Source organism: Aotus nancymaae, unplaced genomic scaffold (genome assembly GCF_030222135.1).
Source record: "Aotus nancymaae isolate 86718 unplaced genomic scaffold, 86718_ANA_hifiasm-v0.15.2.pri h1tg000067l, whole genome shotgun sequence".
In the NCBI taxonomy this organism is placed as follows: Eukaryota; Metazoa; Chordata; class Mammalia; order Primates; family Aotidae; genus Aotus; species Aotus nancymaae.
This window is the reverse complement of record NW_026988482.1, coordinates 1,769,013-1,913,191: the sequence shown is the minus strand read 5'-3', so window position 1 is coordinate 1,913,191 and position 144,179 is coordinate 1,769,013.

Genomic DNA, 144,179 nt, shown 5'->3' with positions numbered 1-144,179 from the left:
TTTTCATTATGATATAACATGGGCATGCCTGCCATTAGGAGTTATGAGAGCTATAGCATAACTGTTAGAATAATTTGATTATGCACAGGTAATAGAATATTGATACACTGAAGCCTGTGAGGTATCATCACCTACTCTACTTTCATGGAGACTCGACACTAAAATAAATCATATGTGCTATAGATTGTAATAGCAAAAAAAATAAAAGGAAACAAGCTAAATTTTCATTCACAAAATGCTGTGAAATTATGGGGTGCCCATTCAGAAAAAAAATTCTCAAAACACAATGATAAATGATAAAGAATAAATTGTAGGGCTCATATATATAAATGTGTTTAAAATTTAATATGTGCATGTATAAGCTTGTATCTGAATAGGAAATTTCTGGAAAGAGATCTCCAGAGTGAAGAATTGGTTAGCGGAAGGAAAGGAGACTTTATTTTTTTATATCTTTCTGTATGGCTTGAATTTTCTTTCTAAAGCCATGAGCAGCATTTCTATTACTGCTCTAAAACTAATTGATTGAAAACAGAGGCTCTTGCAAAGATATGAATAGACATTTAAAAAAATAAATACAAATTACCAATACACCTACAGAAAAATGTGTGCCAGTAGTATCTTAACACTGTAGCAAGATTTTCTTAGTCTTACCAAAGATGAATTTTGTTTCAAGAACAATGTTTTTATTGATAATGATGTCATACTGATTTCAAATTATAGCATCATCATAATCATAACCATAGTCAATAATATTAAACTTTCAACTCTCATGAGGTCCAGTACACAATAAATTAGCTAGGTACCTAAATTTCACTACTGATTCTGGGACTAAAAACAATGGGGTAAATATCTTAGGGTTATAAAATCAAGGGAAATCACATTATTATCTGTGGAAACACATCTTACCTCTACTTTGTTCAAAGTCCTGCAGTACTAGATCTAATTCACATTTATTGTGCAGAGCCTCCTACAAAACTGTAGTAGTCCACATTTTTACAGAAGTAAGTTTTTTTATGATTGGACTGAAACATTAAGCATTTATGTTTAGCTTCCTCCAAGTACTGAATATAATGTAGCCTTGGTTTGTCTTGGCTTCTCAGCAGTCCTTGTTAAATCCAGCCATCATGTTCAACAGCTGTGGTTTTACCGGACAGTCAGAGCACATTTTAGTCTGAACGGTTTACAGGTAACTCCTCCAGAAGGCAGTGAGGGAATGAGGTTCTGCCCTTTCTTTCAGCATCTCCACTGCTTGATCCAACAGTTTGAACAATTATGTGTAGGATTACATGACACGCAGAAGGGGAAATGATAATTTCCAACTATAAGATCTATATATAAACTGTTACTCATAATGAAGAAAAGTTAAATTAATTAATGATTAACAGAGCTGGATTTTATTTTTCCTTTGAGATGGAATCTTGCTCTGTTACCCAGACTGGAGTGCAGTGGTGCGATCTCGGCTTACTGCAACATCCATCTCCTGGGTTCAAGCGATTCTTGTGCCTCAGCCTCCCAAGTAGCTGGACTACAAGCCTGTGCCACTATGCCAGCTAATTTTTGTATTTTTAGTAGGGATGGGGTTTCACCATGTTGGCCATGCTGGTTCTGAACTCCTGACCTCAAGTGACCCACCTGCCTTGGCCTCCCAAAGTGCTGGGATTACAGGTGTAATCACTTGGCCACCACGCCTGGCCAAGAGCTAGATTCTAGAAATATGATCAGCTATTACAGACTAGTGGTCTTGTATGTATTTGGCTGGTGCAGTGTTTATAAAACTTTAAACTTGAATGGCTTTTTAGGTCAATAATGTACTCTCTAGCTTACCACAAGCAGCACCAGTTCCTACCTTTTCCCACATTTACATCCATACACTTGTCTTCTGAAGGGGTTTGAGAATCTATATGCTTTAAAATTCCTTAACTTCTAGCCATTTAATTGTATTAAGTTATAATTTTAAAGTAATAGGGTGAGAGGTACAGAGATCATAGGGAAGTATCTTCCTAGTTCTAATAGAGGAGGAATGGAGGTTCTGTAGAATCTTTCTGTTTCTGGCCTTTACTTACTGTGATTTCTGAGCGTCCGAAGGGTTCATTGATCATGTAGATATAAAATGACTACGGACTTAAAACCTTGAAAGGGAGAATGCACATGATAAGAAATTCTAGGTATGTCTTATCACAAAGCTGGATCAAGGTCAGAAATGATGAATTCTTGTTTTAGATACCAGATATTCAGAGTTCTGGCACTAGCCAACATGCCTGTGACTGCCCACCTGTACTTCCACCAAAGTTAACTTGTCAAGATTTCTGAAAACAGAGGCTTTTAGGCTTTGAGAATGAGGTAACTTACCCTCTAAAATCCATGCTGTTACAAGCAATCTTGATAAATCTGGAGGGAGAGTTATCAAATCAGAGGCTCTGCATTTCATTTTCCCACTTGCTACATTTCAATTGATAATTTTCAGCAATTGTGCAGTGTAGTCTACAATTTTTTAAGGATAAAAGAAAATTTAGACATTTGTCTGTTTGAATCTAAGTTTTTATAGCTATTGACTTACTAATGTTGACAGGGATCCACTGATCTAATTCTTCCAGGATGAGGAACAGCTTGGCTGACCCAGTTCTTGGGATGGGAGGATTAATGAGCTCTCTAAACCACACCTTCTGAGGGAAAGAACTTTGGAGGGTCAGTCAGCATCCTACTTATGCGATTATTATTAATGACTGAATTCCTTGTTTCTGATTTTGTTAACAAGTGAGAGAGGTGGTCACGTTATTTTATTGATTGCTTAAACATTCAATTTTCTGGAGACAAGATGCAAGGAGCTGGAATTGGCAGTGGCTAAGTAGGTGGGCTCTGGAGTTAGAGGGCCAGGGATTGAAGTCTGGCTCCTTCACATTTTGACTTGGGCATTCTCAGAGATCATCATTGGCTTCTAGGGAGGCAGTAAGAGTTGGGTATAAGTATGTGGAATTTGGCATTAGCCTTCCTGTTTAGATCCTGCCCTGGTACTTCCAAATTGTGTGATCAGGAACATGATAAATGGTCAAAAATTTGTATCCTCTTCCCCCTTCTCTTCCTGCTCTTTTTTCCCTCCTACTCTTCTTCCACTGTCGTAGTAGCAGTGACAGTAGTAGTAGGCATAGTTGTAAAGGTCAGTGACATAATTTCTATGGTGAGAGTAGAATTAGATGTTGGGGAAGATTACCATGATCCTGTATCACCAGAAACAAAATTTGTGTTCAGGGAACATGCTTGAGGATGGCAAGGGATGGAAGCAAAAAAGACTGTGGCTAGTGAATGTTGAGAGTATTATTTGGCAAGATCAGTGGCATCTCTGGCGTTAGGCACTAATACAAAGTTTGAACATTAGCTGATGATAATAGTAAAATTGGAAACCAGAGTCTCATTTTCTGGTTACTTTTCTCTGCAGTCTCTACCCTACTGGAAGTAGAATCTTAAATTTTGTAAAAAAATAAAAATAAAAAAAAATCCTTTGTTGTTATAAAGAGTTCTTATGTGAAAACCTGGAACCAAATACTAAGTATTCTTGATCCACGTTCTTTATGTACCAACGTAGAATGCTTCTCTTTACCAACATTGACCTGCTGCTGCTGCTTCTTTCTTCTTCTTCCTCTTCCTCTTCCTCTTCTTTTTGCAACAACTTTACTTCCACTTTCTTCTAAAGCTTCCAACTAGTCTAAAACAAGGTCAGATACAAATGTATTTCTTGAATTCACACAATCACACAAGATCTCAATTTCTCAATCTCTTTGGTTCTGTTTTTTTACTTTAAAACAATTTAGGGGTAGGGTTTAGCCCCTCAACAACATTGTGACTCATTCTTGTCAACCTCTGGTAAACTGTACAGTGATAAATTTTTTACCTTTGAGTACAGTAACACATGAAGATGTGTGTATAACATATATATTTATTTGGCATTGTCTAAGTGTAATTTAATAAAGGAAACACAGAAAACCAGTCACTGGAAGGGATCAGTATTTCCTAAAATAACTGGAAGTTTCTGAACTTGTCTAGTTTTTTCACCGAAGTCAATGATTTTGACAAGAAATAGAAAACTTCCCTTAAACTGATATTCTGGCATATTGGGGTTTGGTTTTTTTTTTTTTTTTGTAATTTATCTCCCTTTCAGCAATATCTTTGTCCTGTAAATGGCATTTCTCATCTATATTTTAGATCACAAACTTGACAACTTATTTGTCTATTTGTTTAAATCTACCTCTTTTAGATGAACCTGTTTCTTCTGTATGAACTGCTGAAAGTTAGCACTTTTTCCCCAACACCTTCGTTTTAAGTGGAATGATAATTATTTGACATTTCATTAATTCATTAATTATTGACATGATCTAAAACTGTACCATAACTCTTACTCCCCTTAATATTTTATTATCTTCCACTATAACCATTTTCAATTTTATAACTGTGTACATACCCCTTGTTTTGGTCTTTCTACTGTGTTCATTCTTGGAAGCAAGAGGCAGTGGCTGCACAATGTAGACGCACCAGGACGTAGCACAGTTTCAAAGAAGTCAGTGAGTTACTGCTTGAGAAGGGCAGCAGTGGAGAAGAAGAGTACTCGCCTGTTACAGGCTGTGGGCAATAATTCCACATAATATTAACTATGTGCTGCACACTATCCTAAGCAGTTTACAATCATTATCTCATGTAATCCTAACAAGACTTTGAGGCAATAATTATTTTTTCACTTTATACATGAGAAGACGAAGTCTCCACAGGTAAGTTGCCTAAAGATACACAAATACAGGAATTACAATTTAAATCCTATTTAATGGCTGTGACACTATTTTAATGGCAATGTTACTTTCTCCAAGGACACCAAATCTCCATGATCCCCACTCTTGCATCATTTACCACCTCACTGCTGAAAGTATCAGCTTGCTCATGGTTATTGGCATCACCTGAGAGCTAGCTAGACCTGTAGACTCTTAGGTCTTACCCCAGACCTACTCAATCCGAATCTTCTTTTTAACAAGATCTCCAGGTGCTTTCACATTAAAGCTTGAGCACCCAAGGCTGTGTGCAAGTTATTTTCCTCTTACTACTGCAGGCCCAGCTTCTAGCAGGTAAAGCTGAACTTGTGTCACCCATTCCACGTTCCTGCCTGTGTGTCTTTGAGCCTTCCTGCAGCCTAGAATGTACTCTCCCTGACACGGTTTGGCTCACGTGTCCTCACCCAGATCTCCTCGCACACTGTATTCTTCACCTGTGGAAGGAGGAACCTAATGGGAGGTGATTGGATTATGGAGGCCTTTTTCCCCCAGGCTGTTCTCGTGATAGTGAGAGAGTTTTCACGAGATCTCACGGTTTTAAAAGTGGCAGTTTCCCCTGCACACTCGCTCGCTCTCCTACTGCCTTGTGGGGAAAGTGCCTGTTTTCCCTTCACCTTGCCTCCTGCGGTTTCCCCAGCCATGCAGAACTGTAAGTCTTAAACCCTTTATGTTTATAAATTACCTGGTGTCAGGTAGTATCTTTATAGCCGTGTGAAAATGGGCTAATACACTCCCTCACTTTCTCTCCCTAACCAAAGCCGGTTCATTCCCAAAGAACTTACTTACTCAGTTGCCACTTTATTGTTCTTTTGTATTCTGATCAATTGGAATTAATAATTTTTCTTTTGGACTCTCGCAGTCCTTAGCAAATATTTCTACAAAGCCTGTGATTGCCTCGCGTTGGGAGAAGGGCCCTGTCCTCCTCAGAGCTCTTGTTTTCACAGCTCAAGTTTCTGGAAAAGTTCCTTCTTTGACATTGCAGTAAGTGTTCATTGTCTAAATAATAAATAAATGGTTTGAAGGATTCACCTTTTTAAGCTTTCTGGAAACTGTCTTAATTTATTATTTGTTCTGAAGGTTACTTAGAATCACGATTTTTAATTTCCAAGTAGTTAAAGTTTTATCCTGGCCGACTTTTAATTATGTATTTCCATTTTTGTTCAGTGGTGAATATATGCTCTATTTTTAGAAACTAGTAGCTAAGCACATAATAGAGTTTTATAAATGGACATAAGAAAAGTAGTTGAGAGGTGAAAAATTCTACATACACTAATAAACTAAATTTTATATTCAGTTCATCAATGTTTTTGTTACAAAATCTAGTTCTGAAAGAGGTTTGATAATATTGTATATGTACTATAATTATATATGAATAATCAAACAGGTTGCTCAGGTTTCAAATACATTTCTTAAATATAAGTTATACTTTAAAATACACTTTTTTAAAAAAAATTCTCACTCTAGCCTAAAATTTAAAATTTTAGACTAACATGCACTATGATACCTGTGTTTGGGTTGTACCATAGTTCTGCATACATTTCCCTTAGCAGTATTTACATAATTAAGGCATATTTCATTTGCACAGACAATCTGATTTCCCTACCCCTCACTCACAACCCTCAAAACCCGCAGTTTTCCTTAAGACAGATAAAATGTTATTGGCAGCGATACAATCTACCTTTGTTAGAAAATAGTAGCAATTCTGCGTTTCCAGAGTTGAAAACAACTCTGGCTTTAGAATTAGCATTAAACAATGCTTAAGTCTCTCCCTGTGTACCCTTCTCTTCAGCTGCTACCTCCACTGTCCCTGAGCTCCATGTGTCGAGTTGGTCTTGTGGCCTAGCATCTGTTTGTGCACAATACAAGTAGGGCAGGCGAGTTTGGGCCATTCCAGAACATGCAATGGTCTGGGGTCTCTCTGTTCTTGGGCTCTCCGGGAAATGGCAGCAGATGGGAAGACAAACTGAATAAAGGGAAAGGGTGTCCAGAACACAACTGTGAGATGTGACCTTACATAATAATTGAAATGTTAGTTTCTGCTGCCTAATTGGATTTGGTTCATTCTGAAATTCTGTTTACATTAATTAGGTTCACTGCAGAATGGGAAGCTTGCTGAGCTTGAAAATCTCTTGTCTTTCAAAATAACGAAAGAAGGTTGGCTCCCTTGGTGGGTTCTTTGCCACTCTTTCACTCTATGCCCCACCCCCCAATTATTTTGGACATTAGTAGAATGCTCTCCTGAAATGATTGAGGTTAAACGAACCTTGTACTTAGGCACTTACTTTAGATTCAGCTTCAATAGGTGTAAACATTGTTTAACTGGTCCCTGGAAAAAACCGGGATGGGAATAGGAGCATCCGCTGGAGACCTCTTCTTTTCTTGCTCAACAAAGGAGCAGCTGGCTTTTGAAGCATGTAACTCACTAATCTTCCTTTTTTCATAATTACTCTCAGGTTTTCTAATTCTAATCCTTTACCTCTCCTTAGTAAGGATCCTGGCAAGAAATAGATGGCACATATAAATTGAGTAATTTCAGAGTTTAATAAGGCAACGATTTATAAAGATGTAGGGGCTGAATGTAGGGAAAATGCAAGGGTTGATGCCGTAATTGGGGTGTAATAACCATGGCCTGTGGAGCTGTGGCCTTTAGTTGAGGTTCACAGTCTAGGCCATAAAAGCCTGCAGTGGGGAGCCAAAGGAATAAATACTCCAACTTCTCTCTCTTCTTTCTCTTAACTTGTGGGGGCATATTCCTTATTGACTGTACCTTATTGACTGTACTGGAAGCAGGAGGACAGGAAAGCTTATAAATGTCTATACAGGTGCATACAGGCAGACAGCAGGTGGAGAGTGGATTTAGAGGGGCAAAGGGAAGATCATTAGCATCTCTGCCCTCTGCTTCTCTGAATCCTTTATGAGTTCTATATCCTCCTCCTCCCCACCATGCGTAGGTACTGTCTTTCGCCATTTGCTCCTCTCATTCAAACTGCTTTTTCCTGTGGGTCATACTTTCTCGTTCTCTCATAACTACAAAGTCTCAATTGGCACTTTCTAAAATGTCAGCTCTACCCCTGGCTGGGTTGATTTTTAGATTTTCTTGAAAAACTAGGTCTCTCTTCCTCCAGAGCCACTATAGCTCACTGTTTGTCATGATGTACTTTGCAGTATAAGGACTGCAGTAGTCTGCATACTATTCATTGAGAAAAGTTGTAGTTAAGTAAACAAGTAATATTTTTCTTCTTAACACAACTGAGGAGGATCAGACCATATCCATTCTTAAACTTAATGCTGCTATATTGATTTCATATGGACAGAAACTGTTGGTACCATTAGGATTACTGCACTTTCCAGGGCATGCAGTGGTTGAAATTAAAAATAATTCCTAAGATATAATATGCAATTGAGAGCATAGCAATGGCAACCACATACCAGATAAATGTCCCATAATGCCATTCCAATTCATTGGCCTGAGTATGCTGACTCCAGAGCAAATGCTTTTAGTACTTCACCATCCTGGATGTGGGAGTTGGACAGAAAGGAAGGCACCAAATATGATGCCAAAGTGTTGATTTTAAGTGATGGGGAGAATGGTGAGAAGTCACAAAGGCACCAAGTTTTGAGGGAAGACAAAGAGAGTTCCATCTGAGTTTGTGCTGTCTAAAGGGAAGTCCATTAAGCACCTGGATATGAGGAAGAAGGCGTTTAGAGAGTGTGGGTTTTAGGAAAGTAACTCACCTGCAGACACTCAGGAGTCATGAGCATAGAAATGGAGTTAAACTGACAGTGGATGTGCTTGTCCCTCTCGAGTATGTGGAATCAGAAGGAAAAAGGGCTGAATTTTCCTCCCCTTTGCTGCACCATCAGATTCAAGACATCATTTTTCATCTTCTGCATGGTCTTTATTTTGACTGCTAGTCAATTCATTCCCGTACACAGCCTGCAGTCAGGGTGATCTTTTAAAATGAGGACCAGCAAAGTTCAAAACCTTCAGTTTTCTCATTATACCGGGAGTAAAATCTTGATTGTGAGAAATCTACTCAACATTCAGTGCCTACCACATAGTAAATACTCAACAAGAACTTGTTGAAAGAATGAGTCTAGGCCGGACGCGGTGATCATGCCTATCATCCCTGCACTTTGGGAGGCCGAGGCAGATGGATCACAAGGTCAGGAGATCAAGACCATCCTGGCCAACGTGGTGAAACCCTGTCTCTACTAAAAGTACAAAAATTAGCTGGGCGTGGTGGTGCATGCCTGTAATCCCAGCTACTTGGGAGGCTGAGGCAGGAGAGTCGTTTAAACCAGGGAGTAGGAGGCTGCAGTGAGCCAAGATCGTGCCACTGCACTCTAGCCTCGTGATAGAGGGAGACTCCGTCTCAAAAAAGAATAAGTCTATAATCATTCAAATTATCTATATTCGTCTACACTATAATAATATTCTTTATCATGTATTTATTCTCCACTTATTTCTCTATCATTTATTTGTGTGATTCTAAAGCCTCATTTTTAGTCTCCTCACAGGGTTTAAAGAGATTCCTGTTCTATCTTATGCAAGCAGCTGTGGATGAATTTCTGTCAAGATCAAATAAAGACAGCAGCATTCAGCTGGAAGACAGGAATGACCTTCCTTCTCTATGTTCTGTTTAGAAAAAAACCCTTATTTCCATAATTGACTATGTTGTTGTCTATAAATATTATGCAAACTACCCTGAGTCCTTATAATAACCTTATGGGTTATAATGAGAAGTGAGTAGCAGTGGCCCCGATGACAAGCCGTCCTCTGGGGATGGACGTTTTCCGTCATGCTTATGGAGCAGCATGGCGAGGTTAGGGTTCATGAAGTAAAGGCAGGTGAAGCAGAACCCATATTCTTCCTAGATCATCTCTCTTTTTTTAACTTCTTTCCTACTTTATCTCTGTCCTTCAGGGTAGATGGTAAAAGAAGGGAGAATATAGAAAAAGGTAAGAAATCTTACATGTAATCTGGTTGCAAAGGCTCTCTAATAAAGAAGGGGCTGTACACCCCATGTCTCTAGAGATGACCTCTTGTGACCCAACTCAGCCCTGCTCCTAAAGGGCCACCCTCTCTCTCTTTCTCTTTGATTTCTCTATTCTAGGCAGTAAAGTAGGTTCTGTAGGGTAGCTCGAGCCAGGTTACTTTCTGAGGTCTTGCATTGGCCTGTACAAATTCAGCTATGGGGAAACTAGGGTGTTCTGACATGCTGCTGCCTCTGTTTGCTGCCACCGAGGGCAGCTCCAGCCACCTTTCTATCTTCAGGTGAAAGGAAGCATCTATTTTCTTGTCAGATACCTGCAGATGCCAGGGTAACATGTCAGGTGCTTCCATGAACTCACTCTCTGAGCTCCAACCTTGGTGCTCATGCTGAGATGGACCTCTGGTTCTGTGGTTCCACCTTGAGAAGTGAGATGTTTTTCTCCCCTTCTCCAAGGTTACTCCCAGTCTTCAAGAGTGGTTCTCCAGGAGTTCTATTTGATGGGAGGAAAGAAGAAAGCCAATAGGCTCTTCTTTGAATCCTCTTACCAAATGTTCTCCATGCCTTTGTCCTTTCCCCCACTAAAGTCGTTTCTCAAAATGGCGACCAGAGCAACGTTTTTAAAAAGTCAAGTTACATGTTATGACTTCTTTGTTCAGAATTTTCCAGGGGTTTCTCATTTCACTCAGAATAAAAAAAATTCAAAGTTCTTATAAATAATAATAAAGAAAATTCAGTAAAATAATAAATAAAATTCAAAGTTCTTATCATGGTCAATAGCCCCCCTTGATCTGTCCCTCACTATTTCTCTGGCCCATTATCTTCTATTTCTTTACTTCAGCTCACTCTGTTCCTTTCTTTTCTCTTTCTTTTCTTTCCTTTCTTTTCTTTCTTTCTTTCTTTTTCTTTCTTTCTTTCTTTTCTTTCTTTCTTTCTTTTTTTTTTGAGATGGAGTTTCACTCTTATTGCCCAGGCTGGAGTGCAATGGTGTGATCTCCGCTCATGCAACCTCTGCCTCCCAGGTTCAAGTAATTCTCATGTCTCAGCCTCCTGAGTAGCTGGGATTATAGATGCATGCCACCACACCTGGCTAATCTTGGTATTTTTAGTAGAGATGGGGTTTCATCAAATTTAACCAGGCATTCTCCTTTCCATATGCTAGAATGCTCTTGCTCCAAATATCATTTGGCTACCTTTTAATCTACTTTAACTTGGATGTCACCTTTTCAGAGATACCTTTGCTGACTACCTTATCTGAAATGGCCCTCTCATTCTTCTGGTATCTGAGCAGCACTGACAATGTACACCCTGAGCTTTAAAAATCCACAGTCACTATGTTTTTGAGTCTGATACAAATATGCATTTTTTGCTTGATTTTTATAAATATATCCATTCATTTAGCTCCTGTGTTCCTGGGAAGGCAGGATTATTACCCTCTTTATTAGTTCTGCAGCAAATAGGTACTTAATAAGTGCTTTTTGAAACCTGGAGAAAAATCCAGAAAGACAAAATAGTTTCTGAAGCTCTATAAAGCTCACTACAGGACAGGAAATTTACTGATTTATATAGTTTGGATATTGAAAGTTATAATGAATTTTGTGTGGGCTTCCTACACTCTAGTTTCTATTCTAACCCTTTCTGTATAACACTATCACAACACATTTTTAAAAGAACTGCTGTTATCACCTTCCTCCTGCAGCCTTCAAAATAATATATATGTAATTGTGTGTGTGCATAATGCATGCTTGTGTGTATCATGTTCAGCCAAAGCTTGCTTGCTCCTTCCTTCCTTCCTTGTGATAAAGGAAGCCTCCTTTATCACTATTATTTGGTAAGCATCATTATATACTGGGTCTGTTTCAGCTATTTCACTTACAAGATTTCCCTATAACTCTTACAACATTTATATGGTTTGGCTATGTCCCCACCCAAATCTCATCTTGAATCGTAGCTCCAGTAATTCCCACATTTCATGGGAGGGACCTGGTGGGAAGTAATGAATCGTGGGGATGGTTCTTTCCTAGCCTGTTCTCATGATAGTGAGTAAGTCTCACGAGATCTGATGGTTTTATATATGGGAGTTCTGCTACACAAGCGCCCTCTTGCCTGCTGCCATGTAAGATGTCCCTTTGCTCTTCCTTCATTTTCTGCTATGATTGTGAGGCCTCCCCAGCCATGTGAAACTGTCAGTTCATTACACTTCTTCTTCTTTTTTTTTTTTTTTTTTTTAAATAAATTACCCCCTCTCAGGTATGTTTGTATTAGCAGCATGAGAACAGATTAATACACGAAATTGGTACTGGTACAGTGGGGTGCTACTGTAAAGATACCCAGAAATGTGGAAGTGACTTTGGAACTGGGTAACAGGCAGAGGTTGGAAGAGCTCAGGAGAAGACAGGAAAATGTGGGAAAGTTTGGAACTTCCTAGAGACTTGTTGAATGGCTTTGACCAAAATGTTGATAGTAATATGGGCAATAAGGTCCAGGCTAAGGTGATCTCAGATGGAGATGAGGACTTGTTGGGAACTGGAGTAGAGGTCACTCTTGCTATGAGAAGAGACTAGTGGCATTTTGCCTCTGCTCTACAGATCTGTGGAACTTTGAACTTGAGAAAGACAATTTAGGGTATCTGGGGAAAGAAATTTTTAAGCAGTGAAACATTGAAGGGAAATAGAGGATAAAAATTTGGAAAATGTACAGCCTAAGGGTGCAGTAGAAAAGAAAATCCCATTTTCTGGGGAGAAATTCAAGCTGGCTGCAGAAATTTGCCTAAGTAACAAGGAGCCAAATGTTAATCACCAAGACAATGGGGAAAATGCCTCCAGGGCATGTCAGAGACCTTCACAGCAACCCCTCCCATCACAGGCCCAGAGGCTTAGGAGGAAAAAATGATATCCTGGGCTGGGCCCAGGACCCCCTTGCTGTGTGCAGCCTAGGTACTTGGTGCCCTCCATCCCAGCCACTCCAGCCATGGCTAAAAGGGGCTAAGGTACAGCTTGGGCCATGGCTTCAGAGGGTGCAAGCCCAAAGCCTTGGCAGCTTCTACATGTTGCTGAGCTTGCAGGTGCACAAAAGTCAAGAATTGAAGTTTGGGAACCTCTACCTAGATTTCAGAGGATGTGTGGAAACGTCTGGATATCCAGGCAGAAGTTTGCTGCAGAGAACGTCTGTTAGGGCAGTGCAGAAGGGAAATGTGAGATGGGTACCCCCACAGAGTCTCCCACTGGGGCACTGACTAGTGGAGGTGTAAGAAGAGGGCCACCATCCTCCAGACCCCAGTATGGTAGATCCACCAATAGCTGCACTGTGTGCCTGGAAAAGCTGCAGACACTCAAAGCCAGCCTTTGAAAGCAGCCAAGAGTGGGTCTATACCCTGCTAGGCCACAGTGGCAGAGTTGCCTAAGGCCATGGGAGCCCCTTCTTTCCATCAGTGTGCCCTGGATTTGAGACGTGGTATCAAAGGAGATCATTTTGGAACTTTACAATTTGACTGTCCCACTGGATTTTGGACTTGCATGGGGCCTGTAGCCCCTTTGTTTTGGCCAATTTCTCCCTTTTGGAATGGGTATATTTACCCAATGCCTGTGCCCCATTGTATCTGGGAAGTAACTAACTTGCTTTTGATTTTACAGGCTCATAAGCAGAAGGGACTTGCCTTGTCTCAGATGAGACTTTGGACTGTGGACTTTTGAGTTAATGCTAAAATGAGTTAAGACTTTAGGGGACTGTTGGGAAGACATGATTGGTTTTGAAATGTGAGAACATAAGATTTGGGAGGAGCCAGGGCAGACTGATAAGGTTTGGCTCTGTCCCCTACACAAATCTCATCTTGAATTGTAGCTCCCATAATTCCCAGATGTCATGAGAGGGACCCAGTGGGGTGGGTCTTTCCCATGCTGTTCTCATGATAAGTGCATAAGTCTTGTCAGACCTCATGGTTTTATATAGGGGAGTTCTCCTGCATAAGTTCCCTCTTGCCTGCTGCCATTTAAGATACCCTTTGCTCTTCCTTCATCTTCCACCATGATTGTGAGGCCTTTCCAACCACGTTGAACAGTGAGTCCATTAAGCCTCTCTTTCCTTTATAAATTACCCAGTCCTAGTATATCTTTAATAGCAGTGTGAGAACAGACCAAACTAATACAAACATTTTGCAAGGATCCATTATTATCCTCATTTTACAGGTGGAGAAAATAGGGCTTGTACTGGTTAAGTAGACTGCCCCAGGTTACCCAGCTAAGTGGTAGAATTGCAACTGAGAGCTAAGTCTGTCTCTTCCAAAGCTACTATACCAATGTTTCCTCAAACTCAAAAAGGACTGCTTTTGTTTACTTTCTTGTTTGGATATTATTTTTTTTTACCTTTCCATGAAGATATAATGTAAATACAATAAAGTACACAAACATTAAGTGTTCTGTTACAATAGATTTGTAAACATATTCTGTTCCATTGCTTGATGTGTCTGTTTTTATGTCAGTACCATGATGTTTTGATAATAATTCCTTTATAGTATGTTTTGAAATCAAGGAGTTTGATGCCTCCAACTTTGTTCCTTTTGGCTCAAAATTGTTTTATCTATTAGGCATCTTTTGTAGTTCTAGACAAATTTAAGGATTGTATTTTCCACTTCTGTGAAAAATAACATTGGAATTTTGATACAGATTGCACTAAATCTATAGATCACCTTGGTAGTATGGACATTTTCACAATGCTGATTCTTGTAATCCGTGAATACAGGATATCTTTTCATTTATTTGTGTTTTCTTCGGTTTCTTTCATCAGTGTTTTATAGTTAACTACACAGATCTTTTACACCTAAGTATAAAGATACTTTACACCTAACTATTGTTATTGTTAAACTTACACCTAAGTATTTTTTTTCATTGCTATTGTAATGGGATTGCTTTCTTAATTTCATTTTCAGATAGTTTATTAGTGTATAGAAACATTACTGATTTTTGTATATTGATTTTTGTATCCTGCAAATTTACTAAATTTATCAGTTTTAACCGTTTTGTGGTGAAGTATTTCTTTTCTTTTTTGAGATGGGGGGGTCTCACTGTATTGCCCAGACTGGTCTCTAACCCCTGAGCTTAAGTGATCCTTGTACCTCAACCTCCCAAATTGCTAGGATTACAGGTGTGAGCCACTGCAACTGACCTTGTGGTGAAGTCTTTAGAGTTTTCTATATAAGATTATGTTGTCAGGAAATACAGACAATTTTTCTTCCTTTACGATCAGAATACCTTTTTATTTCTTTCTTGACTAATTGCACTGGCTAGAACTTTCAGTATTATGGTGAGAAGAAGTGATAAGAGTGAGCATCCTTTTTTGTCCCTTATCTTAGTGGGAAAGCTTTCAACTTTTCACTATTGAAAATGATAATAGCTATGGGTTTTCATATATTCATTGTGTTGAAATACATTCCTTTTTACCTAATATGTTGAGAGTTTATATCATGAAAAGGTATTGAATTTTGTGAAATACTTTTTCCACATCTATTGAGATGATCACATAATTGTTATTTATTTTGTTAATGTGGTGTATTACATTTATTGATTTGAATATTTTGAAACATTCTCGCATCCCAGTGATAAATCCCTGGGATTTAATGTGTCGTTGAATTTGTTTTGCTGATACTTTGTTGAGGATTTTTTGCATCTATGTTCAACAGAGATATTGACCTATACTTTTCTTCTCTTGCATTGTCATTGCCTGGCTTTGGTATCAGAGTGATGCTGGCCTTGTCAAAAGAGTTTAGAAATTGTTGTTTCCACTTCAATTTTTGGAAGAGTTTGAAAATAATTGGCATTAATTCTTCTTCAAATGTTTGGTAAAATTCTGCAGTGAAGCCATCTCGTCCTGGGCTTTTTTTGATGGCAGATGTTTTATTACTTATTCAATCTCCGTATTCATAATTGGTCTGTTCAGATTTTCTGTTTCTTCATGATTCAGTCTTGGTAGGTTTTATGTGTGTGTAGGAATTTATTCATTTCTTCTAGATTATTCAATTTGTTGGTATATTTATAGTAGTTTCTTATAATGTATTTCTGTGGATTACATTTTTGGTGGTCCTTTCATTTCTGATCTTCTTTATTTGTCTTCTTGAAAAAGAAGACAAATTTGTCTCACTAGAGGCTTGTCAATATTGCTTAGCTTTTCAAAAAACCACTTCTTAGTTGTTTTATTTTTTCTGTTTTTTTCCCCTAATATCTATTTCTGTTCTGTTTTTGGTTATTTGCTTCCTTCCGCTAATGGGCTTTGTTTATTCTTATTTTTCTAGTCCCCTGAGATATAATCTTAGATTATTTATTTTAGATCTTTCTTCCTTTTTGATATAGGTATTTGTTACTGCATAGGACTGCTCTCGCTGCATTTCATAAGTTTTGATATGTTGTGTTCCCATTTTCATTTGTGTCAAGGTATTTTTGATTTCCTTTTTGATTTCTCCTGTGACCCATTGATTAGGAGCATGTTGTTTAGTTTCCACATATTTTTGTATTTTCCAGGAATTCCCTTGTTATTGATTTCTAATTTCATGCCACTGTGATCTGAAAAGATACTTGTTATGATTTCAATATTTTTAAATTTGTAAGTTTATTTTCTTGGAGTTCCCTGAACTTCTTTAAGATGATTATTCTGAACTTTTTGTCAGTCATTCCATAGATCACCATTTCCTCTGGGTCCATTATTGGTGCTTTATTAGTTTCTTTTAGTTGCATTTTTCCCCAATTTTTCAAAATCCTTGTGTCTTTTCACTTACACCTGTGCACTTGAAGAGACCACCACCTCTGCTGGCCTTTACAGTTGCTCTTTGGTGGTGATAGACCTTTACTATTTAGTCTATCCTGAGGTTCTGGATGCACCAGCTGGCAGCAACCCTCAACAGGCATGTCTTGGTGTTAGTCTTTCTTCTTGGGCTGAGTCGCTTCCTGTGCTCTGAGGCTGAATGGTACTGCTGGCTGTGCTCCATGGTCTGGTGAAACTACTGACCATACTCTACCATTAGGCAGAGCTGTCGTTGGGCTCTGATAGTTTCTGATCAGGCAAGGTCATTAGGAGATATGCCTGTCCAGAATCTGTCTTTAGGCAGGGTTGTGTGCTTGGCCTCTGAGGTTAGGTGAGGTGTCTGGGGTTGCTGCTCAGCCACATGGAGTGGGTAGGGCCAGAGACTGTCTCGAAAGATCTGTATGGATTTGGGTTTGCCTCCTGGCCTAGGGAAGGTTTAAGCAGAGCACTGAGGCTTAATGGAGTTTCTACTCAGCAGCTGGGTTTGGGTGGGGACAGATGCTCCCTTGGAGGATACTCACAGGCCTGTAGTTACCTCCTGGCCTCGGGAAGACTTAAGGAAAGCACAGGTTGGATTACCTCTTGGCCACTGGGGTGGGGTGAAGCTAGATGCTCCCTCTGGGGATAATCACCACTCTGCAGTTACCTCCTGGCCTGGGAAAACCTTAAGGAGAGCACTGGTGCTGTGTGTGAATACTCTCTAGGGACTTGAGCCTGATAGACTTGTAGACATGCTTCCTGCAACATGATGGTATTCACTAGTATCTCTGGTGTGGTGCCTTTGTTGCCCAGAATTCGGAGCAGTGACCAAAATCTGCATGCTGGTCACTGTGAACCCCACCCCTATTCTTTGTTTCTAACTGACCCAAGTAGTATGGCCTGCTGGTACTACCAGTGTTTCCTGTGGGACGAGACAGAGTAAGCCTCTTGCAAAGGTCCTAAAATGGTGGAGAAGCTGAATGTCTGCCTCCAACTCATTTTTTCCCAACATAGAAACCAACAGTCTAAGGGGGAAGTTTTCTGTGTGTGGTGCTGTCCTGGCTTGAGAAGTGCAACATAATCAGGGAGAACCATTCTTCTTGCCCTTCAAGTGTAGCTTTTCTAAGTTCTATGACACAGGTGGGTGTGTCTCAGACTTACTTCCAAGTTATGGGATATTCACGAAGGTATTCTTGTCTGTGAATAGTTGCTAGTTGAACTTCTGTTGGGGAAAGTGAAGTTGGAGAACTCTTATTTCACCATCTTGCTGAAGTCACTGTTCACCACCATTTATGTTTTGATTCAGTCTCTATTTTGTCCTCAGGAGGCCTCAATAATTAAAGTGGTTTGTTCCAATATAATAATGTACATATTGAAATGTGGGTACTGAAATCTCTTGTCAGTACATGGTCTTATTGTGGCCATTAGGATAAATCTATCAAACTATATGTATTTGCTTAATTAAATAAATAAAAACACAAAATTTAAAAATTCTTATAGAAAACTTGTGGATAACTGGGGCTATCTCCATGAAGTTTTAGTTTGGGAAACACTATGATCTTCCATGCTTACTCTAATGTCTGCGCCCCATGGTCCGCCATGTCATGAGTCCTCTCTACTTAGAAACTACTACTGGTGACAATACATACTTCTGCGCTCGTTAGCCTGGTGTCCTCAATGGCCTGGGAAGGTGTTATGGATACACCTCATACGTTCCTTAACTTTCCTGAAAAACTATCCTACAAGCTATTGCCTGTCTCATGCTGACTGGTCCTAAAATCCCAGTTAAAGTTCTACCTTCTTCATAAAATCATTCCCAATGTATTAAATCTGTATGAATCTCCTTTTCCTGCAGTATTGTATTCATATTTTAGTACTTACCATGTTTTTCTGCAACTTAGCATAATATCTATTATAGTCTTTCATTATTTATTATTTATTCTATGCATGTCACTCTTGATCCCCAACTAGGTTTTAAGAATTTGGGTCAGGAAATTTAAGTTCTGTGATAGTGTAGTGTCAAAAAAAGAATAATGACTCTTAATTATGGCTCCATTACGTATTAACTCGGTGAAATGGCAGCCTTATTGAAATTGTTTTCACATTCAAAAATTGACATTGGAAATTCAGAAATTTAAAACATTTAAGAAAGCCTACAATGTCTTAGGGAAAAGCAGCTTCATGGTGGATGTTTTGTCTGTACTGAAGAAAACTATGGATGTAACTGCATGAAGAGTTACTAAGGAGATAGGGAGCCTCAAAGACATTGAAATTACTGATTATTACTCACAATTGGTGGTAAAAGGAACCATCAAAAGAAGCATAAAATAGTTTGCAAGTGACTTTGGAGTCCTGAAGAACTTAAATGATGAAAAAAAGGAGCTATTAGAAGTGAGTAGTTTACTGAGTATATAGTGTCATGACATAGGCATGGGTTTCCCGTAATATTTGGGTGCATGGGGAATGTTGGAACATATCTGGAAAAACCCAGAAGGCAACGTCAAATTTGAAAGGAGTTTAGTGATAATATTTTTTAAACACTTTAAAACCAAATAAGATACAGGAAAGGAAGCCTGGCACTGATAGATCAATAGTGGAAATGATGCATTCTCACTGGAGAAAATAAGGAAGAGGAACATTAATAATATTTTTGGCCTGAAATAGCTTCACACCAATGCAGAATATAAATAAGGAAGAAAGCAAATTTGGCATGCTAAGACAGTATGTAATTATTATCTTTGGATCATGGTGGGATGGCATTTAGAACTAAAAGTAAGTAACGGAAAAGTCCAAAGACATACCTTGTTCAAGGAAGACACCGAAAAAGTGGTAGTATACTTGTGAGTGTCGTTTTTTTCCTTCAAAAGGAGTGGAGTAAACTTCTAGTCCAAGCCAAATCTGATAAATAAGAGATGACTGCTTTGAGAGGTAACAGTGTAAAAGAGCATGGATAACAGTGACCTCAACTTGGAGTCTGTAAAACCAATGAAAGGAAATGAGGGATTGTAAGGCCCACTAAGTCATGCTAAGTAATGACAGCTCTTATTTATTGAGCAGTTACAATAAAAAGGGCATGGTACTAAGAGTTTTACAGAGTGCCTCATTTAATTCTCACAACTATAATCCCAGTTTTTTATATGTATGTTTATGTAATAAAAATACATTTATGTATTAATAAACATAATTATATATTAATAAATATACCTTCATTATTTATGTAATATATGTACAAAATATATATGAATAATATATAATATATAATTATAAAATAATATATATTGTAGTATTATAATATGTAATACATGTTTGATTTTCTCTTTTTCACCTTTATTGCAAGAATTGGGTGATGTGGAGGAAGGATGCCAGTGATGTTTTTATTTACTGTTCTGTTTGAATTTTATGATTTTTTTTTTTTTAATGGAGCCTCACTCTTGTCACCCAGGTTGGAGTACAGTGGCACAATCCAGGCTCACCACAACCTCTGCCTTCTGGGTTCAAGTTATTTTCCTATCTCAGCCTCCTGAGTTGTTGGGATTACAGATGCCCGCCACCACACCTGGTGAATTTTTGTATTTTTAGTGGAGATGGAGTTTCACCATGTTGGCCAGACTGGTCTTGAATTCCTGACCTCAAATGATCCGCCCACCTTGGCCTCCCAAAGAGTTGGGACTACAGGTGTGAGCCACCACACCTGGCCTGAATTTTATGATCTTTAAAGAGGAGGAGAAAGAGATTAAAATTTAAAAGAGAAGATATCATATTAGGATTAGGCTTTGTTGCTAAGAACTTAAAGTTGCATACGTTTTAACAGGACATAAGTAATTTCTATTTCTTGTTCAAGTCTGAAGTTGAATAGTTGATGACTGGTACAGTTTGTGCTCCACAAGGTTCTTGTGGACCCAGCCTTCCTTGTGACTTTGCTGCGTATCGGCATCATTCTTGAGGTCACCCAGTGATCTACTGTGGTATGTCTGATCTAGTTTTAGCCGTCACTTCTGTAATTCATCCACCAGTAAGAAGGAAGCGAAGAAAAGCGTAGCTCTATGCCATAAAGATACATGCTATTTCCTCTTCCCTTGGACATGTTTAGTCAGATGGCCACACTTAGCTACAATGAAGGGTGGGAAATGCAAACTTGCTTGCAGATATTTGTGTCTGCCTCTTTGGAAGTTCTATTAGTAAATGAAAATGAAACAGATACATATTGGGAGATACCTAGCAAATTTTGACGGATATTGTAACCAAATTCAAGTAGAAAAGGTAAGCAAAAGCTGTAATAATTGTGTCAAGAAGGCTAAAAGGCTAGCATAATCTGAAACTTATCAGATACTAACAAAACACTGGCTTTTGCTTGTTTAAATTTAAAAAAATATATCATAAGCAGTAAACCAAGACAATGACAGTTCTCACTTCAGGAAAATTCTAATGTTAACAGGTGATAGAGAAATAGATTTAATACTCTCTTTTGTTTTTACCTCCTCTATCAAAATAATAATTAATATAATTTATTATTTTGAGACAGAGTCTGGAGTGCACTCCAGTGTCTGGGCTGGAGTGCAGTGGTGTGAGCTTGGCCTCCTGGGTTCAAGCGATTGTCATGCTTCAGCCTCCTGGGTAGCTGGGATTACAGGTATGTACCATCATGCCTGGCTAATTTTTGTATTTTTTAGTAGAGACATGGTTATACCATGTTGGTCAGGCTGGTCTCAAACTCCTGGCCTTAAGTGATCTACTCACCTTGGCCTCCCAAAGTGTTGGGGTTACGGTCATGAACCATTGTGCCAGGCTAAAGATAATTATTAAACTGGAAGGAGAAGAACATATTGATAAGAAATTGAAGCCAAAAATATGATAGCACCTTAATTCTGGCCCTCATTATTGTTTGCCTGCATTATCTCAGTAGCCTTTTTAAGAGTTCTTCCTGCTGCTTGGTATGCATTTCCTCTCCTCAACCTCTAATCCAGTCAAGAAGATAACTTCTTTACTCTCACACATTATTTCTCTGAAAATAAATCTTGTCATTCCCCTGCTTAAGGATTATTTTTGTTCTCTATAATTTCTAAGTACAGTCTTCTTACCATGGCACACAGGGCCCTTCATAGTATGTTTTTATGCTTTTTGAGTTCTAGCTTTGCCAAACTTCTCAATGATCGTTTACCTTGCTAATCCATTGCTATAAATACCCTTCTTTGCCTGCAGAATTCATGGACAGTCTTTAAGACCCCCCTCACATATCTCCACCTCTTTAAAGTCGCAGAAAGGTTGATAGTTCCTCTTCTGTATTCACACGATGTTCTGTACATATTCCTTTTACAGCTCTTGTTGTGTTTAAATATGCATTTATTTATAACATCTGTCTCCCCTGCTAAACTCAAAGTTCCCCAGGGGAAACAATTTTAAACATATTGCTCAGCATCTAGCAAATGTTCAGAATGTTTATTGACTGACTGATGAGACCCTGCAGATGGTCCAAATTAGTTAAGTCCTTAGGGTCAGATCAAATACATGTTAAAGTAGCAAAAAAAAGAAAAAAAATCCATCTGTGACTTAGGAGTCTTGAAGGAATTTTGGGTAGTTGAAGTGTCAAAAGACTGGAGATAGGAAATACCCCAATTTCCACAATAGATTTAAGAGTTTATCTAGAAATCATAGACTCACAAGCTGGAGGCCACACACAATGGCGAAGCAGATTAAGCAGATGGCTTGTTAGCACCTTAGGAAAAAAATACTGAAGTGTACATGTCTATTGCTATATTTGAACCCTGCCTACTTCTATAAAGGAAGTATTGATTATTAGAAACTGGTAAAAGTTGTGCTTAAGACAAGTAAAATTATGTCAAACTCTTTTCTTATTTTTCTTGAAACATTCTGATTAAGAATAGGACTTGTATATTCTGTAAGGCATTTGATAATGTCTCTCATGTACTCCCTACTTTAGTTTTATGTGGGTCAGATAATGTCTTTGTGCATTGAAAACTGAAACCGTAAAACTTTATGCCAGGCACTCCCTAATTTCAATGATTTTTATCACCTTTATATTTTTGCCATATTAATACACTATCCTTTTATTTACTTAGATTTAAAAAATTGATTCATTGATTTTACTTAGCCTCATCCTAAGTAAAAATATCTATTAAGTCATAGGTTTGCATTGTACCAATGATATATTTAATGTACGCTATAATAAATGCACAACTATGAACCAAAAAATGATAATCCATCTATCATTTTTATATAACCAATATAAACTTAATCACTTTTAATGACATAACCCTAGTGTAAAAGATAGAAAAGTTAAGGCTAATTCAAAATACCAATGAGCAGGTTTTTTTTTTTTAATTTATTTTACTTTAGGTGCATACTGTATCTGGCATTTCTCCCCATGTTATCCCTCCCCACCCCCCATTGTCTCTCCCCTCCCCGTCCCCCAACTGTCCCCAGTGTGTGATGCTCCTCTCCCTGAGTCCACGTGTTCTCGTTGTTCAACACCCACCTAGGAGTGAGAACATACGGTGCTTGGCTTTCTGTTCTTGGGTCAGTTTGCTGAGAATAATGGTTTCCAGATTCATCCAAGTCCCTACAAAGGACACAAACTCATTGTTTTTTATGGCTGCATAGTATTCCATGGTGTATATGCACCACATTTTCTTTGTCCAGTCTATCATTGATGGAAGTTTGGGTTGGTTCCTGGTCTTTGCTATTGTACACAGGGCTGCAATGAACATATGTGTACATGTGTCTTTATAGGAGAACAATTTATAGTTCTTTGGGTATATACCCAGTAATGGGATTGCTGGGTCAAATGGAATTTCTATTTCTAGATCCTTGAGAGATTGCCACACTGTCTTCCACAATGGTTGAACTAATTTACACTCCCGACAACTGTGTAAGAGTGTTCCTATTTCTCCACATCCTCTCCAGCATCTGTTGTCTCCAGATTTTTTAATGATTGCCATTCTAACTGGCGTGAGATGATATCTCAGTGTGGTTTTGATTTACATTTCTCTAATGACCAGTGATGATGAGCATTTTTTCATATGCTTGTTGGCCTCATATATGTCCTCTTTTGAAAAGTGTCTGTTCATATCCTTCACCCACTTTTGAATGGGGTTGTTTGTTTTTTTCTTGTATATCTGTTTTAGTTCTTTGTAGATTCTGGATATTAGCCCTTTGTCAGATGCTATCCCCATCAAGCTACCAATGACCTTCTTCACAGAACTGGAAAAAACCACTTTAAACTTCATACGGAATCACAAAAGACCCCGCATAGCCAAGACAATCCTAAGCAAAAAGAACAAAGCCGGAGGCATCACACTGCCAGACTTCAAACTATACTACAAGGCTACAGTAATCAAAACAGCATGGTACTGGTACCAAAACAGACACATAGACCAATGGAACAGAACAGGGACATCCATCAAAATTTAATTTTTAATTTTTTGTGGGTACACAGTACGTATGCATATTTATAGGGTACATGAGATGACATTCTGCCTTTGGCACTACCAGTTCTCATGACTTCAGCCTCAGACTGAATGAATTAACATATATATATAACATATATATATACATATATATGCATGTGTGTATATATATATATACATACATGTGTATTCAGTTTAGTTGCAAAAATAAATGATGAAATCATTTATTTCACAGCCCTGTTAATTGAGTTCTCATAATAATTAGGTAGTTGTTTAATGATCCAATTAACTGCTCTACAAATTGACCTTCAGATAACTTTGTAGTCCTGGCCTAAGTCAAGTAAACATACTTGAAACTTTGGGCTGGGTTAATACAATGATGCTGCCAGATTTAACTAATTTTGCGGGGAGTCAAAGGGAGACTTCAGACAACCACATCATTATTCAACCCAGGCAAAAAATAGATATTTGTCTTGGCAATACATTAGACATCATTTTATGCCTTACTTTTAGATGTTATATGCAAGAAGTTAATACCATTTTCCTAAAAGGTGATTCTGCTAGCTACATATACTGCCACTGGGTGATAATAGCTGCTACTGCCATTATTTCCAAAAAGAGAGGCTTAAGTTCTAGAAGGATTTTCTAGGATTTCTAAGTCATAGTACTCTTTCTGTGCCTTCATGACTTAATCATCATTTCTCTATGTATTTTTATTTTATAGAAAAATAAAAGTCTTACAACAGGTGATTTTAATTTTAATGATGATAATTTAGGAAAAAGAATATAGAGATGGATGAATGTTTATGGTGTAATTCATTACCTTTATCACTAACCTTTCACTTTGCTTCCATGAACCAACAAAAACGTTAGCTTGAAATCCAGGCACTTCCCAGCTACTGTGTTCCCTCTGGAACGTACCTTTGCCTCAGTGCTTGGCTTGTTTCCCTCTGCAGCCAGAGAAGCACTGCCTCAGGAAGGAGCAGCTTATTGGTCTTTTTTCTTCTCCCTTCCCCAGACTATTCACACTAATCATAGAAAGGCTTTAGTTTGCCTTTATAGTCTTACTACTTTGAAATTTTCTTTTTATTTTTCTTTGATGTATGCTAATAGCAAACTGTAAACCATATTCCTTTCTAAAAAATAAGCAATTGAGTTAAAAATAACACTTTGAAATTATACTAGACTTTTCTGTAGATTTTTGATATAAATCTTAATCTTCATTGTCTTTGCAATTTTCAGAAAATGTATTTGCATTACCAAAGATGGATTATAGTAATTATCACTAATTTCTGTAATAGATATAATTTTGGGGAGAATTCTGATTTTAATTCCTTTAATTCACTTGCTGGCATCAATAATCTTCACACAGATGAGGCTAGCGGCAGGGGAGAGAAAGAGGATGAAGCAATAGAGATTGTGGTGAGGCCAGCACTGCATCTTCTTCTACAGTTCCTAACGCTAATTGACACTTTAGGAAAAGTTTTAGGATATGAACTCTGCAGATGTATTTTTAAGGTATTCACTAAAACTGGTTATGCAAGTTGCCTGTACTTTCTCTATTGCTCAGGCACCTAAATGACCTCAATCCACTCAGGGCTCTCCACTATGTCATGCTATTTTTGAGCAAGAAGACATTGCTTAAGGCTAGCCTTTGCAAAAGTGGAGAAGAGATTTTGTGTAGGAGGAAGAAGTCCCTCTGTGTTTTAACTGACCACTTTACCAGTTACAAGAAAGATTTCTTCTGGCTCGATAGCTTTAGCCGTCAACAAGAAAAATAAGTGCAGAATAAGCCTTCGAAAAGGTTAAAGATAAGAAAAATACATCTTATACATAGTACATTTATATATAAAATAGGTAGTGCTTTCACACTGTGTACATGGTTGTAAGAGATATTTAGGAGAAGCAAGAGATCGTTCAGATCAGCAAATCTTTCTTCCAGAGGTCAACAGGAAAAATCCTTTAAATAACATTGCATGTAGCTTTTATATTGTTAAACTTCCTTCTAATGGTCTGTGGAGTTAAAAATGATCTCCAAACCGTTTATTTAGTACATGGTGAAAATACCTTTTAATTCTATATTAAAGGATTACTAGTTTTTTAATCAAAAATGTCTAAGTTGGCAAAAAAGGTATGACATCCGCGTGACATGGTGGAAAGAACAAGGAACAGGGAATGCGAAAACCTAGTCCGGGTTCTTCACTTTAACACTGTAGCTCTGTGGCCTTAGGAAACTTTAATTTTTCTGCTACAATTTGTTCACTGGCAATGCGGGGAGTGATAATGGCTGCCCTGCCTTCCTGATAGGGTTCTAATGGACATCACTTGGGAGTATTGAGAAATGATCTCCCATAACAGCCACCATCGAACCCACTTGTTCCAAAAATGGCCAGCCTAGAAAGTCCTCAGCTCCACACATCAAGCGCTCCACATCCTCATAATGAAACATCCCCAAACTACTGCTTGTCTTTCTACAGTCAACCAAGAACTGCCAAATTATCTGAAGACCAATTGGAAAGTCCTAGAAATCCCACCTTAATAGAACACTGGCCAATTGGATTGCTTCAATATTTCCTCTATAAAACTTAATCTCCTTTCTAAAACTTTTGAACCCCTGCTGAAACAAGCATTAAGTGTCCTTGCTGCAAGTTTGTAAACAAACATCCTTTCTTAATTTTGTCTTGATTGTAGGCTTATCTTTGACAACATGTTTATGTCGGTGCTTATAATAAATGTGTTCCGTGAATGTAAACACTGCTGCAGAGTTTTACATTTGCTAAAGGAGATGGCAAAGTTAAAAATAAACTTCAAGGCATCAAACTTAAGTTCATTTTGAAAAAGTAGACTGTAAGTAGATAGCTGTTTCCATGCTTCAGAGTCTAGGCTAATCATATTCAATACCAATCATCATTTATAAGTGCTTTATTAGTACCATTTAGAGTTAGCAGAATACATCTCTGGAAGCTGACTGCCTAGCTTTGATCCCTGGCTCTAGCACTTACTAGCTGTATGAATGGGGTATGTTATTCAATGAATGCTAACATTTATAGAACACTTACTGTAATTTAGGCACTGTGATAAATATTTTGCGTGAATTATTTCATTGAATCCTCAGTGAGGTAGGTATTGTTATCATTCTCATTTTAGAGAGACTGAGAAAGGCAAATAATTTGCCTAAGATCACACCCAGCAGTTTCCATGTCAATAAATCAAGAAATATTAATAGTATATAGATCAAAGTATTGTTGAAATAATTACATGAGACAAAGCATGTGAAGTGTTAGTCTAGTGAACTATCTGATATATAGGAAGTATTCAGGAAATCTTTATTATAATTATAGCTTTTTTTTTTTTTTGAGACAGAGTCTTGTTCTGTTGCCCAGACTGGAAGGCAGTGGCATGATCATGGCTCACTGCAACATCTGCCTCCTTGGTTCAAGTGACTCTCATGCTGCAACCTCTCAAGGAGCTGGGATTATAGGCATGCACCACCACACTCAGCTAATTTTTTGTATTTTTAGAAGAGATGGGTTTCGCTATATTGGTCAGGCTGGTCCGGAACTCCTGGCCTCAAGTGATCTGCCTGCCTTGGCTTCCCAAAGTGCTGGGATTATAGGCATGAGCCACCATGCCCTGCCTATTCTATAACTATTGTAAGGTGCGACTAAGTTGTTTATATTATTATGTATACATATTCAGGTCAAGAGATCTCAGCTGACCTTAAAAAACAAAGCATAAGTTGAGGAAGGGTAAATGCCACGTGGTCATCCTTCCTTATCCATTACGGGCATCTTCCAAGACCTCCAGTGGATGCCTGAGACATGCATAGTACCAAATCCTATACATACTACGTTTTTTCTTATATGCACGTATCTATGATAAAATGTAGCTTATAAATTAAACACATAAGAGATTAACAATAACAATAATAGAATAAAACAATTATAACAGTTATACTGTAATAAACATTATGTGACTATGTGCTCTTGCTCTCATTCTCTCAAAATGTCTTAATATTTTTGGACTGGAGAAATTAAAACTGTCGAGAGTGAACTGTGGATAAGCAGGAACAACTGTATTAGTATTGTAAAATATAGTCTGTTAGGTTAGTCAGAGAAAAATTCACAAGAACAAATGCTCCTTAATTGAAACCTCGCTACTGACACAGGAAAATGTCAAGGAGAAAAAGATATTGATAGGATCTGGTGGAAGACCGCTAGGGACAGTCGCAAAACAATGAAAATAACTGTAAGAATTATTATGATGCACAAGCAGGGACTGAGTTTGGAGAAGGAGCACACCTACCTAGGAGTTATTGCTGTTCTAGAATTACTCCATTCAAAGGATCAATATTTAAAGCTATGAGATGTGGGGAACATTATTCCTCATCCTACTCATGCCTTAATATTTGAAATGCCAAGACATTCTAGATAAGTCAGTGTTTTGAAGGACTGGGGAAAGGGTAGTGGCCTCTAGGTCGTGGTTCACCCTAGTAGGGCTTGGTTATGCAGATGAATAGGACATGATTTTAAGTTTGGTTAGACAGTGAATCAGTGTAGAAAGATCTGGGTCACTGCAGGAAATTAAAAACTCCAGTAGGAGTGGTGCTGGGAGCAGACTTCCGAAAACAGAGACCTGTAAGGTGGCAAACAGAAAAGCAAGAGGATGAGAAACCGGTGGGAAGGAGTATCAACGACAAATCGTGCTAAATTTATTATTGTCTTCGCTTCGGTCCCGGATTTTAACAATATCCATGAAAGAACAATGTTTCTACTTACCTAATCTCTATTGATTGATTGATATAAACGCTTTAAGTGTAAGACGTTGTGAGACTGATGGGTATTTAAGATCGGGTGGGAGAGCACCAGGGTCATTGCAGGCCAATGAATGAGCTACTTTGAGGTTTGCAAAGCCATTTATATTGCTCTCTATGGTATTTGCCTAGTCATTTAACCTCTGGGTTTCAGTTACTTCATCTGTAAAATGACAGTGTCGAACTATATGATCTCTGGGGAACTTTGCAGCATTAAAATGTGATTCTCTTTGGCTTACTTTTAAGGATAGGGATAACTCCTTTTGGTTGATAAAATATCAAGAAAAGAAGTTCACATCTCACAAGTGTCGATGCAGATGGATTTGTGCATACTCACATGCACACATATGTAGTGTTATAAAGATTGTCATGAAAATATATAACTGGAGTGAGTGACATAGAATTGAAGAGAAATCCAGCTGACAAAATATTTTGTTTTTTTTGCAGCGTGAAAGAATGTGAACACTTTTACACAGAGAGTCTTTTGGCCAAAGGCGAGGGGATGTCGCAATTTATGTAAGTAAATTAAAACAATATTTACTCACAAAGTAAGTGCATGTATCCCTATGTCTTTAAGAGTATACCAGTTCCTTATCTGGTTTCTTGCCCATAATTTGAAAATGGCTTTATCCTAACGATTTTTATTTTGATAAGCATTTCTCTCAGAAAGATTAAAGCCAAGATTGACTAAACTTACCCTTATTTTAATTTAATTTTTCAAGTTATTCAACCAAAGCCAAGGTTCTATTGACAGCAGCTTATACAAAAAGCTTTATGAACTTAAAGCTTTAGCTATGGCCAGCAGACCTCTACCTCATGAGGTATGGGATTTAAGGCAGGGTGACACCATCCTTTCTTACGGCTGGAAGTGACAAGATTTACTGGAAATGGGAACGGTGGGGTTAAGCACTGCATAAAGAAAGAGAAAATAAGCAAGACTGGGACTCTCTCAGCCTAAACCAACTAAAACACTCATGAAATCCTACAGGGAGATGGCTACAGCTGATGTTTCTGAGTAGTACAATGTTATTTAAGAGAACCTGCTGATGAACATAAAAAGCTACTAGCAAAGGTAGGAAAGGCTAGAAAGAGAAGAGTAGATAAAGAAATAAGCTCTTCATCTCGGGTAAATAGAAGGCCTCCGTGTTTTTCCACATCATTTGTACACGCTGCTGATATTAGTGGCATATACAAGGGATACGTTTCCAAATGGCAGTTTGAAATTGTTCATGGTTTCTGCAGACCAGCAATAAAAACAATGAGACTAACCAAAAGTTTAAGATTATTTGCTTTGCTTATATTATATTTTCACTTATTCATTAATTATTTTTATGAAAAGAAGCACATAGTTTATATATTTTTTATTTTCTAATCACTGGATAAAATACATCAAAAATCCTGCCCTTGCCCTTAAGGAGTTTAAAATCTATTTGAAAATAAAATATACTTTTATTTTTATTAATTCCCCATATGACTCTAATAAAGTAACTTATAAGAGACCTGAAAAATCAGGTAAAAATTTTTCCTCTGAAATGCTTAAGAGGGGTTGATAATAGTGTTTCTTCCTTTATGTAAAAATTGCCGAAAAGACAATTCAGTATGTTTTATTAGGCTGTTAGAGCCAAATTTATTCATCTTCAATATGCTGTAATTTTATTCAGAACCTATTTTTATTCTGCTAGATATTTCAATCCAAAAATCCACATGGCCCAAGGGAAGAACGTCCTGGGAATGAGTCATCTGTTCTGCTCGGCAGTTAGACTGCTGAAGTGGCAACAGTGGAACGTACGCCTGCTTTGCAGGATCTCCCTGTATCTCCACAGAGCCCTTTAGACTGTTCATACTCCCTCACTCTCCTTGGGGAAAACTTCTAGCATCTGGTAGCTAGGACTAAATGTAAGTTAGAAATAGATGCTCTTCTCTGTTATTTAGAGCCAGCCTTCTAGTTTTCTAGTTCGCTCTGGGCATGTAAAGCATGATGGTGGAGGTGGTAGTAGAGGCGTGTCTGTTTTTCAGGAAAATGGGAGTGCTGATACAAGTTAATGAGATGCTATGAAACAGAAACTATTTAACACCAGGAACCTTTGGTAAAGATGCCGAAGCTACTTCTACTAGAGAGGAAAGAAATTCTAGGGATATGTAATAATTGTCTTCAGATATCTGAAGGGTTGATATGTGGGGATAAAAGAAAGATGATGGTGACTCTTAAGGTTCTAACGACTTCTCAGGACTGGGAGATAGTGAGGCTCAGCTTTTGGCTCCACCTGAAGAAGATCATAGACGTTCCCTACTCTGGTTGAAGCCAAAGCAGATAGACTGCTCTTGTCTTGTGAGGTGAAGCCGAGGAAACTAGACAAGGAGCTGGGACTGGGATGGGACTTGGGATAGGGAAAGCAAATGGCTTCAGTTCCTGTGCCGACTGCGGTCAAGCTGTAAGGGCTGCCTGGAGCACTGCGGGCCTCTGACACTCTCCACGTTTATGAGGAGATGCTGTGATTGATGAGAATAGATGTGCATGCTGCACATTTTCTCTCCCTGGACGTCCCTTCAAAACCCTCTTCACTCCTTAGACTTGATGATACTGAGGTGGTGCTACTTGGTGCCCAACGTACCTGCCCTGCCTGTAAATTCAAGCAACTTGGATACCCATGACTTGCTTCGTCTACCACTCTTGTAGCTTGTTACTCGAGTGGGTAAGTGTGTAGTCAGATTGGATTGACTGGATTGAAAGCTTATGAAAATTTTACCCCCTGCTGAGGTATGGGGTTAATAAAATTGCAAGGAGGCATAGTGATATACTGGAACATAATTTGGCCTCTACCCCACCACTCCACTGAGGTTGCCTCCACCAATGATGCCATGAAGACTGTTTTACCAAAACCAGAATGCACTTGACAACTTTGGAAACACTTTTCTCTCTTGGCTCATGTCATGCTGCTTCCCTCTGCTTTTTTCTACCTTACTAACTGTTCCTTCTTGGTATCTTTTACCCTGATCCACATGCCAGAGTCAGATTCTCTTTACGAAATGATAAAAATGTATCTACCCTTTTATCTACTATTCCTGTAGATTTAATTGCTACTCTTATATTGATAATTCTAACATTTCTAAATATAGCCATGATCTTTAATCCGACCATTCTATCTGACTACTTGCTTGAAATTACTTCTTGGGTGGCTGACAGATATCTGAAATTTACCATTCAGTGTGGACTGTCAATCCACCCCTCATCTCTTTCCTCCCCTCTTAACCATCCCATTGTACAACCAGCCACCCAGTTAATCATCTAGAAAATCTGAAGCTTATTGATTCTTTTCCTTCTCCTACCTCCTGAGCCCTCATCCAATCTATCATCATAAATGTCTACAAACTACATTTGGAATGTTCCACTTCTTTCCATTATGCTGCTGCCACGCTAGACCAGACTATTAGTGCCTCTCACCTAAATGATTGCAGTAGCCTTCTAAATACTTGCCCACTGAAATCTAGTATTTACAGAGTAGTAAGAGTACTCCTTTATTCATTCAATGTTAATTTAACAAACATTTGATTGAGTACATGAAGGGCTTACTAAGGATCAGGCTGTTCAAGGCTCCTGGAAGCCATCAGGGAACAAAACAAAGATCCCTACCTTTGAAGAGCTTATGTGTTCTTCCATCTTCTATGGAAGATGGACTGCAAATAATCACCATAATAAATGAGTAAATATATAATGGGCTACATGATAGTAAATGCTGAGGAAAAATTAAAAGTAAAGCTTGATAAAGGGGCTAGAGAGTGTGGGGAAGTCATGATCCAGTATTAAATACGTCAGGATAGGTCTCAATGAGAAGGCAATCCTTTCATGAGTTAACCGGTTCCAAACAAAAAGAAGAACCAGAGTAATAACCTTTAAAATGAGAATATATCTGATGTGTTTGAGAGACATCAAGGAAGCCTGAATGGGGGAAGAGTGGAGAAGAGGAGGTCAGCGTTAGCATGAGTGAGAATGGAGAGCCTTGTGGGAGCTTGTAAGAACTTTAGCCTTTACTCTAAGTGGAAGGAGGAACTATTGGATAGTTTTGGTAACAGAATCACATAATAAAAGTCATTTTCAGAGAATCATTTTGGCTTACATTTTGAGAATAAACACTAGGGATAAGAGTACAGTGGGAAGATCAATTGGCGGCTATTGCGGTAATCTAGCTGAGAGATAATGGAGGCTTAGACAAGAATGGTAATGGGAGAGGTACAGTGATTAGATTCTGGATCTATTTTGCAGATAGACCCAACAGATTTCTTGATAGATTTGATGTGGGATGTGAAAGAGAGATATTAAAGATGACTGCAAGGTTTTAGGATGAGGCAAGAAAAGATGGGGCTGTCATGACATGACTAGAAAAGATTGAGGAATATGTTTAGTGGGAAGGTCAGGAGTTTTAGTCTTGATCATGTTAAGTTTGAGATACCTATATTAGACATCAGAGTGGAGATGCTGAGGAGTCAGTGGGCTGTGCAAGTCTGAAATTCCGGAGGAGGACCCAGCTGGAAACTTTCAGCATATAAATGGCATTTAAAGCCAGGAGACTGGAAGAGATCATCAAGAAAGTGAATATAACAAAGAGAAGAGGACCAAGGATTAAGTGCTATGGTATTCCAAAATTAAGGGGCCAGAAAGAAGAAAACTCAGAGAAAAAAAAAAAAAAAAAAAAAAAGGTCAGGCGAGGTGGCTCACACCTGTAATCCTAGCACTTGATATGCCGAGGCTGGCGGATTGCCTGAGCTCCGGAGTTCAAGACCAGCCTGGGCAACACGGTGAAACCCTGTCTCTACTAAAATACAAAAAATTAGCTGGACTTGGTGGCATGTGCCAGTAGTCCCAGCTACTTGGGAGGCTGAGGCAGGAGAATCAGTTGAGTCCTGGAGGTTGCAGTGAGCTCAGATCACGCACTCCTGCCTGGACGAAAAAGCGAGACTTTGTCTCCCAAAAAAAAAAAAAAAAAAAAAAAAAAAAAAAAAAAGATGATGAAGGCAAGAACAGTGAAGCTGGAAAACAAGCAAAAGGTGTGAAGTTAAAACAAAAAACATGAAAAAGGGCATTAACGAGAAGCAAGTCATTAGCTGATAAGTCCAATAAGATGAAGGTTGGGTTCAGCATTAGAGTTAGGGGCTGTTGACAGGAGCAGTTTTGCTGGATGGCTGAGAGGAAGGACTGCTTTGTGTAGGTTTGGAGAGAAGGAAATATGACCTATGAAGTGTTTAAAAAAAGAAAAGAAAAGAGGAACCTAAGTCAGATTTGGGTCTACCTATTCATTTTTAGAAAATGCATGTAAGAGAGAAACAACATGGACTACAATTAGCACAATCCAGACTGTGGGAAATTAGAACAAAGGAACTGATTTCCTCAACAGATACATTTCGTGGGGGTAGGGATGGAGAAAAAGGAGAAGCCAAAGAGGAAGGGGAATCACATGGATTAAAATAGACTTGGGAATAAGGTGACCATGTCTTTCAGCTTGCATCAATCAGATTATCCTGGTTTATGATTATTTCTGACTTAATTTTTAATAGTGCTCCTTTTTATTCTTAGTTAGGTCCCAGTTTGGACAATAAGTCCAAATGGATGAAGTCACCCCGTTTAAGACACATAGCAAATGCAAGTATAATCTTCATTTCAATCAAACTACACACTGTTAAAAATATTTACAACATAATTGGGAAAATTGAACACTGATTCTCTGATAATGTTACAGAATTATGGTCAAAATTTTGAGGTGAAATTATGTTGCAATTGTATTTTTAAAAGTCATCTTTAGATATTTGTAGATGAAATGATATGATTCCATGAATTGACTTAAAAATAATCCTGTGTGTGGTGGGTGAGTGGATAACAATACAGATAGCACAAGAATTATAATTCATGAAGTGTACAATTGTTTAAGCTAGTGACGAGTACCTGGGAGTTCATTACACTATACTTCTTTCTTGTGAAAATTTCCATGATAAAAAGTTTAAGAATGAAATTTAGGGAGACTAGGATGAGCGGAATTGGAAATCATAATTAGGGATCTCTTTTGAAGAGCATTGCTATGAAAGAGAACAATGAAAGGATTCAGTAGCTGGAGCAGCAGATCAGGAGAAGGGTTTTGTTGTTTTATTTCATTTGTAGTCATTTTAAAATGGGAGAAAGAACGATGATGGGAATAACCCAGTAGAAGATGAAACATGAAACAAATCTTACTACTCAAGTTAAAACTCATCGATCAATATCCCTCCGCTGCACTTAGAACAAAATCTAAGTGCTGCATTATCATCTTGTCTCTCTCTTTCTGTCTCTCTGCTTCTGTCTCGGTTTCTTATTGCTTAGGCTCCAGCTACAGTGACCTTCTTTTTCTGCTTTAAATATGCCAAACTCTTTCTTAACTAAGGCCCTTTATACCTGCTGTTCTCTTCGCCTGGAATGCTTTGCACCTAGCTCTTTGCATGACTGGCTCTTTCCCATAATTTGTCTCAGCAAGAATGTTATTATGTCTTCAGTGAGGCGTGAGTTAAAGGTTACAATTTTAAAATTTTGAATATGGATATCCACCTGTGCTATCACTATTTGTTGAAAATATTCTTTCTTCCTTGAATTGCCTTTGACCTTTAGTGAAGATCAACTGTCAACTGTCAATATATAAGTGAATCTATTTCTGTGGTGCTTTCTATTCTGTTCCACTTATTTGATATAAATTTATAATAAATCTTGGAATCGAGTAATGTTAGTTTTCTAAATTATTCTCTTTTTCTTTGAAATTTTTGCCTGTTTGTATTTTGATTGAAATTGCATTGAAGCTGTTTACGGAAAATGACATGTTAACAATATCATGTCTTCTGATTCATAAACATAGTGTAGCTGTACTTTCTTAAGACTTTCCGTAGATTTTCTTGACAGTGTTTTGTAGTTTTCAGTATAAAAGTCTTGCACATACTCTGTCAGATTTGTCTCTAAATATTACATATTTTATGCTATCATAAATGACATTGATTTTTAATTTCATTGCTCGTACACAGAATTGCAGTTGATTACTGTACATTGATCTTATATTCTAGACTTTTGCTAAACTCATTAATTCTATTAGTTTTTTGGTAGATTATATGGAATTTTCTACATAGGCAATTAATTCCATTTCTTTATTTTCAACATGCCGTCTTTTCATTTTTCTTGTTTCACTGCACTGGTTAGAACCTCCAGTAAAATGCCCAAAAGAAGTGGTGAGAGTGAACACCTTTCCCTTGCTCCATTCCTAAGTGGAAAACCTTCCGCCTTTCACCATTGAGAATGATATCATCTGAAGCTGTACACAGTTACCCTTTATCAGGCTAAGAAAATTCCTTTTTATTTCTACTTTGCTGAGAGTTCAACGTATCTTTTGTATCTATTGATATTTTATATTATTTTATATATTTTGTAATAATATATAATGTTATTTTCCATTTTCAGTCTGTTAATATAGTAAATAACGTGAATTGATTTTTGAATGTTAGTCCAACCTTGTGTTATTGAGACAAACACAAATTGGACATTCTATATTTGTCCTTTGTATATAGTTTTCTATGTTGTGGAATTTGTTTTTTAAAGTTTTGTTAAGAATGTTTATATCTATGTTTAGTGTGGGTATTGATTAATGCTTTTCTTATCATGTCTTTGGTTGTGTTATCAGGGTAATATTGGCCCCATAAAATAATTTGGAAAGGAAAATTTTCTATTCAAATTATTAGAGAGTTTGTATAGAACTGTTACAATTTATCCTTTAAATATTTCATTGAACGTAACAGTGAAGTAATTTAGGCATGAAGTGTTTTAAACTACAAATCCAATTTCTTTAACCAATATGTGGCTATTCAGATTATCTATTTATTCTTGAATGAACTTTGGTATTTTACTTCTTTCAAGAAATGCATTCATTTTATCTAATTGTTAAAATAATTAGTTAAAGTTGTTCAGAATATTGCCTTATTTTCCTTCTTAATATCTGTAGAATCTACATTAATATCTCCTTTTCAATCTGATATTAGTAGTTATTTCTGTACTTTTTTCTATGGTTAATGAAACTAGAGGTTTATCAATTTTATTGATCTTAAAGAACCTGCTTTTGGTTTTACTGATATTTCTGTTATCTTTCTGGTTGTCTTTCTCACTGACTATTTTCCCCTCTACTCTGGTAGTATTTTTTTCTGCCTTTTTTGCACATCATTTTCTCACTTCAATAGGATTCTTAATGTGAACACAGAGATCGTTAATTTGAAACTTTTCTTCTTTTCCCACATAAATACAGTTTTAGTGCTATAAGTTTTCCTCTAATTAATGCTTCACCTGTATTCTATAATTTGGCTATGTTTTTATTTGCATTCATTCCTGCTATCTTGGTAAATGTTCCTGTGAACTTGAAAAGAATGTGTGTTCTTTTAGCATTGAGTAAATTAGGTGAAGTTGATAAGCAGCCTTACTCAAGTCCTCAATATTATTAATGTTTGGCCTACTTGTTCTATCGAAAGAGGGCGTTGAAATCTCTTGCTATAACTGAATTTTATTTCTTTCCTTGAAGTACTATTAGGTTCTACTCTATGTATATTTTGGTATATAATTTTTTTATCCCGATTTATTGATGCATTTATTATTATGAAATGATGCTTTTTATCCCTGTTAATATTCTTTGACCTGAAACCTACTTTGTCTGATATTAATATTACCACTCCTGTTTTCTTTTGTTATCTTTTTTCCATTCTTTTGCTATTATCTATTCATGTGTTTATCTTTAAAGTGTGTTTATTGTGGGCATTGTACAGTTATATCTTGCTTTTTTATCTAATCTGACAGCCTCTGACTTTCATTTCGGCTGTTTAGACCATTTACATTTAATGTGATCGTCGCTATGGTTAGGCTTATTTGTTCCATCTTTTCCTCTTTTTCTGTCTTCTTTTAGGCTGAGCATTTTTTATGTCTCCATTTTACCTTCTTCGTTGAGTTTATTTTCTATAACTCTTTATTGTCTAATTTTAGTGGTTTATTATATACAACTTTATCACAGTCTACCGTCAAGTAATATTACACCATTTCATGTGTAGTATGAGAATTTTGTGATAGTACGCTTCTATCTTGTTCCTTCATATCTGTGTTATTACCGTTTGCTTTACTTGTACATATGTTATAAATCCTAAAATGCTTTATTTTTTTGTTTTAAACAATTGGTTAACTTTTATTGATATTTAGATAATGAAAAACTTCTTGGATATTACCCAACAAAATTACCATCTTTAGTATTCTTCATTCTTTTGTGCAGATTCCACATTTCCATCTGGCATCATTTTCTTCTATCTAAAGAACTTCTTTCATATTTTCTGTAGTATTGGTCTGTTGCTGATGAATTCTTTCCACTTTTGAATATCTGAAAAAGCCTTTATTTGGCCTTCATTTTTGAAAACTTCTTCCCCCTCTACTCTAAAAGTAGAAGTTTGTGGTGATAGCTTTTCTTTCATTGCCTTGAAAGTGTTGCTCCATTCTCTTCTGACTTGCATGTTTCTGATGAGAAACCTTCTGTCATCATTATATTTTTCCCCTGTATGTCATGTGTTTTATTTTTCACTGGTTGCTCTTTTTTTTTTTTAATTGTACTTTAGGTTCTGGGGTACATGTGCAGATCATGAAGGATTGTTGCACAGGTACACACATAACAGTGTGGTTTGTTGCCTCCATTCCCCCATCACCCACATCTGGCATTTCTCCCTATGTTATCCCTCCCTGACTTCCCCACCCAACTGCTGTTCCTCCCTTAGCCCTCCCAAACAGACCCCAGTGTGCGATGCTCCCCTCCCTGTGTCCATGTGTTCCCATTGTTCAACACCCACTTATGAGTGAGAACATGCGGTGTTTGATTTTCTGTTCTTGTGTCAGTTTGCTGAGAATGATGGTTTCCAGATTCATCCATGTCCCTACAAAGGACATGAACTCATCGTTTTTTATGGCTGCATAGTATTTCATGGTGTATATGTGCCACATTTTCCTTGTCCAGTCTGTTGTTGATGAGCATTTGGGTTGGTTCCAGGTCTTTGCTATTGTAAACAATGCCTCTGTGAACATACGTGTGCATGTATCTTTATAATAGAATGATTTATAATCCTTTGGGTATATACCCAGTAGTGGGATTGCTGGGCTCTTATCAGTCGTTTTAATCAATTTTTTTTTTTTTGATGTGCTTTAGTGTGGTTTTCTTGCCTTTTTTTTTTTTTTTTGTTTATTTTGGGATGCCTTCAGCTTGTTGAATCTCTGAGTTTATAGTTTTTATTATATTTGAACATTTTTCAATTATTATTTCTTTGAATATTTTAAAAGCTCTTCCTTACCTTACTGATTCTTTGTTCTTTTATTTTCAGTCTTTTGCCATGTTTGATTTTGGATAAGTTCTTTTGCATTTAAGTTCACTAATCTCTTCTTACACCCAAGCTCATTAATCTTTTTTGCAATGTCTAATCTGTTGTTAATGATGTGATATATTTATATATGTGTGTGTGTTGCTAATTAATCATTTTTTTCTTTAGTTTATTGAACATATAATAGCCATTTTTATTACCACATCTACTGATTCTATCTTATGTATCAGTATCTCTGGACTGGTTTTGATTGGTTGATTTTTTTCCCTATTGTGGGTTCTATTTTTCTAATTCTTGCCTGCCTGATAATTTATGATTAGGTGTTAGGCGTTAAAATTTTTGCCTTTTTGAGTGCTATGTATTTTTCTATTTCTACACACATTCTTGAGCTTTGCTTTGGGATGCAGTGGAGTTACTTGGAAAAAAATTGAATTATTTTGGGTTTCGCATCTGAGCTTTGTTAGATGAGACCAGAGCAGTGTTAGTCTATGGATAATTTCCCCACTACTGGGGCAAAACGCTTTTGAGTACCCTACTGGATGCCCTATGAATTATGAAATTTCTTACACTCTAGCTATTGGGAATAGGAACTACCCCTACTCCCGTGTAACTGCCTGGGATTGTTCTCCCTAATCTTTTTGTGAGGTTGTTTCTCTGCCCTCAAGTGCTTCCCTTCTAAGCATATATTAAACACTAATCAGTAATAAGCTGAAGACTAAATGTGGATTTTCTGAAGATGTCTGGAATTCTCTGTGCCATTGTCTCCTTAACAGTATTTGATGCGTTGAGAACTCTAGCTGCTTTTGTCTCTCCAGAATACCAGCTCTACCTCCTCAATTGTGGAGATCTGTGGGTTCTGCCTTGGGTTCCCCTTGCTGAATAGAAGTCTGGGTACTCTCTTAAGATAGTAAGTTGGAACAGATTTAAGGATTATCTTATTTCTCATTTCTCAGTAATCATTGTTTTTCATTGTCTGATGACTGATGTGTTAAACTGTCATTTATACACTTTGTCCTGCACTCAATTCTTTCAGGTAAGAAGGCAAATGTGGTACCTCTTATGTCTTGGCTGGAAATGAAGGTGCTTCTCTGCCTTTAGGTTATAATTCTTTGCTTGCTTGGTGGCTGCTACTGAAAATGGATTTCTCCCATGCCATTTTTTTCTTTGTTTAGTCTTTTTCATTGCATTAGTTTTGGGGAGGGATGTTCTATGACTAGGCTTCATGTAGTTATCTTTTCTCTGTTTATTAGACATGTAGACTTTCTTTTCTGTGATTCAGGACTTTCATGTTCTTTTCCTGTTTTTCTGTGGGCATCTCTGTGCATTCATTATAGGTTTCTCTGAGATCTTAAATATCAGTATACATGCTCTTTATATGTCATATTTATACCAACCATTTGTTCCAATTTGTTTGCATTTTAATCTTGGTGATGATTTCTTTTGAAGTAAAAGAGCATTTCATTTTATGTAGTCGAAAGTCTTTTTTATAAAGTCCCTTCATAACTAGAGAATGATATTTACCTCTATTGTTCTATATTTTTTATGGCTTCATTTTTGGTTTTTAGTTACTTCTAGATTTTTTAGAAATTTGATTCTTCGCATAAAGTATAAATCGAGATTTAATTTTTTCTCTAAATATGCTCCTAGAACTATTTATGAAATATTCCTCCTTTTGATACATATTTGTAGCATTCCCTTTATCATATTAAAATTTGTGTCTATTACTGGGTTCTAGTCCACTTATTCATATATTTATTCCTACACTATTTAATTACTATGTTATATTGGATATTTTGTTGTTCCAAGGGCCCCATTTTTACTATTTTACATGAATATAAAATTTATTCTCATACAAAATAATATTTGCTCATCACGTAATGATTAAACAGTGAACACTAGCGCAAAGAACACAAAGCATCCATGAGCCAACCAAAATTAGTATCTCAGTGTACAGTCTTCTAGGTCTTTGTTTATATATGTACTTTTAAACATTTTATGAAATCAAACCACATTCTTTTGTAGTTTCTTTCTTTTCCTACTTTTATTAAGCATATTTTCTTTAAATAGTGTATTGTAATATTTTTAATGGTTAAAGGATTTTTTTGCATATTTTGTTGCATAGATGTATGACAGTTTAATCAATCCACTCTCCTCTCTTTTGGTAAACTTTTTATTATAGGAAAACATCTTTCAAAAAAGTTTGTAAATTTTACATGGGGAGCTTGTGTTTTCACAGTGAACACAGTTTCCAGATCAAGAAGCAAGGCATTATTAGCACTCTGAAAGTCTTCTTATAAATAACCTCCCACCTAAAATAACCACTCTATACCACAGAATCATAGTCATTCTAACATCATAGATTAGTTATTCCTGTTTTAGAACATTACATAAATGAAATAATATCATGTATACTCATGTGTCTGGCTTCTTTTTCTTAACATTATATTTGTTATCCATTTGGTTGCATGTATTAATGGTTCTTAATAGTTAATTAATAGTTCTTAGTGCATGTTAGGTTTCAGGGTTATTATAAGCATATGTCTAACTGTACAAGAAACTGCTCTATTTCTATCTAGAATGAATGAGCGTTCTTTACATATTCTGGATGTACGTGATCTGTAAATATTTTCTCCTGACCTATGGCTTGACTGCTCATTCTCTTAACAGTGTCTTTCATAGAGTAAAAGTTTTTTATTTGGAAAAAATAAAACATCAACTTTTCTTTTCTTTGTGAAGTATGCTTTTAGAGTTGTGTTTAGTAACTCATCACCTAACCCATCACAAGGCTTTCTCTTATGTTTTCTTCTAGAAGTTTTATAGTTTTATGTTTTACATTTGCCTATGACCCAAAGAATAGGCATATTTATAGTTAAAAGCAGCACAATAGAAAAACCTTATGAAAGATTTTACTAATTTACACTTTCACAAGCAGTATCTGATAACATTTTCACAACCACCACCACACTACATATTACCTTGTTTTTAAATCTTTGCATCTTAATCTTTTAAAAATAATTAAAAAAAATAGTTTTATTGTTAATGATTTTCAATACTTTTCATGTATGACTTTTGTAGTTTTAAAATTATATCTTGTGTGTACAGTTCATTTCTTTCTTGTTATAGTGTTCATCTTCTTCTTTAAAACATTATAGTTGTAGAAATATTAAGGTTTTTTTTTTGGCTTAAGTGCATGTAACAGAAACCAGATTGTATGGAGTGACCAAATTAGAGTATTTTTTCTCACATAACAAGTTCACCAACGGCATTTCAGGCCTGGTGCAGGCACTAAAGGAACTAGACTGTTCTGTCAATGCTTCACTCTTACTAGTGTGTGACTTTTATTTTCTTATGATCAAAAGATGGCTGTTACCCCTGCAGGCATCAATTTGAGATATCAAAAAGGAAGGCAGAAAGACTCAATGACAAAAGGCACATGCCAGCTTATACCCTTCCTTTCGATAAGGAAAACATGGCTTTCCTTGAAGCACCATCTAGGGAATTTTGCTTATGTCTCATTGACCAAACATGGTTTAAGAGACGTCTAACTACAACAGTAAATAATTGGCATGTTACTGCCTCAAACACAATATGGGATCTTGAAGCAAAGAAACAGCAGAAACTAGATACAGGACAGGCATTCACGTTAGCAAAGTCTACTATAAGAATATGTTGCTATTTGTCAGTCACGCAAGTTAAAGATTTTTTTTTTCCAATTTTTTTTTTTTTTGCCATTACTTTTCTTGTGTGTGGATTTTTAATATGAAATTCTTACATTAATGATTTTTTAATGGTATCTGTTTTGGTAATTATGGTGAGAAATAGCTTCTATAACCTAAAATTTACCTAATTTTTATTTTATATTATTATTGTCTTATTACAATTATATTTTTAATATTGAGAGTTTGACTAGAATTACATTAAAGCAAATTATATTGAACTATACTAAACCAATTAAGAATTTATACCTCTTTGTGTCTATAATACCTCTCATAGCCAATAATATCTATGGTATCTACAATGACCAATAACATCTAAATTTACCGTACACAGGTATATTTTACCCTCTTGCTTGGCTGTGCTTTACCATCTTATTCCTATGGATTTTACATATACCATTAATGTTGCTCCTATAGATTGTATACTGTATGATTTGATTTTGTTTTGTCTATTATATGAAGAATCCTGCTGATTATTATTACATATTATTTTCTAACTGATTATTACTGGTTGATTGTAACATTCTATATATAATATATTGTACATGGGTATATGTATATATATGTATATATGTACATACAAATATATGTATTTTGTCTTATTCACAGCCATTTTTCATAACTTTCTTACTCTAATTTTTTTGATTGATTTCTTGGGTATATAATTTTATTTTCTGCAATTATTTGTACTCTTGGTACTTTCTTCCAATTTCTTAATGTGTTTTTCAGAACCTCCAGAACATCATTGTTTGTTCTGAACTTTAATAAGATTGACTCAGTATTTCAGCATTAAGTGTGATTTTTGGCTGCCAGTAGAAATATATCTTTACAATATTAGAAAAAGGTACTCCTAGTGCTAATTTTTGCATATAGATTTTGTTTTTATTCACTGTACACCATGCCATCAGCTGACTGCAGCAGACAATTTTCCTTGAGGCTCAAATTTTAATCTAGTTTTGCCATTACTAAGTGTCTCCTGAGGTGCCAAGTTGGTTTTATAGTCCTTGAGCTCAGTACATGTGGTACCAAACTGTCAAAGGAATAATTGAAAACCAAGTGTTGGCTATGCTAACTCTTCAGCTAGATGCACCTCCTGATTTCAAGGTGACGTAAAATTATAGGTGAACACTGTTTAATTTTATTTTTTAACAGGAACTGAGATCTTTACAGTTGAAACCTATAAACCTATTACTTAATCTAATGAGAAATATCTATTTTATGTTACTTCATTCACACACGCAATACACACACATGCACGTGCTCACAGAATACCTCACAGATGCTAAATGCAAATACTTAAAAAAAATCCACATTTGCCCTGGAGAAGTTTAGGCTATTGGGGCTTTCCAGGCTCAGAACACTGAGTGCAAGTCACTGACAGGTCTTTACTGTGTGTATCCACATGCTGGTTACTGAGCTTCTGTACTTCCCTTACATATTATTTTGATCAATTTAATTAGATTATCTTTTCTCTTCTGAAACTGTTTTGTTCTTTGTCTAAGTCATAGTGCCTGTGATGTTAATCATTTTAAGGAAACGTTAAACAGGAACCTTTTGTGATATCTGAAAAAAATGCCAGAACATTCTTACACTCACTGAAGGAAACAATTTTTTATCCTTTATCATTTAAATTACAAAAGTTGTTCTACTTTGGGAGGCCGAGGCGGGTGGATCACGAGGTCAAGAGATCGAGACCATCCTGGTCAACATGGTGAAACCCCGTCTCTACTAAAAATACAAAAAATTAGCTGGGCATGGTGGCGCGTGCCTGTAATCCCAGCTACTCAGGAGGCTGAGGCAGGAGAATTGCCTGAACCCAGGAGGCGGAGGTTGTGGTGAGCCGAGATCGCGCCATTGCACTCCAGCCTGGGTAACAAGAGCAAAATTCCATCTCAAAAAAAAAAAAAAAGGTGTTCTAATACCAGATCTATTTTTAAAGCTATCACATTCATTTATTCACCAAATCTTATTGATAAATAATAACATAATAGAAACAATAGATAATAAAATAAGATGAATATGTCATAGTTCATGTTCTTAAGATGCTGATAGTCTGAAAGGGGAAATGTTTAAAGAAAATAATTCAGGTCAGTGTGTGGTATACGCTATGACCTGATATTATGGGGTATAGAGATTGGGCTTCTAAATCAGACTCTAAGTAAATTCACTAACAGTAACAGTGCATATTTGTTCTCCCTTTCTTTCACTATAATAGAATTTTTTGTTAAATACATGACCACTCAGCTATAGACTATGTTTCATCTAGTCATAGATATATGAATAAGTTATAGCCAACAGAATGTGAAGGTGGGGGAAGGGAAGTGATATGTACCACTTCTGGATCACGACCCCCTTCCTTTCTTTCTCCACCTGGCTTCCTAGAATGTGAACGCTGTGAGGAGCCATCTTGAGCCATACAAAAGAGAGCAATGTCCTAGGAATAATGGAGCAATAAAAGAGAACATAAAACCTAACACAATAAAAACACTAGAAGAAAACGTATGCAAAACCATCCAGGACATAGGCATAGGCAAGGACTTCATGACTAAAACACCAAAAGCAATGGCAACAAAGGCCAAGATAGACAAATGGGATCTAATTAAAATTCAGAGCTTCTGCACAGCAAAAGAAACCATCATTAGAGCGAACCGGCAACCAACAGAATGGGAAAAAATTTTTGAAATCTACCCATCTGACAAAGGGCTAATATCCAGAATCTACAAAGAACTAAAACAGTTATACAAGTAAACAACAACCCCATTCAAAAGTGGGCAAAGGATATGAACAGACACTTTTCAAAAGAAAACATATATGAGGCCAACAAACATGAAAAAATGCTCATCATCACTGGTCAGTAGAGAAATGCAAATCAAAACCACGTTGAGATACCATCTCATGCCAGTTAGAATGACAATCATTAAAAAAATCTGGAGACAACAGATGCTAGAGAGGATGTAGAAAAATAGGAACACTCCTACACAGTTGGTGGGAGTGTAAATTAGTTCAACCATCGTGGAAGACAGTGTGGCGATTTCTCAAGGATCTAGAAACAGAAATTCCATTTGACCCAGTAATCCCATTACTGGGTATATACCCAAAGAATCATAAATCATTCTATCATAAAGACACATGCACGCGTATGTTCATAGAGGCACTGTTTACAATAGCAAAGACCAGGAACCAGGCCAAACTCCCATCAATGATAGACTGGACAAAGAAAATGTGGTGCATATACACCATGGAATACTATGCAGCCATAAAAAAACGATGAGTTCATGTCCTTTGTAGGGACTTGGATGAATCTGGAAACCATCATTCTCGGCAAACTGACACAAGAACAGAAAACAAAACACCACATGTTCTCACTCATAGGTGGGTGTTGAACAATGAGAACATGTGGACTCAGGGAGGGGAGCATCACACACTGGGGGCAGTTGCAGGGGGGAGGTAGAGGAGGGACAGCGAAGGGTGGGGATGGTGGGGAGGGTGGGGAGGGATAACATGGGGAGAAATGCTGGATGTAGTGTACACCTAAAGTAAAAATAAATAAGAAAAATAGAGAGAGAAAGAAAGAGAGATTAGCTTTCTGACAACCTTATAAAACAGGATCTTCCTCCTGCAGGCTACTAATGTGAAAGAGATACGTGTCTGTTTTGTTTAAAACACTGTTAATGTGGGTCTCTACTATAATTGCTATATCTCAAAGTGAATGCAGCAAGCTTTCCCCAATCTTTACTCTCTTTTCAGTGTATTTTGACCATATTCTCATGTTTAAAAGTTTCTTTATATTGATGTCTTTGATATGATTCTCTTGATTCCTCTCAAATATTTGACCAGTTTTCTGTAAGACTCTTATTATTTTTGATGCTAATGTAGAATTTCCCTAAAGCTTTTTTCTTGACCTTCTTATGTTTTTACTTTTTTCTCTTAGAATCCCAATGGTTTTAAATATCCCTTCTTGAAATTGATTTCCAAAACCTATTGCTGTCCTGAAGTCCAGGCCTGCACTATGGGCTCCAGTTCCAGATTTCTAACTGCTTATAATAAATTTCTACTCACATGACCTGCTTCCACTTCACATTCAGCATGTTTAAATTTAAATTCATGTTCTTTTCCAAATCAAACTCCCTTCTAGAGTTTGCTATTTATGTTAATGACATAATTATTCTCCTAGTCATTTACACTTAAACCTTAAAATTGTCTTTAGTTTCTTCTCTCTTACCTGTCAACAAAATTTAAAATAGTGGACTACCTGATTTACTGCCTTTTTCAGTCCTGATCACCCACAATCCTGTCTATACAGATGGAGATACTGATTTCAGTAACTAAAACTCCTTTAATTTTTTAATGCAAAATCCCAATCAGAGTAGCTGGTTTTAGGTCACCTCTGCGAAAAACCACAGTCTAGGCAGCTCAGGATGATTCTGCTTCCAACTCCATTAACTTCTGTTACACAGACTGTAAACCCATGGAACTGGCTCCGCTTCTCCCATTTCGTTACTAAGTCCTTGCTCTCACATCTTCTTTCACGTAATTTCTGGTTATCTAGCTCTCAGGTGTACGTATTCCTTTAAGTATTTGCCCGTTTCTCTTTTGAAGATTATTATTTATACCCTTCTATTGGTCTATAAATGTATTGTTACATTTTCTCTCGGTTTCTGCCTTTCTCAAATATAATTGTTACAAAATGGTTAGATATAATATCTGAACAATTCAAGGGTTGGCTACTGGTTATTTTGCTATTAGTTTACTGAGCATGGAGTTTTTCAAACATCTTATGCTAAGTGCATAAACTTGGGTTGCTGGATTCTTTTTATCCTCCTAACTACTAAATATTAGAATACCTTGGCTCTGTCCTAAGGCCTTTTCTGTATCCACAGTCATTGCCTAAGAGATGCTTTAAAAAGTCCCACAGTGTTAATTGCCATCTGTGTTCTGACAGCATCCAAATGTATCTCCAGCCCAGATCTACCCCTTTATCTCAGACTCACAATTCTAGTTGCTTACCTTCCAGTTGCTTACCTACCTAATTGTATGTGTGTGTGTATATATATATATATAATTATATGCATCCTATGTATATATAGGCATCATATATATATATATATATATATTTGGATGTCTAATGAGCATCTCAAGCTTAACATAACCAAAAGTAGAAGTGTAGTGCTATAATTTTAGAGGTGATAATACTGACCTCAATAGACATTTCATAACTTGGTAAAAATCCTCATCATGGAACCATCATTTAAATCTACTTCCTTCTAACTGAAAGACTTTTATCTTTTCATTATGTCATAATCTTACGGATTATAAATTTTATAACTTTAAATATATTGATGATGAATTTGTGGGGTACAGTGGTTCTATGGGAGGTAGGGGAAGCAGTGGTGAGGAATGACCTCTGCTACCTCTTATGACCAGAGACAAAGAGGAGTGTGCATCCAGTTTGCATGTACTTACATTCTGCCTTGGGTGGGGTGCTGTGGTTTGAATGTTTATCCGTTCCAAAGCTTGTGTTGAAATTTAATTGCCATTGTAACAACATTAAGAGGTGGTGCCTTTAGGAAGTGATTAAGCCATGAGGGTTTTGCCTGTCTGGGTGGTTTAATGCCATTACAAAAGGGGCAAGCTTGACCCCCTATTGCTTCTTTGCCCTTCTGCCTTCCACTATGTGAGAATGAAGCTTTTCTGTCCTCCAGAGGACATGGCGATTGAGGCACCATCTTGAAATCAGAATTGCCACACCTGCCTGTACCCTGATATTGGACTTCCAGCTTCCAGAACTGTGAGCCTACAGATTACCGTTTATAAATTATCCAGTCTGTGGAATATTCTGTTAATATATCTTTCCCAATAACATGGACATGTCAGTCACCTTTCATGTACATATGTGTGTGTGTGTGCGTGCGCATGCATGTGTGTGTGCGTAGTTTTGGAGTTTCCTCCAAAATTTGAACATGCATGTAGTGTTTAGATTTTTTCACACAAGAGACTTTGATTTGAGCATATCGTTTAGCTAGTTAAGGAGCATCTACTCATCCTGAGTAAAGTGCTTACTGCCACTACCTGCGTGTATTGCAGCAATAGGCCCAGCTCCCTTTGAGTGTTAAAGGGTCAGCAAATGCTCATTAGCCAAGAGGGAGACGAGAGATCTCAGGATTGATGGAATGCTCCTATTCCGTAAATACAGGCTAAACTCAGCAGAACCATTTTAGCAACCATGCATTTCAACGAAAACCACATCCCTACTACACTGACTTTGATATAGTTCATTCTTTCTATTTGAGGTAGTAGTGTTCTACAAAGTCACCACAAACAACTGAATTAGCAAATAATGAACTGTTGCACATAGGGAAAATATAAGGTTAAGTTCCTGTGAGCTTCTGGTCGTAACATTTTTGCCAACTGAAATGCATTATATAGAGTTGTCTGCCAGAGTCCTTGTAAAGCAAGCCAGTATAATCAGCATTGAAAAACTGCCCTTCTACATAACCCTTTGCTTGTATCATATTTAGCAGTTATTTTAAAACTTCTTCTCAGCTTCCTGTTCTGTGGAACCTGCCTTATCTGCAAGCTGAACCTTTTTTGACTTTGTATTGCCTCTTAAACATCTGAGCCAGCCAACACTAGCTAAGAAGGGTTAGACATTTTCCTGAGCCTGGGTAATACGATCATAAATTTCTTTGGCTTTCAGCCTCACAACATTGTCCACTTTGCTTTTTAAAAATAGGTTGTCATCTCATGAATCCACAAATTTAGCTACTTTTTCTCTTTTTTATAATTTCATCATTCACTGTAGATATTACTTTGGCACTTCCAGAGTGGTTTCCTATGCAGATCAGTGATGTTCTATTTCTTTTTGTATACGTCCTGTGTTGCTGATTCACTGTCACTGAATTCATGGCCAACAGTCCTATAACTTATGCCTGCGTGAAGCTTATCTGACACATACATTTTCTCCATAAGGCACATCACAGCCTTGCTACTCTGAGAAACATTAGACAGCAATCTAATACTGCGCTTGGAGGCTATTGTAAATATCAAAGTCACCAGCAAAAGTCACAACAATGTGAAAAGTGTGGCACTAAATAAACCACAGAAAGGATACTTGCTTACAGTATGAGAGCTGAAACAGGAAAAGAGAGGATTTCTTTCTTCCACCTCAGCTGGAAATAGGAATGTCAGTTGACTCAAATCATTTACCAATCTGTGCATGCCCATGAATAAGCATGGACACATCTTTGAGCGTTGGTTTGGCAGTTAGAAATAAATTTTAACAAGTCGGTGAATCTGCAGCCACGGAATCTGTGAATCATGAGTGCAGGTCGTAGCAAGGAAGTCATCTAGATTCTTTTCACACCAGTGTGATTATTGTGTAGACCCCTTTGCCATCGACTCCGTTGTTCTTTGTGTATAAAATGTTCTTAGAGGATTGTTATGCAAGGTAACAAAGGTCAAATTTTCATCACTTGGTGCACATTAAGGAAAAGGCTTTATTAGAAAACTTAGGACCTGAGAACCGGCATGAAGGGGCGTACATGCCCTGTCTTCTCCTCATCTTACGAAAAAGCGATCTGGGCCAAGGGCGATATGTAGGAGGGTTACATCCAAGAGAAGAGGCCCTGAGAGCAGTCTCATTGGTTGGACGCGGGGTCACAGAGGGACAGACTGTTTGGGTGCCAAACGGTCTGAGTATAGATGGCAGCTGTTTTCAGATTTCTGCGAAATTCAGCTGCCCAGCAGCTGGAGAACTTGAAGCCTATGGGAAGTTTCCGACCCTTCTGCTGGGGGAAGAGTCACAAGTCTGAGGATCTGAGTTCAAGTGTAGCCCTTCCCACTGAGAGGATGTAGGAATCTGAGATCTGGACAATGCAGAGTGAGCTTCTGTGGTTACTTCAAGTCACATTTTCTCATTGTACCATATGGTAGTTGAATTCTTTGTGTTCATTTTATTTTCAGGTTGGAGAAAGTTCAGTTTTTTAATGTAATTTAAAAACTGTATTATCCATTTTGTCTTAATTTTTTTTTCTGAAGACCAGATTAAATTGATCTCGGGCCACATGATGAGAGAATATCGATATGGAATATTCTATATTTGAAACTGCTATAAAGTACAGGATTATCTATGTTATCTATGTGTGTTACATGTTGATTATATAAATTATATGACTTCTTTTAAATATTAAAACTCATACAAATTAGTCTATTTTACCCTTTCTGAAAGCTACTTCTCTATTCAACTTGACAATCAGCTAAAGAAATCCTCAATTGAAAAGCAACCTAACCTAAGTTTGTTTTACTCTAAGTTTCTACCATTGTCACTTTCCATAGCTTGCAATTTAAAGCTTTTAAATTTTTAGTAGTTTAAAATTTTCAAAGAAATAACCATTTTTTAAACTTGTAAATCTCTTTAAAATCATTTTATTAGAGATGGTGAGAAGATTGACCAAGACCCACTCTCAGGCAGAGGCACAGATTCCATACGCTCTAAACCAAGATTCCAAAATATTCTGTAAATGATTTTTTCCCCAAAAACTTCAGCTTTGAAGAACAATTATAAGATAATCATTGCTAAACATAGAATGCCATGCAATTTTCTTGTATTACCCATTTTTATTCCTCTTTATTCTGGTCAACTTTCTGAAAACAAACTTAAGCCAAACACACAAAAAATAAGGATTTAAAACATAAGTCAATTTATAACAGATCAATTATAATGGTCCATAAAAATGAAAAAACATATAACTTAATTCTTATAAGCATAGCCCAAATTCTAATCTCTCTAGTTTTACAAAGAGGTTTCAGAAACACTTGGTTATGGTTTTACAGATGGAAATTCTATGTTTCCATTTAGGAGGAATGAAATCCTGAATATTAATTTGAATCCAGTTGACTCTCATTCTTTTGTAAACTCACAGAATCTCAAAGGCTAGATTTTGTTATCTGTAAGGACAGATATTTAAGCCACACACATCAACAAAAATTTTAAAAGAGAGTTTAAAATTTTGTCTTCTAACTAGCACTGTACTAACAGTTTCAAAAATTTTCTACTTTGAGACACTTTATTTGCAACTAACGTTTTTTTAAGGGTGTTCCCTTGGAGAAGGTCAGTAAAAGCACGGTGTTTCCCCACTGTCACCTCTTAAAACCTTCGGCTTCCCACCAGTTTCCCTTGTTGTCTTGTCTTTGTGTTGCTGACAGTTCTCAGAGGTTCCTGTAATGTTCCTCTGAAGGCATGTCCCTTGTCGAAGAGGCAGGCTACCTTCTGAGGTGTCTTTTTATTTTTCTTTAGCTGCCCCTTCATTTTTAATATACTTAATTAGGGCAGCTCAATGATCCAGGTGCAAGGCCTGGGTAATCTGCTAGATGTTCTGATCATCATCTTTGACTCATGCTGGGGCACGATGGTACCCACAGAAGCAGCCGTGACATAGGCACAGCTTAGCTATTTGCCAGGTGTCATTGCTAACATACTGCTATTTACAGCCACTCTTCTTGGGGACTAGGAAGGGAAACAGAAAACTCTTTCCTTGTTTCGTCATTGAAAGTGGCATGACATGGCATGACATTGCATGGCTACCATTTCTGACTTCTTTGTCATTTCCAAAACCAAAATGGCCTGAGCAGAGCTTACTATGATGACCTGCTAGGTTCTTTTTAGACTCTCTTATCACCTTGACCACACCTTGCTTATGAACCCTTTTTGGTCCTGTCCCTTGGGCATCTTTATCTTTCTCCCTAACTTCTGAGGATAACTCCAGTTCTATTCGTTCATGAGGATATCCCGATTTTTTTAGGACTGTGAAAAAATTCTCTTTATTTTGGAACCGTCTCTGTAATAAAGCAAATGTTTACTGGTTTAGTTGTTGCATCTCCTTCCAACAGCCCATCACGGGCATCAGTCTATCTCTGCATTTTTTATGCCAGGTACTGTTCTAGTTTCTCTGCATTTACCTTAGCCCAGGTCAAGTTGTATTGCTAGTGTCTCTGCAGAAACAAGCTTGCACCTTGCCTGTGTGCCAATTTTTTGATCTCTAAATGATGGGTTCCAGTCCCCAACCCAACTTAGGTCACAAGGAGAATGAACTTCCACTGTTTCCCAGTCGTGGTAACAAAAGAAATAATGTATGTTAAGTGCTTAAGCCATGCTCTGGTTTAACTAGTTTTTTCCTTGCAGTGGGACTAATGAGTAGAGAAGATGAGACATAATGGTGATGCATAAATACTTAACTTAGCAAGGGGGGAGCAAGTTCATCTAACTACACAGGTCACTAGCCAAGCTTCAGTTTCATTTGATCAGTAGCATACTTGGATAGAATGTTGGATTTTAGCTCCAAAACTTTTTTTAGTGTATTAAAATCAAAATTGAAGAGAGAAGACTTAAGTTGGGGTGCCACCATGAAGCTGAAGGAGATGGGGACACAATTTTATTCTCCTTTTGTCAAGTTTCCAGATATGGCAAATGCAAAATAAAAAGTGAGTGCTTCATTTTTGAAAAACAAAATTGAGCTGTATTGAAAAATAAAATAAGCTCTCTAAATACGGCACTTAGCCTTCCTTTGAACTTTTTGTGAGAAAAGGGCCCATAAGATTGTAAGTGCAGCTTTTGTTGGCTAATAGAAGGCAACATGGGTGAAAAGATGAGGATTTACATTAAAAGCTTAAAATATAAAACCTATGATTGTACTAGAGAAACCTTAATGTGTTGCCATTACTACTCTGTCAAAAGATTGCTAGATTGGTCCTCAGGTGGGATAAGGAAGGGAAGCGGGGAGAGGGATGTCTGGACCATATCTGTTCCTGTTTCCTTCACTGTGTCATTATTTTTTAATATACTTTAAGTTGTGGCGTACATGTGCAGATCCTGCAGGTTTGTTACATAGGTACACACATGGGATGGTGGTGGTTTGCTGCATCCATTGCCGCGTCATCTACATTAGGTATTTCTCCTAATACTATCCCTCCCTAATCCCCCCATTCCCCGCTATCCCTCCCCTAGCTCACCCGCTGCCCAATAGGCCCCAGTGTGTGATGTTCCCCTCCCTGTGTCCATGTGTTCTCATTGTTGAACACCCACTTATGTGTGAGAACATGCGGTGTTTGGTTTTCTGTTTTTGTGTCAGTTTGCTGAGAATGATGGTTTCCAGTTGCATCCATGTCCCTGCAAAGGACACGAACTCATCCTTCTTTATGGCTGCATAGTATTCCATGGTGTATATGTGCCACATTTTCTTTATCCAGTCTATGATTGATGGGCATTTGGGTTGGTTCCAAGTCTTTGCTATTGTGAACAGTGCCATAGTAAACATATGTGTGCATGTGTCTTTATGATAGAATGATTTATGATTCTTTGGGTATATACCCAGTAATGGGATTACTGGGTCAAATGGAATTTCTGTTTCTAGATCCTTGAGAAATCGCCACACTGTCTTCCACGATGGTTGAGTTAATTTACACTCCCTCCAACAGTGTAAAAGTGTTCCTTTTTCTCCACATCCTCTCCAGCATCTGTTGTCTCCTGATTTTTTAATGATCACCATTCTAACTGGCGTGAGCTGGTATCTCAATGTGGTTTTGATTTGCATTTCTCTAATGATCAGTGATGATGACCTTTTTTTCAATGTGTCATTGCTTAATCCGCACATGAAGTAGATGTTATTACCTTTATTTCGTGGTTCAGAACTGAGGCTCAGTTAAGTAAAATAATTCGTGGGAGGTCATCAGTCACCTGCTTACTTTTTTAGCCTCGCCTTCTGCCATTCTCAGCCTTGCCTGCTCCATTCACCCTGAGCATCTTTGCTGTTCCCTGAGCAGCCCGAGGATGCTCCTTCTGTGACACTCGCTCTATTTCTTCTGCTTAGAGTTCTCAGCCCCCAGCTATTAATGTGGTTAGATCCTGCTTGTCACTCGGATCTCTGATGACATGGCATTGCAGAAAGGACTTCCCTGGTGACCCTACATAAAATATCTTATTTCGTATGTGCTGTGGTCTAAATGTTTGTGTTCCCCCAAATTCATATGTTGAAATTATAATTCCCATTGGGATTTTATTAGGAGGTGGGGCCTTCAAGAGGTGATTAAGTCATGAGAGTATAACATTAATGAATGATATTAGCACTCTTATAGAGGAGGCCTGAGAAGGACTGCCTCATTCCCTCCCCATGTGAGACTACAGTGAAAAAAGACAGGTGTCTGTGAACCAGGAGGTGAGCTCCCACTAGACACTGACTTTGCTCGCACTGTGATCTTGAACCTCCTAGCCTCCAGAACCGTGAGAAATAAAGTTTTGGTTGTATCTATGACACTCAGTGTGTGATATTTTGTTATAGCAGTCCAAACAGACTAAGATAATATCCAGTAAGGTGCACCATTATTTTGGGTACCACTAAGAAAGCAAAATGCTGCCAGTTAATCAATGTAAGGATAATTTTTTAAGATACATCCCAATTTCACAGATGTTAAAATGTGGGGGAATATGTTCTTAGAATGGAGGAACTGCGGCATATTTCCTGGCTTTGTCTGGTGTTCCCTTATGCTGGACTGTTCTCTTAGTAGCACTCATCACTCTCTGGTATAATGTTGTACATTTTATTTGTCTTTCCTCTCCACATTCGAGTTCAAGCTACGTGGAGGAGCTTCGTTTTGTTTATAACTGCTTACAGGCTTTGGCTAGATGTGCCCCACACCTGTCTCTTCTTCCCAGGAACTCTGGATTATGTTTTCTGGTCTCCCTTTCAGTTGGGTGAAGACATGCGAGAATCTTCTGGAAAATTCTCATTAATTTCTCTCTCTTTCCTCCTCTTCCAGTCATAAGGGATGTCAGAGCCACTAAAGGGAGAAACCTGTGTCTCTAAATTACAATGACAAGTAAAACTGCCTCCAACCCCGACATCCTGCCACATTGACTTTTATTAGATTGTGATATTAAGAAATATTTTTCATTTAAGCCACTGAAACGTGGGCTTTTTTGTTGTATCAGCTAGCTTACTCTACTATATTGCTCAGTCTGTGCTGCCCAGAACTGTGCCTGCACATAGCAAGTTCTTAATAACTTATGAAAATAGGGAAAATGATAGGAATTGTAGGTTTTTGAGAAAGATGATTTGGTTTGGTTTGTACGTAAAGCATTTTCACGACAGAGTGGGGGTGAGTGGTGGTAGCGTCTTGTACTTCCTCATTTCAGGCAGCCATTTCTCCTTCCAAGCAAAGTGAACAACCCAGGTGCACTGCTCAAAGTCCTTCCCACTGGGACTGCTCTTCTCCACTGTCTCTTGGAGATGTCTGAAAAAGGGACGGTCGTGCTACAATTGTTCACTTCCCCGTGGCGCCTACATATTGTACAGGACTGTCTCTAAACCAGCCCAAGACTTCTCTTCTGTCATCTAAACGTAGGATACACCATATAAAACCACAGGTGCATCCTGAAGGAGAGAAGGCAGTGTGGCAGGAGTAGGGCTAAGTAGACGCGTGGGCCACTTCTTTGTGTAGCTTACTTGTGGCCTCACAGCTTGCTCTGGCCCGATTCTGTATGTTTCACTTCCATTTGATGATGGGTGTCGATGTACATACCCAACTCTGTGGCTTGGTGGGTGAGATAATACCCAAGAATGAGAGACAGCTCAGTTCACATGGTAATTTGGTGGCCCATGGTTAAGCTTTCAGTCTCCACTAAGACCCAGTAGCAGGCCAAGAGCTATTTCTGAAGAGAAGAGGAGTTATCTACAGAGGATGGTAGGACTTTTACCACTGTCCACGACATTAGGAGCAGCCAGTTCATCTCTCATTATATTTGTTATTTTCCAAACATGTTGGAAAGTATCATGCACACAGTCACATTCCTTGCTTCTTAACTAGGAATGTGTAATAGAGATGCTTTGCATATCTCTAGTGCCAGGTCACACCGTAGACTCTAAGAGCTCTCTTTATTTCTGGGAATATAGTCATTAGCATCTTTAAATCTAATCAGGCAAGAGAGCCGGTGCCAGAAATCCCAAACCCAACTGAGAAAACTCACCCTTAAGATTCTGTTCCTCTGGACCACTCTTGGTACCCACATCTGTATCAATCCAAGTTCTTTAGAGAAATAGAATGAATAGGATGTAGATGTATATATGTGTGTTTGTATGTGCAATAGTACCCTCTTATCCACAGTTTCAGTTACCAGAGGTCAACAGTGGTCTGAAAATATTAAATAAAAAATTCCAGAAATAAGTAATTCATAAGCTTTATACCGTGTGCCATTCTAAGTAGCGTGATAAAATCTTTCACTCTCCTGCTCTGTCCTACCCATGATGTGAATCATTCCTTTATCCGGCATATCCACACTGTATCCCATGTACATGTGGAGAAAAACATATGTAGGGTTTGGTACTATCCACTGTTTCAGGCATTCACTGAGGGTCTTGGAATGTATTCTGGGTGGATAAATAGATAAGGTATAGGTATAGAGAGCTGTCTACCTAGGTAGATATGCATTGGTATCTGTATCTAGATCTGTCTTCATCGATATAGATAGATGTCTCTGTCTACAGATGTATGGATAGAAAGAGAGAGAGAGATTTCTCGCTATGGAAGCTGAGGGGTACTAGGGTCTGCAGTAGGTAAGTTGGAGACCCTGGAGAGCCAGCAGTATAGTTTCAGTCCAAGTCAAAGTCCAAAATCCCCAGAACCAGCCGAGCTGTTGCTGTAAGTTCCAGTCCAAGCAGCCCAAGGCCATGTCTGAAACCAGGAGAAGGCTGATGTCCCAGCTTGACAGCGAGGCAGAGAGTAAATTCTCCCTTTCTGAGCCTTTTGTTCTGTTCAAACCTTGAACAGATTGGATGAGTGCCGCCCACATTAGTGAGGGCAATCTGCTTTACTCAGTCTACCAATGCAAATATTAATCTCATCAAAAACCACCCTCATATACACATGCAGAATAATGTTTAACCAAATGTCTGGGCATCCAGTCAGGCTGACACATAAAATTAACTATCACAGCCTGTATTTGTGAGATCAGTGATTCATTTACATAATTCTCTCATAGAATCCAGCGGTCAGTTTGAATTTTCAAATCCTCCTCTTTAGAAATCTTCTCTTTAGATTAGCTTTGTAAATTTCTGGGCATTTGACTATTAATAAGGGGTGTGTGTGTGTGTGTATGTGCGCGTGCATATGTGTGTGTGTGTGTATAGAGAAACAAAGTTTCTCTATAGGTGAATATAATCTGCTCCAGAAAGCTATTCAAGAAACTTCCAAACTTCTCCTCTAATTTATCTTTGTTTCTTTCTTGCTCCTATATTTTGAGGAAGAAAAAGAAAGTGGCTAGGGCTGGCTGATCAGGGTGATGATGATGGAAAGAAAAGAACTGTTTTATTTACCTTTTTATCTCCATACTAAAATATCTGGGAAATGCCGTTACAGTTGTGGAATTGCAAATATCTAAAAATAGGATTAATGTATTTTCTTCTCATCGTTCAGGATTTAGCTTAGATGTGGTCTCCTCTGGGAAACAGCAGGTGAAGTGCTAAGGCTGGATCGAGCCCTCGTTCCAGGGACCCTTCTAGCATTCCATGCTTTTCTTACACTCACACTCACAAAAGGTGAACACAGTTCAGGGGCAGAGTCTGCATCTGCTTCATTATTGTGTTCCTACAGCCCAACACAGGTGAACAAAATGTTCAGTAAATATCTTTTGAACAAAAGAGTAAATGGTGCTCTCATTTTTGGACAACAGAATCACTGAAGGCAGTGATTAGTTCATGCAAAGGTTTGCTACTCTAGGTTTAAATATGTTTTAAAAAGAAAAAGACAAAAATAGCCTCCAAACTACTCTGAATTGAACATCTATTTCAAGTCGTCTGCTCCTTTCCTTATTATTTCTTAGTTATTCCCAACCTACTCACAATGAGTTTATTGGAAAAGGCTGCTTTCTGGTTTGTAACACATGCTGCACAGACATTTGGCTTGGCTAAATTTGCAGGTTTTGTCTTCCTTGGCTCCTCATAGCTTTCCATTTAGTGCCATGGGCTTTAGGCCATTGTACAAGTTTTGATTTTAAGGTGAAAGTTTGAGGTGATTGCCGTCCTAAGATGAAGTTGCATTGACTTAGTATTTCAAAGCTGTTAAATGGAACCTGTACAGAACGGTCATGAGAGAATAGCACTGTCTCCTTGCATAAGAACTTGACTACGCTGCAGCTCTGAGACTCTTTGCTCTTTCCTGAAGCAGGGTGACAGGACTGGGCCTAGAGCCATTGGATCCACCTGGCAGGAATCTGTCTGTGGTAGTGGATGTGAAGGAATGGAGTGGGGTAGGGGGATGGAGGAGAGGTGAAAGAGAGGGAAACAGAAGGGCTGGACTAAAATAGTGGGTACTAGGTCAAGATGGGGTGAGGAGAGGGAAATATAACAACAAAAATTAACAGCTGTTGCTATGCTCTTACAGATAGACACACAAAGAAACACATAAAAACCCCACATTTATATCTGTCACCTTAACCTAGAGTATTTGCAGAGAAAGTATTTTCTGCAACTGTTATTTCAAAATATGGCACAGAAAAACTTGATGAGTCTGGCATGAACAATATTGTAGAGCAAGAAACTCAGGAAAGTGCAATGCAGTTTGAGTCTGAGGACAGCACAGTGTCTGGAGCATGTTGACTGTTCAGAAAGTGCTTGTTGAATATCCTTGAATTTGAATAAGAGAACTAGTTGCAGGATCAGGATGCAAACCTGTATAGAGAAATGACAATAACTTCCTGCGACTGGAAATATTAATATAACAACAAAAATTAACAGCTGTTGCTATGCTCTTACAGATAAGATAGATACTTTATCAGTGCCCTAGAAGTGAATAAAGGATAGTGAGTTAAGAAATGGATAAATGTAGCTCACTGATACTTTTAGTTTATAATTGGGTTTACAGTGTCATGTTTTATTTTTGTCAATTAATTTCTTTTTACTATTCTTCTAAAGTCCCAAGTTAAACAACTTCTTTAGGAATTGTTTTTAAAAAGTTGGAATGGATGGAACTGAAGACCATTATCCTTAGCAGACCAATGCAGAGAACAGAAAACCAAACACCACGTGTTCTTAGTTATAAGTGGGAGCTCAAAGATGAGAACACGTGCACATGTAGAGGAGACAACACACACTAGGACCTATGGAAAGGCGGAGGGTGGGAGGAGGCAGAGGATCAGGAAAAGTGACTGATGGGTACTAGCCTTAGTACCTGGGTGATGAAATACTCTGTACAACAAAACCCCATGACCTAAGCTTACCTACGTAACAGACCTACGCTTGTACCCCTGAACTTAAAAGTAAAAAAAAAAAGAAAAAGAGTTAGATGATATTCATCATGATGATCGTGATGAACAAACTATATTAATGATCTCCTGGTGCTTCCCGAGGGATTGGCTGTAACTGGCAACCGTAATAATGCTTGCTATATTTTGAGCACTCAGTTAATGTTTAGTCACTGAACTTGGCTCAGCCAGGTAAATGATCTGTTACGTGAGTATCACAGACACCCACTGATAATGGAATTCTTTATCTTTCCTTCGTTGTTTTATATCAAAGTTTTCTGCTTTAAGAGAGAAAATATTTTTTTTCTTCACAATGACAATGTTAGGCCAGGCATGGTGACTCATGCCTGTAATCCCATAACTTTGGGAGGCTGAGGTAGGCAGATAGCTTGAGCCCAGGAATTCAAGACCAGCATAGGCAACATGAGGAAACCCTGTCTCCACAAAATACGAAAATTAGCCAAGCACGGTGGCATGTGCCTGTAGTTCCAGCTACTCAGGAGGCAGATATGGGAGTATCACCTGAGCCCCAGTTGGGGGAGATCAGGGCTGCAGTGAGCTGTCATGGCACCACTTCACTCTAGCCTGGGTCACAGAGAGAGAGCCTGTCTCAAAAAAAAAAAAAAAAAAAAAAAAGGCAGTGTTACATCTTAATTCTTGAATTCTTGGCTGGCTTCGATTTTATAGCTAAAATTATTGCTTAGAGGCACAGATGAGTACATTTTCTGTCACAGAGATTTAATCTTTTTAACACTTGGCTAACTGTCACATAATATTTCTAATTAAGTGTATCAGATAAAAACACAACTACTGCCAATTCAGTAGAATTGCACCAAATAGTTATTTCTCCCTGAAATTCCTGGGAGAATTTTTACATTAAATGTTACCTCTTAGGATGTGTCTCTTTATATTATTTAATATTACAAATAACATATAAAATGTTATAAAACCAAGGCAAATTATAGAGTCAGTGACGGTATTTCATGATTTTAGTAAACTATATATGAATCCAATGACACTTCCTTCTGCTGTTTCCAGTTTTCTCTTAAACTGACTTTTACAGAGAATTTTAATTTAAATGAAATTCTTTATGCTCACTGACAACTTGGGGGCTATTCAGGAGATCCAATTAGCTTTAAACCAGTTTATCAGAAAATCACTTTTACATTTCTGGTTCCTTCTAGAAAGTAGTGGATTCTTACTTATTAATGACTCTAGGCCATTTATGAAAAATGTTGTCTTTGTCTGAAAAGCTGAATTGATGAATCTCTAACACTGAACCTCCTTTGCCAGTGGGTCTTTTTAAATGAACTGCAGTGAAATTGGGAAAAGTAAATTGCAAAGAAAATTTTAACAAAACCCCTCTCCCCTTTTATTGTAAGGCCCAGAGACACTCAAATAAAATAAAGTGGAGAAATGTGAAAGAGTAAATGGATTTAGTGGAAGCGATATAGATTCAAAAGCCATTCATATGTCCAGACAAAGGATGTTTCTTTATAAATTTCTCCCCCTTTGCTCCTTTTAGATTCATCACTGTATGTGTCCATAAACTCTGAATAATTAATTCTTGCATTTTACTCTTGAGGCAGATAGGCAAATATTACTATTCAACTATTAGCTGTATAATACTTGACATGCCCCATAATTTTATAGCTGGGAAAACTAATAATTAGGCTGTAAACTCCCAGGGGTGGAGAAATTAAGGGATGGGTCCAAAATCATAATGAATGTTGGAATAATTATTATCATTTTATTCACAAATTCTTGGCTCCTGTACACAAAACTTATCTGTATCTATATATACACAAACACACACATATATATACACACACATATATACATACACACACACACACACACACACACACACATATGGTATCTCAAATTCCTGTTGTCTTAATCCTATTTGCCATTCTCCATGCTTTCTAGTTTTTCTCAAATGACTTACCATTCTGATATACTGAAACAATATGTCTTATTTTAAAACTGAAAATATATATTGCCTTGAGAAAAACTATTATGATTAAATAAAATTAAAGAAAGTTTAAGTATAGATAATTATCTTTATCAACAGTAAGACAATCCCTTAATTTCTTTCCTCTACAGAAAAACCTACACATCACTTCACCTACCTTCCCCATCTTCATGCCTTAGAGGAAAAGGTGTTCACCCAAAAGCTTAATCCCTCCCTTTCTTCTCCTCACCTAACTCTAAATCACCTTTTTTACTGATTTCCTCTCTTTTGCTTACAAATATGCTGAAGTTTTTCCCATCCTAAAAACAACAACAAAAGACACCTCAATTCTGTTTTTCCCCTCAGCCACTTTCTGCTTTAACAATTTTCCCTTCGCTACTGGGAACTGAAAAGTCATCTAAATTTACTGTCTCTTCCCTTTCCCTACGCATTTGCTCTTCGGTTCATTGGTCTAGATTCCTGTCACTTGAATGAAACTACTCTGATAGAAACCAAAGAAGATGTAGCTGTTTAATCTAATAACTGCATTAAATTTCTCTTTGTTTTACTTGTCTGCAGGATTCAGCACTGTCAATCACATCCTCCTTTACTAAAACTTTCTTTGTCTCACTTCACATGTAGGTATATATTTTTTGTGCTCTCCTTAAATAACAATTTCCCCCCTCTTTCTCTCGTTATTTCTCCTCCAATGGTACCTTGTCTATCATTTAATCTTGCATTGGCATAGGATGTAATTTATTCTAAACATGTTATTCTTGCCCCAGTTTCTCTAGTGAGCTTTATCTATATTTCCGACTGTCTGTTGCCCATTTCCTCTTCAATATCCTTTAGCAGTCTCCAACTTTAACTTATCTGTCTTAAAACTCACAATCCAGCTCCTGAAATCTGCTTTTCTTCCTGACTTCGTATCTCAGTTAATGGTCATTAAACTAAAATCTAGGAAAAACACAAGACTTGGAGTCAGAAGTCCTGGGATCAAATTCTGGGTCAAAATCAGATTAGTTTTAAGATTTTGTGTGGGTTTCTTTTCTCAAGCCTCCATTTTCTTCCCTGCAAAACAGTAAAATAATACTTCAAAGAGTTTTAGAAAATAAATAAATGAAGATTAAAATGAAAGCATCTGGCAAATGTCTATCATGTAACCATCACTAAATAAGTGTTAGTTTCCTTTCTTTTCTACATTGCATTCTTCCTGTTGAAGGACAAGATCATCATACAATAACTAAAAGAATAGATGAATGTGTTACTTTCTTAAGTCAGGAAGAATGATGGTAGCAGGGAAGTTTCCCTTAACAAAGCCAACATTTGGACAAGGCATGGGGAGAAATTGACAGACTTTTGAGGAGGCATGGATTTCAGAGTTAGAAAGACTTTCAGGAGTGGAAGTGGTTGAAGCCAGCTGTAGAGGCATAGTTCATCAGGTCAGACTGGCTGACTTTCAGAAGCGTATTCACTGAAGAAAGTTGTCACTAATTTATTAATGCTTTTAATTCCTGTTTAGGTGGTTACTCAATACCACAACCGAATAGCAACTTCTTGTCCCAGGAGTGTGAAATTTTTGGGTTTTTGTTTTTTGTTGTTTTTTTTTTTGGTTTTGTTTCTCATTATTTTTCTCTCTACCCTGCCTCTCATCAATTTTCAGTTGGTCAATAACCTTGCTATTCAACTTCCAATGTCTTTCAAACCTTGCCTTGCCCCAAGTGTCTGTTGCTGCTAGTGCCCTAATTTATGTTTTCATCATCTTTCAACTGTGCTTTGGTAATGGTATCTGAATATTCTACCTCAGTCTCCCAGCTCCCAGACTCCAATTCTAATCCACTCTCCACTCTGGCACCAGAGTCAGTCACCTAAAACAGGTGTGATAATCAACTCTAATTTAAAATCTTAATGATTCAACTGGGTTTATAGCATTTTTCCCAATATCATCTGATATGACAATGCAGATTCCTGGGTCTTTTGGGGCTGGGTTCCAGGAATCTGAATTGTAATAAGTATTCCCAGGATGTTATTGTGTTCACAGAAGTTTGAGAACCACTCACTTGTAAGCTACAATGCAAGTTCTTTGGAGCAAGCAGCCCTAATAAACCAGCTTTCCAGCTTCGTATTTTGATACTTTCCATGTATACTGTATTGCAGTTATACTGAGCTACTCATCTTTCCCCAGACATACATGGAAAATTCTCTTCTGTTGTCTCTGTACATTCTGGTCCTTCAGCCTGAAATATTAATTCGCCTCATAAACTCCTGCTAATCTTTGACAATCAGTTCACATATTCCAGAAACCTACTTTTTTCATAATTATGTTTCTGTGCCTTCCTGTATACTTAGTAATTGCAATGTGTGGAGTTAGGTGCCTACTTTCCTCTCTAGTAGACTGAGTTTCTTGAGGGTAAATGTCAGATCTTATTAATATGTACATGACTATTACCAAGCACGCTGCAATCACATAATACATGTTGACTGCGTATTTGCTGTGTTAAATTTTTATGGAAACCCTGAAGAATCATAGACTATCAGAGAAAGGATTTATTAATCTACTCCACTTATTTGTAGATTCAACTAAAGCCCAGGGGTATTCATTGACAACAAGCCAACTTTACTTTGGCCCAAACTTTGGGTGGAAATAAAAATTAACCTAAGCCCAGATACTTTTAACAGAAAATTGTTTGTATTCTCGGTTGTTCATTGGATTGCAAGTATTTGGATTGTTCCACAAAATTTGTAAGTTCCTTTTTAACCCAGGTTTATTTGCAATGGCTTATACAGGCCCAGAATAATGCCTCTTCCCATGACATCATTACATTTGATTATTTTCCCTAATCACAAAAGTAATACTAATTTTAAACAATGAAACAATTTAACATATAAAAAGTAAAAAATAGTAATCTTTACACACAGCTCCTGACTCTCACCTTCCTCAATGCTCTTTTTATTCCTATGTAGTAACCAATGTTTATAGCCTGGTATGCATTCCTCCTACTTTTCTCTATGTTCACATAAATACACACAGGAATAGTTTAAAAAATGGCTTTGTTTGTTTGTTGTTAATGGAATCATATTATACAAATCTTGAAATTTACTTTTATCATTTAATAGTACATTGTGAAATTCCTCCAATCAATAGATAGAGATTAACTTTTTTTTAAGAACTAAATAACGTGTCACAGTATGGATGTAAGACCATTATTTAACCAATCCTCTGTTCTTAAACAGTCACGCTGTGTGCAGTTGTTTTTTTCTCACTATCCACAATGCTTCAATTAACAATCAAATCTATATGTGTTCTATTGTTATTTATGTAGAAGAGATTACCAAAAGTTAAATAGCAGAGGAAATGCATATTTTTATTTTTAATGACCAGACTATGTAGCAATGTGTTAAACATCTTTTCTTAAGTTTACTGGGTGCTCGAATTTTCTGTTTTGTGAATTACATGCTCATATCCTTTGTCCATTATCCCATTGATTTGTTTTTTTAAAGACAATAATTTTTCTGAAGCTCTTTTGTGTTAACCTTTTGGCTGTTAGATATGAAACAATTTCCTTCTATTTCTTGCTTATTCTCTTTTATTGATTATAATATTTTCACCCTGAAAACATTTTTTTACATAATTAATTATATTTATCTGGTCCTTTATGGATTTTCATATTTATTATTTTTATCCCAAATTTCTTTCCATCACCAATTTATGCAGTCTTCTAATTTTTATTCTAATATTTGTGTAGTTTTACTTCATATATTTAAATATCAAAAGGAAGTAGAAATTTAGTTTTGCTTTTTCCCAGTTGAATAGCCAATTAGGTCAACAGAATTTAATAATAAGTTAATAAAGGGATTAGGTGAGAAGGAAATTGTCTACTATTATAATTTCTTATTTATTTGCCTCTTCAAATTTTCTATTTCTCCTTAAATTGTATCATTTAATAATACATTGTTATGAGACAGGAAATGACTGAAAATATTTTATACCTCAAGAGGTGTAAACACAGATGTGGCAAAGTTTTTTATTTTTAATTGTAAAAAATGTTTCCAAGTTTTCTTTTACAAAAAGATAAATGTTCGAAATATGTTGACATTTTCTGCAATGACAAGTGACTGCCACAAGAAAGCTACTGTTTGTACGTACTCAATAATAAGGGCAATATGAATGTTTCTGGGCCAGGGGCATTGGCTTACCCCTGTAATCCCAGCACTTTGGGAGGCTGTGGCGGGTGGATCATCTGAGGAGTTCGAGACCAGCCTGACCAATATGGTGATACTAAAAGTATGCAATTAGTCTGGCATGTCTCTACTAAAAATCACAATTAGGCTGGCATGGTGGGATATGCCTGTAATCCCAGCTACTCAGGAGGCTAAGGCTGGAGAATCGCTTGAATCTGGGAAACTGATATTGCAGTATGCTGATATCATGCCATTGCACTCCAGCCTCGGCAACAAGAATGAAACTCCATCTGGAAAAAAAAAAGTTTCTGAATCATATAGAATCAGACATAAAACCTGGTAAATCCAACATCATGGGATAGAAAGCTGGATATGGGTTCTACCTTTTAAATAAGGGCTGTCTTACGGATCTTAATGGAAACACATTACCTTTTGTTTCAATCATCTATGTAATTGATGAAACAGAAATTTTTACATTTTCTATTTTAATGTCTTTTGACTCTAAGAATCTTCTATTTTTGTGACCTCTGATGCAACCTGTAAGTTTGTCATTTTTCTAGCAGCCGTCTCTTAAAATGTGGATGCCTTTGTTATTTTATCTCTGCAGTGTGAGATGTTATTTATCTTTCTATAAGCTGAAAGTATTTCTTATGCCAAAATGTCTCTCTCTTTTTTGAGACAGAGTCTCACTCTGTTCCCCAGGCGAGAGTGCAGTGATGCAATCTTGGCTCACAGAAACCTGCACCTCTCTAGTAGGAAGAAATTTGTATTAAGAAATACAACCATTCATATGTCTTCTGTGAATTGTTTATTGAAGATCTTGCCTATATTCCGTTTGGTTTGCCTGTCTTTCCTTATTGGATGCTAACTGTTGGCTATGGATGGTTTGTTTTTGTTTGTTGGGTGGTTTTGTTTTTGTTTTCTTTAAGATAGAATCTCACAGTGTCATCCAGGTTGGAGTACAGTGGCACAATCCCAGCTCACTGTAGCCTTCACCGCCCAGGTTCAAGTGATTCTCCTGCCTTAGCCTCCGAACTAGCTGGGATTACAGGTGTGCACCACCAACCCCAGCTAATTATTGTATTTTTAGTAGAGACAGAGTTTCGCCATGTTTTCCGTGCTGGTCTCAAACTCCTGACCTCAGGTAATCCACCCATCTCGTCCTCCCAAAGTGCTGGGATTACAGGTGTGAGCCACTGCATGTGACCAATATGTCTTTTATGTTAATTGTTTTTGGAAATAATACTTGTCTTTTATATATTGCCATACCACTGATAACACCTATTAACATATTTAAATTTTCCAGCAGGAAGAACACCATGCTCAATTAGAACCTTAGCTAATGAATTTTAGTTCAAACTCTGCCATCGAAACCCAAAATTTACTTAAAATTTGTGCAGAGATCTCATTTTTATGTTTAAAAATTTTGTATAAAAATAGAATTAGGACATTGATTAATATAAAAGACATTTTATTAAAATGAAATGATTGTTCAATTAATCAAACATAAATCACTTTTGCTATCTACATGAATATATGTATTCATTCATCAAACATAAATTATTTACTACATTACCAAGTACATTCTAGCCTCTGGATATGCAATAATCCATGGGTTCTGGTCCCCTTACTTAAGAGAGCTCATGTTTTAGTTGAAGAGACAGTCAAATGAATAATTCAATAGGGGCAAGTTTAATAATGAGACATAGACAGGTTCAGTGCTATCAGAGAGGAAGGAATGATCATTTTTGCTTTGGAAAGTAAGGGGGTTTCTGGGAGGTTTCACTGAGAGACTAATAGTTCAATTTAGGCTTGGAAGATAGATAAGAATTTCCCTGGTCGACAGAAGGTAGAAAGTCATTTCAAATAGAAGGAAGAATATGTCCAAAGGCAAAAAAGGCATCACAACATTATGTTCTAGGAAATGCAAGTGGTTTAGTGTATTTCTGGGTGTAAGTTTTGAGGCAGGGAGTTGCTGAAAATCAGTCCGGATTGATGTAATGGAGCGAATTATATAATAATATAGGCATTAAGGGATTTTCACTGTAAGATTTACTTTTCAGATAATCTAGCTCTAGTATAGATACAACACAAAGAGTAAAATAACCCACGTTCTTCAAAAGAGGAGCTGCATAAAAGGTAGATGAAGCTATGCAATTGTTTGTTACTTACTTCCCATGGGTATTTTGGGAAATCACAAACTATTCATAAACAAAGTCAAAGAAACTTATGTATAGACAATGAAATTACATTTAAGTCACAGGTGAAACTAAAATTATTAAATATGAGAATGAATATACCAATACAATGGAAAGATTGAAATACTGATTTTAAAATTTTGATTTGGTAATTCCAGTAAAAAAATAATTTAAATAAATAAACAGTCTAATGTTTCATCTATTCATCATTCAGGAGAAAATTCAAGTGGGTAATTAAAACTTGACTGAGTTAAGCCAGGTATGGTGAAATTGCACTTGTGGTCTCAGATGCTCAGGAGGCTGAGGCAAGAGAATTGCTGCAGCCCAGGAGTTCAAATTCAGCCTGGGCAACACATCAAGATCCCATCTCTAGAAGTTAATTAATTAATTAAACAAATATTAGGGTATAAAACAGTATTTAAAAAAGAGTTGGCTGAGTTATAGTAAGTTGTTCCATGTAAGACAACTATATAATTGCTTAGAAAGTTGAAAGTACCTTAATGTTTCCTTACAAATAAAAGTTTTTTTGAAGAGTTTAGGAAAAGGGAAGGTTATTTCTAGTTGGGCAAGATGGTTATTTTAGAGTCAAGGTCATGAATGGTAGATGTACAATAATGGGTTTGCAGACTTACAATAAATGGAATATAGTAAAGAAAAACAGAGTGAAACAATATTTATAACTGACCAGAGATTTTGGCTGATGGAATTTAATACTATTCAGTTCATTTCATGGATCTTGACGAAGCCATACCTTTGTCAGCCGTAACTCTTCAGATGACAGTTACAGAAACTTAAACAGCTCAAGCAACAAGGAGACTGCGTTGGCTTCTGTCCCTGAGAAATCACGTGTGGCTGCCTCCAAGGGGCCAGGCAATTTCATCACTACTCTCTGTCTTTACTGCTGGCTCTGTTGTAAGGCAAATCCTCCCTCCTTCAGTAATGACTGGAAGTTTCAGACATATGTGCCAACCTCAGCAATATCTGCAGGAAGAGAGCTTCTCTTTCAACAACTGTCTCGACAACACGCTTGATTTTCTCTCTTTGCACTGAGGCCTCAGGCTTTGCCTTAACTAATCACTGGCTGGGAGTTGATTCCTGGTCGCGTAGTTCCATGAAGCCTTTTAAAATGCAGAATTCTTACTTGGCCAGACCTTACATACCAGGCGTTGTAGGTTTAAAAGTAGAATGGCATGGTTGGAATCATCCAGCTCACTCTTGAATTTGTGTTCCTCATGCATTCATTGATATAAGAAAGCTGTAGTCCAGAGGGAAATTAGAATGTTGGAGAAGATACTGTATAGTGAGAGAATAATTTTATTACAAAAATTAAATAGTTCAATATTCACATATGACTCACACTGATGCACACAAATATTTTATAGTGCTCTGTATGTTCCTGCTCTTAAGGGAGGCAAAAACTATTGGAAGAAATCAGTAGTTTAAAAGATTATTACGATGTAGTAAATGTGTTGTTAGAGGTTCTGTGGGAGCCCAGGGAAGGGGCATGTTTCTAGGGTGTACAAGGGGATGTGAACGTTGTGAGAAAATGTGTCTGAGAAGAAAATGTGGTCTTTAAGCAGAGTTGAAACATAATTTCAATATTCTCCATAATTTAAATATGAAAGTTCTTAATTGTTCAAAAGAGTAATAGCCAGAGAAAGAGGTAGCATAGCTTTCATTTCCTACAAATTGCTTTAGTTTAAATATATTCCACTGACCTCCCATGATTTTCAGCTTATTAATTTTAGGACTTTTCTGTCCTCCGTATTATCAGTCAAGGATGAAATTTTGGGTGGAGGAAGAACAAGAAAACCAGAAAGAATTTTTTAAAGGATACTGTTATTAAGGGATTTCTTTTGTTAGTTTCTCTGAGTATACTTAAGAAGCTCTGTTTTAATAAGTGAATAATTAGGAGAAAAAAAAAAACCTCTCTACACAATTCCTTAGGAGAGGGCGGAGAGGCTCACTGGGAAGGAAGAAGGGAAATACCAACGTGTAAGTGCCTCCTCTTTCCCGGCTGCTGGAACATGTGCTCCGCAGACTCTGAGACGGTAACGGAGTGCTGGGCTCAGCTTCACCAGTGAGTCAGTACATGGGTGGTCTCGGGCGCCTCTTTCTTCTTTTGTTTCCTTGTCTGAAAAAATGGGAATAATTTTTACATCGCTTACTTTTGCAAGCTTTCTTTGTCTTCTTTCTCTTCCTTTTCTTCCCCTCCCATTTTTTTTAAACCTTCCCACCTCCTTCCTTCTCCTCTTTTCTTTTTTCCAGAAATATTTTATTAGAGCCTACTAAATACCAGGCACTTAACGTTGGGGATACAAAGATGAAAATGGCGTAATATTAATACTTACCCTCAAGAGGTCACAGACAGTGGGGGAAACTGAGTAGTGAACAAGCAATATCAATAAACGGGATTGAAGTTCTGGGAATAGGAGAAAAGCTTACCTCTGGCTGCTAGTAATCTCTTAATAACTGAGAAGAAGATGTGTCTTCCTGCAGCACATACACAGATGTCCTTGTAAAGTGAAATCTGAGGTAAACAGCAGTTACTTTAGCACAGTCAATCACTCCATGGGCCGTGCCAGCCACAGTCTGGGTGCCCATTCACTGGACCTTCAGACCGTTGGTTTTAAGAGATCCTTTTACATGGACGTATTATTAGTAGTGTCCGTTTTCAACTGTTCCATGACAGTGATGGCTACTGACATGCCAGGATTCTGATGACAATGATGGGAAACATGTACATAAAATGTCATACTAACGTAAGGCATTTTTAAAATTTCCATTTGCTTGCTTATTAACAAAAACTTTCTGACTTGCAGACTTACTCTATTCAGTGCACTGGCTACATACTGAGCAACTGATACAAATAATACATTTTTTCCCCTGAGTCTAAAGGAAGGAAACAATTATGTGAAAATGTATTACAATTCAATGTATTAAGAGCAATAATAGAAGGATGTTTGAATATTAAGGTGGCTCAGAGGAGGAAGTTGTTTTTTCTGGCACATTAGAGACAGCTTCACAGTGGAAAAAAACTTGAGTTGGGTCTGAAAGGATGTCAGAGTGTGGCAGGTGAATGTTGAGGTGGGTGATGGGAGATGAGATGTCAGAGTGTGACAGGTGAATGTTGAGGTGGGTGATGTGAGATGGGATGTCAGAGTGTGGCAGGTGAATGTTGAGGTGGGTGATGTGAGATGAGATGTCAGAGTGTGGCAGGTGAATGTTGAGGTGGGTGATGGGAGATGGGATGTCAGAGTGTGGCAGGTGAATGTTGAGGCGGGTGATGTGAGATGGGATGTCAGAGTGTGGCAGGTGAATGTTGAGGTGGGTGATGTGAGATGGGAAGTCAGAATGTGACAGGTGAATGTTGAGGTGGGTGATGTGAGATGGGATGTCAGAGTGTGGCAGGTGAATGTTGAGGTGGGTGATGTGAGATGGGATGTCAGAGTGTGGCAGGTGAATGTTGAGGTGGGTGATGTGAGATGGGAAGTCAGAGTGTGGCAGGTGAATGTTGAGGTGGGTGATGGGAGATGGGATGTCAGAGTGTGGCAGGTGAATGTTGAGGTGGGTGATGGGAGATGGGATGTCAGAGTGTGGCAGGTGAATGTTGAGGTGGGTGATGGGAGATGGGAAGTCAGAGTGTGGCAGGTGAATGTTGAGGTGGGTGATGGGAGATGGGAAGTCAGAGTGTGACAGGTGAATGTTTTGGTGGGTGATGTGAGATGAGATGTCAGAGTGTGGCAGGTGAATGTTGAGGCGGGTGATGTGAGATGGGAAGTCAGAGTGTGACAGGTGAATGTTGAGGTGGGTGATGTGAGATGGGATGTCAGAGTGTGGCAGGTGAATGTTGAGGTGCGTGATGGGAGATGGGATGTCAGAGTGTGGCAGGTGAATGTTGAGGTGGGTGATGGGAGATGGGATGTCAGAGTGTGGCAGGTGAATGTTGAGGTGGGTGATGTGAGATGGGATGTCAGAGTGTGGCAGGTGAATGTTGAGGTGGGTGATGGGAGATGGGATGTCAGAGTGTGACAGTTGAATGTTGAGGTGGGTGATGGGAGATGGGATGTCAGAGTGTGGCAGGTGAATGTTGAGGTGGGTGATGTGAGATGGGATGTCAGAGTGTGGCAGGTGAATGTTGAGGTGGGTGATGGGAGATGGGAAGTCAGAGTGTGGCAGGTGAATGTTGAGGTGGGTGATGTGAGATGGGATGTCAGAGTGTGGCAAGTGAATGTTGAGGTGGGTGATGGGAGATGGGAAGTCAGAGTGTGGCAGGTGAATGTTGAGGTGGGTGATGTGAGATGGGATGTCAGAGTGTGGCAAGTGAATGTTGAGGTGGGTGATGTGAGATGGGAAGTCAGAGTGTGGCAGGTGAATGTTGAGGTGGGTGATGTGAGATGGGATGTCAGAGTGTGGCAGGTGAATGTTGAGGTGGGTGATGTGAGATGGGATGTCAGAGTGTGGCAGGTGAATGTTGAGGCGGGTGATGGGAGATGGGATGTCAGAGTGTGGCAGGTGAATGTTGAGGTGGGTGATGTGAGATGGGAAGTCAGAGTGTGGCAGGTGAATGTTGAGGTGGGTGATGGGAGATGGGAAAGGCATTCTAGGCAATGGGAAAACCGTGTGCAAAGACAGGAAACATGGACCAGTTTACTGTTTGGGAGCTTTAGTAATTTACCAAACGAAGCTTAGAGCATGTGCAGGGATTTGAGGCTGAGAAGGTTGATAAGGCCAGACACTGGGTCCTGCTATCACACTAAGAGGTCTGGATTTCTTGTTGTAGGCATTAAAGAGTCACTGAGGGTTTCAAAACAGGGGAGTTATACATGCTTAGATTAATGTTTAGGAAAGATCAGCCATGGAACAGTATGAATAATGCATTGGGATGAGGAGAAAGGAAGATCCATTAGAGGAAATTGTGATGGTTCCATTAAGAGAATACTATTAACAACAATATGTTGTATATTTCAAAATAGCTGGATTTGAAATGTTCCCAACACTGAAAATGATAAATGTTCTCAGTGATAGATATCTACCCATTAATAGTTGTTTAGGATTTCATCATTACACATTGTATGATCAAACTATTACATGTACTCATAAATATGTTTAATTATGTATCCATAAAATTTTTTAAAGAAAAATAGAAATATCATTTTTTTGAAAAAGAAAATACTAAAACAATAATAGTGAGAAAATTCCAAATTAAGAAGTACAGGGAAAAGAGCATATTTGAATGGGTGGGATGGATGAGTTTAATATTGTGTATGTTGAATTTGAAATAGCACTACAGGGTTGGCATTCAAGTGTGATCTGAGATAGATATATCAAACCGGAGTCCACAGGCACATCAAAGCTCTCAGTAACATTTCTTCTTTAAAAAAATGACTTTTGCTCTGATATGATATGAATCATAAAGGACACCTCTAAAATCTAATAAATAAATTATAGGAACTCAAACTCAGAAAATGATGGTTTGTCTTCGTGTTGGCAAACACTTGCCCAAAAATGTTTTTGTCTTAAAGTAAGCTCATCCACCTCGCTGTGTCACACAGTGTTGTTCAGTGCGGGTGTAAGAGGATATTGGAAAAGCAGAATAAAAAATTTGGATCAAGAAGCAAGCTATTTACATGTGGAAAGAGGAATAAAAGCTCTTGGCACAATGGGATCATTAACCGCTTGGTTTCTTTTCATTATAATGGAGCTATTATTATTTACAGTTTTTTCTGGGCACCTGAAAAGATACCTCTATTCTAACGAAAGGACAAATGCTATGTACAGTGTACTGTTCCTCACACTCAAACTTTAAATAGTAGTTGTTTCAAAGTTATATTATTTTTAAAAAGCAAAAGGAAAATATACAGCATTATAATCTTTTTCTTGTATTTTTCTTTAAAAATAAAACCAAATAAATATTGTTTTTAATTGATAAAATAGGAACTTCCTCATTGGATAGGAGTAAAATACCAGAGTTTTGTTTGCAAATGAAAAGAAATGCTACAGAGACAAATAATGAAAATTACAGTTTCCATTTGCACATATTTTCCCCAAAATATTTCACAATTTAATTGTCATGACAACTTGTGAGGTAAGCAGGAGGATGCTGTTATTCCCACTTTACAGAGGCTCAGCCTCCTTTGGATTTAGCCATTTTCAAAACAAGTGAGTTGGAGACTAGGGATTACAGTCCGTAGCAAGTAACTGCAGAATTCTGGAAAATAAAAAAATTTTGAAATTTGAAGATCCAGTGCATGATAAATACATATAATTGTTGTATTTCACTAGCAGTAAAATGAATGGGTTTAACCAAAGAGGTCTGAGGACCTGTTTATATTCTCATTCTACTGATTATTCCATGAGCAAATACTGTGTCTACTGAACGCACTGTTCTGATTGCCCAGAAATTTCAAACCATCATACAAGTGGGTCCAGTATTTATTCCAGAGACAAAGATTGGTAATCTCTCAATAGTTTCAAAATTCCCCGTATTACTTTATCTTTAGATAAATACTTCCTTTGTACTCAATAACTGTACTATTTTTAATTTGCATTTTATATAGTCCCAAGCATTACTTGAGGTGACTAAATAGAAATAGTCTGCATTAACTGAGATCTCATTCCATGCCAGAATGTATGGGTTCTGCATGCGTTTTATAATCAAATTCTCCAACAATGCTATAACACAGGTAATGGGAGTATTCTTATTACCCTCATTTCACAGATTAAGAAATTCAGGTGCAGAGGAGTCAAAACATACAATGAGGCAGGTTAAGGACCAAATTCCTATTCAGGCCTGGCTAACTCCAAAAGCCACCTGCTATGGATTCTCTTTAGCATAAAACATACATGAAATATGGGAGTGGAGCACTAAAAACCAGAGGAAAAGCTTTAGAAGAAGGAAAGGATAGTGATACCTTTACTGCTACAAGTATCTCTGCTGTATCCAAGTTTTCTGACAGAGCTGAGAATATGAAACTTTGATTTGGAAATCCTCTTAATCTGACAAATGAAGATATAAAATCATCTTTTATTTAGAATAAAGATTTAGAACTGTTTCTCTCATGCCCCCATATGATAAAGATTGGATATGAAAATAGTCCACATCTTTTATAAAATATTATGCAAAAGATATAGATGTCTTCTTTAAATAAATATCTTGCTTTCTTCTTTAAATGAATAAATATCTTGCTTTTGTTAAATTTCTTAGATTGGTGGTTTGCTGTTTTTGGTCAAATATTGGAATATTTTTAGTCATTATTTTTCCAAATACTTTTCTGCCTCATTCTCACTCTTCTTTTATTTACTAAGACTCTAATTTCATATATGTTTGGATGGCTTGAGAACGTCTCATGTGCCAGTGAGTCTCTTTTAGCTCTTTTTGTATTTCAGTTTGCATAATTTCTATTGACCAATGTTTAAGTTCACTGGTGTTTTCATCTGTTGTGTACAATCTACTGTAAATCTTGTATAATACATTTTTTACTTGATATATTGTATTTTTTAGTTCTAGGATTTTTATTTTATTCCATTAAGTAATTTCTAAATCTCTTCATGCATTTTACAGTACTCTTTTTACTGACTGACTTTTCTTTGGTCTACACACATTTCTATTTCATCACGTCTAGATATTTTTAGTGTATACTATATATTGCAGATGATATGTTGTAAGACACTGAATTTTGATATCTTCCTCTGAAAGTGGTTAGGTTTTGTTCTTGCAATGATTAACTGGATACGTAGGGATTTGGCTTTGTGCTTTATTCAGGACGGTCTATTTAGGTTTTTTTCTGTAACCTTAGTGCAAATCTTTTCGTTCTGGATCTTAATTTATATTCCTAAGATGTGATCATTCTGAGATACCAATGGAAAATTTAAGATGTTTACGAAGCCTGCCTAAGTCGGCAAAACTCATACTCCAAACTACCCCCTTGTGGTAGGGAGAAACTGAAGTGTGGGGTCTGATACCATGATACCTGCCTTTAAACCGAGGACAAAATGTCCAAGTGACCATTCTCTACTGTCTTGTCCAGACTATGTGCCAGTGAAATTTTTGCTTTCCTTCTAAGCTGCTACCTGGGTCAAGTTTGATCCCGAGTGGCTCAACTAAAGTATTTCTCTTAGATATGTTCCAGAGAACTGTTGGTATGCAATGGTGGGCTGGAAGTAGAAAACACAAAATTCTCTTTTTCCATTTGTCCTGTCTCTTGTTTTATGCCAGCTCTTCCAGATGTCCAACTGTAAGAAACTTTATTTTTTCCACATTAATCTACCATCTTTCCTATTAATTTCCCTGGAAGTCCCTGCAAAATTGGGGGGAACATGAATTCAGGATATGCCCCAGAAACTCTGTTCTGTTTATCTTCTCTTGGGGGCCTTGTTCTATTTGTGACCCTATTGACTTTTCCTGTGATACAAGATTTATTTTTTGATGAGTTGCTCAAAGTGGAATAAAACATGTTTAGGGATACATACATGAGTGCCAAAACTGTAAACATTCACAAAGGAATTAGTAATATCAAAGAAAGTGTGGGCTCTTTTGGGAAAAGAGAAGATTGTGATCAGAGAGGTGCTTCAAATTACACCTAAGGTGCTGGTAATGTTCTTTTTCTTAATCTGAGTATATGCTTATTTATTGTGTTATGAATCTTTAATTTTACATGTTCATTTTATACTCACTTCTGTCTGCATAATACATTTCATAATGGAAAAAGAACTTAGTACAACTACATAAAAGGACAAACAAAAGGAAGAGAGAGACTGAGATATTAGCAAGTAAGTTCTAGTTAAATTTTATTTCTGCTGTACATAGAAAAAATAATGTGCTGATTTCAGAAGGTACGTTTTTCAACACGTAAGTTGTTGATGATTAATTGAAAGACGTAATTTATTTTAAAAATGTCTTCTGTATGGAAATAAAAAGCATAGGTTTGGAGCCTGACTCACCACAGTTCATATCTCACCTCTGCCAAATTCTATTAGTGAGATATTGAGTTTATTTTCAATATCTCCGTTAAGAAATCCTCAGTTTCCTCAACTATAAAATGGGAATAAAAGTAACCACTTCACAGAGCTGTTGTAAGGGATATGAGTTAGTGTAGGTAAAGTACTTCCTAGTACAGCATCACTAAATATATCCACCAGCCTCCACCCTGCATTTATTCCCATGGGTATTCGATGGTTAGAGACAGAGTGAAACCCATAGTCAAATTAATTCTTTGTATCAATTATAAGATACTTTTTCAACTCAGCTTCCTTGGAACTTGATTTTTATTCTAGAGCCAACAACTACTCATGATATAGCATTGTTATTACGTACTGTATTGCCTAATCCTTAAATATTCTTAAATTCCAGTGTCCCAAATACTTTCTCTGGTTAGAGCAAGTGAAAATAGAGGACAAGAGACAGGCGTAGGGGAAAAAACAGATGGATGAAAACAAATGAACTGTGAAAAGGAGACCCACAGGAAGATTATAAAACGTTCTTCCTGCTGAACGAGTCACGTGGTGGACTGTTCTTGTATAATCATCAGCATCCCCAAAACTAGAGTCCTGTAAAGAAGCACATAGCCCTGGGACATGCATGCTCTACCTAGAATGATTGTTTGATAAACACAGAAAATATTACTGCAGGCTAGCAAAGGCATTTACAGACACATGGAAAACCTCTCTGGATTTTTTTCTAAGAATAAACTTATGGAAAAACATTTTAGAAACAGTTTGTTAATGTAATTAAACTTGACACTGAAAGCAACCTATTCACTTCTCTAACAGTCTATTTTTGGTTTTCTTAGTATTTCATCATGAGTAGGCATTTTTCTCAGTGCAGATACGGGTGTATCCCTTGTACAAGCACAAAATAATAATTCAGAAACAGCACATTTATATGCTGAAACAATTATTTTGCTATTATCAGTACATTAAAGGTCAAAATGTGAGTGTAGAATTTGGGAGTTAGGCAGACTAAAGATTATTGAATCTGGAGTAGCAACGGTGGACCCTGAAATTCAACAGACCCAAGTTTGCATCCAGGCTCAATGTTTCTCTACCTCTACCACCTGAAACCAGCTGTTTGATCTCTTTCAGCATGAGAATTGTCTTCAATAAAGTGAAGTGTTGCTACAGGATTCAATGAGAAGGCACATGAGAAGGGTAACACAGTGCCTCTTTTCTTCCCCCTGGAATCTAGATTAGAACTGGAAACAGATCAAGGCCTCCCAAGTCTCCCAGGGACTGAAATTAAGCTGCTTCCCTCCTCTCTTCCCTTGTTCTTTTCTAACTTGTCCCATGGAAAATGCTTATATAACACAGCTCTAAGGGCCTGGCCATTATTGCCCTCACCCTGCCTGCCTTGACAAATCAAAGGCAGATTGTCCTAGACTCACGATGGAAGAATCATTCCCACAGGACGGGAATAGCTGTATGTAATGGCCACAATTCCTTCCTCCTAGATTGAATTTCTTCTTGAGGATTTCTCACCAGTAGTGCTGTCCCCACCCTCTGGTCTGAGGAACATTGTCTCCCTAAAATATGGATCAAGTATGACATACTTGACTATGGCTATAGGAACTTTCCCTAATTTTCCAGTGACCTAAGGAACCCATTCATTCTTCATCAAATATTTACTGCCTAGTCCTGTTCTAGACACAGGGGATACAGCAGTTAATAAAACAGACAAACATTCCTGCTCACATTATTCCATACACCAAGACAATTTAAAAATAGGTTTACCAGATACTGTGGGAAAACACAAAGGAACGAGATAGAGCTAGCAATGTGTAACTTGATTATCTGGCTCATGAATCTGGCTTCTGATCTCTCTTCAGCCTTTGGCCTACACCAGGGTGGATATTCCTACCTAGTCTTGTCTCAAAGTATCACGAGATACTGTTCTTCAACATCTAGGAGTGTTCTTAACCTTGAATCGACTTCTTCAAGTCCAGACAAGTAGAGCGTGAGACCCAGATACATGTCTTCCCCAAATCAACTTCTTGCCTCAGAACTATCCTCTCTCCCTTTCACAAAAGAAGAAGCAGGGGTAGGGAGGGACTCGCCACCTGCTCACAGGGATGTGGTCTTTCCTTATTATCTCAGAGCAAAAACATTATTGGAACACAATCCAGGAAGCACAAAATGAGCAGTGGGGCTGCATGTGTACTGCAGCATCGTGCAGGGGAAGGAGAATGGGGATAGTAAGTCGCATACACACATACACATATGAGGACATCATCTGAATTTAGTTGCTAGGATTATCCTAGGTTTTATTGGTGACCACACAACTGTGTGAAAAGACTCTTGTTCCCTTCAAATAACAAGGCTTGAACATTCATGCATTCTGGAATATATTAGGATTTCTTATGAAAAATGACATGCACACTTGCTATATACATGTATACTTTGTAATAGGATATTTTGACTGGCTTAGCTGGGTTCAGACCTTGGTGGTAAGGATAAGATCTTTTTCCCACCTGCTTGGATTATGTATATATTTTAACTATACAAAGCATTTTTACCCTGAGTATATTCACCTTGAGTGCTTGAGTTTTCATGCTCTTTTGCCCTCAGGTGCCCTGAAGAATAAGCTGTTAGATAGTTGTGATTTCTTATCCAACCTTTAGCTGGAACATTATCTGACAGATTATATACACACACACATGCACGCACAAGAATTATTTAAGAAGGAATGTTCTTTATTTGATATAGAAAATAACATTAAAAAAAAACCACTTCACCAACTTTAAATACCATGACAGATTGTCAGGTTCTGCTGCATTCTTTTTTCAAGTGACAATGCTATTAAGATACTATCACTCTGCCGCTATACTTGCACTGTGGGGTGATTGAAAACCCTAGGGCTCAGTGTTTCCGTCAACTCTGGTTACACGTATACCCTTCCAAAATTTACTGAGAAGAGACTGATTCTCAAATAATGCTTTGAAGACTTCATAACTCATCAGCTGTCTGTTTTATGAGTTTTCTTAATGTAATTTACAGTATTTCATAGTTAATTCTTGTCTCTTTGCCTCCCAAAAGATTTTATGAAGTTTTTTTTAAATAAAAATGAAGGTCTTAATCATGCATCCTCCATATAATCTCTTTTTTTCTTCTTCAAACAAGAGCTTGTTCTTTGCTTCTATTCTTTGCCTCTCCCTGAACTCCTCCCAAGTCCTGCTAAGGTCAAGCTAGCTCCATCCCTAGTTCCAGGCGCTGCATGTGCTTGGGGCTTTTCTTATTTACAGTATCATTAATATGAGGAGGAGATTTCATAGCAAGGGAAGTAGGAGTGGAGCTTGCTCAGTTTGGGTCAGTTACATGCTCTGTGCATTTGATGAAATTCCAACTGTGTTCTTGGCTTATCTAAGTGTTGTGGTCCCAAGAATAAGGATACTCTTCAATTCCTTTATCTTTCTTCTTTTTCCATACTATGTTACAAACACATACATATTCCCTTAAATTCGCTAACTTACTGTGTTCTCTTTCCACCGAACGTATACAATTTCTTCCTCCAATAAAGTAGATTCTATTCTAATCAATGTTACCTAAATCCAATAATGTAAATGATTTCTTAAGTGCAGGTGAGAAAATTGTTCTATAAATGAAACAAATGTGCAGTTTTTCTTCAATTTCATCCTTTTTACTCTGAAAAACTATTTATTATGGAGATATCTAAAACCAGCTTTCATCTGTATCTACAAGAAATAAAGTTAATTAATGTAGTCCACATTAGAATAATGAATCAGTTGAGAGGAAATCCATTTCTGTCCTAGCACTTTTCAATGACTGCCATGATTAGTATTTTAATTACTCTTGCATCCCTTTGTCTCCCAAGAGAAATATTTAAATGCTGTTCTTGAAAAGGTAAATTTTCATTATCAAGAAAATGAAAAGACAACCCACAAATGGGAGAAAATATCTGCAAATCATATATATGATAATGATAATAGTTTAATATGCCAGAATATACAAAGAACTCCTAAAACGCACCAACAAAAAGACAATTCAGTTTTAAAATGGGCAAGGGACATGAACGGGCGTTTCTCCAAGGCAGGTAAACAAATGACCAGTAAGCACACAGAAAGCTCGAAATTACTAGTCACTGGGGAAATACAAATGAAAATAACAATGAGGTACCACTTCACACCTGCTAGGACGGCTATCATGATTTTTATTAAAATACAGAAAATTGCAAGTGTTGCAAGGATGTGGAAAAACTGAAACCTTTGTACATTGCTGGTAGGAATTCCACTCCTAGGTGTATACCCCCCAACATTCTATTCTTTTTTTTTTTTTTTGAGATGGAGTCTCGCTCTTGTTACCCAGGCTGGAGTGCAATGGCGCGATCTCGGCTCACCGCAACCTCCGCCTCCTGGGTTCAGGCAATTCTCCTGCCTCAGCCTCCCGAGTAGCTGGGATTACAGGCACGCGCCACCATGCCCAGCTAATTTTTTGTATTTTTAGTAGAGACGGGGTTTCACCATGTTGACCAGGATGGTCTCGATCTCTTGACCTCGTGATCCACCCGCCTCGGCCTCCCAAAGTGCTGGGATTACAGGCGTGAGCCACTGCGCACGGCCATTCTATTCTTATGTATATATTCCATATAATTGAAAATAGGAGTGAAACAGATATTTGTTCACTGCAGCTTTATTTATAGTAGCTCAAAGATGGAAACACCCCAAATGTCCATCAGCAGATACATGAACAAACAAAATGTGGTATATACATAGAATGGAACAGTACTCAGCTATAAAAATAAATGAAATTCTTTTACATGCTATGATATGGATGAACCTTGAAAACATTTTGCTAAAGTAAAATAAGCCAGATGCAAAGGACAAATATTGTATGATTGTATCTATATAGAATTGCTAGAATAGAAAAATTCATCAAGACCGAACGTAGAGGAGGTCATCTAGACCTCGTGGGGAACAGAGGGAGTGAGAAGTTATTGCCTTATGGTTATGGCATTTCTGTTTGGAATGATGAAAACGTTTTGGAAATAGTCGTGTCAGTTGCACAACACTGTGAATGTCACAAATGCCACTGAATTGTACACTTAAAAATGGTTAAAATGGTAAATCTTATGTTACATATGTATATTTTATCACAATTTAAAAATTCAAAAAAATGCAAAGTTATACTAAGGATGTGTCTCATTTTTGGTCTGCTGGTAAAAAATCAATGTGATTATAGCTGTTACTAACTCCAAAGAAACCTGAAACATGTTTTGTTTCCATACCAAATTTTCCTTCGTATTGGCCTATGAAAGCCATCTTCAAGAATTTTTTAAAACTCATTTTCTCAGTATTCTCATGAATATAACAAAAACTTCTAGAGTTGGCACATTGATTTCTATTATAGGCATGTAACATCAATAATTCAAAACAATATATCATGAAATTCTTTTAACTGATCACTTCCTACAAGATTGGTTCATATTCTTTCTGCAGCCAAATAGTGCTTGGCAAATCTATATGGCTCCAAAGAGTACCATAATTTACATTAACAGGTATAACCGAAATACTAATTTAAGTGGAAGGTAGATGTTCTTTATAAGCTCTAATGGAAAACATCAAGTTTGAAGTGGTGCTCAGGGATTTTTATCTTGAAGGAGCCACTAACATTTAGGGACACATTAAAGGCTGGTTTTTAAGAGAAATTGAAACAATCATAATAAAAAGTAACTTAGGAATTGCCTCAATTTCTTTTTCAGATCAGAGAATTACAATTCTGGGGGTAAATTTGCCATAGCTTTTGAAGATCCCTTGGGTTAGTACAATGAAAATCTGCAGTGTTGCATAAAATTTGAAAACGCTTTATCCTTACCAGTGGATCACACATAATGCCTTTAAAAGTTGCACATACTTATTTTGCAAAAGAAAATGTTAAGAAATGTTAGGTTTGGATGCCAATTTTTTCTGCGCTTCTTCAGTTGGTCCCAAAAAGTCACAAGCAGCATGAGAAATGAAGTATTCCTTTCATTCCAGCCCACCCTCCCCAGGCACTGTGAGCACCTGCTTGATAAATGTCAGCCAATAACTGGGGAGCAGAGTACTCCCAGTAACACTTGACATAGTCAAATTTTTCTCTATGATGTAAGATCTGAAGGTGATGAGAAAGATGGTGTTTTGTGCAAGGATATATATGCAAAGTGGCCCCAAGATGCCAAAGGAGCCAAGAAACCAAAGAATGCGGCAGACAAATTCAGTTTGTTGGAAAGGGTGGTTTGTTGGGGTAACTGACAAATGGAAGCATGGTCTTGGGTGGCAGCAAGACAGGTAATCTCAGCACTGTTACTTCCCAGACCCATGACTTATATACCATAGAGAAAAGATACATGTGCCCTGTAAAGACAATTAAAGGCAACCCTCCAGAACAAGCAAGAATGTTGTATGTACCATAGCCTATAATTTCTGTGGTATCATCAAGGTTACTTTGCTTTAAAGGCAGGATTTATAGTGAATACATGTTCTTACAATAAGGACAGTCAATAAAGTAGGAATCAGGAGACATTTATGGAACTGAGGTTAATCAGAAGTTATGGCAGATTAGCATTCAAGGTGGAGTCATTTTTGTCTCCACAGATAGAGAGGTGTTTGAGACTTAAATACTAGTATATTCCAGTAACTTTTGCCAAATAGCAGGACAAATTAAAGAAACTCTGTTTGTGAAATATCCCAAAAGTGTTCTTCAGCTGAACTGGACTGCTTACAGGGTTCATACAGCCAGATTTGCTTCCTACTTCTACTTAGAATAAGGAACCTTTCTTCATATGACATTTTTCATTTCACAGAATGACTTATCTCCTGGCTTTTATTATTTTTCTTATCCTTAGTTTACACATCATTATTGTTATCCCAGGTATTAATTGTATTTTAACCTTTGGAATTATATTTTGTTTGTGCTACCTTGTTGGAAATGTGCTGACATCATTAGAAAGAGGGAAGGAAAGTTTTTATTTTAAACAAAAAGATACCTACATGTAACTGATGTTTATTATGTGTTAAAACTCTTTAAGCATTTTACATGTATTAATACATTTAATCCTCACAGTGCTACATGGTAGACTACTCGTGTTACTAGCATAGTATCTTCATTTTCAGAAGAGGAAACTGAGGCATAGAAAAGGTTGAGACAATTAACTTGTATATGATAGAGTCAAGAATCCCAGCTCCAAAGCTTATACTCCATCATTACTTTGTCTAGTACATTCAAAATCTCTTTCTCTATAATTTTTACCATATGGTTAATTGAATTTTACTAATTATATTAATCATAGTACAACCTATTTTATTTAATTTTCAAGCATTTATCCAGACTTTTAAGGCTGCTAGGAGTAGTAAGGTGAGACACTTATTTTTCTAGTGGGTGGATATGTTAGTCTGTTCTCATGCTGCTGTGAAGGCATAGCTGAGACTGGATAACTTATAAAGGAAAGAGATTTAATTGACTCACAGTTCCACATGGCTGGGGAGGCCTCAGGAAACTTACAATCATGGTGGAAGGGGAAGCAAACATGTTTTTCTTCACAAAGCGACAGGAGAGAGAGATGCAAGCAGGGGAAATACCAGAGGCTTATAAAACCATCAGAACTCACTCACTATCATGAGAATAGCGTGGGAGAAACTATCCCCATGATCCAGTCACCTCCCTCCAGGTCTCCTCCTGGATACATGGGAATTACGGAGATTACGGTTCAAGGTGAGATTTGGGTGAGGACACAAAGCTTAATCATATCAGTAGATAAGTCAAATTTTCAGAGATAAGTTTGCTATAAAGCTAATGAAGCTTAAGCTTTATCTGTAGGGGAGCCTTCTAAGTTCTTGGGAGGAGGCCAAACATATATTCACATGGTCAAAATTTTGGTAATTTTTGAACAACAAGGAATCTAACTGCAATTGGTTAAGACTGCTGTCTCCTACTCCAACTTTTTCTCTTTCACACTTCTCATATTAGGTAGCATTGGAGTTGGTCAGGGTTATTTCTGAAATCCAAAAAAAAGAATTTGAGTTGGGAATAAATTTAGTTTGACTTTTGTGTAATATATTTAAGTGACTTGCAATCACATTCTTACACAATTAAATTACTGTTTGTGATCACACTGTAGGAATAATTTCTAGGATAAATTTTCAGTAGAAGCAATGAATTAGGCTTTGGATAAAATAACACAATTAATAAAAAAGAATTCATATAAACACATTGAGAAAAGATTTTTAATTTCTTGATGATTTGATATGACCACAAAAATTGTTGAAGATAAAATAAGACAAACTGATCAGTAGGTGTTATTAAGTTAAATAATATTTTAGGTTAATGTCTAGAAGAAAAAACATGAAATGCTCTGAAATTGTAGCATGCACATTGGAGAGACACAAGATTGAGGTTATTTCCAAATATGACAATTCAAAAAATGTGTAGGACATTGCCAAAAACAAATTGTGAAGCTGAAAGAAACTTAAAAAGTACAGTCAATTGTGTTAGAAGGTAAAAGTCTACATTATTTTCTATACTTTCCATAAAAATTATATTTCAAAACACTTATTATCTGAAGAGGTATTTAAAAAGTGTGAGCCAAAAATATAGGAAAAACCAATTACAAGAGTGTGTTAAGCATTTAATTAGTAAAAATATTATGCTATTTCTGGTTCCTGGTTCCATATGTTAAGAAGTTTGAAGTCAACACTTTATTCTAAGCAGTAAAAAGCTGAACAGACTAAAAAATCAAGAGCTCTTCTGGGATCCATTAATGAAGTGAGGACATAAGACAACCATTGCTCACAGGACTGGAGAAATAAACAGGGGAATACAGGGAGTCACAGATTACTAGAGCAGAGACTCAGAGCAGAAACCATCATGGGAATCAGTGCTACGGTAGAAGAAATGGAACTGCAATTGATGAGCTGCTGTTATCTCAGTGTGGACAAATATGACAGTTAAAACTCCAGGGGAATCCAGTTGTACAGGCCCCGAAGCTTTTGTGAGTTTTGTCTCCAGAAATTTGACCAGGTTCTCATAGAAAATATCACAGAGAAAAATCTCCACATGCTTCTGGCAGGGGGAGAAAAAAGAACCATTTTTAACTACATCAGAGCACTCTCCTCTTTTTAATAAAGCCAGCCCTCAGGAGAAACTATTTAAACAGAGCCTAACTGGCTGGGGGAAGAGAAATACCAAATTTTTAAACCAGCTCTAGCCTTCCATAGGAGACGAGGGAAATGCTCTAACCTTCCGTAGGAGACGAGGGAAATGCTCTAACCTTCCATAGGAGACGAGGGAAATGCTCTAACCTTCCGTAGGAGACAAGGGAAATGCTCTAACCTTCCGTAGGAGACGAGGGAAATGCTCTAACCTTCCGTAGGAGACGAGGGAAATGCTCTAACCTTCCGTAGGAGACAAGGGAAATGCTCAAGTTCAGCTGATATGGCTTGGCTCTGTGTCCCCACCCAAATCTCATGTCAATTGTAATCCTCACATGTCGAAGGAGGGGCTTTTAGGAGGTGATTGGAGTATGTGGGCAGTTTCTAATGGTTCAGAAAGCATCACCCTAGTGCTCACTGTCTTGTGATAGAGTTCTCATGAGACCTCCTTGTTTAAAAGTGTGTAGCATTTCCCCTTCACGCTCTCTCTCTCCTGCTGCCATGTGAAGTGTGCTTGCTTCTCCTTTGCCTTCTGCCATGATTGTAAGTTTCCTGAGGCTTCTCAGTCATGCTACCTGTACAGCCTGTGTAACTGTAAGTAATGAAACCTGTTTTTTTTTTTCATAAATTACCCAGTCGCAGGCATTCTTTAGAGCAGTGTGAGAATGGACTAATATGTCAGCCCACTCTGGCTGTTTTCTTTCATGTAAGTGTGTTGGTGGGGGTGGTTAAGAGGGACTGAGGGACCTTTGAGGTTCACAGTCCAGAGGCATAGGCTCATTAAAAGACTGAGACCTAATCATAAGGCTATAGAATTCTTCCTTTCCCCTCAAACAGTACCCAACATTGGGGAAAGGCAGCATTTTATGGCCTTATGATTAGGTCTCAGTCCTATTGAAGCAGTTCTTTTTGCCAAGAACTTCATGTCCTGGTATTAAAAAAAAAAAAAACCCACAAGGCACACTAAACACTAAAAGGCAAAAAACATACTTTGAAGAGATAGCACAAGCATCAGAACCAGACATGTCAGGGATGTTAGAATTATCAGACCAGGAACTTAACAACAATTTACATTCTGAGATTTCTAATGGATAAGTAGACAGCATTCAGAAACAGAGAGATGCATGCAATGTAAGCAGAGAGATAAAAATCATAAGAAAGAACCAAAAAAAATGATAGAGATAAAAAGCATTGTACTGGAAATAAACAATGCCTTTGATGGGCTTATTGGTAGACTGGACACAGCTGAAGAAAGAATCTCAAGCTTTAGGCTATATCAGTAAAAACCTCTGAAACTGAGCAAAGGGAACAAAGACTGAAAACAACAGAAACAAATATCCAAGGACTGTGGGACAACTACAAATAATGTAACATACGCTCAATAGAAATACCTTCAGGGGAAGAAAGAGAGAAAGGAACAGAAGAATTGTTTAAAATAATAATTAGAAAACTTCTCCAAACTAATGTCATATACCAACCACTAATTCAAGAAACTCAGAGAACACCAAACAGGATAAATGCCAAAAAACAAATAAACAAACAAAAACAAAAAACTACACCTAGGCATAGCATTTTCAAACTATAGAAGATCAAAGAGAAAGAGAAAATTCTAAGAGAAATCAGAAAGTGGGTGGGGAGGGGCGCATTGCCTATAGAGGAATGAAGGTAAGGTTACGTCTGAGTTCTCCTCAAAGATCATGCAAGCAGAGTGAAGTAAACTGTTTAAAGTGTTGAGATAATAAAACCATGGAATCCTGTACCTTATGAAATTGTCCTTCAAAAGTGAAGGGAGAAAATTAGTAATGACATAGTTCAACTCAACAACACCATCTATCGACTGGATAAAATTGACATATAGACAGCTTCATCCAACAACAGAAGAATACACATTAATTTCAGGTTTACACAGAACACTCATCAAGGTAGACCACATTCTGGGCCATAAAATACCTTAACAAATTTTAAAAACAGAAATCATGCAATGTCTGCTCTCAGACCACAATGGAATTAAACTATGGTAACAAAGCTAACTGAAAAATCCCCCAAATACTTGGAGATTCAACAACACACTTCTAAATAACACATGAATCAAAGAGCTTGAAAGAAAAATTTTAAAATATTTTGAACTAAATAAAAATGAAAACACAGCTTATCAGTATTTGTGGGATGGAGCAAAAGCAGTGTTTATAGCAGTAAAAGCATGTAGTAGAAAAGAATGAAAATCTGTAATCTAAGTTTACACCTTAGGAAACTAGAATAAGAAGAAATTAAATCCAAAATAAGCCATAGAAAAGAAATAATAAAAATTAGAGCAGAAATCAGTGAATTAAAAACAGGAAATTGTACTACAGAAAAAATCAATGAAACTAAAAGCTGATTGTTTGAAAAAATCAATAAAATCAATAAGCTTCTAGCTGGCCTAACCAAGAAAAAGAGAGGACACAAATTACTAATGGCAGAAATGAAAGAGAGGACATTATTACAGATTCAACAGACATTAATAAGATAATAAATACTATGCCTACAAATTTGATAACCTGAAACAAATTTGATAAATGAATTTGATGAAATGGACCAATTACTTGAAAGTAATCTGCCAAAACTCACATAAAAACACAAGTGGAATACGCCTATATCAAAGAAGTTGAATCAATAATTAATAACTTTCCAAATCAGAAAGTACCAGGCCCAGATGGGTTCACTGGTGAATTCTACCAAACATTTAAGGAAGAAATTATACCAATTCCCTGCAATCTTTCAGAAGGTAGAAGCCCCTATTTCTTAATTCATTCTGTGAGGGCAGCATTACCCAAATACCAAACCAAATAAAGATATTATTAAAAAAAGAAAACTACAGACCAGTGTTTCTTGCGACTGTGGTTACTAAAACGTTCAACAAAATATTAGCAAATTGTATCCAACAATGTATAAAAATAATTATACACCATGATCAAGTGGGATTTATCCCAGGTACGCAGGGCTGGTTCATCATTTGAAAATAAGTTAATGTAAACAATCACATCAACAGGAAAAAAAAGGAGAAAAAAAAATTACATGATCTTATCAGTAGATGCAGAAAAAGCATTTGACAAAATTTAACGCCTGTTTATGATAAAAACTCTCAGTAAACTAGTTATAAATGAGAACTCCCTCAACTTGATGAATACTATATACATAAAAACCTACACTAGCATAATGCTAAATAGTAAGAAGCAAGGTTTCCTATTAAGATCAGGAACAAAGCAAGGATATCCTCCCTCATCTCTTCTTTTCAACATTATACTGGAAGCCCTGACTAGTGTAATAAAACAAGAAAAGGAAATAAAAATGGAGAAGGAAGTAAAACTATCTTTGCTTGCAAATGACATGATTGTCTGTGCATAAAATCCGAAAGAATGACCAAAAAAAAATCCTGGAAGTACTAAGCAATTTTAGTGAATTTGCGGAACACAAGATTAATATACAAAAGTAAATTGCTTTCCCATATGTCAGCAATGAAGAAGTGGAATTTGTGATTAAAAACAGAAAACCATTTCTATTGACACCTCCCCAAAATGAAATACTAGGTATTAATCTTAACAAAATATGTACAAAATTTTTACAAGGAAAAACTACAAAACTCTTACAAAAAGAAATAAAAGAAGAACTAAATAAGTGGATAGGTATTTCATTTTCATGGACAGGAAGATTCAGTAGTATCAAAATGTCAGTTTTCAACTTGATTTATAGATTTAATGTAATTCCAATCAAAATACCATTAAATTATTTTATAGATATCAACAAACTGATTCCAAAGTTTATATAGAAAGAAAGGACCCAGAATAGCCAACAAACTATTGAAGGAGAGGAACAAAGCTAGAAGCCTAATACTAACCAACTTCAGGGCTTACTATAAAGCCATTACACAATACTCAAGACAGGGTGGTGCTGGCAAAATAAGAGACAAATCAATGGAACAGAATACACAGCCCTGAAATGGACCCACGTAGATATAATCAAGTGAGGTCTGACAAAGAAGCAAAGGGAGTACAGTGGAAAAAAGACAGTTTTTCCAACAAATGATTCTGGAACAACTGGACATCAACACGCAAAAAAAAAATTGAATCTAGACACAGATATTATAGCCTTTACAAAATTAACTCAAATGGATCATAGGCCTAAATGGAAAATGGAAAGCTCTAAGACTCCTAGAGGATAATGTAGTACAAATCTAGATGACCTTGAGTATGGCAATGACTTTTTAGCTACAACATCAAAGGCACAGTCCATGAAAGAATTGATAAGATGGCCTTTACTACAGTTAAACAATTCTGCTCTGCAAAAGACATTGTCAAAAGAATTAAAAGACATTTCGCAGACTGGGATAAATATTGTCAAAAGACACATTCGATAAAGGACTATTATCCAAAATGTACAAAGAACTCTTAAAACACAACAAGAAGCAAATGAACAACCTGATTTAAAAATAGGTCAAAGACTTTTACAGACATCTCACAAAGAAGATATACATATGTTAAATAAACATATGAAAAGATGCTCTGTATCATATGTTATCAGGGAAAAGCAAAACAAGAATGAGACTCTTATTCATTACTAGTGCAAAATGTCACATCCACTTTTGGAAGATAATTTGGGAGTTTCTTCAGTTTCTTACAAAACTAAACGGGAACACATGATCCAGCAATTATGCTCTTTGGCATCTGTCCAAGGAGTTTAAAACTTATCTTCATATAGAAACCTGCACACAGATGTTTATAACAGCTTTATTCATAATTGCCAAAGCTTGAAAGCCACCAAGATGTCCTTCAATAGCTGAATGTCAGATAAAAAAACTTTGGTTCATTCAGCAGTGAATTATTATTTAGCACTAAGAAGAAATGAGCTATCAAGCATGAAACGACAACAAAGAATCTTCAATGTGTGTTACTAAGTGAAAGGAGCCAGCCTGAAAAGGATACGTATATGTGATTCCAACTCTTTGATGTCTGGAAAAGACAAAACAAGGGCGAAAGTAGAGAGAGGAGAGGTTGCCAGGGGCTGAAGCAGTAGGGCGGAGGGATGAACAAGCAGAGCCTGGAGGATGTTTACGGGAGCGAAACTACTCTATGATACTCGAACTCTGACTACACATCATTACACATTTGTCCAAACCCATGCAATGTACGACACCAAGAATGAGACCTAATATGAACTATGGACTTTGGGTAATTATAATGTGTGTGTGTGTATCTTACTATATTGCTGGATTTCGTATTCGTGGTGTTTGTTAGCATCTTAACATTTATAGTTTATCTTGACTTATTTTCTCATTCTACATTAATATGCATTTTATATCTAATTTTGTATTTATAATTTTGTGCTTTTCTTACAGGCGGCCCCATATATATATATATATATCTGCTTCACAAACCTAACCATGCCCTTGAATCTCTGCATAGTAGTTTTAATTTATAAAATATTTTCACATTTTACGTGTTTTACCTGTTTTCTCCATATGGAAAGAAAGGCTCCAAAGGCTTCAGTGACTTGCCCAAATCTACTGAGGCCGAAAGTTCAAGACCCACAATTCAGGCTCAGATTGTTTTATTCTGTTCTTTTCGCTACACCTCACTGTACTCCATACCTAAGATTCCATTAATTAAAGCAAAACCTCCTGGAAATGTGTGACTAAAAGATATGTTTGACTAAAATCCAGATTTTAATGGATTAGCCTGACTTTATGTCTTAGTCCATTTGGTACAGTCTGTTACCAAAGTACCACAGACTGGTAATCTATAAATGACAGAAACTTATTTCTCATAATTCTGGAGTCTGGAAAGTCCAAGATCAAGGTACCAGCAAGTTTGGTGTCTGATGAGGGCCTAGTCACTGCTTGCAAGATGGCACCTTGTTGCCGCGTCCTCCGGATGGGATGAACACCGTATCCTCACATGGTGAAAGAGAGGGAAGGAGCAAATTCACACCCTCAAGCCCTCTTATAAGGTCACCGTCATTCATGAGGGCTCCATCCTCATGGCTTAATCATCTCGTAAAGACTCCATTTCTTCATACGCTCACACTGGATATTTAATTTTCAACGTGAATTTTTGGAGACATTCAGACCGTACCACCTTGTAAGGAAAACTTATTTGAAATCTCATAAAGCTTTAGAGATGTAGGTGAACAGCTAATAAAACAGTCTAAACTTCCCAAGTTTAGAGTTTATAAATATTGAAGGACATGACAAAGGGTCTTGTTTGTTAAGCAAATAAAAAGTAAACCCAAGGGTAAAAGGGGACGTGTAAATAACAGTACAAGCTATTTTCAAGTACTTTATTTTTATATGACAAATTTTCTTTAACCCCTTGTTTTCTTTAGGCGTGGCTGATTGCATTAGGTCTTAAAGTGAGTGAGTGTACCAAACTGAATGGTGTAGTCTTCAAGCTATAGCAGGGTTTTGCGTGTACATAGCGCACAGTACATCTCACTGGTTTTCAAATGTACCTGGCAATCTTTTCAAATGTGCCTGATGACTTAGTGCCTCCAAATCCACTAAGTCATCGCAACGGCCTGGAAGGTCTTTTTACTTCCAGGGTCCTTATTGTATGCCAGGTAGTGTTCTGAGCTTTTCATATTCACTAATCCATGTGATAGTCACATCAAAGCTATGAAGTTGGTATTATTATGAACATTCCCAGATGAAAATTGAGGCTTGGAAAAGATAACTTGCTCAAGGCCATGAAGCTTAAATCACAGAGCTGCTCCCTATATTATGTCTATAAAAGGGGTGATACTGTTTGCAATGCTTCATCCAGATGTCTATATTCAATTTGAAGGCTGTAGTCTTAGGTTATATCGCATGTTCAATTAGTTCTATCTCTTTGTATTTATTTCTACTAAATTAGAAATTCTTTTATCACAATTATAGGCTCTTAGAAATGGCAGTGAGTGTTGGTTGGCTTGTTCATATAGTTCCAGATTTTCAGACTGCATAGGGATCCAGAATTATGATGAAGTTTTCCTCTGAAATCTATTTTGAGCATTCTAAAAAATGCTAAGTTAACACACATCAACTCTGAAAGCTTCAACTTGGGAGATACAGCCAATGCTTTTCCAATCTACTCTTCAGGTAGTAGTCAGCTTTGGAAATATAACCCATGTTCTGTTGAAGAATTTGGATTTGGTTTTAAAATTAGCTTAATTTCTTTCTCTGATAAGCCCTGAAAGAGAGCCAGACCCTTAGCTGTCAAGCTGCTTATCCCCTACTTGATCTACTTATAAAATCATGATATGCCCAATCTCAGTATTAAAATTGTGCCATTTTTGTCAGGAGGTGATAGGTTCAGGCTATTCAGGATACCAGATATATCTCTGAGATATACAGCTTGAGCAAGCCGGTATAAACCAGGTGAAGAGATTTTTTTTTTTTTTTTTTTTTTTTTTTTTGAGACGGAGTTTCGCTCTCGTTACCCAGGCTGGAGTGCAATGGCGCGATCTCGGCTCACCGCAACCTCCGCCTCCTGGGTTCAGGCAATTCTCCTGCCTCAGCCTCCTGAGTAGCTGGGATTACAGGCACGCGCCACCATGCCCAGCTAATTTTTTTGTATTTTTAGTAGAGACGGAGTTTCACAATGTTAACCAGGGTGGTCTCGATCTCTTGACCTCGTGATCCACCCGCCTCAGCCTCCCAAAGTGCTGGGATTACAGGCGTGAGCCACCGCGCCCGGCCTCGTGAAGAGATGTTTTTATCTTGCCTAGCTTTCCAGAGCCTTCTGTGAGCACCTGTTCCCTGAACAGCTAGCATTCTTCAGTGGAGAAGGCAGTTCTGCTCCCTCTGTCAGGTTTTCTGCACAGCACACTGAGCAGCTCATCCCAGGGAAGGTCTCTCTTCCTCTCAGTGCTCTTTCCTTCACCCCCACCCTATCCCAAGACAGCCTCGCTCTCTGCTCTGCTTATTTTTCACCACGCTTAACTTCTAAAATTTTAAGTTGAAATGTATAAAGTTTTCATTTGTGTAGGGCCAAAGCTTTCAGATATCAACCGTCTAATTGACTTATTTATTTGCTTTATTATCTGTTTCCTTCCATACACCACTCAACACCAGCAGGAGGCAGGATATTTTGTCTGCTTTCATAACTACTATATCCCCAGTTCCTGCAAAGTAGTGCCTATGACATACATGTTTGTAGAATTAATTACACCATATTTGCAGTTTGAATCATTGCCTTCAATACTGAGTTAAGATGAGGAGACAGGTTGGTGACTGCCAAGAATTCTCTCTGTATAAGGCTCTAGGACACCTGACACCTGGGTGCAGTTTCTTTCTTTGTTCACCAGTACCCCTTCCTGTACACACACATGGCCACACGGCTCACACAGCAGTTCTGATCCCAGTGCATATTTTCCTTTTTTTCTTTTTGAGAAGGAGTCTCGCTGTATTGCCCAGGCTGGAGTGCAGTGGTGTGACCTTGACTCACTGCAACCTGTTTTCCAGGTTCAAGCGATTCTCCAGCCTCAGCTTCCTGAGCAGAGTAGCTGGGAATACAGGCATGTGTCACCATGCCCAGCTAATTTTTGTATTTGTTGTGGAGATGGGGTTTCACCATGTTGGCCAGGCTGGTCTCAAACTTCTGGCCTCAAGTGATCTGCCTGCCTCAACCTCCCCAAGTGCTGGGATTCCAGGCATGAGCCACTGTGCCCAGCCCAGTGCACATTTTCTTACAATTTCTTATGGGCATGTTGTAGCATTAGCTCCTCCATGTTGAATGCAGTTAATATTAAATGGGAACTAATAGTGCCATTTGATGAAGCAATATTGTGTAGGACTTACTCTGCTGTTTCTGTGGATGCGGTATTTGTTAGCTTTACCGTTTATCAAGTGTCTCACTGGGTACCTTGTTGTACCTCTCTTTCTGTGAGGAGTACAACAGTGAATGACACCTCTGTGACTTCAGGCACATCTCCTTAAACTGATTCACAAAGTTCATCAGTTTCATACTGGAAACATGTACTCATTCTGGTAAAATGTAATTGGTTTACTAAAAAGGTCACCATGCTTTGTTTCAGAATGAGAGAGCTGGGAATTTGTCTGTGAGCATCACTGATGCCAAGGAGTCTGTCCAACGTTTACAGACGCTTTTGGATTAAATGCAAAGGGGCTTGATCTGTCTGTGGAGACAGAAAGTAGATGAGTGGTTGTCTAAGAGGTTGAGGCTGCTAAAGGGTACAGGGTTACTGGAAATGTGTTGAAGCTGATTGTGCTGACGGTGGCTGCACAACTCTGCTGGTACTAAAAGCCATTGAGCTGTACTCGAAATGGGTGAATAAACCTGTCAAAAAGGAAAAAAATAAAGGATGAGAGAGCTTCCTTGCCTTCACGTTACTATTTCGTGTCGTCTCATAGCATACAGCACACCAAGGGATAGAGGTGGCTGGCTCCCTTGTCCAGCAAAGTCAGCTTTTTAAATACTTCTAGTGGTGGGTTTTTATTTGCGAATAAGCATTTTAGTTACAGACTCTGTCAGAACACATATATCCAACTTCCATTTTACTCTGGAACTCTGTTTATGTGTACAGTGAACAAATATTTTTGCTACTGTTTTCATAATTACTCTGAAGCTCTTCTGAAATTATTTTGAATCAGCCGTCTCTTTTTCTAACTACAACACTATGATAATTTTTAAATTCCAGGTGTATGCAAACGATCTGAAAATTTACTGGCTGAGACGAATTCACCTTAAGTTTGCAGCTACCTTGTTGCTCTTGAACATCACTTAAGGACATAATGATAATTAAGAAAAACAGTATTTTGGGGATAGTGGTAATCTTGTATTTCATGTTTATGAAATGTAGATGAGCAAAGCTGAATAATTGATCGCTGTTTCCTCCGATACCGCCAAATCTGTGGGCCACTTACTAATGTGCGGGCAGTGGCGTGTTGCTGATCGTTCAACACCTGGCTCTCTGGGGAGGCGAGCCCTTGATTTGCAGCATTTGCCAGATTGGGTGGTGTAAATACTCCCGCTATGACCAATTTTAAGCTAACATGGGCCTTCAAAATTCCTGAATACTTAACAATTGGTTCTCACAAAGTCAAAGTTGTATTAGTTTGCAGGGGGCCACACATCTCATCTTGAAAAACTCTGGTCAAAGGGAAAAAGGTGATAATTTCTCTAAATTAAAAACTTGTTGCTTCAGTTTTAAGACCTCCTCTACTTCAGTTTATTCCTGTAGCTTAGAGCTGGCTTATTAGATGCAACTGATCATAACTTAGCAGAGATTTCAGTTTTGGAATCAGAGGGAAATTTCACATTTATAGACTGACTTTATTAAATATGTGAATTGAAATTGGAAAATGATTGGAGCTCAAATACTTAAAATGGGCCATAGGTTTACTGAAATCTGTGAAAAATCAGTATGTAGTGGGTTGAATCGAATCTCTCAAGAGGGTATGTCCAAATCCAAACTCCTTATCCTCTCTTCTCATACTTATTAATGTGACCTTATTTGGAAATAAGGGTTTTGCGGATGTAATCACGGATCTCTGGATGACATGATATGGATATATGGTGGCCCCTAAATCCAATGACTAGTGTTTTTATAAGAGAAAAACATTGAAATACAGACACAATGAAGGGAAGGGAATATGGAGACAAGTTCAGAGACTGGAGTTACGGTCCACAAACCAAGGAACACCAAGAACCACCAGAAGCTGGAAGAGGCAGGAAAGGGTTCTCCCAGGGGGTCTTCTGAGAGAGAGTGGCCCTGTGGCTCCTCCAATGCAGACTGCCAGCCTCCAGAGCAGTGGAGAAGTGAAATTCTGTTGTTTAAGCTACCAGCTTTGGGGTAATTTGTGACGACAGCTCTAGGAGCCTAATATACGACATATAAAATTAGTGGTAAAATGGAAAAAAAAAACTGTTTGGCTAGTTTGTTTTCAACTGAGTTACACAAAAATCAAATATATTTATTTATTTTTACATCACAACAATATCTAGCCACTATTAATATAAATATAAAATTAATTGATGACAAGCAGTCATTAAGGATCCTGTAACTGGTAAGATCATTGCTCTGTGAGTGTCCTAACTAGCTAAATCATGAGGAACATAACTAGTTGATTAGGAAACTGGTGTTCACAAAATCAAATACATGCCTATAGACATTAAGAAGTTAATTTACGTGAGTGAATTTAGCTGGATCTGGCATATCCCATGTTTGAAGAGGTCCCTGGAGGACTGGAGTGTTCATGCTGTACACAGAAGAGAACTCAGCCCTTCAACTCCAGTGCTCGTTGTCAGTGGAAATGTCAGTTTCTAGACCCTCTGGTTTTTCTGAGGAGAAACCAGGAATCCAGATTTCTATGTGATAGCCTTGAAATTTTAAATGTTGTCTCAAAAAATAAAAAGGAAAAAAGAAAAGAGAGAAAAACATTCTGCTTTTGCACAAATCTGTGACCTCTACATTAATAACTTGTATAGGTAAATGTTTGTATCAATTTGCTTTTGACAACTGAAATTGCTTTTTAATGCTCTTAATTACCAATGCTCCACAATAAAAGTAGGTTTAAAATTCTTTGTTCTTTATCCTCTTGGTCAAAGTAGTTACAGTGGTCAATGGTCTATGGAGAGGAATATCTTTAATGTCATGAGAATTTGTTTTCTAAAACAGTTTTGAGGTAAAGGTTTCACATAGTGAGGGTCTTTTCTGTTGGAAAACAATATATTTCTTTTGTAAATTTAGTTTTTTTATATATTGTATTTCAGGAGATCAGACTAATATTTCCATAATAAAAATATATATTTTATGAAGAATTTCAACCTCCCATCTCATGTTTGAAGCCCATAGCTTTCAGAACTAGTTATTATGTCTTAAAAATGTCAGCCATCCCAGTTGAAAGAAAGCCCATTTTGTCAATCTTCAACGCACATTTGAGGCATGTATTTTTAGCTGTGGGGACAAAGGCAAAATAGTTGCTCTGCCAGGTGTCATTCTGTCTTTAAATTTTATGAAAAGAAGGAATTAGGAAGAAGTTCTGGACAATGTTCTGCAGCACACAGAGGCTGAGGTTATTTGTTTTAATTCTGTGTTGCTACCTGCTGGTCGGTTACAGTGGATGGGTGACAGTTTATAGTGTTTGGAGGCACGGCTCTCAGTAGAGGACCAAAGACACTGTCACAGTACCCAGAAGTCAGGGTTCGGAGGCGAAAGGCTCCCAGAAGGTGCCACAGAAGTGGGCCGGGCAAGTCCTGCCTGCAAAGGGAGCAGACCGACGAGGCATAAGATCGTAGGGCAGATGGGGAAGAGGCCAGCCGTTTCCACCAAGCACACTGTCTAATGAAGAATGATGAAGGAAAGGCAGGTGTGCCTCATGGGGCAAGATGATGGGATTCACAGTGAGGACAAATTTAAAAGCATTTAAATAAATAGAGCCAATTGGGAAAAATATAAATGTATAAATTTAGAATAAGTTTAAATTTAGCCACAGGGAGAAATTATGCCTAATTTATTAGAGTTTTCTGAGTTAGCAAATGAATTTCTGGAAAAATGAATTATTTTCTTAATTCAATTAGTATTGAGGTAGGCAACCAAAGTTTGCATAAGGATGAAGAGATGGGACAAAGGTCCAGAGAGAGAGATGGGTAAATATTTTTCTTCATAGAAAAGGCTATAGTAAGATTTCTTCTTGAGAAAAGTTGTCTTACTCAACATTTGAAAATTAAGAGATAAAAAGTAACTAAAAGGAAAAGGATAATGTAAGTATTCATTTTGCATTTGACCCTATATGATTTATAAACTGAATATCCTGTCAACTGACACATAACATATCTGTGTGGGCAGAAACATCAAATGAATCCCCTGTCCCTACTTTCTCTATTCTCTCTCTCTCTCTCTCTCTCTCTCTCTCTCTGTCTCTCAATTTTCATCAAAGTAGTATGTCTACTTGGTTTTAAAAGTACAGTCGTACTAAGAAGCTTTTAATAGCAGTACCTGCCTCACGCTTTTCCTTTTTCCTGGTCCTACTTAGGAGGCAGCCATCTAATACACACTAAGCTGTTTCCCCCAGGACCACTCTAATACATTTAAATAATCTAATTATTCTGCTATTCTTGAATCAGTTTTAGACATTGTCAATTTTAGAAAAAGATGTAGATGAGGGCCTAAGAGTCTCTTACCAGACATTCCATTTTTCTTTCATTTTCCTAATGAAGGTTGTCATAAATCTTGGATAAAGCAGTGGTTCATTTGCATCTGGGATATTACGTACAAGTCCAGCAGGTGGGCCTTGAGTAGAGGGCAAGTGAAATGATGAGAAGGGTGGAGACAGCCTGCATGTAGACTAACTAACAAGATCCCTTTGTAGAGAACAGACCAGGGCTGGCACTGGGTGTGATTGAAGCTTAAAAATGCATAAATACTATGGACTAGATAGGCACAGATGTTTTATCTTGAAATTCTAGGAAGTAAGAGTTTGAATGAATATAAACACTTTATTCTGAATATGCTCTTTCCTTCGAAAATTAATCTACATAGGTGTTCAGTTTATACCCCTAGAAGAGGAACATATTTTTGTAGCTGGGTTAGACAGCTGAGTGTATGTGTGTTTGCGTGTGCATTTTGTGTGTTTTTTTTTTTAATAGTTTCTATGTTAAAAATGAATAGGAACCATTAAAAATAAAACTTAATTTATTAGTTGAAATTTTAGTGAGAGTTTATGAAATTTGCCATGTCTTAAAATTTGTATTGCCTGGGATTTTTGCATGAAAATATAGAGCCGCAGCATAAGTGTAACAAAATAAATTATATGTGCCCTGAAATGAAGGATAAAGAATAATTTTCTTCTGAAATGCACACATGCAAACCCTTAAAAGTGTTGTCTCTAATGACTTTGTCTCTCTCGGGAGACAAATAAATGCTGGAATCACATTTTAGCTTTGGTTTAGAAATCTGTCAAACATTTTTGCTTTGCACAGATAAATAGAGTTTGTTACCATTCTATTTAAAAACAAAACAAAATATTCTCTCTGGCAAAGGCCACTTCAAAATATGTTTCCATAGAAACCTGAGAAGAAAAATAAATGGTCAGAGCCATCACTGTAGCTCTACTCAGGATGATCTACAGTGCCGAGATTTAAACTTGGCTTGAGATCGCACCGTCCATGGTCATTACATAAATTGTTAGGAGAAGTAATATTTATCCATTATGCGCACACTTTCTAAATAGTTTATTTATTTCTCTTACCTATTTGGTGTTGCGAGTTTTTTCCACCCATTTCTTACTATCATTAGGACAGGGAAGAAACTTGAGATCTTTATGCAACAGTAATCTCCACAATTTTAGAACCCAGGGAAAAGAGGTGAACTACTTTTATAACTCTTCTGTATTTCATATTCTTCAGGTGAAGGTATAACCTTGATGAGAATTAAAAAGCAATCCATAAGGGAAGTCATTGGAATTTTTTAAGCCCTTGATGTCAGAGAAGCAAAATAAAAAATTTCATTTCAGATATAAAATGTGTTTTTGAAGTTCTGATTGTCCACAAATATTTCTAATATTATTTTAAATAGAAACTTACACTTAGTTATAGCACAAATTAGGGTAAATATGATGGATGCCAGTCATGAGTCTGTTGCATAGAGTCATCAATCTGAAACTTCAGGGATAGTAAATATTGCTAATCAAACTCATCATTCTAACCTGCAGAGTTCAGAAGGGGTTAATTTCAAAAATACATAGGGAACTCCAACTCAGTAGCCAAACACACACACGTACAGCCACACACATCCACGTGAAACAAAAGCATGTTGAAAAAATGGGCAAATAATTTGAATAGACATTTTTCCAAAGAAGACATATAAATGGTCAATAGGTATTTGAAAAGATAATTAATCTCATTAATTATCAGGGAAATGCAAAGCAAAACTACAATGAGATATCACCTCATACTTGTTAGGATGGCTATTATCAAAAACCAAAAATATCAAGTGTTGGCAAGGATGTGGAGTAATTGGAACCCTTGTACATTATTAGTGGGAACGTAAAATGGTACAGCAGCTGTGGAAAACAGTATGGAAGGCCCCCAGAAAATTAAAAATAGAACTGCCATATGATCTAGCCATTCTACTTCTGAATATGCATCTGGAACTAAATCTATACTTCCATGTTCACTGTAGCATTATTCACAATGGCCAAGAAATGATAGAAACAATTCAAGTGTTCAACAAGTGAATGAATAAAAGAAATGTGGTGTATACGTGCAATAAAATATTGTTCAGTATTAGAAGGAAATTCTGTCATATGCAACAGCATGGGTGAACCTATAGAACATTATCAAGTAAGCTAGTCACAGAAGGACCGACTACAAGATTCCATTTATATGAATTATTTATAATAGTCAATCAAACTCATAGACGCAAAGAGTGCAGTAGTGATTTCCAGTGGCTGGGGGTGGAGGAAATGGAGAATTGTTCAATGGGCGTCAAGTTTCAGTTATGCTAGATGAGTAAGTTCTAGATACCTCCTGTACAACAGAGTGCCTATAGTTAACAATACTGTATTGTGCACTGCAAAAATTGAAGAGGGTAGATCCCACGTTAAGTGTTCTTACCACAAAAATATAACCCCCCCAAGAGAAACAAATGGAAACAAAGACACTTTGAAAGTTGTCAAATATGTCTGTTTCCTTTATTGTGGTAATGGTATCATAGGTTTTTGTGTACACCCAAACTCATCAAATTGTACATATTAAATACATGCAAGTCTTGGTATATCAATTATATTTCAATGAAGCTGTTTTTAAAGAAGCAATTTGTTTTGTAAACTGTTTATACTGTGCACAAAGGATGGTAAATAATTTCATTCATGAGCCAATGTTGGCCTAGGGATAGCGCTGCTGGCAACTGCGGGAGCTCTGTGGGTTAGAGTGATGCGCTTGATTAGTGATGTCTGCCAGGATGGAGAGGTGATCGGTTGTGCACTGTATATTTACCATTTCTGAAATTCTAGATTCATGGTTATATTCAACAGACTCAGGACTGGCATCCGTCGTATTTGCCCTAATTTGTGCTATGACTAGGACTCATCCCAAGTTTCTATTTAAAATAAAATTAGAAATATTTTTGGCAATCAGAACTTCAAAAAACACTTCAGATGTGAAATGAACTTTTGGATTTTGCTTCCCTAACATCAAGGACCAAAAAGATTTTCAATGACTTTATCATCAAAGGGATGTTTAGAAAGATAGACTGATAGAAGAAGTAATAAAAAGAACAAGAGTAAATATAAAAAATGAGACACTAGTATTCATATCTTAAAAAATGGTACAATCTCTCCTCTGTTTCTGCATTTCTATATTGAATACATGGTATCAAGCTCATGTATATTTACCAGAATACTAGGTATAGGCCCAGGGATGTCGTCGTAAAAAATGAAAACAAGAAAAAACAAGAACTTTTATCACTTTTTAAAGCTAATTAGTGGCATGAAAACACAAAGATACTGTGTTTTTTGGTGGAATCAGTCCTTGCATTTGGCAGGTAAACTTGTTGCTACTGCCAAATAACTCAGTCAAATATCAACTTATTTAAACAGACATGTTTAAGCATGATTTTGAGGGAGGGAGGATTAAAGATGTTTCTAAATTGTTACTAGCACATATTATTTTCCCAAATACTGATGTGATAAGGGGAATTGGTCAAGAAGAGAAGTATCTCTTGGGAACAGAAAATAGGCAGGAAGCAACAGTATTTCATCAGTAGGTGATGTTTCTCTGAAAAGTAAATACCATGGATATTTCTTTTTTTTTTTTTTTGAGACGGAGTTTTGCTCTTGTTACCCAGGCTGGAGTGCAATGGTGCGATCTCAGCTCACCACAGCCTCCGCCTCCTGGGTTCAAGCAATTCTCCTGCCTCAGCCTCCCGAGTAGCTGGGACTACAGGCGCGTGCCACCATGCCCAGCTAATTTTTGTATTTTTAGTAGAGATGGGGTTTCACCATGTTGACCAGGATGGTCTTGATCTCTTGACCTCGTGATCCACCCACCTCGGCCTCCTAAAGTGCTGGGATTATAGGTGTGAGCTGCCACACCCAGCCAATACCATGGATATTTCTAATAATTATAAATTTGAAAAGAAGTTCAATGTCTTAAGACTAAAACAGGGAAAACAGGACCCTCTCCTACATAGACATTTCATTCTTAATATGCTCTTTAGTAAACTGTGTGTGGTCATGTATTTCCATACTGACTGGAAGCCAGCCAGAAGAAGTGTGTGCTTTCCGGCTAGTAAGTGACAATCAGCACAAATATGGTTTTAAAACATCACAGCGTTGAATTTACTACTGCTCTTTGTGCCACTCAATTTAGTCCAGTCTAGACCTAAAACTTGTCTCTCAGAAGTCTTCAAAACACACAGACAAAATTCTCTACGCAAGTAGAGGAAACACTTTTGACAGGATTTAGTGTTTTGAAATGGTAATGAACACCATGCATTGCTATTGATTATGAATTCAGTTTAGTGTCTGGTTTTTAAAAATGTTTTTCTAAGTTTAATGAGAATTTTTAAAAGATTTGAAGCAGCACAACAAAGTCCCTCACCACAATTTATTCCTAAATATTGCCAAAAATTACCACCATTTTCTTTCCCCAAAGAGGCATCCTTTCTTTTTTTAATACAGAAGAACTATTCATGTGTGAAAATGTGACCTTTATAGGATTATAAATGTCAAAACATGGTCTTTTTAATTCTCCAAATTTCTGACAGGAAAATGTCGAATTTACTTAGTGTCACTGCTTTTGCTTTTGTGTTCCTAGCTCTTACTCGGTGCTTGACACGTGATTGTCTAATAAATGCTAGTTGACTTCAAATGAATTATTTGAAAAAGTTTAGTCTTTTAGATCAGAGATATTATCTCTATTATTATCATGACCAGATCTTTATTAACAACCCTTTGTCAAAGTAGAAGAAAGTCTTGTCATTGAAACCACATTATTATATGAAAGACAGGGTCTTGCAATGTACAAGTTTAAACTGAAAAACAAAATCGGTGTTAATCCATGAAAAGAATATGTATTTTCCAGCTCTGTCACTATAGCAGCAGCATGATTTCTAATGGCCAGTTTTTGTTTTTGAGACAGAGTTTTGCTCTCCTTGCCCAGACTGGAGTGCAGTGGCACCATCTCAGCTCACTGCAACCTCTGCTCCTGGGCTCAAGCGATTCTTCTGCCTCAGCCTCCCAAGTAGCTGGGACTGCAGGCACCTGCCACCATGCCTGGCTAATTTTTGTATTTTTAGTAGAGACAGGGTTTCACCACGTTGGCCAAGCTAGTCTCAAACTCCTGACCTCAGATGATCTGCCTGCCTTGGTCTCCTAACGTGCTGGGAATACTTATATACAGATTTTGATCTCTAATATGTAATCTAGGTTGCTCCAGAAGCAGAGACCGAGGCAAGGATTACAATACAAATAGGAGAGTAGAGAAATGAGAGAGGAAAAAGGAAAGAAACTGATAGAGGTTACGTTTTATTGCAGGTTACCATTGCTGGTAACTTGGAGTTCTAGAATTCAGAGTGAAATTCAGCCTCACAATTATCCCACCTGGGAGTCAGGGATTTGGGATATTTATATGCAACTTCCTTGAGTTATTGGTTGAGGGCTGCTCTCAGGTGGCACCAATTCCCTGGAACGTCCAGCCTGCCAATCAGGAAGTGGAACTCAGACCCTGGGCAAAAAACCCTCAGGAAAAAAGCAGCAGACACTAGCATTTGGAAACATGCCAGTGAGAACAGAAATGGGAAGGTGAAGGGAAGGGATGGGCAAATACTGTATCTCATACAAATATTTTTGTCCGTTAAAAGAAATCAAAACTCTGTCGGAGAGCTTATTCCAGGTCTTAGGGCAGGGACCATGAATATAGTTTTGGAAATAATTATTGTCAGACAACAGGGACATTTTAAAGGATTTTGGGGCACTATTAAAAAGACAAAATTGTGAGGATTTAAGCATGAAAATAATAACGATGATAATTGTGGCTAATTGGAAATAAACTGAGTCTATACAAGGCCATTATTTCATGATAATATGAAGTACACAGGACATACTCATAACCAGGAAAGAATGGTGAATAGAATAGGGCGTGTTTAATTGTTTTTATTTAAATAAATGGGAATGCTAATGTATGTGGGTATGCTGTTACTGCTACCAAACATACATCTGTTTGGGAAGTACTGGGAGGTGCTGTGTCCATCTGATGTGCTTTGGCTGTGTCCCCACCTAAACCTCATTTGGAATTGTGGTTCCAGTAATCCCCACGTGTTGTGGGAAGGACCTGGTGAGAGGTAACTTAATCATGGGGGCAGTTACCCTCATGCTGTTCTCATGCTAGTGAGTGAGTTCTCGGGACATCTGATGGTTTTATAAGGGACTTTTCCCTCTTTTCCTCGGCACTTCTTGCTGCCACCATGTGAAAAAGGACATGTTTGCTTCCCCTTCTGCCATGAGTGTATGTTTCCTGAAACTTTCAACCATGCTGAACTGTGAGCCAATCAAACCTCTTTCCTTTACAAATTACCCAGTCTCAGGTATGTCTTTATTAGCAGTCTGAGAGTGGACTAACCCACCATCCCAACACAGGGAACTCTAAGTACAGTCCTGCTAAAAGTAGCAGTCAGGAAGGAAATTGAGCTTGGAATCAGCATCAGTGATTACACACAAAATAACCAAGAGAATAGGGGCTTGACAGTGTGCTCAAGATGATAAATTAGCCAAATGAGCTAAAGACAGGTAATGGCTGAGAACTCAGTTGTCCCCAGTCTCTGAGGAGACACAACCTCTAGATGGCCCTATTAATAAAAGTAATAATGGTAAATATATAAAAATGTTAAAACATTAGCACAGCTCTATATGTTAGGACAAATCATGTATTATGATAAATTTTGTCATAATTTAAAAGTATATCTTGTAACATAACCAACCAGAGGAAATATTTACTATAACTGACCTTAGAATGTAGCATTTGACTATAGACTCTAACGTGCAAAAAAGATCTTAACCTACAGTTAGTATTGGTATTATTAGTGAAAATATATTTATATTCTAGAAAAAAGCAATTCCTAACCCTGTTAACAATCCATATTTTCAGAGAGGGAGAAAGAGGAATTAAAGGATACTAGAACCATTAGGTGAAACGTTGATGGAGAATATCTTATACTTGATTACATTTTTGTCTGTTTGGAAAGTTTTGTAATAGAAAATTTTAAGGATTTTTTTTAGAAGACATCAGGTTGTACAGAAGTAAAACCTGTATGAAAGGTACAAATTTTTAAAATTTGGAGAGAAGAAATTGAGAAAAGAAATTAAGTTTCTTGACTTAATAAACAATCCATCAAAAACTTGTACACTTGATTTTTCTGGTGAATCTAAAGCAAACCTGAGAAGGTGTCGAGTAAAAACCCGAGAAGACATTACAGTAGTATGGCACTAATCCCAGGACGATATAAAAACATAAAAGTAAGGAAATGAACCAAATTCGTGGTGTGTGTAGTTCACAATAAGTTTAACTGGGTGCTTGCTAACACAGTTTGTAACTGTTGGATCTGTGTATGTTTTAGTGTACCGAGATTTGCCTGGTGTACCGAGATTTGACATGTACAAAAGTATTAGTCATGCTAAATTGTAATTGCAGTTTTGTACAAAAACAATTAAATCTGTAATCCGTGTTTAAATGGCCAAAAATGGTTTTTACATCAAAAAGATTTCAAATGGACAACGTGATGCATCGCAAGAAATTAGAAAAGCAAGCACAAACCAACTGTAAATTAGTAAAGAGAAAGATACAATAAAAATTAGGGCATAGAGTGAATCGGCAACCAACAGAATGGGAAAAAATTTTTGCAGCCTACCCGTCAGACAAAGGGCTGATATCCAGAATTTACAACGAGCTAAAAAAGATTTACAAGAAAAAAACAAACAAGCCCATTCAAAAATGGGCAAAGGATATGAACAGGTACTTTACAAAAGAAGACATACATGAGGCCAACAAACATATGAAAAAATGCTCATCATCACTGGTCATTAGGGAAATACAAATCAAAACTACGTTGAGATACCATCTCACGCCAGTTAGAATGGCGATCATTAAAAAATCTGGAGACAACAGATGCTGGAGAGGATGTGGAGAAATAGGAACACTTTTACACTGTTGGTGGGAGTGTAAATTAGTTCAACCATTGTGGAAAACAGTGTGGCGATTCCTCAAGGACCTAGAAATAGAAATTCCATTTGACCCAGCAATCCCATTACTGGGTATATATCCAAAGGATTATAAATCGTTCTACTATAAGGACACATGCAGACGAATGTTCATTGCAGCACAGTTTACAATAGCAAAGACCTGGAACCAACCCAAATGCCCATCAATGATAGACTGGACAGGAAAAATGTGGCACATATACACCATGGAATATTATGCAGCCATCAAAAACGATGAGTTTGCGTCCTTTGTAGGGACATGGATGAACCTGGAAACCATCATTCTCAGCAAACTGACACAAGAACAGAAAATCAAACACCACATGTTCTCACTCATAGGTGGGTGTTGAACAATGAGAACACATGGACACAGGGAGGGGAGCACTATACACTGGGGTCTGTTGGGGGGGAGAGGGGGGGATAGAGGGGGGTGGGGAGTTGGGGAGGGATAGCATGGGGAGAAATGCCAGATATAGGTGAAGGGGAGGAAGGCAGCAAATCACACTGCCACATATGTACCTATGCAACAATCTTGCATGTTTTTCACATGTACTCCAAAACCTAAAATGCAATAAAAAAAAAAATAATAAAAAAAAAAAATTAGGGCAGAAAGAAATGAAATTAAACCTAAAAAATACAGGATACTAGAGGCTGGGAAGGGTAGGGAAAAGGCAGGGATAGGGAGAGATTGAAGGATACAAAATTACAGCCAAATAGAAGGAATAAATTCTGGTGTTCTATTCCACTGTAGGATGAGTACAGTTAACAGTGATACTCAGGTAGAAGGAGGTTATTGAATGTTCCCAACACCAAGAAATAATAAATGGTGATGGATATGCTAATTACCCTGATCTGATCACTGTACATTATACATATTACAGCACCACTGTGTTTCCCATATGTATGTGTAATTATTATGTCAATTTAAAAAATAAAATGAAAAATTGGTTTTTAAAGTTTTATCCATCAGATACATGATGTTAGTAAATGAAACACTAAAGTACAAATAGTTATAAGTTTTTACTGGATGCAGAAAGGACCTCGGAGATTTTGTAAACTGATTAACACAAACCTGACGCTGCAACACACTGTCCAGATTAGTGTTTCAAAGAGTTTTGGGTTTTTTTTTTCTAAAGGTGAGGAATATTCTCTACCATAAAAATCAACATATGCTGCATTTTATTTTACTGATGAGTTCTTTTTCACAGAATTACATGCGCTTCAAATACCCTACAGATGGAGAAGGGCAGAAATCGTGACATTTCGTTTTCGTAATTATTAATATAAAATAATTTGGTTGTTCAGTGTTTAAAGCATTTGAGATTTTCTGTGTCTTTATCCTGCGTATGCAGATGGGCACCTTGTTAAGGGAACAATTGTATCTGCAACATGCCCCGCTTGATGGATAGATAATGATGATGACGGTGATTAACAAAGATGTTACCGAGCTATGTTGATGGGCGTATGTCTGAGCCATGTTTGAGCCTGAGGTGTGTTAGTGCACTTGAATCTGGAAAGACCTGGTGCAAAATTAGGAAGTAAAAGAAGCTGATCCAGCTCATAGGTGATAGAAGCAACGTTTTCTAAACTACCTGACTTAATGGGCATATTTTAATTATATATTCAATTTAGATTGAAAAATATAGGCCTTGCTTGTTAAGTCACGTGCCCTTTTTTGTAAGAGCTTTCACACAATAAGAGCCTTCAGTGCAATACAAAAGAATATACACCTCCTATAATCAATATGTTTTACATTTAAAGAATCCTAAAAATTGGATATGAACGTTTCTTCTGCTTACCCCAAAAGGTACCAACCGAGAGCTGTCTGTTCCAAAAGAGAGTGGCGTCTTCTTAATTGTCACACTATAACATCTTTTTATTCCTCTGAGAGAGCACCAGTCTCAGCAAAGATGTCACTCCTCAAATTGCCATGACAGGTTTCTCTCAGGTGCAAACAGCTGTCAGTGTTTATGACTTCCAAAATCAGTTGCCCCTTGAGTTTCGGGTATGTTAGTGCGCTTAAATCCAGGAAGGCCTTGCGCAGGAGTGTGAAATGGGAGAAGTTGTCTGTGTCCTTGTCTCCTTTGGGCGTCGTCTTTTACCCTCAAAACATGCCCCCGCTCATGTGCTCTCCCTTCTCCCTTACAAAACCTGTTCCCTAGAAATTACTGATGCCTGACGCATTTTCTGCTAGAACAGTGGCTGTATTTCTTACTACTTGGCATACACAGGATTTCGATTCTTGAAGTTTCTGTTTGTCCTAGATGGCTGGCACAATGACAAGGCCATATCTATTAAACTTTGAATAAAAAATATAGTATATGATGCCAAATAATAATGGAAGAGAATCAAGGGGGCTTCAGGTACTTCATGTGTTTCTGAATAAATTATGTTCTATTGTTTCAAATAACAACACTTGTCATTTATATTAAGCTTCTGTTAGTTTCTACAAAATTCTTTCTTATTAAAGGATCAGGTTTTGTCCTGATACCAGGTTCTTTCCATGCGCCTCAAAAAATTTCTGATGCTAAAGATACAGTCAGTATTATCCCAAGGAGACAACTGGTAGAGTAAAACTTCTAGAACCTTTATTTGAAGGACTGAATTTTTTTAAAAATTAACAAGGATTGCTGTGTTTTCATTTTCTATTGGGCCTCGCAAATTATGTAGCCAGATTGACAAAGGGTAACACTTACAGTGCATTCTAACAACAGTGATTAATTTTGCCTGTTTTTAGAATATGTATAAATGTATTTATACATACAGTGTATACTTTTCTTGCGTCTGGCTTCTTTCACTCAACTATGTATTTGGGAAATTTGTCTGTATTATTGCGTGTATTTATAGATCATTTACTCTGTTGTAGAACACTGGTTTTTAGGCCTTAGTGTGCTTCGGAAGCATCTGGAGGGCTTGTTAAGCCTGATTCCTGAGCTTTACCCCAGAGTTTCAGTTTTAGTTTCCATAGAACTGGGGCAAAGCCCAAGCATTTGTCTTTCTAACAAGTCCGTGAGTGATAATGACACCACTGGCCTGGGGACCACGTTTGAGAACCACTGCTCTAGAGTATGCCATATGTGAAAATACCATAATTTACTTAACCATTCTACTATTGGTGGGTATTTGACTATGGATAGGCTTTTTTAAGCTGTATTTATTTATTTATCCTTGATTATATGAATTTATTCTAATCATATTATTTAACACCTATATCAAATATCAGTGTACTAGGACTAGAAATATGAAGATGATGGCACCTGCCCCCAGGAGTAGGTGGTCTAGTTAGAGAGATAGAAAATAGACAGACAATTTCAAGGCGATGATAAATTCCATGATGAGAGTATGACAAGGTGCTTTGGTAACACAGAGAAGGGAGAAAAAATCAGAATGATGGAGACGGTGGAAAAATATCTTAGCTGAAATAACCACTGAGCTAATTTGGAGTTGGAGTGTTAGCTATGGGGGAAAGATAATTCAGGCAGAGGGAAGCTTTGTGGAAGCTGGGGTGGGTGATTGGTAGGCCACATTTAGGGAACTGCGGCAGTTCCATATGGCAGGAACATAGGATGAAGTTACAGAGATAGCCAGGAAAGAGAGAGAGAGAGAGAAAGAAAAAGGAATATGTCTTGAAATGACAATTTAGTAGGCTGGAAGTACACCATTTGGTACATGAATGTGCTTCATAATCTAAATTGGCATGAAACTAATGACGAGTATAGATATGCCTTACTTTAAGCCCATATAAATAAACCTAACTCCTTCTCATTAAAAAGATGATCAGTAAGATTTCTAAGTATTCCTCTGCTACATTTAAAATGAGAAAAAAATTCACTTTCCAAAATGGATTTATATGTCATCTTTTAAAACAAAATGCACATTATCTTACCTTTCTAAAACAAACTATATAAGTGTATATAGGCTAATAATAATATCATAATATTGCTGATGGTAAGCACTAAATTCATTTAATCCTACCTGAAATCCCATGAGATATTTGTAGTTATTATCATCTCTATTTAACAAATGAGAAGATAATGTATAGAAAGTTTGAGTAATGTGGCAAAGGCCACTCAATAAATGACTAATTTCAAACTAATTCTAAGACCATTCCCCTCATCACCACATCCCTTCCTTCCCCTCGCTGTTCCATATTTAGCATGGAAGCTGGAGATGTGGTTTAGATTTATGAGGTGACCGTCTGGATCCACAGGGCTCAGTCACGGAAGGCAAGACAGATATAAACACAAGGGTGTGCCTTGAAGTATTACAGGCCACATTTGCGCACAGATGAGGCTGAGCTAAAGTCTGATGAAAGCAGTGAAGTATACAGAAAGAATTCCAGAAGAAGAGGCTTGAGTCCCCCAATCCATGTAGGTATTTGGGAAACAAGTGGAAAAGGCCTCTGGGCGAGGGTAACATTTTGAACAAAAGTAGTGTGTATTCTGGGAACTGAAAATAGTTCCATCTGCTTTAGGCCTAGGCTAAGTATGGAGGAGCTGCACACGTGAAACTGGAAAGGGGAGTGAGGTTACCTAATGAGGGACCTTATATGACATACGAATTTATGATAATGAGGAGGGAAAGGTTATCAGGCAGTCGTATGACCAGATTTGCCTTTTTAAAGATCACTGAGAAGGCAGGAGGAGGATGGATTGGAAGAGGGCAGGACTGTATAAGAATTATCATTGTAATTTAAGCTTTCAATTAGTATTCAGAGTCAATAGATACATTTTTCCAAATTTCTGGCCAGAATACAATAAGTGATAGATATATTTTCAGTTCTTAAGCATTCTTAAGCACAGTGCAGTATTAATCATACAGAAGACAATGATAAAAATGTCATTCCACTGTAATTCCTCATTTGAAATCACAATGCCACCAAAAAGAAAAATAATACAATAAAATAGAGCTACAAAAATATTATAAAATTACAGGCTTAAATAAATGGAACTAAGTAAAAACAAATTATTCAACTTGATTGATTTGCTCTCAGATTACAGAGCACTTTTAAAGGAGAAGGTCTACTATGTCAAGAAACAAGAGTGATGATGTTTTATGGATTATGGCCAGTTAAAGGCCATTACTAGATGCTGAGCCCTTTGTGCGCAGAGTTTTTAGAAATTCAGGTGTATAAATACTAATTACAACCATGGAAATAATAGTGATATTGGCAACTGCCATTCATTAAGTCCCTGCCATAAAGTTGCTGTTTCATGTGTATGATCTCATTTAAGCCATAGACGTAGACCAACTCTCTCAAGCAGGTATCATAATTTCCACTTTAGAAATAGGAAAATGGAAGCTTAAATAATTTATCCAAGATCACGTAGTAAGTGATAAAGCAGGGGTTTAAATCCCAAATAAATGTTACATAGGAGCCCATGTTCTCAGCTGCTGATTTCTACAATCTATTTCTCCCTTAGATTGGTACATGGTAGAAAGTCAATGTTTAATAAATGTCTGCCTTGAAAATACCTAAAAATAGCAATACATGGCAACAAAAATTTCTAAGCCTAAAGGTCTTGTTTTAATAGTGAGGAATAGATGGGATTAATATGCCATTAACAGAATGATATGCTATGCATAAAGAGATGAATGTAAATTTTGAAAATTCAAATCTAAAGGGGTAGACAAAAATGCATAGTATATGGAGCTGATTTTCAGGCAGTTAGAAAACTAAGGATGAAAGGAAAGAAAAATGTGATGGGATGTGCACATCAAAGACAAGGACGAGAGAGAAGTGATAAGAGGAAGATTTGTGTCTGGTGGGGCCCGTGACGTTCCGTCAGCAGGCGCCTCAGGTGCTGTTCACTGTTAGAGAGAAGATCCCTCACATAACTGAACAAACCAGAATTATTCCTACCACTTTGGAATTTGTGTGTTACTTAAGCAGTAGTTTTTAAAAGCTGAAGTTATATGTGATTAAGTTTAGTCTCTCAGAGTTATTCAGGGTATGCCAACTAATGTAACAAACCATTTCCAAATCTAAATGGTAGTCTTACATTATCTAGGCCTGGAGGTTGAGGAGAACTCTGCCCATGCAGTCATTCAGTGATCCAGGCTCATTCCATTTCCTGTCACCACTATCCCCTAGGACTTCAGAAGCCTGCAGTGGATCTTCCATGTCCAGTCAGCAGTTGGAAAAAAGTAAAAGAGAGAGAGTGAGGACACTCATGTAAGCTTTTGGCGGCCAAGGATGGAGGTGTTGTGCCTTCTGCTCATAATCCATTGGCCACACTCAGGCCTGTGGTTCACCTAATTGCTGGGGAACGCTGATAGTAGCTTAGCTTAGCGGAATGTTAAAAGGAAATAAGAGAACAAAGATCAGTGAACAATTAGTTCCACCCTCCCCAATTATATTGTTAATTCCTAAGTGATATAAATAGTGTTTTATAGTCATTTATATGCCCCGTAACACCTAATAGAATTTCTGGCTTATATAGTCTGTCTAAATGAAGATATATATAAACTCTCTAGCCCATTCCTTAGCTTCGAGGCTATATAAAGACCTTCATAGGTCTAGGCACTCTTACTTTAGAGGCCCAAACCTGAGTAATATCAAAATAACAACATATACTCATATACCATTTAAATATAATTCTATTGGCAAGATTAGAGTAACATTTAAAAATATTATTTTGAAATTATCTGACTGCTATTGAATGGCAGGATTGATCAGAAATAAATGTATTGCATTGAAGAAGAGAAGGATATCAAGGCTTGTTAGGTAAAATAAAATGCATCATTACTAAATTCAAGGGAAAATTGTATAGCTTGGAAATATCTTGTTAACACTGTACAAAATGTGGAGAAAAAAATGGAAAATGTAGTATTCTTGCCATTAGAACAACAGTAAGCCAAGAACACAGCTGGATTTTGACCCAGTGGAGAAGATCTGACTAAGCGTGAGCTGCACAAATACCCTTCTGATTAACTTGGTAATTACACCCTACATCATAACGCTTTTACAAAGAGAAATGGCCCTGCGACAGTAGTAAATTAGTAATTAGATGTGGAATCACACATGGACCACTCCCCAGCCCCAACCCCAACCCGGCGGGAAGATCCTGGGCTTTTGGAAGGAGTTTTTGCAGCAATGGATTAGAGTAAGAATTTGGGACATGATATAGGGGCTAAATTGGGATCTTTGGGCTTAGAAACTTGTAGTGACTAGGCATGTATTTTCTAATGACTTGGCTGTGCATCAGTGAAATGTTCATCCATGTTACCTCATGTATCTTAACAGCAGGAATCCCCAGCGGAGGTGGGTGAAGACAGTCGAGAGTTTTAAGTAACTCATTTAAATAAAATCAGATTTGGCTGGGCATGGTGGCTCACACCTGTAATCCCAGCACTGTGGGAGGCCAGGGTAGCCAGATCACTTGAGCCCAGAAGTTTGAGACCAGCCTGGGAAACATAGTGAAACCCTGTCTCTACAAAAAATAGAAAAATTGTAGTCCCAGCTACTGGGGAGGCTAAGGCAAGAGGGTCGCTTGAGCCTGGGAGGCAGAGGTTGCAGCGAACCACGATTGGGCCACTGCACTCCAGCCTGTGTGACAGAGTGAGACCCTATCTCAAAAAATAAAAATACATTAATAAGATCAGTTTTTATTTCTTCACAATAATTGTACATATGAGGTGGTGCTGGAGGTCATTATCAAACTAACACAGGACCAGAAAACTAAATGCTGCATGTTCTTACATACAATGAGAGGGCTGAATAACAGGAGCTGAATGATGACACTCAGAGGGGAACAGCATACACAGGGGCCTTCCCGAGGGTGGAAGGTGGAGGGTGGCAGGACACAGGATCCGGAAAAATAACTAATGGGTACTAGGCTTAATACCTGGGTGATGAAATAATCTGTACAGCAAACACAGCTTTACCTGTGTAACAAACCTGCACTTGTATCCCTGAATTTAAAATAAAAGTTAAAAAGTGAAACCTAGTAACAGGTTGCACTAGTTACAAAATGAGAAAGTCTAACCCAAACTGTTATCAAGCTTAAAGACAACGTTCGTGAATACGAAGAATGAGGTTGACATAAGTTATTTAAACATTTAATTGAACATTAATCGATCTAGACTTTTGTCCTTTTCATATTTTGAAGCTGGTTTACACATATTTTTCATGCCTCCAGTGTTTGTGTAAGCCCCTGAGAAGCTCACAGGCCCTGGGTTCTTTGCCTATATTGAGAAAAAGAACAAATGGTCATTCTCAGCACTTGGCAGCTGGGTTTGCACTGGAGCATGGCATAGGAAGATAGGCCCATTCCGTCTCCTGTGGTTGGAAATCAAAGGCACTCTTGTAGAGGCTTTTGACAGATACTCAAATTCTACAAATATATTAACGTTTTACCAGATGCAAGATCTGGTGCTGGTTCTTTGCAGAAGCCTTTACCTTCAAGGGCTTTACATTTAGCAGCCAGTGATTATTTTTGCCTGAATCAACTTTTTACATATATTATCAAAGTAGAAATAGTTATGTTCTAACTCCATAGATTCCTCTATATTTATTTGCTGGCATTCTGTTGTAAGGAACAGCTTTTCCTTCTATCTATAGATCTATCTATCATCATCTATTTATTGATATATACAATCTGTATGTGTGTGTGTGTGTGTGTGTGTGTGTGTATAACATCTGTATGTATTCATGGATTCTTAAGTTACTCCATGAGTTCCTGTCTGTTTATTCTGATACTTACACTGTCCCAGATGGAACCAGGGCTGCCCCTTTAAGGTGGCTGCCGGATCCCTTTGTCTTGTCCCCATATAAGCACTTTTTTATTTTCTGAGGAGCTCTGGATCTTTTTGTTGTACTAGTTAAAAATAGATTTGGGTGCTAGTAGTGCTCTTTGCTAATGGGCTTTATTGTTTCCTTTAAATAAAGAAAGCTGGGACACACACACGCGTGCACACACACACACACACACACACACACACACACATTTATATTGAGATTTCCCATTCCAACCCAAACTTCACAGGATTCTTCCTTTACTATCTATAGTCCATTAGTTTTATCTTTCTACAGTAAGACACTTGGTTCTTAAGAATATCAGTATGTTTACTTAGTTACTTAGTTCTACAATATGCAAAAAAGTCTCAGAAGTACTATCCCTCTAAAAAACAAATTTATTAAGAAGAGTTCAATAGTTGTGTCAATTTTTATTTTCTTTGGCTTAAGAATAAACAGTGAAACTACTATTCATGAAAGTTACTCAGACTAATTGGGTTTTGTTTGTTGAATCCTCTTTCAGGCTCACTACCAAATGTTGACGTCTGAATAAATCTCTTTTTCAGCTTATGTCACATTCTAATGCTGCCTTCCCAAACTCTCCTTGTTAGGTTAGGTTCATCTGTTAGATGGTCTCATAGCATCCTTTGCTTTTCCTATACAGAATTTTTTCTTTCTTTTTTTTTTTTTATAACTCTTTTTTTTTTAATTATACTTTAAGTTCTGGGATACACGTGCAGAAGGCGCAGGTTTGTCGCGTAGGGATACACGTGCAGAAGGCGCAGATTTGTTACATAGGGATACTTGTGCCTTTGTGGTTTGCTGCACCCGTCATCTAGGTTTTAAGCCCCACATGCATTAGGTATTTGTCCTAATGCTCTCCCTCCCCTTACCCCCAGCCCTCCAACAGGCCCTGGTGTGTGATGTTCCCCTCCCTGTGTCCATGTGTTCTCATTGTTCGACTCCCGTTTATGAGTGAGAACATGCAGTGTTTGGTCTTCTGTTCCTGTGTTAATTTGCTGAGAATAGTGGTTTCCAGCTTCATGTATGTCCCTGTAAAGGACATGAATACATTCTTTTTTATGGCTGCAGAGTATTCCGTGATGTGTATGTGCCACATTTTCTTTATCCAGTCTATCATCGATGAGCATTTGGTTCCAAGTCTTTACTATTGTAAATAGTGCTGCAATAAACATATGTGTGCATGTGTCTTTATAGAATGATTTATAATCCTTGAAATTAAATCAGAAATAAATAAGTCATTTGAAACCAATGAGAACAAAGATACACATCCCAGAATCTCTGGGACACAGCTAAAGCAGTGCTTAGAGGGAAATTTATAGCCCAAATGCCCACATTGGAAAGCAGGAAAGATCTATAATCAACACCCTAACATCACAATTAAAAGAACTTTTAATTTTCAGTCTTCATCAGAGTTTGCTATTTCACCCAGTATGCCATAGTTTCAAAAGGACAGAGATCAATGTCTGCCTTATCACTTCTTATTAAAATGTTTTAATATAAAAACATTTAATACATTTTATATTAAAACATCTATATATATTTATAATATATTTAATATTAAAACATTTAATACTTTTAAAATATTTAAGTTGTCTTAAACATTTTAATACATTTAAATGTATTGAAACACAAACATTTTAATATGCAGGTAATAAAAATGCAGATATTAAAAAATGTTTGTTGAATAAATGAATTGTTCCTAATAGTTGATACAGGAACTTAGAAAAAAGTGGTAAATTATAACAGTTCATTTCTTACCTCTGTTGCTGCTCTGACTGTTCCACCCTTTTACTTTCATCTTCTGCAGGCAAAAGATAGGGTTTAAGATTAGTTGGAAAGTATTTATTAAGAATCATTTATTAAGCATCTAGTGTATATTTCCTGGGCTCTGAAATACAGAGATCACTCAGAGGACTAAGATCTCATGCAAACATGTCGTCTAGGGACATAAGGAATCTTTTGCGGTCACTCAGGGCTCCAGAAGGACTTGGGCAGATGTGTTTCTACATTTGTCTATTTAAAAGGTCCTGCTTTTGTTTGACTAATAATCTGTACATTTTCATTCTCATTTTTTAAAGCTAATTCTGTCATGTTTGCTCTGTCTTCAGTGTTTAAGTGTAAAAATAAAACTTCTCACTTGAGGAGCCTATGAATTAGGTTCTGTTTACTGGTGCAAAAATCCATTACTGTCAGGACTGCAAATAATGTAAATAAATGCAAATAATTTTCTTAAGGTGAGTCTTGAGCTATGTGACATCTAATTTGTACCTTTGAAATGAAAACCATGTAGCCAATGATTAAATATTTTTTTCATTATGTCTTACGAAACAATGAAGAGGAAACAAAACAGTTTGAACAATGGTGAGAAACTCTTCACAGGGAATTTAGATGAAGTAGGAAAACAATTGGTATGATGTGATTTCTGTCACTTGCTTTTCTCTGTTGCCACTGGACTTGTGGGGCCCTTTCCCATCTTTCTTCATGCCCTAAATCGGACCATTGCTTGTTTCTGTTGGATTCCTACTATGCAGTTGAGTAAAACTATGTTTGTAAGTCTCATTTTCTTCATCACTAAAATGATGATGCATTTTCAATATATTTGTTGAAGATTTAAAATTGTGTACAACAATGTTCTTACACTGTGCCTGACACATACCGAGTGTAAGTAATTCGGAGTCATTATGTGGATTCTTCTGTCTGTGCACAGACGATTATTGAGTGTCTATTATGAGCCAGGTGAGATATAAATTAACGGTTAGATACAGTTCCTGTCCCATATCAGGGCATGGCAGAGGCAGAATAATAAAAGGACAAACCTAAAATTACTCAGCAGTGAGGTAGAGAGAAGGCCAGCCACAGCTGTTGAGTAGACAGCAGAACACGGCACCACAGTTCCAGCAAAGCCCTCTGAAGGATGCGGTGTACGAGAGATTCAATGTGGGTAAAACTTGGGATACAAAAGAGGGGGCAGAGCCTATGAGCTCCAGGAATGGGTGCTATTCTTAGAGCCAAGTCTGTCATTCAAGCCAGTCTGATCTTTCCACAGACACAGAAGTCAACAGTCATTGTACTAGGCCTCAAGACAAGGCTCAGGTCTCTGGTACAGATGGGCATGAAAAATGCAGGCCTTGGACCTACGCAGCCTGAGATCTTCAGCAAGTTCATTAAGAGAGTTTCAGCAGACAGAAAACAGAAGAGCTAGGTAGCAGAGCTGGAGTATAGAGAAGGGACTAAATCCTGAGAATTAAGTAGAAGATGGACCAAGACTACAGTTAAGGAAGTGATAAGTTTGGATGGTGAGATAGTGGAAAGAACTGAGTTATAAAGACATGAACCTGAGATTTTGCCTAGAAACAAGCTTTATTCATGATTTCAGGGATACAAATGGTCATGAGACATCGTGAAGCAGGAGAAAACTGGAATCGTCAGTGAATCTTCTGGGTTCTTTTCCTGCTGCATCGGGATGTGTTCAGAGCCCAGATTAATAGATGAGGTCTCTAATGAGTTATGCAGTTAATAAATTTATGGAGGAACAGCTGTTTGGGCCATGAAACATCTCCATTTTATACTCAGTTACATACTTTACGTGATATTTTCCAGGATGCCATGTCTCTAAATCCATAGATTCCAGGTGTGCTTACCATAACTAGTATTGTGACAGGTATATCCTGCTATAGATGAGGACTCTGCTGCTAGCAAAGACCCATTACCTTGTCTGCTGGGAGGTATTATCTTAGCTTATTTACATGGCTATTTGACCAGGTCAGCTTTTTCTCTTTTCCCCCTGGAGGTTCCTGTAGATGAGAGAGAATGACTTGAAAATCTTCTGTTTTAACTATTTACTTCCCAGATAGCAAGCCCCAAAGGGTCGGCATTGAGTCAAATTCCTTCCTTCCTGAAATTTGCATTAATTTTGGAACTTGACTTAAGACTAGAACTAGCAAGTGGAAGGAGTGCAGAACTGGGAAGATCTCAAGGGACTTTTATGCTTGTCCTATACAAGTGATTAAGTATACTTTGTATCATTCAGGCTTAAAGGAGACAAATCGACATATAATGGATAATAAATAACAAATGCCTTGAGTAGGTGGAAAAAGGGAGGTCAAGTGAGCTGGTGCAGCCAGAGCAGGCTGTGCAACCTTCTTTGTTTTCCTCCGCTTTTAATTTGACCCTTTCTCTCAGCCTGTGATGTCATGAGAGTGGTGTCTGCAATCCACTGATGGGCGAAGTTTTGCCCACAAAGTCAAGGCTCACTTGCCCAAAGTCCAAAATAGAAGGATTAAAGGTAAAAGAAGAGTTAACTACAAGAGAGGATACTAACAGGTAGGTGGTTTCCGGGTCTTGAACAATCTTGACTTAATTTATCGTTGATATGTAGCTCATTGTCAAGCCTGGATACCTTTCCTGGTGACACCTCACACCAGCTGGAGATAATTTTTAGAATGATCATGGCTCCTCAGTCATCATTTCTCATGAGCTATAAGACACCCCAACGAAAGTAATCAAATTAATTTCCTTCTATGTTTATAATTGAGGTTTCCTTCTTGTCTTTTCTTTGCCTGTAATTAACAACTGAAAAACAACTAGAGATCCTGCTGTTCACCTTAATGAAAAAGATGCAGAAAGGGAGAAAAGCTAGGCAGGAAAAAATTGATTGTGTCATTAACTAACAGTTACTCTATGAGCCTGCGTGGCTTTGCATCTTCCAGCATGATGGGCTTTGGTATCCTGTACCAAAATACTGAACAGAACTTTTAAAACTAGGCCATCAGATATTTAGAGCTCATGGTATTAAGGCTGGGGAAGTGTTCACGGAGGGACTGTACAGCTTCTCTGGAGTCTTTTGGTAAATAGTGTGCACAATGAATCATCCATTACCTTGCAACATTTTGTCTACTGTTGTCTTAAAGCGTTATTTGAATCTGTTTTATTGTTTTCTATATTTCTTTGATTGTATTTGTCTTGCCAACTGAATTTAAAGTTTCTAGAATGCACAAATAGTATAGGTGCTCAATACATGTTTTTTGATTTAATTTGCAGATCAAAGGGACCCTGGAAAAATACTTGAAAAATTCGTTTCTATGGTATTCCATCTCTACTAAAGCACCTTTAAGAGTCTGTAAAGACAGGTCAAATACAACTGTAAAAGATAATTTAAATTTCCTATCGGTGGGTATTCATTATTTTCAGTTTCATTTTATGAGATTTTATAATCCAAAAATAACACTGGGCTTAAAGAGAAAGAAAGATAAAGAATATTATATATCATTGAAAGAAAATTAAATGACAATAAAAGTTCTTGAGTACAGTTTGAAATAGATTTCAAGAGACCGGCTAAAAAATTTGCTAGTCTTTTAATAGGTTTTAATTTTTTTTTTTTTTTTTTTTTTTTGAGATGGAGTTTCACTCTTGTTACCCAGGCTGGAGTGCAATGGCGCAATCTCGACTCACTGCAACCTCCGCCTCCTGGGTTCAGGCAATTCTCCTGCCTCAGCCTCCAGAGTAGCTGGGATTACAGGCATGCGCCACCATGCCCAGCTAATTTTTTGTATTTTTAGTAGAGACGGGGTTTCACCATGTTGACCAGGATGGTCTCGATCTCTTGACCTCGTGATCCACCCGCCTCTGCCTCCCAAAGTGCTGGGATTACAGGGGTGAGCCACCGCGCCCGGCCAGGTTTTAATTTTTTATTCCTAATCTACTGTTGTAAGTTGTACCAGGAAAATCTTAGGTCCTTCCATGTATTACTAATACCACCTACATTAGTCAAGTTTCAGTTTGAAAAACAGATATGAGTAAGTTTGTGTCCTGGGGTCTCATAGTGAATGGTCCCCAGAAGTTTGTCCAGAGGCCCCTGCTAGCTTCCTGCATCTGCTCATGCTGCCACCAGAGACTACTGGCTTCTTCCCTTTCATCTCCCAAATCAGCCTTAGTGCTTCTCATCATCAGAATTGTACTCAGGAGGCTCAGGATTCTGGGAAACACAGTCCTGACTTTTCTAACTTTGTGCTGTGATGCAGAGGCAGTGTGGAGGGCTGGCAACAATGCCCCGTAGACCACAGATCACCTCGCACACTATCCGTCATTCAAATGTTTTGGAAAGTAGTTACAATTCACAATTTTTATGTAAATATTTATATATTTGCTTCAAAGATACAGTGAACATCCTCTTCAGATAGAAAACAGGCATTTTTAGATATACATCCGAGGAAATTCAAAATGACCTTTCTCACAGTTGGGAGTAGCACTCTGGGGAAATAGAATACTTTTTTTTTCTTTATCATCAAAGCCAGCGCCGACACTGGGGAACACCTTCACAGAGCACTCTTTGCTTTTTGCTTCATGCTGTGAGAGTTTCACGAACTGTGGTGAACTATGTTTTGTTATGTTTTGCTGTCACAAACCAGACTGCAGGACCGTAATGGAAGGGACAAGATGTTTACCTTCTCTTTGTTAGTAAAAGTTTAAGAATGAGTGATTTAAATAGGCACTTACTTCAGTTAGCAAAGCCATTGTTGAGTCAAGAATACTTCGAAAACAAAATTTATGGTTGATTTGCAAACTTCTTTTAACAGCAGATGAATTATTATCATGGGTATAATTATTAATTATTGACTTTTAGAACTCTTCTATTATGCCAGGAAAAGCGTACTCTGTGTAATTTTAAAACTGATGCTCTGTACCAGGTGTTAGTACCCATTTTATAGATAAGGAAAATTGAGATTAACATCACAGACAATAAGTGACATGTCCTGGGAAAGCATCTACAGTGCTCCTGCATGAGCATTTGTAGTGAAGATGAAACGTGCAGAGAGCTAGCCTAAACTGCATTTTTTAATTTCAGTCAACTAAAAGCTAGAGAGCCGAAGGATCATGCCTTTGGTTATACTGCTAACAGCAGAGCTGGAACTGTGACCCAGATCCAATAGCCAGGCTGGAATAAGCCAGGCTGCAGTGACAAACGGCCTGATATCTTAGTGTCTTCAATGCAACAAAGGTTTGTTTCTTTCTTTTATAAAGTCTAGTAAGGGTCAGGCAGTCCCGCGGTATTCTCCACCTGCTTTAAACTGCCTCAGATGGAAGTGATGCATTAGATTCCACTGGAGAGAATTACTCAAACGATCTTGACTGAGTGTGGTGGCTCACGCCTGTAATCCGAACACTTTAGGAGGCTGAGGTGGGCAGATCACCTGAGGTCAGGAGTTCAAGACCAGCCTGGCCAATATGGTGAAATCCCATCTCTACAAAAATACAAAAATTAGCTGGGCGTGGTTACTCCCAAGTGGCTGCAATCCCAGCTAATTGGGAAGCTGAGGTGCAAAAATCTCTTAAACCTGGGAGGTGGAGGTTGCCATGAACCGAGATTGCACTACTGCACTCCAGCCTGGGCAACAGAGCAAGACTCAATCTCAAAAAAAAAAAAAAAAAAGAAGGTCCTTAACCTAACTATCAGGGCAGCTGGGAAAATATGATCTTCCTACAGATGTGAACACACAACATCGCCCCTGCCATAGCAGGAGTCCTGACACCCAGCCCCACTCTTGTGTTATGACACTAGTCTGATCCTCACTCCAGACGCTCTTCAGCTTTGATGCTGGTTTGATGGTCAAGGTGTATTGTACATTTATGTCTATAAAACTACTCTTTCTGGGTTTCTTCTTGCTTTAAAAACATTGGTTGGCTGCTTACAATGGGGATGAGTTGTGTTTGTTTGTTTTTTTTTTTACACATTTTCACTTGACACAAATAACAAAACATATCCAACATTTAACCTAATAAGTTAATTTATTCAAAATAGATAGGGGACTTAGCAGGTCTTTAGAAACAGCTAAGGTTTCAAATTTATTTTTTCTAGTTTTATAATGCAAACGGTCTCTGTGCATATTTCATATCCCTGCTTTCTCTTGAAAAATGTCACTTTATACCTCTAGCTGCATAATCTTAGATGAAATATCTATGAAAATATGTCATCGTAACACAGATGAGAAGTTGGCCACGCATTGATATTCTCTATGTTACTCTGCAGAGAAAAACTACAACAAAAGCTGAACAATATATTTAGTATATGAAGTATAATGAGCAGAAGACACGTAATAATGCAAATAACTCAAATATATATTGCATGATAACTAAAAATAAAGGAGAATATGTTGGCCATGCTCTGCACTGATACCAAAGGATCATAAAACCTGGTTGGACAGTTAAATATCAAAAAGCGGAGGCAGTTAAGGGGTTAACTCAGCAGGCTTGTGGTGCTCCAACTCTTCACATTTTAAAGAAAAGACTGTCCCTCAACTGGTTCCTGGGAGATAAACTCTGAGGCTTGGGACTATCTTGCCTGATAAGAGTGTCTTTATATACAGAAGACCTTGACCCACACTGAGCGCTTATGATAACAATGAGATTTGTAGTGAATGTATTTTTTTTTTCCCAAATGGCTGTTGAATTTATTTGCTTGATCAGTTATGGTCCTGGCAAAAATTAGCTAAATAGTGCTGAGACATTTATAATGAAATGCCAATTTTAAAAATCCATGACACCTTGATAGAAATTAGAGTTTACACAAACAACAAAGGAACCTTTGATATTGCCAGCAGCTGTAACGTGAATGTACCAAGACCCACAGGACAGCAAGAAGGCATTTGCACATTTATAGCTGACACTCGACCATATTTTCAGTCACCAGAATATCTTCTCTCCAGATTAAAAAAAATAGTATGCCAATTTCTATAACAAAACTTTTTTTCATACAAAAAATCCAATAATGGCCAACAAGTCACAGCAGTGTAATACATAGAGGATTAAAAACTGCATCAAACAGGTGCTGAAAATACTACCGAGGAGGAGGAGGAGGAGAGAGACCTCGTGTGGGGTTTGCTTTCATCCCCTAGAGTGTGTATGGGGTTTGTCTTTCGAGACACGAGCCTGGCCTGTCTCACAGTGCTCTTCACTCTGACAGTGTGACTGCAGCCCATTGCCTCCTGGGCCCAGCCTCCCAGAAGCCTCAGAACATCCCTCTCATCAGATGAACCAGAAACAAGAAGGTGGGCGGGATGAATCACAGCTATCATTCAGAAGAAAGGAAGTTTTTTCTATTGCTCAATCTTATCAGTTGGTAGTCCACCAGTAGGTTCACTGAGATGATATGGATAATTTCAAACTTTTGTTTAAGAGCATCTATGTGGCTTATTCAGGCAGGGAGGCGTGTACATTCTAGCCCAAGCAAGCCATTGGAGTCATTCTGTTTTTAAGGAAGGTCAGTGGTTTAGAAGATTTCTGGTTTGAGCAACATCCTCTGTGGATGCACCAGGCCAAGGTGACTACCTTTGACCCACGCAGCGAGAAGGCCTTTGCTGGTCTCTGCAGGGAGGAATGGGGGAACAGGCAGCCTCCTCCCCACCAGCCTGCACTGCCCAGATAGGCCGTCCTGGTTACTCAGGCTCAGGGACTGTGCTTTAGAACTGCAGAAGGAGAGAGTTAGGAGGGAGGGGCCACGGAACACCCACCAGGCCCGCTCTGACCAGTTAGAGAACATAAGGCAGCTCCCCCACGTCATGAGCACCGAGAAGGTGTAGAAACCACAAGCAGAAGTCACAGGACCAGAGATCCCGGGGGGCGCGGCTCGCGGGGGCCACAGCAGGTGCAGCGCTGACCTGGTGTGGTTCCTCCTTGAATGAGAAAGAGATCCTGATTCTGCTGTGATAAAAAAAAAAAAAAAAGCAAAGAAAGACAGTTTTTAGTTTAAAAAGAAGCCACTCAAGGATTAAAATAATTGTTTTAAGTTAACAAAGAAAATTAATCTTCAAATAAACTGACACTATCTGGAAAACTCATCTGTCCCTAAAGCGTGCGATGCATCCGCAGCTCCATCCTCCCATGGAAACTGAGCCTGACACGGAGGAGTCAGAAGAGAAGGCCCTTTACAGAATACACAGCGAGAGAGCCGGCCTGGCCCCTGGGGACAGTAAGACGCTCAGGTCCTTTCAGTCCCGCAGACTCCGACGGCCGCACAGGCTGCCCAGATGGATGTCTCCTTGCGGTCCCTGCTGGGCGATGGCTTCGCCGACTCCTTGCCTACCTTCAGCTGCTTTTTAGCCACCTTCAGCTCAATGACACCGTCTCTGGGTGGCTGGACGGCACCCCCGTGCCCCTCGGGCTCCTGGTGCTCCTGCACCTGCTGCTTGGCACCTGCATCTCGAGCAGCTTGGTGATGGCTTCCCGCTCCTCATGAATTGCTCGATTCAAATGATTGTTCATTTCCAGCTCTTCGTTCTGTCTCTGTAAACCTTCCAGAATGATCTGCAGCTCCTCCTCGTCCTCGCCCTCGCTCTTGCTCTGGGAGGAGGGCTCCTCAGTTTCACTCCAGCCGTGCTGCTTGTGACTGAATTCTGGCAGTCTCCGCTCAGAGGCGTTCGATCTCTTCTTTTTCTGAGACAATCTGCCAGCGCAGAAACTTCTCCACAGCCAGGAGCTTTTCCTGCTCGGTCAGGATCTCATTCTCCTAAGCAAGGGAGTATTGATAACTTTTTCGTTTGCATTCATCTCTTCTCTGGAAACATCCTCTTTTGAAAGACTGGCTATCTCTTGTGAAATCTTGGCTTCACACTCCTGTCATTTAGTTTCTCTCAGTTTTCTTTTGAGGGCTGTCAAAATTCTTTGTACTTCCCATCATCTTTCTTCTTTAGATAAATCCTTTATCCCACCTGCAGATCTCGCTGTAAACAATTCAGAAGAAACTCCTGTCTCCTGATCTCCTTGATGCCCGCCTGGGTGTCTGGCAGCGCGGACGTCATGGCTGTGTTGACCATCGCAGAGTTCTCGCCACCTGCTTTAGTCACACGTTTACAAAGAGCTCTTGCACATGTGTCAGTTGCTGGTCTGCACAGCCGGGCCGAGCGCTATAGGACTCAGTTGCTGGTCTGCACAGCCGGGCCGAGCGCTACAGGGGTCAGTTGCTGGTCTGCACAGCTGGGCCGAGCGCTATGGGACTCAGTTGCTGGTCTGCACAGCCGGGCCGAGCACTATGGGACTCAGTTGCTGGTCTGCACAGCCGGGCCGAGCGCTACAGGGGTCAGTTGCTGGTCTGCACAGCTGGGCCGAGCGCTACGGGACTCAGTTGCTGGTCTGCACAGCTGGGCCGAGCACTACGGGACTCAGTTGCTGGTCTGCACAGCTGGGCCGAGCAATACGGGACTCAGTTGCTGGTCTGCACAGCTGGGCCGAGCACTACGGGACTCAGTTGCTGGTCTGCACAGCTGGGCCGAGCGCTACGGGACTCAGTTGCTGGTCTGCACGGCCGGGCCGAGCGCCGTAGGACTCAGTTGCTGGTCTGCACGGCCGGGCCGAGCGCTATGGGACTCAGTTGCTGGTCTGCACAGCCGGGCCGAGCGCCGTAGGACTCAGTTGCTGGTCTGCACGGCCGGGCCGAGCGCTATGGGACTCAGTTGCTGGTCTGCACAGCTGGGCCAAGCGCCGTAGGACTCAGTTGCTGGTCTGCACGGCTGGGCCGAGCGCTACGGGACTCAGTTGCTGGTCTGCACAGCCGGGCCGAGCGCTATGGGACTCAGTTGCTGGTCTGCACAGCCGGGCCGAGCGCCGTAGGACTCAGTTGCTGGTCTGCACGGCCGGGCCGAGCGCTATGGGACTCAGTTGCTGGTCTGCACAGCTGGGCCAAGCGCCGTAGGACTCAGTTGCTGGTCTGCACGGCTGGGCCGAGCGCTACGGGACTCAGTTGCTGGTCTGCACAGCCGGGCCGAGCGCTACGGGACTCAGTTGCTGGTCTGCACAGCCGGGCCGAGCGCTATGGGACTCAGTTGCTGGTCTGCACAGCCGGGCCGAGCGCTATGGGACTAAGTTGCTGGTCTGCACAGCTGGGCCAAGCGCCGTAGGACTCAGTTGCTGGTCTGCACGGCCGGGCCGAGCGCTACGGGACTCAGTTGCTGGTCTGCACAGCCGGGCCGAGCGCTACGGGACTCAGTTGCTGGTCTGCACAGCCGGGCCGAGCGCTACGGGACTCAGTTGCTGGTCTGCACAGCCGGGCCGAGCGCTATGGGACTCAGTTGCTGGTCTGCACAGCCGGGCCGAGCGCTATGGGACTAAGTTGCTGGTCTGCACAGCTGGGTCAAGCGCCGTAGGACTCAGTTGCTGGTCTGCACGGCTGGGCCGAGCGCTACGGGACTCAGTTGCTGGTCTGCACGGCCGGGCCGAGCGCTGTAGGACTCAGTTGCTGGTCTGCACAGCCGGGCCGAGCGCTACGGGACTCAGTTGCTGGTCTGCACAGCCAGGCCGAGCGCTACGGGACTCAGTTGCTGGTCTGCACGGCTGGGCCGAGCGCTACGGGACTCAGTTGCTGGTCTGCACGGCCGGGCCGAGCGCTACGGGACTCAGTTGCTGGTCTGCACAGCCCAGCCGAGCGCTATGGGACTCAGTTGCTGGTCTGCACAGCCGGGCCGAGCGCTACGGGACTCAGTTGCTGGTCTGCACAGCCCAGCCGAGCACTATGGGACTCAGTTGCTGGTCTGCACAGCCGGGCCGAGCGCTATGGGACTCAGTTGCTGGTCTGCACAGCCGGGCCGAGCACTACAGGGGTCAGTTGCTGGTCTGCACAGCCGGGCCGAGTGCTACAGGACTCAGTTGCTGGTCTGCACAGCCGGGCCGAGCGCTACAGGAATGTTCTCTCTGTTCACTTTTGTTTCTGGTTCCTTTGCGATGACATGCTCCGCGTGCACAATGAGCCGAGAAATCAGAAGGTAGCGACATTCTGGCAGTTCTTCGAGTGAACGCTGGAATTCCTGCACTTTCTCAGTCTCCCTGGTCCTCCCACAAGCCCCTTCAATTCTGAGCATAAGCTCTTTGATAAGCAGAGTCTCCGGAAGGTCTCACAAATACTGCTTCAGCAGACTGGCTACCGCGTCAGGCTCACATTCTTCCCGGCTTGTGGACTCCTCCTGGCCGTAGGCTGCTTTTAGCTTGCCCACTTTTGTTTAACCCCTGATACTCTGTAGATGCCTTCGCACTGCATGCCACACTTCTGTACGGAATCTACACACTCACAGAAAACGGCCAGCAGCCGATGCATCACACACCATGGTCCTCTCTACTGCAGCAGCCGGAGAAATCCCAAACTCTGAGGCATGTCTGGCTCCTGAATGGGCTTTTTCTTTGTCTTCTTTTCCTTCCACCGTTTAACAGCATCAGCTTCTGTCAAGTCTTTCGACCTTCTTCTCTTTATGTTTTTCTTCTTTGTGCTTTTCTTCTTAAAATCCTTCTTCTTTTTAGAAGAGCTGGGCTTGCTGAAAACATGGGTTCCCTGAGACCTCTTCATTTTGGAAGGACTTTCTGCCTCATCTCCAGAGCGGTGTTCCCGAAAGCCTGCATCGCCTTCAGGCCCCCTTTCCTTTTTTCTTCCCGTGGTCTTTCTCATCATCAGACACTGTAGCGGGAGGCTCGTGGAGGATGCCACGGGCAGGGGAGGGCTCGCCTGTGCGGTACAATCCGGGACACTTAGTAGAGCTGGGAGCCCAGGTAAGCCCGCTGCTGTGCTCCATCCTACGGCGGTCACTGGGGCTGCTGGGGGGGGACAGGAAGCATTCAGTCATGCTGATGCCCTGGCTAGGAAGGGACGAGGTCTTCTGTTTCCTATCCATTACACCTGGGACCACCCACCCCCAACAGCTGCTACCTCCTGGTGCTCACACCGTCACCACTGCAGCCACCAGAGCTGCCTCCTGCGCTGTGCCCCAGGGACTCCCTCAGAGTGGGGAGGAAGTTGGAGACTGAATCCCTAGGGTGAGTCGTATAGGTATGGAGGGGAACACCCACATGAGTGACCCTAGCTATTCAGACGTGTAGGTGCATGCAGGGACTCCTACCTCCATGACTAACCACACCAAAAAATCCCTTTGATACGGTGATGGTGAGTACTGAGTGTCAGCTTGACTACTTGACTGGATTGAAGGATACAAAGAATTGGTCCTGGGTGTGCTGTGAGGGTGCTGCCACAGGAGCTTAACATTTGAGTCAGTGAGCTGAGGAAGGCAGACCCACTTTTAATCTGGATGGGCACCATCTATCAGCTGCCAGCACTGCTGGAATATAAGCAGGAAGAGGCCGGGCGCCGTGGCTCACGCCTGTGATCCCACCACTTTGGGAAGCAGAGGTGGGGGGATCACGAGGTCAGGAGATCAAGACCATCCTGGCTAACATGGTGAAACCCTGTCTCTACTAAAAATAATTAGCCGGGCGTGGCAGCATGTGCCTGTAATCCCAGTTACTCATGAGACTGAGGCAGGAAAACTGCTTGAACCTGGGAGGCGGAGGTTGCAGTGAGCCGAGATCTCACCACTGCACTCCAGCCTGGGCGACAGAGAGACTCTGTCTCAAGAAAAAAAAAAAAGAGAATATGAGCAGGCAGAAAAATGTGAAAAGAGACCGACCTGGCCTCCCAGCCTACTTCTTTCTCCTCTGCCGATGCTTCCTGCCCTCGAACATCAGACTCCAAGTTCTTCAGTTTTAGAACTCAGACTGGCTCTTCTTGCCCCTCAGCATGCGGACGGCCTATTGTGGGACCTTGTGATTGTGTGAGTTAATACTTAATAAACTCTCATTTTTTTTTTAACACACACACACACACACACACAGTCCATTAGTTCTGTTCCTCTAGGGAACCCCAACTAATAGAGACACTAAGGCTCCCGTGCGCTTGTCTGTCCGGCAGTGCGTTGCACAAGTTGTCACACACTGTCGCCGGAGCATTAAGTTCTGTCTCTACCACTCCACTGGCGGGACAAATAGACTCTCACACCTGGTCTCTCCTCGACCCCGCGCTATGCGTCTTTTGCTTTTGCTGATTTTTATCTGTATCTTTTCACCTCAGTAAGCAACAGCCATGACTATAAATAGCTTTTCTGGGTTCTGTGAGTTCTTCCAGCAAATCGTGAAAGCTGAGGGTAGTCTAAATGTAAGGTGAATAAAAGTTCATCAACAGAAAAGAATTGCCAATCCAATCATGAGATAGTGTCATAATATTTCAAACATATGCTTAACGTTTAAAAAACTTCAAATTTAAAAACCTTTCCCATATTTACGCTGTTTGCTTTAGGAATTCAGAAGAGGTAAGAATCACTTTAAGTTATGGGAGTCAAGAAGAGTGTTATGGAAGAGTCTGGACATTGAGCTGCATTTCAAAAGGCACAGGAGAGGAGAAAAGACAGAGCAGGGTGAGAAAAATGCCCTCCAGGGTCACAGGGCAGTACGTAGAACACCTTGGTTGGAATGTGGATTTGAGGAAGGAAAGTACAAAGCTAAGATTGGAAATGGAGGCTGTAGCCGAAGTCTAGTGGGTTTCGACGCCGCTGTTGTTCACCATAGAATTAAAAGCCAAGCTTTCAGCGAACTTAAGCTAATTAAATTTCAGACAGTTTCTGTTTGGGGAGGACCCCCTATAATAGTTTCCATAGGCTCCTAAATTCTGATCAAAAAGTGAATGGACTGCCAGAAAAAGTCACTTAGCAATAACCTCGTGGGGTCCCACACATGTCCCCTTTCAGTGATGTCCACATCAAATTTACACAATTTGTAACTGCAAAATTGAGTTGTCTTCAGCCAGAAACTGTATGCTCCGCCTGTCATCTGAAGAGCCAGCTGTCTTCTTTTTGGATTATTGTAACATCACAGTAATAGAGGTTTCACAATCAGAATTTAACTCACAATTTTGGTAATGATTCATGATTCAAAACTGTCTCCAACTCAACCTCCCTGTGGTTTCACTGTACCTAAAACCCCCGAAACTGCTGTTGTCTTGAAGACGTGTTACTCTAAATACATACTGTTATCTGTAGGAGTCAGTTGGGGGAGGAGGTTGGAGTGGATGGCATTTATAAAGAGTAGGTGTCAGGTTTATGCCAAGGTTTAAATTATAGAAGGGCATGAAACTTCGTATGGTGTTCAAAAGTTACGGCTGTAGGTAGACCAGCATACATCATTCTCACAACAGAATGTTATTCCGACCAGCCCACTTCCTTTCCCCCGGCCTTATAAAGACAATGATTTAACAATGGCATGTGTTGTTTTTGTTTCAGGGGTGTTTCTTCTGTCACGAGTGGAGCACAAAGGCACTCTCTATCTGTTGGTCCTTTAGTTTGGTTCAATGCAAAAGTCAGGCCTTTTGGCCATATCAGTGTACACACTGATTTCCTCACATACTCTGTGTGTATGTGACAGTGCACATCCTCTTTCACAGTTGTTTCCAGTGTCTGTGTAGTATCTGGTAGGCATGAGCTTTGTATGACTGAAATTGAACCTCTTATTCCCCTTTCTCCAAAATTATACACTTTCCATATATTTCTTATCTCAACGTCACCAATATCCACCCAGACTTCTAAGTCAGACATGAAATCATCCTGACTTTTCCCGCTCCTTCATTCTTTATATTCAATTAATCACCAAGTCCCAGCTACTTTACTGCCTGAAAACTTCGCCATCCTGTTCACTCTTTTTCTGTCCCACTGAGATTCCTTAGTTCCTCACATAAGTCATTGAAATAACTTCTCGACTGGTTCCTCTGTTTCTCATCTTCTCTCTATTTTCTTTTTGAAAACGCATCATAAAATGTTGCACCAAATGTTGAACATGATGGTCGACCAAGATTTTTTCTGCCATCTTCCCACTCCTTGTCCTGCTCGATCTTGGAACAGGCTGTAGTTGAGGGAAGAAAACTTTGCCAGGAACATTTTGGGAGAGGTGAGAGACCTCTGATATTGACATGTTGTGTTAGAGATGTCTGGGTGGAGATATTGAATAGGTGGTGATTCATGAAAGTAATTTAAGGCAGGCAGTATACATTTGGAAGTCTTTAGGATACCATGAGGATCCTCAGAATCCCTTAGGATGAGATCACAAGGAAAAAACCGAAAGAATAAAAGGAGAGGTTCAAAGACTGAGACCAGGGGCCTTCCAATGTTTACAGCACAGGAAGATGAGGCAAAAACAACAGAGGAGAGACTGAGCAGGAGCTTGCAGAGAAATGGAGAAGAATCCAGCTAGAATAGTGTCCTAGAAGCCAAGTGAGCAGTGCACCAAGGAAGCTGACTGATGGCCTCGATGACATAGCGGTGAAGGGGAGTAAGATGAGGATGGAAAACCAACCACTGTACGTAACAACGTGAAGGCTGTTGGTGACCTTTCCATTTCTCTAAAGTGATGGGCACAATGAAACCAGGTTTGATCAGGCTGTGAAGAGAAGCAGAGGAGAGTAGTCGAGGGTAGAGAATGTAGGCAAGGAGTTTTGCTCTTAAAAAAAAAAGAGAAATAGGGTAGATGCTGGAGATAGAAGTGAACTCTAGAAGGATTTTTAAGATAAGAGATGTTTACATGCTACTGAGCAAGAGAAACTTGATGACTTGGGAAAGAAAGCGGTTAGTGACTGAAGTAATGCTTTTGAGTAAGCAAGAGGCGATTGGATCTGGCACACAAGTGGAGGGGTTGGATTTATCTAAGAGCAGGAGAGTCCTTCAAAATTCACAGGAGGGAAGGCAGCGTATGTGGCACAGATGTGGATAGCTGGACATAGTGGCAGAGCGTGTGGAGGTTCTCTTCTGACTGCTTCCGTTTTCTCAGGAAATAGAAAGCAGGGTCATCCACTAAAAGTGAAGTACTGGAAACTTTGCAAGGTCCCCTTCTCAATGAAGTCTTCCGTCCTCCACCTGTCTAAAATCCAGTCCCCTAAGCACTTACCACCAACATTCCGTCTATTTTGCTTACTTGTCAGATTTGCAATTTCCCCACCAGAATTTGAACTCCGTGAAAGTAAGGTTTTATGTCTGATTTATTTACTACTGCAACACCAGAACCTAGAATACCGACAGGTAAATAGGTGTTCAGTCAATACTGGTCAAGTTAATTAATGGAAGCGTTTGTGACGATTAGAGTGCAGCGGATTGGGCTTTTTAGAACAAAAGTAAAAGAAGCATCTTTCTACCATAAAAGAGTGACTAAAGAAGCTATGCGACTTGCAGGACACTTTGTCCTAACAGTGGGGAACAATCAGATTAGTGAGTGATTTTGAAGGAAAGGGGGGAAAAGTAAGTTTGCTTTCTACGGGCATTCCCGTGATACCAGCTTATTTAACAAGTTGGTTATAATCTCCCATCTGTTTCGGGAAACTGGAGCGGCTTTATGTACCTGAGAGTTTTCTATAGCTCGGAGAAAACAGTTTTAGACCGTGTGTGGGTCAGACAATTAGGAATGTTGAGTCTTCTTCGTTTTCACAATATATAGCAGAAGCTTCAGGTTCAGCAGCTGACAGTGTGATAAATGGTAGCACTGGTGGCCAAAGGGAAATGAATGTTAAAACATTAAAATCCATGATTTTGTGGCATATTTTTTGGACTGCTTGCTTCTCTGCCAAAATCTAGCCCACGCCACAGGAACTAACTTATATACACAAACGTATTTTGAGCATAGCTGTATCAATAATAATTTCCAGTTTAAAAAAAAAGGAAAGGAAAAGAAATGCATCAAGTGATAAGACACTGTGTAGTTATGGGAAACATGAAATGGAGTCAGAGACAGAAATTCTTGTCATATGTTATGTGTGAGCACACATTCATGCTTTAAAAAACTAATCACCTTTTTTTGGCAATGTGCTATCATGGACCGATAGAAAAAGCTAGGCACGACAAGCAGACGTATTTGAATCTTGATCAGGCAGGATCGGTCAGAACAGAAACCAATCCAGATGTTTTCTTTTTTCTTATCTATTTTTAATTCTAAATAATTGTAATGCAGAAAAGTGTTTACACCATTGACGAAGGGCTGAGGAGCTGACGGGAAAGAAGGCAGGTGTGGGCAATTCACAAATCAGCAAGAACAAGAAGCTACGTCAACTTCTAGGTACAGGCGGCAAGAAGGAGGTGGATTATGAAGCTGAGGCCATCTGGTGGGAGCCAGAACTACAGCCAGACCAGTCAGACCTGGAGCCAGGAGGGAGCTGGAGCTGCTTCTGGGAAGGGTAGCCCAGGCCAAGCGAACAGTCGGAGGAATGGCCTGTCTTGTCTTCTTGCCTACCAGGCTTCTCCAGGTCTCAGCCCTCCTACCCCTTGGAACCCACAAAGAAGCCTGGGAATTAGAGTTCTTACAATGAAGAGCAGCTCAGGGAGAGGCAGAGAAGGTATCTAAGAGCAGAGAAACCTCCCAGAAACCCTGTCCAGCCTTCCATCAGCTGTGAATCCTTGAGTGATTGTTCTAACATTTAGGATCTGTTTCTTTACCTGCAACGTGAGAAAAGGGATGTCTACCTCATACGGGTTTTTTAATTCCAAATACAATAATGCACAGTGCCTGGCTCTGAGTGGAAGCTCAAAATATGCCATTTTCCCTTTCCCATTTAGAACTATTCCTCATAGCTTTGTTTTCCTAGAGGAATGCGGTAACTAATGATTCTGAAGAGAATTTGGCCACCACATCTTATCTTAGCTATGCTTTAATTTTAGTAATCTCCATGAGAGGCAGTACAGAACCCAAAACTGACTCAGAGGCAGCTACTCAAAGCTCACATTTATCTGGAATTGTTTCTTTGAAGTCTTGGTCAGTTCCAGGGGCCCCGACAAGACAGTGTTTGTGGTAATGGCCACAAAATCAATGAAGTGTTTCCAGAAGAGACAGAAGGCAATAGCCCTTAATCTTTGCTGCTAAAATAAGATGCATTTTTCATAGATCCAGAAAGAGTTGTTTTAATAGCTGCACTGATATCTTAAGGGAGACATCTTTTGACGGCAAAACCTGCTCTCAAGGTTAGGGAAGGTACATAAGACAAGTGTAGACGAGGAAACACAGTGAAACCTCGTTTGCTGTGAGCTTCTGAGCTGGTGCTGGGATCAGGATGAAAACTCCTAACACGTAGAACACTGTCGTTTCTTTCAAGGTGTTTGTTTCTTGCTGTTTGTGTAAATTATGATTCTAAGAGCCAACTTAATTAAAAACTAAGCAAACTGCATAAATCAATACAGATAATTTTTGCCTCTTCATTAAGTCAGGCCGTGCAGAAGCTTTTGTTGTTGTTGTTTGTTTGTTTTGTTTTGTTTCATTTCGTTTGGCTTAAAGAGGTAATCACAAATAGAAAACAATGTGAATTTCTTCAGCAGATCGTTTTGGGACCAAAATCCAACTTTGTCACACACTAGAGCAACTTTGGACAAGCCACCAACTTGTGGATAATAATATCTGCTCTGTAGCATTGCCATGGTGGTTAACTAAGGAAGTAGTGACAGGGTGTGGCCCACTGTCCAGTTCCAATTCTCAAGAAACATTTGAGGGTTTCCTTTCTTCCTTTCTCTCAGAAATACTTCACCTTTTAGCAACAAATTTTAGTTATCCAGTCACTGGAGAGTAATATAAAACTAGTTAAATTTTTTTTTGTATTTCAAAATTATTTATAATCAGCCTTGTCCTATCTAGAGTTTACTTGAATAAAAAAGAGTTTTGTTCTCATTGTTCAATACCCACTTATGAGTGAGAACATGAGGTGTTTGGTTTTATGTTCTTATGTCAGTTTGCTGAGAATAATGGTTTCCAGCTTCATCCATGTCCCTGGACACAGGGAGGGGAACATCACACACTGGGGCCTGTTAGGGGTTGGGGGGCTAGGGGAGGGATAGCAGGAGATGGGGGGATTGGGGAGGGATAACATTAGGAGAAACACCTAATGTAGGTGATGGGGGTGGATGCAGCAAACCACCATGGCGTGTGTGTACCTATGTAACAATCCTGCACGATCTGCACATGTACCCCAGAACTTAAAGTGTAATAATAAAAAAAAGTTTTGTGTTTTTGACTTACATACAAGAAAGCACAACTGAGAGTATAGGGAGGTCAGTTTCCTCCTGATAACTAGAATGTTGCAGAATCTCTCTATTTCTCTAGGAAACAAACAAACAGAAATACTCCCTGGAGCCACCACTGCTGGGTTTTTGGTATATTTTCCTTTTAATAGGCAGTTTTCTTTATGGAATTGAATTAATGCTGCATATAATATGTATTTGGTATTCTGCCTTTTGGGGTAGCTGTATATTATAAGCATTTTCTCATGTCATTCAACACGCTGCAAAACACAAAAAGTGTTACGTTGTAAAGGAGTATCACGATTATGTAAATATCCTCTTACCGTTGGGCCCGTTGCTTAGATTTCATTTTCTTTATTATAAATAACACTGTAAATACATCTTGATGCTTGACTATATTCCCATATTATTGGACTGTTTCCTGAAAATAGACCCCTAATAATACATTTATAGGTCAAAGTTAATACACTTTAAAGAAGTACTTGATAACAAATATCCATTGAGCGGATCAGCCTGTGAATTACAATTTTTTAAAAAATTTAAACTTTTAAAGGAACTTTAAGGAACAAAATAATGTATATTATTATTTAGGCTTTCAGTTGTTTAAATAATAATGAGATTGGAGAATTTTTAATGTTCGTGGTGGCCGTTTGAATTTCTTATTTGGCAAATTGCTTGTGAAGGAGCAAATTTTTCCATTTCCTTTTAGTAACTGTTTCTTGAGCATTTTCTATGCTCCAGACATTGGAACAAAGTATATAGAAATGCATAAAATATTGTCCCTAGCTTCGAGGAATTCTAAATTTCAAAGGAGAGAGGGAAAATCTAGTGTCATAAGATCAATAATGAAAACGTAGAAACAGTTTGCAGTTACAATAGAGGAAAGTGTGATTAATTGTTAAGACTGAAGTGGTTTTGAAGGATGAATGGGCATTTTCCAGGGAGATAATTAGGAAAGGGCTTTTCAGTCCAGAAAGTTAAGAGCACACACAAAGCCTAGAATTTTGGAGGAGCAAATATGCAGGAACTAAAAGTAGTTAGCAACTGCCGGACTATAAAATGGGTTAGGAGAGGATTAAGTGGGAAGAGAGGGAGGTGGGAAGATGGAGAAGTCTGCAGGGACCAGATGGTGCTGAACCTCGTATTTCAGGCTACGCAGTGTGGCTTGACCCAAATGGTGCCGTATGGCCACGGAAGTCAGTCTTTTCATTCTAATAATTTCTGATTTTGTAGCTAAAGAAGTAGATGGTAATTTATGATTTTTAAATGTCTCATCTTAAGCCAGAACAATCTGTTTATACTTTTGCTATGCTAAACATACTATGGAAAGGCCAGCACTGATGGTGTGCTGTTACCGTGGAGACATGAAAATTATTTTAAGAAGCGGGCTGATTCCCTTGTCCATAGCTCAGTCCCACCAGGGCCCAATTATTTCCCTGATATCGCACATGTCCTTCATCGATTTAGTTCTGGGAAACAGTGACATTTTTCATGCCACAGCAAAATTATATGTATTTTAACACTGTCAAGAAATTCGCATTTTATACAGATTCAACATCCATATCTTTTTCAAGCCAATGCATGCCATTTGATTTAGGAAAGTCATTAAGCCACATTGCATATTTTATATGTTAAGGTTTAAAATATAGATGCTAATTTGATAGCTAACCATTACCTTCCCTCTGAAGGTCAAACACTCCCAAATGGCCTCCGGTCAAACTCTAGGGACCCTCTCTTTTTCTGTAGTTCTATCAGCAGTGCAAACACAACCATATTGGCAAGAGACCCTTGAATGGCAGAATTGTGGGGAATTATTTAAATAACGACTGAGGTCAAATTACTTCCATGCACTTCTTAAAAATAAACTTTTTTACTGACGTATAGCATATACACACACAAAAAAAGATGTAGCTAGGTGAGTTATCACAGAACCAGTATCCCCTGTAATCCCCACCCAAGTCTCCAAGTAAAGTATTACCGGCACCCCAGAAGCCTCATTCGTATCTGTCCCTCACCTCCCAGTCAGTGTGTCTTTCTTCATCCCACGGGTAAGCACTATCCTAATTTCCATCACCACAGATGACCTTCTCTCATTTTGGGTTATTTTAGTATTATTGTTTTTTACCTGCCAATATTAGTCCAATTTATTCATGTTGTAGATAGACCATAATTTAAGTTCACTTTAATTTTCATAGACTTTGGAGATGTTTGGGGCTGTCATAAATAATATGGCTACAGGTATTTTTAACACATTTTTTTGGGGTGTGAATATATGTGCATTTCTGTGGGATGCATTTCTAGAAGTGAAAATGCTAGATAATTTAGCATGCTTATATTTAACTTTAATAGGTACTACCAAATGGCATTCTGAAGTGTTTGTACAATTTTGATTATCAAGTATGTGTATCTCCTCTAGAGCCTCACCAATACATTATCATTCACTTTCATTTTAGACATTCTATAAGGTGTGTATCTTACTTGGTTACAATTTACATCCCTCATGTGACTAATTAAGTTGGACATCTTTTATATGTTTATTGATTCTTTGGATATTATTTTTAGAAAGAGGCTGTTCTAGTCTCTAACTCACTTTTTATTGCATTAATCTTTTACTGATTGATTTGTTGAAGGTGTCTTATATATTCTGGATACTAGTCCTTTGCCCGTTACGTATTTTGCAAATATCTTTTTCTAGTATGTGGTCTCTTAACTCCATTCATGGTGCCATTTGATCAACAGGAACTTAATTTGAATGTAGTCTGTGAATGTTTTTCCTTCATGGTTAGTAGTTTTTTGCACTTTGCAAGAGCTCTCTTCACATCCTGTGTACTTTGAAAGGGAGTATTGAATAGCTTATTTTTTTCCGCAGAAAGGTTACTTATTCTTTGTTGTTTGTAACCAGCTGGAGGTTAACATAAGCAAGGTGTTTTGTAGACTCTAGGACCCTTGGGTCTGCACAAACTCAGATTGTGTCTTTAAAGAATGTTTTGTTTGAGCTCAATCTTTTTGAGAACCGGAGACTCTTTGTAGCCATTTAGTCCATCCGTGCCACCCCTCAACCTGTATCATGGAGAAATCAGACATCTTCAGACCATACCCGATCATCTAATTTGTCTCATTAGGAAGGAAAGGAGGAGCAAGGGTTCTGCCTATGAAGAACAAATCCCGTATCAAAGCCGCCTCCCATTCTGTTGCCACCAGTGGGGTATCTGAGACAGGCTCCAAGTACCAAAACCACTTGTAAGGAGGGATGTCAGGTGCATCAACCCGGGGCAGCATATCCACTTGTGTTTCCAGAGAATTCTTCAGAATTTTGCTGAATAATTAGAAGGGGATTTGGGCCAATCTAAGAGGGAGGGAGTGGCTGTAATTTCCTATGGCTGGGCTTAAAGATGATTCTAGAGCATGTCTCATGTGGAGAACAATGTCTTAGAACATATCTGGAAATACTCACTGTCAGACACTTTCCGCCACATAATTTCTTTCTTTACATATTAGACATTCCTATATCAATAAAATTCTCTCAACATTTAGTATGGTCATTTTAAACATGACCATAATGTTAAAGAAATATAATTCTCTTCCTCAATCTCCCATAAACAAGAAAGCACTTTGCATTTCTGAGAGTTCTGTTTCTATGAAGAGGGTATTAGCATTGTGCTTCCCTAAGTACAGCAGGAAAATATGATTCTGTGTTTTTCTTCCTCATTAGAGATCGCTATTAATAGTCTTCCAGGGGCACTGACACTATTTCTTGTCAGAAAGGAGAAGGCCAATGAGTCTGCAGTAGCTCTGCTGCTCCCTGCCCCTGGCCTTCTACAGGAAGTGCATAAGGAAGTTCCTCATTCAGGAAGTGTGGTCCTGGAATCCTGCCTGGCTGTAGTCAGCAGTCATTCTCCACATTGGCAGCCAACTGGCAGTATGCCTTCTGTGTCTTTTACCAGGCCAAAAACCTTTATGAGTCTGTGGGCCTCCAAAGGAAAGACTGGTCAAGTAACTGCCTGGTACTCTGGGTCAGAATTCTTGGCCACTCTTTCCTATGCGGTCATTAACATAACTTTATTCCCCAGTTTTCAGTCATTTCGTGTCCCCATAGACAGCCTTTGGCACCTCCTGGCATCAGCTAGTGTCTTCTTTGGGTCCCTGCCTCTTGGATCACGTGTTGTTTGGTCACTGCTTCTTTGGATGGCAGGATCTCTCTACGTACAGGCGATGCTATTACAGTGGTGGCATGGGGGCACAAATGCTGCTTTTTGATCACTCCCCACTTACCTTCTTACCACATTGTACCCTTATGTATACTGAACTATTTTTAGACCTATAAATACTTCTCCCACCCTATCCCTTCTGTCCGTCACTCTTACAGGTGATGGCGACCGGGTGCCCGCTGCCTCTTCGGCTTTGAACCCTTCCGTCGCCCTCTCCTGTCATCACCTGTTCCCTATGTCCGTCCTTCACAATCCACTTCAGGCGCTGAGCCTCCCAGAAGCTTTCCTCGTTACTCCTCTAACCCAGCCTGTCACCTAAGCTGTCTGTGGAGACATTTCTGTGGATTTCCACAGCTCATTGTGTGTACGTTGCTTGATAGTCCTCACGCTCTGCTTAGTTATGTGCCGACCGATCTGTCCCCCAAACTAGACCCTGAGTTCCTTGAAGTCAAGGATCCCGTATTTTACTTGGGTTAGCAGCTTCTGTGCCAATGCCCAACATACAACTATCACTCAAAATACGTCTATTGATTGATGAATGATGACCTAACAGAAGTGCTCTGAAAGAAACAAAATATGTTACAGATTAACACTGAGCTCTTTATAACCAGTTCATAAGTTCATTTCGATCTTTTCAAACCTCTCTCCCCAGCATTCTACTAACACTTCTCTGTACATACACTAATACTGGAAGAAACTGAATTTTTTTTTTTTTTTTTTTTTTTTTTTTGAGGCGGAGTTTCGCTCTTGTTACCCAGGCTGGAGTGCAATGGCGCGATCTCGGCTCACCACAACCTCCGCCTCCTGGGTTCAGGCAATTCTCCTGCCTCAGCCTCCTGAGTAGCTGGGATTACAGACACGCGCCACCATGCCCAGCTAATTTTTTGTATTTTTAGTAGAGACGGGGTTTCACCATGTTGACCAGGATGGTCTCGATCTCTTGACCTCGTGATCCACCCGCCTCGGCCTCCCAAAGTGCTGGGATTACAGGCGTGAGCCACCGCGCCCGGCCAGAAACTGAATTTTTTAAGCCTTTTAAATAGAGAAAAGAACATTAATTTGCTTTCTACTAATTTCAAATTTGTGAAAATTGAGTCAAGGTCTGATATCAAGTTTAGCAAATATGTTTTCAAAGATGGTACCTTTTAAGTTTGCATTGCAGGTGAGAACATTTAAATTATTCAGAAAATGAATATTTTTACTATTAGCTTAGAGAAAGATATGTGTATATATTTATTAAATTTATAAAATAGAAATGTAAAATACAATTTATGGAATAAAGAGGGAAACAAAGACTTCTGCTAAATAACATTTTTCTAGTTGTTAGCTTATATGCTTGAAAATAATAGGACAGTTTCAGGATGTTTTCGGTTGTCTCAGGCAACATAAACAGATTTCAACCAGTAAATAATAATGGATTTTTGTGTAATGAGTTGGCCTTTAAAACCAGTAGAATCCTACCATTAGTTAGCTGTGTGACTTTAAGCAACTTAACCTGTATAAGCCCCAGCTTCTTCATGAGAAAAATGTAATTCCTCTAAGAATTATATGGGGAAAAATAGAGTATGCTTAATATAATACCCGGCCCAGCGTGCATGCAGTGCCAGTAGAAGATATTATAATTATACTAACATGATCTAAATTAGTGAGGGTGTTTTACGTCATCTAAGTTTTCCTAGATATGATTATGATTACACTTACATTCTCAAGTCAGGCAAAAGATAAACAATGCCTTCCTATTGTTAAGTGTTAGAGTCCGTGAAATACTAATTTGTCCTATGAGCAGACATTTGTTTGTTGCTGTTAATATTTGGCCTTTTTTTTTTTTTTTTGTCTAATAGGTATCCTTCCCTTTGGGAATTTTTGTTTTTGTTTTTGGTATGGATCAGATGGGCTCGGCCCTGCCACCTCACCCCTTATCCACAGGAGTATAAGCTCAGTATCCAGAGGCATTCAACGAGAATAGCATGTCTTCCTGCTTATTGGTTTAGTGATGGATTCATAATCCAAATAAGGCCAATCAGAGCCTTCCCTGTTACGTGATGCAGGGACACTGGAAGAAAGTCTGACCCTTCTTTTCAAATCAATGGCTGTCATAACCTAGAACTGCTGACAGCCATCTTCTGTGGCTGCATAGACCGGACTATCTACAGGAATATAAAATTAAGTCAAAACATAGGAAAAGAGAAGCAAGAGCTGGAGGTATAGAAAGAAACCCTGGCTCAAACCACGGACCTTCCATTTATACAGGGCACTACATTCCTTTTTTTTCCCTTGTACTTAAGATATAAATTGTTATTCTGTCATTTGCAATACAAAGGGTCTTTACTGATACACCACAGAGCAGCAAAAAACTGAGGCACTAGAAGATAAAAGTAAAACAAAAACCTTGATAAGCAGTACAATTATTCATAATTAAATATTCGTAAACCAGAACAACTTTCAGTTTTGTTAACATGGATCCTCATATAACTATG